This window comes from Neofelis nebulosa, chromosome 14 (assembly GCF_028018385.1).
Source record: "Neofelis nebulosa isolate mNeoNeb1 chromosome 14, mNeoNeb1.pri, whole genome shotgun sequence".
NCBI lineage: Eukaryota > Metazoa > Chordata > Mammalia > Carnivora > Felidae > Neofelis > Neofelis nebulosa.
This window is the reverse complement of record NC_080795.1, coordinates 54317498-54439393: the sequence shown is the minus strand read 5'-3', so window position 1 is coordinate 54439393 and position 121896 is coordinate 54317498. Positions and strand designations below refer to the sequence as shown.

Here is a 121896-nt window from a genome sequence, read left to right as displayed (position 1 = left end):
TCAAGCAGAAAAAAATGATGAGGCTTGACTTTTAGTAAGATCACTTAGGTAATCCTGTGGAAGAGTCATTGGAGGAGGCATGGACAACTAAAATTGGAGCCTACTGCAATTATCAGTCTGACCTAAGGCAGTCAAGAGGGCAGGAAGTGGACAATTCACAACCTTGCTACACAGTGTCCTCCCTCAGCAGCATAAACCTTGACTGAGAACCTGTCTGAAATAGAGAAATCTTGTGCCATACCTCTTACCTTCTGAATTAGTATTTTAATCTGTAGATCTGGGAGGTACCACTCACAGAGATAAGGAACACAGTAAGGGCAGTTATTGGAGGAAAAGAAGTCACTGTCTTAGATGTGGTCAGGTTAAGGTGTTTATGGAACATCCAAGAAAGCTGATCCACAGCAGTTGGGTATTCGGGTCTGGAGGCTGGGTTGAAGTCTGGTTTGGAGATACAATTTACCATTTATCACCAAGTTTATATTTGAAGCCACAGTCCAACCCAAGTGTCCTGGGATTTGCCCAGGAAAGTGTATCATTAGTCAAGCAGAGGGCCCAGGAGGGAGCACTAAAACACACCATTATTTAAAGTCCCATACAGCAAAAGGTATCCACAAGAAACAGAAGGAACTTCCAGTGTAGGAAAACACAATGTGAGGAGTGGGAAGAAAGTTCCAAGTGGCAGGATGGTCAACATTCTCATTCCAGCAGAGGTCACATTAAGAATAGGTAAGAGTCCATTGGATTTGGCAATCTTGATGTCAGAGTAAAGCTACAGGTGGAGATTATTTCCCAGCAAGTTCTTTCTTGACCTTAGTATGTGGGGATGCAATTTAGAGCTTCTGCTCTCAAAGTTCAGATGAGTAGAGTATGTGAGAGGAGCGTGGTATGAAGCCAGTTTGCAAATGTTCTCTCTTCCAATAGGATGGTAAATTCTTTGAGGAATAAGGAAGGCACATAAAGATGATTAAGACCCAGTCCCAACCCTCAGCATTTATAACAAATTAGAAATTAGACATCTGTAGTACAAGATGGGACATGTATTATAAAATATCATAGAGATTCAAAAGAGGAATACACCACATCCAGACAATAGAAGAGCCTGCTTACTTCTCTTCGGTTGTTAGCACAGATATATGCACATACTTAACATTTAAACTGTATTAATTGCTGACTTTTTCAACAAATCTGGCAAATTATTAATAAAGTCCCTTTTATTCGCAAATCCAAGGAAACTTCAAACTCATTCATGAGATATTTATTAAAATAACACATTTAGGGAAAAAAATCAATACAATGTATACATCATTACTGAAAACTGTATACCATCATACAAAAAAGGATTTTATTTTGGGAAACTGATTCCTAATTTATGGCAAGTTTTACTTTCAGAAATAAAACCACAAAACGACACAATCTAATTCAATCTTAAAGGCTGGCATGCTGAGCAAGGAATGTTCTTATTCTTTGTAGGAGCTCCTTCTTTACACTGTCAGGTACCAGGGCTGAAATATAAAAATAAAATATAAGAGTAAGAAGATTCCAATTAATATATGTCAATTTGATATTTGATATCTTATTCTGAACTAATAATTTCATGAATAACCCACATGCTTCAATAAAGAAATAGGTAAAGATACCTGAAAAAGCATATTTGCAATTCATTATTTGAGTGAACTGTCCAATACCTAACTACACTGCACACCGATGAGAAAACATAAAATTCTTTAAACTAGGAGTGGAAAAGGCTTTTTTTAAATACAGAGGTACAGCAGGTTAATAAATTTGGTTTAAATGCAACAGTGACAATTCAAGAAGTTGGTCAAAATCACCATAAACAAAGGCAAAAGACAAAAGTGGGAAAACACTTACAGAATTGGGCTGACCTCTCTACTATATAATTTCTCCAAATTGATAAGAAAAAGATCAGACTAAAAGAAAAACAAGCAAAAGAGATAAAGAAAAGGAGGAACACAGTTCTTGAACACAGAAGGGGTTTAGCCTCATAGTTGAAATGTAAATTAAAACCACATTCAGATACCATGTTTTACCAATCATATTGGCTAAAAACCAAAGGTCGGTAGTATCCTGTGCTGGCAAGATTGAGGGAAAACTGGTGCTCTTGTATTAGCTGGTGGGGAATATAAATTGGTACCGCATTTTTGGGCAGCTAATTTGGCAATACTGTAGAAGTAAGTGCACATGCTCTCTGACTCAGCAAAGATGCAAAAACTGTGACAGGGGTTACATTTATGGTATTTTTACTTTTTCAATGTTGAACCATGTGACTATTATCTATTCAGAGTATCAAACTAAAAATGAAAAACAAAAAAGCCCTGCTCTTTGAAATTTTCATTACTATTAAATATCAATACACGAATCTACACTATCAGCTTTCCTTTTGTGGCTACTAATAAATAAGGACAATCAGGAATGAACCAGAACTTCTAATGCTACTTGCTTGTATCTAAAGGAAACTAAAAACTTCAGGTACAGTTCAACATTTGTATAGTCAATTCCATAAATAAGTATGCAAGTTAAATAAGACACCTATTCCCCTTGACAAATTGTTTAATTTAAGCCTCTGAGAAATAAAGGCTACATAATTAAGATCACTAGAAATGGGATCAGTAGGTACATTAAACATACTTTAATAAAAATTATGGTGATGGAGACTAGATCAGTCTAGTTGCCTTGGAGTTAGGGATAAGGTGTGACCATAAAGGGATAGCTTGAGGGATAGGGGGTGGTAGTTACGTGAATCTACACATGTGTATAAAATTCATAGCACTGCACACTAAGAAAAAGTCAATTCTACTGTATCTTAAAAAAAGAAAATAAATATTTCTGTTATAAAAGAAGACTAAGAACATAAAAGAAAGGATTTATTTTGACTTCTCTGTTCTGTATTTGTTCATTTTCCAGCAGTGGAGTTATACGGGATTGAAATGTCCAGGATACAAGTGTTGAAAGAGAAGCAAAGGAAATTTCCATCCTGTATAACCAGCTCCTAAATGTTAATAGATTAAACATAAATTACAGACAGAAAATAGAAAAAGAAATTGGAGAAAATGATTTTAAAATGTAAATTCGTGGGGAGAACAATACATACTGTTTCTTGTTTTGTTTTTCTTTTCCCTGAGACATGCTTGATGAAAAAGTCATGTTTTTTTAGCTGTGAACAGGCCTACAGATGGCTGGAAAGGACGATGGGATTCTGTAGCTCTTTCCCAGCAGATAGTTCAGAGAATTAGTATTCTCTAGCAATAATTTTCAAACTCATTTACTTTTCACACTTAAATTCTTTTCACTATTTCTATGTGAGAAAACAGATAATGAATCATCTAATTTATCTGCTTACACTTAAAATGACCAGAAAAACCCCTTTCTCAAAATAAATGAAAATAACATAGCTGCATCTGAGGTAACAATGTAACTCCTAACTCAGTATTTATTACATATCACCAATGTTAATATATTTCCTCTCCTTCCTTTGCCTTCTGAAAGGAAATAAAGATGTTTGTAGTGTGAATTTTAAATACAGGTTACCCTGAATATGAAGTTTTGAAGCTGCCCAATTCTTAATTAGACAGTTAATAAGACAGAACTTTTCTTTTTTAAATGTTTATTTATTTTTTTTTTTTGAGAGAGACAGCGTTAAGTGAGGAGGGCAGAGAGAGGGAGAGAGAGAATCCAAAGCAGGCTCCATGCTCAGCACGGAGCCCACAACAGTGAGATCATGACCTGAACTGAAATTAAGAGTTGGATGCTCAACTCACTGAGTCACCCAGGTGCCCCAGAACTTTACTTATTTTTAAAAAGAAAAACAACAGCAGAGCATTGACTGTGGGGCTAGAGTAAAACTTTGGATTACTGAAATCGGGCCATATCTAATAAAACTTATGAATCCTAGCTTCAGGTAATACTTGACCCTACAAAATCCCATATTTTAAAAACTATCTGTCTTAACAACCATTATGAACTTATGTTTCTATACTGTTTTAGAGTGCAAAAACATTTTATACTTCTCATCATATTTATTACTCAAGACTATGCTAGAGAGGCAGGTACCAATTATCTTTCCCATTGAGGAAAGTTCAAGTACCCAAATAATTTTAGAAAGGGTATTTTTCCCTGTAAAAAGAAAGAAAAACTGAACCAGCAAGAGAGAAAAAAAATCATGTCTTCACACGTTTCCGTCCACAAAATTTGTATTCCTTACCTCTGCCTTTTGGTGTGATTTCAGCCACCAAGTCATCAACAGTAACGTGTTCTAGTCCTTTTTCTTTAATTACCTCTTATGCAAAAGCAAAAAACAAATCATATCATTTAAAATCATTATCTGTAAGAAAGATTTTCATAGAGGAAGGGTTAAGATCATGTTTTTAGAGTGCAGACTGGTCTTTAAAAAAAAAAGAGGACACTTCTTTTTTTCTTTTCTACTGAAGATTTAGTTCAACCTTAAACACATTAAGTATTCACCAGATCAAAATCTTAAAAACCTATTCATCTCTCAGCTAAATCACTTATAACTTAACAAATATAACAGAATGAATTCGAACTGTAAAGTCAAATCTAAAATGTGTAAAAAGCTGGAAACTTAGAACTGTACAGATCTTATTTCACTATAATAGCAGTTCCTGAACGTATGGAGGGAGGTAAAAGCTATTATTTGAGTCTAACTTGTAATTTCATATCCCTAAATTAAACTATAGAACAACTCTTTTGTTCATTTCTCTTCTCTAGGCTAGGCCAAAAGAAGAAGAGGGAAAGGAGTTAACATTATTGGAACGCTATGTGCTGGGTGTTTTGCAGCATTTAATATTCACAACAATCTAATGGGCCAGGCATTTTTCCACTTCACAAGTGAGCCTACTGAGGCTTAAAGATTAAATACTCATCCAAACATGAGCTGAAGTCCAGCTGTATTCTCTTCCAGTGAAGGTCTGTATGACCTCAAAGTCTATGCCTTTACTAACTCACCACATTGCCTTCTTAGGATTAATGATATAAATAGTTTCTATTATCATTAATTGTAGAAACAATTGCAATATAATGGGAGTTCATTGAAAATATCCAGAATTGCATTATACCAAAGCTGAGCTAGAAAAGGAGGCTCATCTTCTTGACATGTATAATTTATCTAGTGGTATCCTCATCAACACCCAGTAACTTAACAAGCTTCCACCCCACATTTTAAAAAATTAGTGTAATTATCTAGGATTTTTGTAGGTAAATTCTTCAAAAAATAATATTGTTAAAGCCAGAGATGTAATTCCTATAAAGTCTGCCAATGATAGTGTTCAATGTTATAAAGTTAAAACATAGGAATAATTAATGTTTCACTTTGAGTAGGGACACTGAAAAAGGCTGGATTCCATACTCTGATGAGAGAGAAAATCTTGCCTCACTTGGTTACAAAAAATACAAAGAAAATTTCTAAAGATTCAGGAAATACATCTACCAAAAGGAGACAAAAGGAGGAAATCATTACTACAAGATTCAATTTTCTGTATGTTTCAAATTATGCTCGGCACTCAACAGATCTTAAAATACTGCCTATAATTTTTCTAGTGAACTCCAAACCAACAAGAACAATGGAATTAGTTTATCTTGTAAATGAAACTGATTACCTTTACAGTGTGCCTTCAACTGGTCCTTCCAGCCACATTCAATTAATTTAGCTCTCAGCAACTCTTTGAGGCTGTTGAAAAAGAAATATTTTCATATTAAACTACAACAATGCACAATATTTTAGATACGATGTTTGAAGCAACAGTTCAAACGTTCAATTAAAAATTCCCTGCCTTCTAAACACAAAAACTTTAATTGTGGCCTAATCTTGGTTCTATTACTAATTTTTTGATCTTATGCAAATAATTTAGACTCTGGACCTCATTTTCATCATTATAAAGTTAAATGAAGTGGATGAGGGAGAAGTACTTCTCAAGAAACTCTACTCTCTGGCCTTCTCATACACTTTCTATTCCTCTCCACCAACAGGAATACTGTGAGTCTTGTACAATTTCTAGATGGTTTTAGTTGAACTCGAAGCAGGTGCACCTCAAAATCTTCAAAATCTATTCTTTGACTACAAACTCTTCTCCTTTAGCTCTCTTGCTTCCCCATATTTCTAACCTCAAAAACTTTCCCCTCATTTTTTTCCAACAAGCTTCCAAATTATATACTAAGTATGGTATTTCATTGATTCTAAGCCTGTTTTTCCCCCACATTCTAATAATTCAGTAATTGGTATGCCTGTCATAATTAAAAATTTTTTAATGTTTATTTATTTTTGAGACAGAGAGAGACAGAGCATGAACGGGGGAGGGTCAGAGAGAAAGGGAGACACAGAATCCGAAACAGGCTCCAGGCTCTGAGCTGTCAGCACAGAGCCCAACGCAGGGCTTGAACTCAGGGACCGCGAGATCATGACCTGAGCCGAAGTCAGACGCTTAACCGACTGAGCCACCCAGGCGCCCCATGCCTGTCATAATTTAATTGGCAGAATTTTCTTTTTCCCTACAGGTTAAAAAAAATAATGGTGTGTATTACAACTAACTGCATCATGGGTATAATAAAATATTTCCTATCCTTTTGCCATACCCACTCTTACAAGTCTTCAGTCTTTAACCTAAATCATGTCTCAGCTTCAACACATCATGTCCCAAACTAAACCATTTCTCTTTCAATATTCCTAGACATCCCCTATGTGACAGTTCCATCTTGGTATTTAATTAGGTCTTCCTTTTTTTTTTTTTTGTTTTTTGTTTATTTATACTTGAGAGAGAGAGCGAGAGCATGCACACTTGAGCAGTGGAGGGGCAGAGACACACACTCAGAAGCAGGCTCCAGGCTTGAGCTGTCAGCACAGAGCCCAAAGCAGGGCTCACACCGCCGAGCCAAGCCGTGAGATCATGACCTGAGCTGAAGTTGGACGCTTAACGGAAGTTCCTCAGGCTTAACCTGAGTTGAAGTTGGACGCTTACCCTGAAGTTCCTCAGGCTAGAAAACCTAGGAGCATCTTTCACTCAACTCTGTTAACACTATACGTATAATCCACAGGAGCAATTCCTACTGGTTCCAGTTTTAAATATACACCTACAATCCAGATGTTTTCTTTACCATCTTTGCCATTACTCCCCTAGTCCAAGCCATCTTCTTCTCTTGGACTGGACCACTACCAATGCCCCTAAACTTGTCCCCCTACTCCTTTGCTCATATACTTCGCTCTCCTTCTTCTGCTCAAAATGGCCCAGTGCTTCCCAATTTACTTAGACTAAAATTCCAAGTTTTTGTTAGGCTTACTAACCTAACTAGCCTAAATAACCGTCCATGATCTTCCCCCTCCCCAGGTCTCTCTTCTTCCTCTCACTCAATTTACTCAGGCTGACGAAATTCTATGTGCTCCTCAAAAAACCAGGCAAGCTCCTGTCTTAGATCCTTGGCTCTTGAAAGTCCTCCCCATTCACTCATATCCTACTGCTTTCTTACCAGTGAAGCCTTCTTTATTTTTTTGTCTCAAATACACAACCCATTATTCTCTGCTTTATTTTTCCTCTAGAACTTACCACCATCTACATAAAACAGATGTAGTGTCTGTCTCCTCCCATTAGAATGTAAGCTCCATGAAAGGACAGACTTTATTTTGTTCACTACTGTATCACCAGCACCTTAACAGGACATAGCATATGCTAGAAACTCAGTAACTTTAAGCTGCACGAATGAAGAGACAGATAATAATAAATAATCCCCTTTACACATTACTGCCAATACTATCGTCTCAGTTCCCCAAGGCACCATTCTGGATGTCTTCTTCCTCATTTCTCATATTGAGGACTGCTGATTTTAATTTAAAAATTTTTAAGTTCTTGTTTCCATTTTTGCTGTTTTTCATTTTTAACCTGATATAACCTGCTAACACATTCTTCTATAATGTATCTCTAGCCCTTTAAGGCTATCCTCACATTGCCAGAATAGTATTCCTAAAGAGCAAATGTGATGTAGTCATCCCCTTTCTTAGAATCTTTTAACTTCTCCCCCCACCCAAGGATAAAGTCAGATGTTTTTGCAAACCCATCACCCATTTTCCTGCCTTTTCTTTGACACCACTCTCAGTGTAATAAATCTGTGCAGGGTTCCAGCAATGGAAATGAGACCCAGGCAAGGCTGATCATAACTGGCCTATGTACCTAAGTAAGATGGTAATCAAGCCAGGTACTTTGCTGGAACTACTAGGAGAAAGGTAGTCTGAGCCAGAGGGATGTGAATCCTGAACTGCTGATCTCTGCCACCTTGTGGGTAGTCTGCTTAAGAATAAAGCCAACACAGAGGAAAAGAGAGCTGAGAAAGAAAAAGAAAAACATATTCTTGGTAACAATTTTTGAGTGCTTGGACCCAGTGGAGCCTGAAGTAATTTCAAGCTCTTGACTTTTTAGTTAGATGGGCTTATATATTTCCACTGATTAAGCAAGTTTTTGAGTTCAGTTTCTACCATTTACAAATGAAAGAATTCTGACTTATACCAAATCTACTCCTCCTGTCTACTGTTCCAGCAACATCACTTTCATACTTTACCTGCCAGCTTTAATTTTACAGTTCCTCAGAACATTATTATGTTGTAACAAATCTCTGACTTTGCACATTCTGTTCCATGTTCCTTGAATGTCTTCTCTGCTTTACTGGCTGGAAGAACTGCTAATCTTTCTCCCAGAACTGAAATACCTCTTTTACTACTCTGATTACTTTAACCCCCAAGTACAGTTGAAAGATCTCTCCTCTTCCTTAAATATATTTCTCTTATGCAATTTTTCACCCTACTTCTGGAAGCCTTTCTTGATTCCTGAGCCTCTGCTTAGTACTTCTACACCTGTTCATTCTTCAAATATTTACCTGGTCAGTTATGTGCTAGGCATAATGCTGGGGATACAATGGTAGTTCTACTGTCAAGGAACTGAGAGTATACTGGAGGACACAAATAAGCAAAGCAGGTGGTTATAATACAATGTGATTAAATGCTAGGATAGAACAAGGCATCTTGGACTTAAGGGATTCCTGTAAGAGATGATATTTAAATTAAGACCTGAAAGATGAGCTAGAATTAAAGATCAGGGAAGAAGAATGTCTCAGAGAGTAAGAACAGCACAGCTGCTCTGAGATTAATAGTTTGGTAACTGAAACTGGTTCTATCATATTATCTCCCTATTAAAAACTGCAGTAATCTGGGTATATTTTCTTCTCTGTTAGATGATACATTCTTTGACAGTCATTTCTTGTTCATCTTTTTAGAGAACATTTTCGTTTAAGTCATGCAATACTGAACAGACCTATTTTTTATGGATGTTAGGAATTGAAACTTTTGATAATCTCAATTTTCTGTAATTCCTTCCATTGACATCAGTTTGCTCCTTGATATTAGATTCTTACATTAAAATAACTGTAACTTAAAGATGTTAAATGTAATTTATTAACACAATCCATTGCTTACCGTTCTCTTTCTCCAGTTTCTATCAACTTTTGGTTAATCGCTGCTCTCATCTGCGCATCTTTGTTCATCTTGCTAACCTGAACATCAACATGTATTTTCAGATACAGAACACCCACAAAGTATTTTCTTCTAAATCCTCTAGGTAAGCATCCCATTTAACATTTAACATTCTATTAACTGAAGGAGTGATAGATTTCAACATTGTGTTAACAATGTCATTACTCTTAATATCGTTTACTGCATCCCAATAAGCCATACTGATTAACTCACAATTTTCTTCCCCCAGATACCCTTTATTAATGAGTCCTTAGATAATAATAATTATTGTCACATTTATGAAACACTTATGTGCCCAGTACTGGGTTAACACATTGGGGCTTTTTTTTAACCTCATTTAATTCCCAAAACTTATTTTTTTATGTATGAATTATTAACGTAATCTGTATTTTACAACTGAGGAAACTGAGGCACAAAGATAGAAAGTGGTGAAGGCAGGATTTGAACTCAGGTACTCTGACCCGAGAAGCCCCCAAACACTTTAACAGCACATCATAACTGACTGCTAATAATTTCTGCACTTTAACTGCATTCAAAATTTCTGGGAAGCCATATAACCTAAATACCAATAAAAGATCAAGTACTGTTGGTGAAAAATAAAATTTCCAGATTAGGTTCTAAGTGCTTTACTTTTCACTAGGATGCACCCAGAAACACAACTCTCAAAGTAGCTCCAAGTATGTGTTTGTGTATGTTCTTCATCAAAACTGAAAACAAATCTCGAACTAATTCCCAACACAGAAAATTCTCAATTTTCAGTTAAAAAAAAAAAAAAGGTAGAAGGTTAGAATGTAAAAACTTGGAATACAGAAACAGATTACTGCACTTAATCTGTCACTAACTCGGGACTACTTTTGTTGTCTCCCATCTTCGCCTATGTGAAAACTCAGGCTGGCAATGAGTTTTGAGTTGGGAAAAAAAATTTTTTTTGAGTGGAACAGGAAAAAGGAGGGGTTGAGAAAGGACTTAGTAATGTTTGCTTATGTCGTTGGAGGCTAACATTTTCAAAATAACTCTAAGGTCTAGTCGGTACCATTCCTAGAATATTGAACTTGATCTCGCCTTGGCCCCTAAAATACGGATAGTGACCTTGGACAAGTCAATTCTTAAAGGCCTCAGTTTTCTCACTGGTAAAACAAGGGCGCTAGGGGAATCCCTCCCAGTTCAGACATTCTTTGGGAAAATATAATAGGGCGGAGACAGCGGGAGAGGCGGGAGGGGAGGAGCCAGAAAACAAAGCGTGGACTGGCTTCAGGCCAACTCCGGTTGCACGCCCTGTCGGAGAGCCCTACAGGCCCGCGAGCGCGGGTCGGGGAAGCTAACGAAAGACAGCACATCGAAAGGAGCCTGGGCTGGGCCCGGGTCCCGGCCCTGAGGACCACGGGCATAGCTCACCACCATCACCGCGGGCGAGGGCCGTCCCTTCCCAGCGACGAAATGACCCTTGCGCTGACGACCGTTACCTACCACACTCTTCGGCTGCCCGGACTTAGACCCTCAGTAGCTCGGGCACCTAAGCACACAGAAAGCTAAAACACGCATTTCCGGGGCGGGGTCTCGCCACCCTGCCTATAAATGTGAGAATTTAACCAGCGCGGGCCGCCTCCTGGTAGCTCAGCCCTCTGGGTAAGAAAGTCCATACCCTGCAGTCGCGCGGGCATTAAGTCTCCGAAGGACTACATAGCCCGGCATGCAACAGAGTCAACTTTCGCATGGACACTACATTTCCCAGACGGCGCCCCACACCGCAGTGTTTTCTGGGATGGGAACCACGCCGCCTGCGAGCCTCGGTGCTACGAGCGAAGCGCGGACCTTTCAACAAGAGCTTTATTAATTCTCACGCTGCGACCTAGGAAGGCTATGGAGGTGGCTGCTAATTGCTCTCTGCGCGTGAAGAGACCTCTGTTGGATCCCCGCTTCGAGGGTTACAAGCTCTCCCTCGAGCCGCTGCCCTGTTACCAGCTGGAGCTTGACGCAGGTGGGAAGCGGCGGCGACCCCCGGCACTCTCCCCACTTTCGGCTGCTGGCAGCCGGACCCTTTCCTCATTTTCTTCCTTTCTGTCTTGGGCAAGCAAGGCGACCGGGACCTTCCGTATATCCCGTCGGGCTAGCGTGGACCGGGGATGGCCGCCTCTGGAGAGGGAAGCCCATCCCGGAACCCAGTGGGAGTCTCCTTCGCCTGGCTCGGCCCGAGTTCCAGGGTCCGTCACGCAACTGCTGCCTGGCCTCTGGGCGCTTGTCCTTCCCGGCCTGGGCCCCGCTTTCGCTCTCTAGCATCCTCGGTAACCGTGTGCGTTGAGAAGCCACACTTTGTAGGACCTCCCAGATGGCGGAGATTCATTTCTTAGAAAGAAACGCCATTGCAATTCAGAGCATTTTCAGTTGCATAGGTGCTGTCAGTCTAAGGACACTATCTTAGAGAATATCTCTAGGAAATTTTGAGGAAACGTTGATTTAGTACCTACACTTCTATTTGTGTGTATTTGAGGCTGACCAAAATATTCATCCTTGTTCTTAGAAGGTAATGAATGGTATTTTCGTTAAAGATAAAGGGCCCAGAGATTTGCATTTTTAACACACCTCTACTGATTCTGATGCGTGTTGAGTGCATCACACTTTGAGAAATACTGATCTAGACTTAATAAATTTTATCAGATAAGTGTTTATTAATTGATTTATAAAATTCAGAAACCTCTATCAAGACCTTGTTTTATGTTACCTGCTGATATTATCAAGATAAATGAGGTACAGTCTGTAACATAAAAGTGCAGTTGGGTACTTGGGAAGAAAAATATAAACATAAGTTTAGAGCAGTCTGATAAGGCAGTGATCTGGCTATGTACAGAACACAATGTTAGTACTTAAGTATCTTTCCAAACCAGCCTCGAGATCTGGGAAAGCTTCCTGGAGAAGTTGATATCTAAGTTGAGTTTTTAAGAATAGGTAAGAGTTGACTCAGGTAAGATAAAATGAGCTTGGTTTTTCTTTTCATTCCCTTCCTTTCCTTCTCCCACCCTGTGTCAGTAAATGGTACCATCATGTTTAATTTATGTATGAAAAGGCCACCCAAAACTCAGTGCTCAAAAGAGTAAGCAGTTATTGTTGCTCACAGGTCTGTAAGTTAGGTAGGTGGTTCTTCTAGTCGTGGCTTGGGCTTATTCCTGCATTTTTGTTCAGTTATGCATCTGCTTTGTCGCTCTGCTCTTGGCTGGGCTTCCTCATATGTTTGGGGGTTCTCTGGCTATAGATTGGTATAGGATTATTTCAGATGGCTTCTACTTAGTTAGGTTTTCTCCATGTGGTCTCATTCTTTAGCAGGCTTTTTACTCCAAGAGAAAACCAGCAGTGCACAGGCACTTTTATAAGCTGCTGCCAGGAAAAAGTTTGCTCTTGTCCCATTGGTCAAAGCAAGTCATATCATCAACCTTAAAGTCAGTATAGCAAACTCATAGTAAAGACAGAGAGGCATAAAAAATTGGAACTATTAGTGCAAGTCTACATAATTGCTTATATTGGAGTCATGAAGTATTTCTTTTATCCCCTTGTTCAGTCTGTCAGCAAGTACAGTCAGCTCAAGATTTGACTTCTTGCCTCCACCCTTGTCCAAATCAGTTATTTTTTTACCTTAACTATAGTAGCTTATTGACTAGCTTTCCTGCCATTTCATTCTCCTTCATTCCATTCTCTGTAAAGCAGTATTATCATAGTTTTTAATGCTATATTTATTTGATATCTTTTTCCTCCACTAGACTGTGACTCCATGAAGGTAATGTTTCTCTTTTCTTCACTACTGTATCCCTAACGCTTAAGATTATAGGTACTCAATAAATTGAATGAGTGAGGAAAAGAAGTTGTTATTGAGGTCACTCCATTCCTGAGAAAGCATGAGTAAAAAAGGGAAAGAGTAATTGGGTTTTGTGTAGGACACTGCTGCAGTCCTGTATTTCTGGAGGAAAAAAATCTGGGGAATGAGAGATGAGTTAGAAAGATAGATGAGGGCACTGTTTGTTTCGTGGACTTTACACCTCTGGTGTGTCTAAGTCAGTATTTCTTTTCATGGGCTTTTACAATTAAAAATAAAGTTCAGGGGGCATCTGGGTGGCTCAGTCGGTTGAGCGTCCAACTTCAGCTCAGGTCATGATCTCACGGTACCTGAGTTTGGGCCCCACGTCGGGCTCTGTGCTGACAGCTCAGGGCCTGGAGCCTGCTTCGGATTCTGTGTCTCCCTCTCTTTCTGCTCCTCCCCTGCTCACACTCTGTCTCTCTCTCTCTCTCAAAAATGAAGATTAAAAAAAAAATAGATAAAAATAAAGTTCAGCTGTCAAAGATTTGCCAACTTTTTAATTTGCTAAGTGGAGATGTTTCTTTTGTTTGTTTAAAGTGTTTATTTAAATTCTAGTGTAATATTGGTTTCAGGAGTAGAATTTAGTGATTCATCACTTACATGTCACCCAGTGTTCATCACAAGTGCCCTCCTCAATACCCATCATCCATCTAGCCCATCCTTCCCATCCACTCCCCCCACCCCAATCAACCCTTCGTTTGTTCTCTATAGTTAAAAATCTCTTATGGTTTGCCCCCCTCTTTTCCCCCCTCTTCTCATGTTATCTGTTTTGTTTCTTAAATTCCACATATGAGTGAAATGGTGTGGTATTTGTCTTCCTCTGACTGACTTGTTTAGCTTAGCATAATACATCCTAAGTGGAGATGTTTCTTAAACACGGTGATGTCCTCACCCATTCTTTCATAAGTAAAAGGATATTTGAACATCAAAAAAACAGGAAGCAAACTCTCACAATAGTCCTCTAAATTGAATACATTAACTTTATTAACGAGTTCCTAAGTTGTCATTGTTTTTTCCTTTTTTCACCATTTTTGGTATTGGAATCTGTGTTTAGGATGCACAATTGGAGGTGGTGATGAGCTGCCATTTAGGGTTTTAAGAGTAGAAAGCAGATAGATTTAGAGATTGAATGGTTTACTCTTAGCATCTGTGGAGGCTGGGGGCTCCTGGGTTGCTCAGTCAGTTAAGCATCTGACTTTGGCTCAGGTCATGATTGCGTGGTTCGTGGGTTCGAGCCTCGTGTCGGGCTCTGCTGACAGCTCAGAGCCTGGAGCCTGCTTCTGATTCTGTGTCTCCCTCTCTGTCTGCTCCTTTCCTGCTTGTGCTGTGTCTCTCTCTGTTTCTCAAAAAATATAATAAAATGTTAAAAAAAAAAAAAGAGGATCTGTGGCAGCCGAATTTGGGAGATTGGAGGAATAGAGACAGGGAGACCAGTTTGAAGGCTTTTGCCATAGTTTATGTGAGGGGCTTGCATTAAGAATTACTACCTGGTGGGGTACCTGCATGGCTCAGTGTGTTAAACATCCAACTTCTGCTCAGGTCATGATCTCATGGTTTGTGGATTCGAGCCCCACATCGGGCTCTGTGCTGACAGCTCAGAGCCTGGAGCCTGCTTCAGAATCTGTGTCTCCCTGTTTCTCTGCTCCTGCCCCACTTATGCTCTGTATCTGTCTCTCTCTCAGAAAAAAATGAATAAATATTTAAAAATAAAAAATTACTACCTGAGAATGATGATGAAGAGGTTAATTCTTTTATTTTTATTTATTTATTTAAGTTTATTTATTTTGAGAGGGACAGAGATAGCGTGAGTTGGGGAGGGGCACAGAGAGAGAGAGAGAGAGAGAACGAGAGAGAGAGAGAACGAGAGAGAGAGAATGAGAGAGAGAGAGAGGCAGAGAATCCCAAGCAGGCTCTGCACTGTCGGCACAGAGCCTGCGTGGGGCTCAAACCCATGAAACCTTGAGAGTCGAACCTGAGCCAAAATGATGAGTCGGACGCTTAACCATCTGAGCCACCCAGGTGCCCCGAGATTAGTTTGTTTAAAAATTGTCATTTCTGGAGATGGTGAGGTATGATTGAGGAGCTCCTCTTGGCAACTTGATTTCTTTTATACTACCCAAGGAGTTTACATTATTTCAGCAAAAACATTAGTGGATGGTGTGTGAAGCTTTGCATTTAGAATGTGAGGTTGAAGATGTGCTCTCATCTTGAGGAGTTTTAGTACTGGCTTATTTTTATTCTCTTATTTTAAATAATACTAGCAAATTGTTCTAAAGTTCCCTTTGCTATATAAACAGTACAACTGTCAGTTTGTGTTTTTCTTTTTCTCCCCAAATTTTATTTATTTTGAAAGAGAGAGAGAGCATGAACAGGGGAGGGGCAGAGAGAGAGAGAGAGAGAGAAAGAGAGGGAGAGAGAGAATCGCAAGCAGGCTCCATGCTGTCAGCACAGAGCCAAACGCAGGCTTAATGAGATGAACCCATGAGATCATGGCCTGAGCTGAGATCAAGAGTCAGGCACTTAAGTGACTGAGCCACCCAGGCGTTCCAGTTTGTGTTTTTCTATGCTAAAGAACAAGCAAAAAGTTTTATAAAGTTTATTTATTTATTTGAGAGAGAGCATGAGTGGGGGGAGGGAGAGAGAGAATCCCAAGCAAGCTCTGCGATGCCAGCACAGAGCCCAACTTTGGACTTGAACTCATGAAACGGTGAGATCATGACCTGAGCTGAAACCAAGAGTCGGATGCTTAACCGACTGACCACCCAGACACCCCTCTAGGCATCTATTTTATACAGATCTTCCTCTACTTAAAATGGGCACTTCCTGTGCCCTTCTGTTACTAGCACTCTGTTCCTCCACATACCCCTTCAGTCCCTAAGCAACTGCTGCTAGTTCTCTGTTGCTATAAATTAGTGTGCATTTTCTAGAGTTTTATATACATGGAATTACACAATATGTATTCTTTTTTGTTTCTTTTACTCAGCATAATTACTTTTACCTCGTGCCTGCGTAAGAGAAGGATATTGAAATCTCTGACTACAATTGTAGATTTTTCTTTTTTCTTGCAGTTCTGTTCATTTTTACTTCATATATTTTGAAGCTCTGTTATGTTACATAAACACTATTGATTATTATGTCCTCACTCCAGCTCTTTTGCTAAATATTACCATAATGTGTGTATTTGTTTCCACCTTTTAACTTTTAACCTTTTGTGTTTTAGTATCTAACATGTATTTCTTACTGGCAGAAATAGTTGAGTCTTGTTTCTTTATTCAGCCTGACAATCTCTACCTTTTCATTATGCTGTTTATATTTGATGCGATTATTGATTTTTTTTTTAGTTTGATCTTTCATCTTGCTAGTGGTATTCTGTTTGTATTATCTACTCTGGGAAAATGGAATTTTCCTTTTTTTTTTTTTTTTTTTTTCATTTTGTCCATTTCCATTTTTCTTCCTTCTTTTGGGTTGAGTATTTTCTTTTTTTTTCTTTTCTAAAATTTTTTAAATGTTTATTTCTTTTTGAGAGAGAGAGACAGAACACAAGCAGGAGAGGTGCAGAGAGAGAGACACACACACAGAATTAGAAGCAGGCTCCAGGTTCTGAGCTGTCAGCACAGAGCTGGACGCAGGGCTTGAACTCACCAGCTGTGAGATCATGAGCTGAGCCCAAGTCAGACACTTAACTGTCTGAGCCACCCAGGCGCCCCTGGGTTGAGTATTTTCTTAAGAATTCATTGTTATCACATTTCTTGGTTTACTAGCTATCGCTCTTTGTATTTTACTAGTTGCTTTAGAGTTAATGATATACATCTTTGAAGATTTTTTTTAATGTTTATTTATTTTTTTTTTTTTTTATTTTTGGGACAGAGAGAGACAGAGCATGAACGGGGGAGGGGCAGAGAGAGAGGGAGACACAGAATCGGAAACAGGCTCCAGGCTCCGAGCCATCAGCCCAGAGCCTGACGCGGGGCTCGAACTCACAGACCGCGAGATCGTGACCTGGCTGAAGTCGGACGCTTAACCGACTGTGCCACCCAGGCGCCCCAATGTTTATTTATTTTTGAGAGATAGAATGCAAGTCAGGGAGGAGCAAAGAGAAGGAGAGACAGAGAGTCTCAAGCAGGCTCTGTGCTGCCAGTGCAGAGCCCAATGTGGGGCTCAAACTCATGAGTCATGAGATCAGCACCTGAGTGGAAACCAAGAGTCAGATGCTTAACTGACTAAGCCATCCAGGTGCCCCAATATAATACATCTTTAATTTACTGCATGGTATGTTCAAATGATGTTACACTTTGCTCATAATATAAGACCCTAAAATAGTATACTTCTGTTTCTTTCCTCCTGGCCTTTATGCTATTGAATTTGTATTTTCAAAAGACATTTTTGCCATATGTAGGATTCTAGGTTTATACCTTTTCTTCTTTCAGTACATTTGACCCTTGAATAATGTAGGTTTGAAATATGCAGGCCCATTTATATGTGGACTTTTTTCAGTAAATATAGTGGAGGACTGTAACTGTGTTTTCCTTATGATTTTCTTAATAGTATTTTGTTTTTTCTAGTTTATTTTAAGACCACAGTATATACTGCATATACAGAATATGTGTTAACTGTGCTATTGGTAAGATTTCTGGTCAACAGAAGGCTATTAGTAGTTAAGTTTACAGGGAGTCAAAAAGTTATATGTGGATTTTCGAGGTGCTAGGGTCAGTGTCCCTTACCCGTGTCATTCAAAAGTCAAATGTACTTTAAAGATGTTGCCCCACTCTCTTCTAGCTTTTATTGGTTCTGATGAGAAAGCCGGTGTTTTCCCATCTTTATTCTTTTATACATGACATGTGTTTTTTCTCTTTTGCATTGCTTTTGAGCAGTTTGATTACATTACCTTGCTGTGGTTTTTTTCTTCATGAATGTTGTGCTTTTGAGTTTGTTGGTCTGTCTAGATCTGTGGGTTTATAGTTTTCAAGTTTGTAAAATGTCCAGCCATTATTTTTTTTTCGGTTTTTTTTTTCTTCCTCTTCTTTATTTCAAGGAATCCAGTTGCCCATTTGTATCTTTTATTTTTATTTTTTTGAAATTTATTTTTGAGAGAGAGAGAGAGAGAACACAGAGAAGGAGCATAGAGGGGGGAGAGAGAATCTCAAGCAAGCTCTGGGCTAACAGCACAGAGCCTGACACAGGGCTTGATCCCATGGACTGTGACATCCTGACTGAGCTGAGATTGAGAGTCAGACATTTAACCGACTAAGCCACCCACACACCCCCAGTTGCCCATTTTTAGATTGCTGGAAATTGACCCCAGGTTATCAGTGCTCTTGATTTTTGTGTGTTTTTTGCATTCTTTTTTTCCCTCTACTTTATTTTGGATAATTTATATTTTCATGCCTTAGCTTCACTGTTGTTTTGCAGTGTCTGATTTGTTGTTATTCCCATCATGTGTATTTTTCATCATAGATGTTGTAGTTTTCATCTTTTACATTTTTCACGTCTGTTTTTAATGTATGGAATGTACATTTTACATCTTTTTTGTCTTTGTTGTTTTGGACAATGGAATGTACTTTAATATAATAACTCAGTGTTCTATTCTGCTAATTATAACTTATGTATGTTATGTTGAGCTTCTGTTGATTGAGTATTCTCTTCATTGTGGTTTGTTGTTTTTTTTTTTTTTCCTCTTTGCCGAGTAACATTTGGACACTAGAAATTGTGAATTTTACCTTGTTGGCTGGAGAATAGATTTATATTCTTCTAAATCTTCTTGAACTTGATTCTGGGTTACAGTTGAGTTACTGGAAACATTAATTTCATTTAGTCTTTTTTTTTTTAATTTTTTTTTTTAAGGTTTTATTTATTTTTGAGACAGAGAGAGACAGAGCATGAACGGGGGAGGGGCAGAGAGAGAGGGAGAAGAATCGGAAGCAGGCTCCAGGCTCTGAGCCATCAGCCCAGAGCCCAACGCGGGGCTCGAACTCACGGACCGCGAGATCGTGACCTGAGCTGAAGTCGGAGGCTTAACCGACTGAGCCACCCAGGCGCCCCTCATTCAGTCTTTTTAATGATTTGTTACACTGGTCTGGAGCAATGCTCAGTCAAGGGCTAATTATTCCCCACTACTGAGACAGTACTTTTCTGTGTATTCTACCCATTATCCCATGAATTAGGTGTTTTCTCCATTCTACCTGTTGGTAACAGTCACAGTTCTGAGCCTTGTGTGAGTGCCCAAAACTTCTCTCTAATTCTAGAAGAGGTAGAAGAGAATGGAATAATAAGCAACCATGTGAGAATTAACCTTGGACAGCAGAAGAGAAATAGGAAAATCACCCTTTTCTTTCTTCATATGTACCATATAAAAAGTATGGTATTTGTTTAGAATACCATTTACATGTTTAAAGTTAAGCTTGTTACTAATTTCATAGGACAAGTATTATTGATTTTCATTACAGATGAGGAGATGGGGTGGAAAGGCTAGTAACTTAATAAAGCCACTTGACACTGGCAAATCAGACTTCAAAGCTCATGCCTTTTCTAATGATCTATGGGCTATTTCTTCAGGGGAGGGAGAATAGAAGCCGGTGAAGATTTAGGCTATAGTTGGACTAAAGGAAGAAAAGAGCTATGTCACCGTTGGATTTATGTAGAGTTTACTGTAAAATTGATATCTGCTCTTAGGGTGGAAAATATGGGGAAGAGTGGTAGATGACTGTGTTAATTTTTGCAGAAACATTGTATAAAATAGGTTAGTGGGAACAATGCTCTGAATTCTATTTCTGCTGTGTTCCATAAATCTTGCTTCAGAATTCATGATACAGACTTGCACAGTAGTTACAGTTTTAGTTTTGCTCTCTACAGTTTCAGTTACCCATGTCAACTGCAGTGTAGAAGCAGAGACGATCCTCCTTCTGACATACTGTCAGAAGATCAGCAGTAGCCTAACACTATATCACAGTGCTTGTGTCATTCACATCACTTCATCTGATCATACAGGCATGTTATCATCTCAAGTCATCACAAGAAGAAGGGTGAGTACAGTACAATAAGATATTTTGAGAGAGAGACCACATTCATGTAGCTTTTATGATAGTATATTGTTATAATTGCTTTATTTTATTATTAGTTATTAATTTCAGACTAGGCCTAATTTACAAATTAAACTTTATTATTCGTATGTGTGTATAGGAAAAAACAATATATATAGGGATCAGTATCTGATTTTAAGCATCCACTGGGGATCTTAGGACATATGCCTTGCAGATAAGGGGAGTGGGCTGGGGGGCTACTGTACTCTTTTTTTTTTTTTTTTTTTTTTGCATTTTTATCTTTTTTTATACACAAATAGCAAACTCAGTAAGTAACTTGGCCAGAAGACTTAATTCATTGGGTATGATTAAAAGATAAATAATCTAAGAAGTGACCTCCGTAAGTTAACATTTAATGTTCTTTGCCTTTACCCCTGCTTTTTTAAAAGTACTATACTTTGCTTCTATCGGTATTAGAATGAATCATATTTAATTGGGTCAAAAGAGTTGAATATTGGCAATTTCATGTGGTTCAATGTAGTAGTGTATTTTGAAAGGACAAGAAGCAGTAATTGTAACCATTGTTAACGCCATTACAAGGATCATGCCTGTTTTATACTTACTAGTGTTATATCCACTGCCAAGCACAGTACACATACTAGATATTCAATACATAATTTATGAATGAGAAATACAGGTTTTTGAGGTTTCATACAGGTTTTGTAAGAAATTTAGGTAAAGATGGGGCCCCTGGTGGCTCAGTCGATTGGGTGCCTGACTTCAGCTCGGGTCATGATCTCGCAGTCTGTGAGTTCAAGCCCCACGTTGGGCTCTATGCTGACAGCTCAGAGCCTGGAGCCTGCTTCAGACTCTGTCCCTCTCTCTCTGCCCCTCCCCCGCTCTCACTGTGTGTCTCAAAAATAAAATAAAAACATAAAAAAAAAGAAATTTAGGTAAAGATTAAGGGAAATTTTCTTCTTGTCAGGCCCTAAGTTCTTTTTAAAAGACTGAAAGAGAAGGAATTTTTAGCAAAGCTCTTTTATTTCTAATGCAAGATAATAATAAATAATAAAATTTTTACTACTCTGGCCTCTTAGCCTTCTGTTAAAGAGGTTCCCCTTCTTCCACGATTTCCACGAACCCACCAGAGATTTAATACTCCTTGCTTTCCCCCTCCTTTCTTGGGAGGCTTTCCACTGCTTTTGCCTTTCAATTACTCTGCCTCTCCTTTTATAAACTCAAGGTGGTTGACATGAAAAATGCAATGATAACTTCACCTTTCTCATTTGAGGCCAGAGATGCAGCTTTTTTCTATATACTAACAGCTTTTACAAACTATTAAGTATGTAATATGCCCAGTCCTCATTTCTGTGTCCAAATAACTTACATAAATTATCTTGTCAGAATGCAACAACAAAAGACTTAGACTATATCATCGTCATCTAATAATAGTTTTCCAGATCCTTATGTTCACAGATGAGAGGTTGTAATAAGGCAGAGGGCTAAGAAGCCTTTTGTTTGGGATTGCCCGGGGGCTTTGGCACAAATATGAAGTAAATGTATTTGTCGTGTCATTGTCTAGTATTATTGCTTTGGGCCATTATTTTACCATGTACATTTCTTGCAGTATTGAGTTTCATCCACACAGTGGTGCTAGAAAACCAAGAATTGGTGATTGTTTCCCTCCTAATCAGTGGAATATGTACTTCTTACTGTTCCTTATAAAATAAATACTTCCTTGAATCATATAATAGCAATTTCCTCAATCTTCATCAAATCCATAACTAAATTTATAATGATTTTATGGCATAAACCTTGAAAATAAAACACCCGGGGCACCTGGTGGTTTGGTCAGTTAAGCATCCGACTTCCTCTCAGGTCATGAACTCTCAGTTTTTAAGTTCGAGCCCCGTGTTGAGCTCTAAGCTGACAGCTCAGAGCCTGGAACCTGTTTCAGATTCTGTGTCTCCCTCTCTCTCTCTTCCCTTCCCCCACTCATGCTCTGTCTCTGTCTCAAAAATAAATAAACTTTAAAAAAAATTGAAGAAAAAAACCCAAGTTATTTTATCAGCAGAATGGGTTTATTTGGGATTATTAGAGAATTGTAATTCGGGACATGCAAACATGGCAAAACCATCGGCAAGTCCAGCAAACAAAGGAGAAGAATGTTATTTTATGGAGAAGGAGGAGGAAGTTGGGAAGAATTGTTTTGAATAAAAGAAAGTCATTGGAGAACAGCAAAACTACAGGGTAATGTTGATTTCTCATTAGCTATGTTACAGGAGTAGTCCCGCTTCTTGTAGGAGATGCAGTGTATATCTTTTCCCTGTTGGGGCCTGTAATTGAAGATTCTTCTATTGAATATTCTTCTGTTGTGGTCTGCAATTGCCAGTTCTTCCCGTAACTGATGTTGAGTGGTGGGGGTTCCCCCTTCTGGCCTCCCTTCTTTCTGTACTTCTAGTGAGATTTCCCTTTATTAATATTCACAGTGGATTTTACCTTGCTTTGCTTTCGTCTGTGTTACATATTGTACTTATAAGTAATCTTTTATAAATTTGAATCTGAACTTTACTCTTCTGCTTAAAAACTCTTAAATGAATTACATTAAGTTTACCAATAAAGACAAGGTCTTTCATGATCCAATTCCTTCCTAGTTCCCTAGCTGTTTATCTGTAGCCTTTTCTTGTACAGTTCTCCATGGTGCTTTGTAGTTAGCCATCTTTTGTTTCTTTGAACACAAATTTTTCCTCCTGCTTTTGCCTGCTTTTCCTTCTGCCTATGATAAGTAGGTGTGTGTGTGTGTGTGTGTGTGTGTGTGTGTGTGTAGATATATTTCTTCATAAGTTAACTTTACCTTATATCCTTTCTAGCGTGGGTCATATTTCTGAAAGCTTTCATTAATTCGCCTCCTCCACAGATCAGTGCCCAGTGTTAATGGTACCCAGTAACTTTTTCTTCCAAACATTTATTGCAGTTTCATTATATATTTACTTATGAATTATTTGACTAATGTCCATTTCCTTACTGAATCATGAGTGCTGAAGAGGTAGATTCTGTGCTCTTTGCTCATCATTGTGTCATTGGTGCCTATTGAATTATTGCTGAATGAATCAGAGAATAAATATAAGTCGGCCAGGCCTCAAAGCAGGTAATAGAAGTAGGAACAGATGAACATTATGGAAAAAAAAAGAAAACACTTGAAATTAGAATACAGTAAGTTGAGTTTTATATTAAGGTAAGGTATTGGCCCAGCATAGTTTACTTTTATATTTTCTGTCAGAGCAGAAACTAATTCTACGTCATGGGCAGCCCTGAGGGGTAAGGGTTCCTATCTGCATGTGAAGGAAGGTAGAGTGAGCTTACATTTAGCCGAATAAAATTATGGAAATAGTAAAGAGAGTGGATTTTAAAAGTTCTCATCACAAGAAAAAATAACTAGGTGACGGATGATGTGTTAAGTAAACTTACTATGCTAATCATTTCACAATATGTTCGTATATAAAGTATATTATGTTATACACTTTAAACTTACACAGTGTAATATGCCAATTATATCACAATAAAGGTGGAGAAAAGTAAAATAAAGTTATGGAAATCGCTTAATGCCCAGTGCAAAACACTGTTCTTCAGGAAGCCTTGTTTCTAGTCCAGGTAGAATATTTTGTTCTGTACTCTTGGGAAAAATTTGATAAAACATTGGAGAAATCACCATTTGTTCTTACATTTATTTCCATAATTATGAAACAAAATAATGAAAACATTCTCTATTTCTTAATGTGTGGTAAAAAAAAAATTAATGAGATATAGAGACGAAAGAAATGAGATATAAAGATATAGAGGTGAAAGCATTTTAAAAACTATAAAAACTCTACATAAAATGGACTTAATATTTGCCCCAGAGACAGGAAATCCTCCAATTTTAGAATTTCCCCATTCTTTTTATTCATAATTATAAGGAAGAGGTGCCTAAAAGAAAAGATGTTATGGCATGAAAAACCCTATCTCTTATGGCCACTGTCAGGGATCATGCCAGTTTGATTCACTGTTTATCCTCTACACACAGTGCCTAGTGGGTGTCTAAAAATTGTTTTAGAATAAATAATATAGTGAATTTGTTCTTAAAGCCTTTGTGATTAGCATTCTGTGATTTCTTCACCTTGTGAGCATTCTGCAGAAAGAAATAATCAAAAGTGAAACCTGTATTTATGTTTATTTTTCTTGTATTTCAGCTGTGGCAGAAGTAAAACTTCGAGATGATCAATATACACTGGAACACATGCATGCTTTTGGAATGTATAATTACCTACACAGTGATTCATGGTATCAAGACAGTGTCTACTACATTGATAACCTTGGAAGAGTTATGAATTTAACAGTGATGCTGGTAAGAAAAATACTTGTAATAAGAGGATTTTCCAATAAATCTGATTCTTAATTTTCATTTTTAATCTGATGTCCAGGGGCACCTGGGTGGCTCAGTTGGTTAAGCGTCCAACTTTGGCTCAGATCAGCTCAGAGCCTGGAGCCTGCTTCTGATTCTGTCTCTCTCTCTCTCTCTCTCTCTTTTGCCCCTCCCTTGCCCCTCCCTTGCTAGCACTGTCTCTGTCTCTCAAAAATAAACAAATGTAAAAAAAAAAAAATCTGATATCCAGAGAATTGAGGTACACACATCTTTAATCTATGGAATCCTATTGTTAATCTATATAAAGCTCTGTTCTGTTTAATTCAATTTTAATTTTTCCCTTTGTTCTTATCACTTATTATTCCCCTCCACACCCACCAATGAGCAACAATTCTAATGGATTTTATAAATCAATATTAATGTAACTAACTGTTCATGTCTGCTTTTTCTAATGTGAAGTATTAACTCTGACTATGACAGTGAATTTGTTTATTTTTTCTTTTAATTCTTGCTTTATGTATTTTTAATCATGCTAATTGAGGCACAAACATTTTGTCTGCTATGGATTTGTCCTTTTAGCATTATGAAATGCCCTTTTTATCTCTAGACTCTGGGAATGATTTTTGTTTGTCTTGAAATCTTCCAATATTAATATAGTGTGATAGCTTTTTTTATTAGTAGTATTCATCTTTTTCTGTCTTTTTTCTTTCACTTTATCAGTGTTGTTGTTTTTAGTCTGATGCCTTAGACCACTCAACCATCCTAACATGACAGTGTTGTTATTTTTAAAATGTGTCTCTTATAAACAACATATAGTTGGGTCTTGTTTTGTATCTAGCATGACAATCTGTCCTTTAAATGAAGGGCTTAGGACATTTATATTTAATGTAATTACTGATATGGTTGGGTTTATGTTACCATTTTCCTGTCTTTTCAGTTTGTCCCATCTGTTCTTTGTTCTTTATCCCTTTGTTCCTACCTGTTTTAGAATTAGTCAAATTTTCTTAAAATTCCATTTAATTTTCTCTTGGCTTTTTATCTAAACCTATTTGTACTATTATTTTTTTTTTAATGGTTAATGTAGAGATTGTAGTATTCATCCTTAAATGGTAATAGTCTGCCTCTAACACTAAAACTTGATGGTAGTAATTCCTTCTATTTCCCTTTTACTCTTCAAGCTATTTTTGTCCTATATTTTACTTCATATGTTGTAAATTCCACAATAGATTGTTAATGTATTTGCTTTAAACGGTCAGTAGAATGATAATAGCTTCCTAACTGCTCTCTGCTCTTTCTAGCACACCTCTACATTGCATCTACAGAATCATGGATTGAATTTTTTTTGATTCCACATGTAAGATTAATAGGTTATTTGTCTTTTCTGACTTATGTCACTTAGCAAGATGCCCTTAAGGACCGTCCATATTGTCGCCAAGGGCAAGTTTCATTCCTTTTTATGGCTAAATAAAATATTCCACTTTTTATATAATGACACATTTCCTTTATCCATTCATCTATTGATGGCCACTTAGGTTTTTTGTTTGTTTGTTTTTTGACTATTGTAAATAATGCTGCAGTGAACATAAGGATACATATATCTTTTCAAGTTAGTGTTTTTATTTTCTTGGGATAAATATCCAGAAGTGGAATCACTGGGTCATAGGGTAGTTCTATTTTTACTTTTTGAGACACCTTCATACTGTTTTCCATAGTGGCTGCACCAGTTTACATTCCCACCAACAGTACATGAGAATTTCCTTTTCTCCACATCTTTTCCAACACTTGTTACTTCTTGTCTTTTTGATAATAACCATTCTGGTAGGTATGCAGTGGTAATCTCATTGTGGTTTTGATCTGCATTTCTCTGATGATGAGTGATATCGAGCAAGTTTTCATATAGTTGTTGGCTGTCTCTAGGTCCTCTTTGGAAAAATGCTCAGATGCTCTGCCCATTTTTTAAGCATGTTTATTTATTTATTTTGAGAGAGAGCAGAGCAGGGGAGGGGCAGAGAGAGAATCCAAAGCAGACTCTGTGCTGTCAACGCAGAGCCTGATGCGGGGTTCAAACTCACGAACTGGGAGATCATGACCTGAGCTGAAATCCAGAGTTGGACGCTTAACCAACTGAGCCACCCAGGCACCACTCCCATTTTTTAATCAGATTTTTTGTGGGTTTTTTTGGGGGGGGAGGGTGGGTTGCTATTGTATAAGTTCTTTATATATTTTGATACCCTATGATTTGCAAATATTTTCTCTCATTCCCTAGGTTGACTTTTCATTTTGTTGATCATTTCCTTTGCTTTGCAGAAGCTGTTTAGTTTGATGTAGTTCCACTCATTTATTTTTGTTTTTGTTGCCTTTGCTTTTGGTGTCAGATTCAAAAAATCATTGCTAAGACCAATGTCAAGGAGTTTACCACTTATGTTTTCTTTTGGGAGTTTTATGGCTTCAGGTTACATTCAAGTCTTTAATCCAGTTTATTTTTGTGTATGATATAGGGGTCCAGTTTCATTCTTTTGCATGTGGCTGTCCGGTTTTTTGAAGACCATTTATTGAAAAGGCTGTCTTTTCCCTAATGTATACTCTTGGCTCTTTCATTGTAAATTAATTGATCATATATGTGTGATTTTATTGCTGGACTCTGTTCTGTCTCATTGACCTCCACTTCCATACTGTTTTGATGATTGTAGCTTTGTAAAGTATTTTGAAATCAGGAAGCATGATGCCTCCAGCTTTGTTCCTTCTTTCTCAAGATTGCTTTAGCTTTTTGAGGTCTTTTGTAGTTCCATACAAATTTGAGGATTGTTGTATTTCTGTGAAAAATGCCATTGGAGTTTTAATTGGGATTGCATTGAATCTGTAGATTGCTTTGGGTAGTATAGACATTTTAACAATATTGATTCTTCCAATCCATGAGAATGGAATATCTTTCCATTTATTTGTGTTTTCTTGTAAAGTCTTTTTATTAGAGTCCGGTGTGTCCTTTCAGAGGTAGTTTGTTTTTTCTGTATGTCTGTTTTTTATTTTTTTTAGCAAGTGTAAACACAAAGCGATCTATTTTTAAAATACAAACTCCTCATTGGTATATACAGTTTATTGTGCTCTTCTCTCCAACCTCGTGTTTTGCCATTTTGTACACTAGTCTCTAGCAATACCAACTCTTGCAGTTACTGAGACATGCCCTGTATCCTGTTGTCCTCTGCTCATTTTTCATGTGATTAACTCTACCTGGAACATTTTTTCTTAGTTCTTGCCAGGTTGCTTCCCGGTCTTTACTTAAGACCTAGCAAACCATCTCTTCTATTAAGCTTTCCCTGACATCCTCACTTTGCTCCTCTGGGAATATTCAAACCATTGGCTCTCAGATCTATGTGGACTTTTAATTCCTTCTAGGCCAGAGGTTTGCAAGACTTTTTCTGCATAGGGCCAAATAATAAATATTGTACAGTTTGTAGGTTAGACAGTCTTATGTCACAACTGCTCGGTTTTGGTGTGGTAGTGTGAGAACAGCGTTAGACGATATGTAAATGAATGAATGTGACTGCATTCCAAGCTCATTGACTATAGTTTGCCAACCCTTGGTCTAGGCCCTGGGTTTTTCTTATTTTTCTATAATCCTGCCATCGAGCAGAAGATTTGGTCAGTATGTTTGTTGAAATAACAACAACTGTTTAAAGCTTGTTCTTATCCTTTGTAGTTGTCTTTTCATTCTTGATAGGATCTTCCTCTTCTTATTTCTTCTCTGGGTTCAGGTATGAGTCTTTGGTTTATTGAGATAAATAACTTTACTGAATAATAAATATTTACTTCTATATTATATATACTTAGTTATATATTTTTATTATACGTATAAATATCTATTATATGTTACAAATATATACTTTATATATATTCCTCAGCAAACATTTATTGAATGCTATTATGCTTAGTAGCCACATACACAAATAAATTGATAACATGTAACAGTGGAAGTAGGGATAAGATGCAGATCTAGTACAGAGGAGGAAATGATAAATGTTGAGAGATGAAGTGTTCCAAGAAGTTTCAGAGGAGTTGTCACTTTAACAGAATTTTGAAGGATCAGTTAATTTGCCATGCAGATTGAGGCAGCTGTGTCTGCACATGACTTAAAAGGCACATTCAGCAAACTTCCACAGGCACATGTGTGCACTACAGGCACTCTAGATTGGTTTGCTAAAACACAGTGTATGTATGGAAGGACCAAAATAGTATGTATGCAGGCTTTGGTTGGAGATGAGGATGGCAAGGTGAGCAGAAGCCAGGGTGTGAAGGGAGGGAGGAATAGCATGTGTTAAGCCAAGAGAAATATTAAAAGATAATTGATTCTTTGATTCATTTTTGTACTATGCTTGGCTGGGAGGGGATATGGTAGGGTCACAGTTTTGGGCCAGAAGCTTGGTTTTATCAGTTTACTTGTTGATAATTGTGATTTGGGATACTAATTTCCAATTTAAATCACAAGATTGATTGGAAATGTGGAAAGAAAGTTTAATGGTAGCATTTGAAATACTATAAGCAGTGTGGACTGGTCAATATAGTTTTCTTCTCCTGTTGGAAAGTTTTCAAAGGAAATCAAATACTGTAAATTAAAAAAATTTTATTAAAAAAATTTTTTTGGTGTTTATTTACTTTTGAGAGAAAGTGCACATGCGCACAAGTTGGGGAGGGGCAGAGAGAGAGTGAGAGTGAGTAAGTGAGTGAGTGAGAGAGAGAGAGAGAGAGAGAGAATCCAAAGTAGGCTTCAGGCTCTGAGCTGTCAGCACAGAGCCCAATGTGGGACTCAAACCCAGGAACTGTGAGATCATGACCTGAGCAGAAGTTGGATACTCAACCAACTGAGCCACCAGGAACCCCTCAAATACTGTAATTTTAATAAGAGTGCTTATTTGACATGGAATCTGGACAAAGACTAATATGTCTTTGATCCCTTTTCTTGACCTATTTGCTAGCTTCTGTGGACATATTAGAATAACTAGTTACAATTCCTTATTTAGTTTAGTTTCTCTACTTATAGGCTCATTAAAAATAAAAACACTGTATACATACACACTCTATATACACTATGTACTAGGATAGTCTGTACATATGAGCCAAATGCCTGACATACATGTGCAGTGTGTTACCTATACATGATTATACATGCCCATACTCTACATATGCATAACTTGTATTTTATTGTGTCTTTTAACTTTAAGGGCTTTTATATTTTTTAGATTCTGTTGTGTTTTGTTTTTTTAGGAAGACAAATCTAATATCTGTAAATTCCCTAAGAATATTGACTTCCAGAGCCTAACTCAGTCACATAGTCTGATTTGTACTATTCACTGAATCTTCAACATATTTATTGAATACCAGCTATATGTTATACATTGTCATAGGCACTGGGAATTCTGCATCATACAAAATAGTCTCTTCCAGTTTATTAATTCACAGCAGAATATGAACTACAGTTGACCCTGAACAACACTGGGAATCTGAGCATTAAACCCCTCCTCCACTGTGCAATAGAAAAGTACTAGTTTTGACTCCCCCAAAACTTAACTAATAGCATACTGTTGACCAGAAATCTTGATTAACACATATTTTATATGTTGTATGTATTGTATACTGTATTCCTACAATAAAGTAAGCTAGAGAAAAGAAAATGTTACTGAGAAAATCATAAGAGAAAAAATAGGTTTACAGTACTGAATTGTAAAACATTCACTTATTAAGTGAACTGTTGCAGCTCAAACCTTCATTGTCCAAGGGTCAACTGAATTTCTTTCTCTTGCTTCCCCAGTTTGAACTTGACATTGAAATAACAATCTCTTTTGTTCAAAAAACTATACACCTTTCCATATGTATAATGTATATTTAAGTTTGTTTAGCTTCCTGATAAAATTAGGAAGTTTTTGTTTTTAATTTTTATTGACAAGCAATAAGGTATCATAATTTAGAACACAGGGCTTGAAAGTTTCCTCAAGTTGCTTTCTTTCATAGTTCTCATTTATCATCTCATCCTTGAACTCTTTGAGCACTTCATATGCATTCTCTGTTTAGCTAAGGTCCTTGAATTATTCAGTATAATAGGGGCGCCTGGGTGGCTCAGTCGGTCAAGTGTCTGACTTCGGCTCGGGTCATGATCTCACAGTTTGTGAGTTTGAGCCCCGCATTAGTCTCTGTGCTGACAGCTCAGAGCCTGGAGCCTGCTCCAGATTCGGTCTCCCTCTCTCTCTGCCCCTCCTCTGCTCACACTCTGTCTCTCTCTCTCTCAAAAATAAATAAACATTTAAAAAAAAAAAAGAAAGAAAAGGTGTATAATACGCACTCTAATATTAATTTATTAGATCTTGTAATGTATTAGATCTTGTATGGAAAAGACCTACCATATACCTTTTTTTTTTCAGCTGGTGAGGTGACACTATGTTTGAGGATCCCTGGCTCCAAATTTTAGTTTTTGCAGGTTTATCTCCTGGGCTGGAGAGTTGTCCCCAGAGAGGAGTCCTCTAGGTTCTTGTCTGAGGGGTATAAGGCATGATCCTGTTTTCTGAGATGCAAGCAAAAGGAAAAAGTTTGTGGTACCATCTTTTAATATGTGGGGATCTAACTCATTCCCCTCTTTTCTTTCAGTAGAGTTCTTTACCCCTATGTTTAGCTGGGCCTGGTGGCCAGAGTCAGTCTAGTTAAAATTAGAGAAATCTCCAGTTTTTTCCTGCAGTGGGGAATTTATATTGTTTTGGAGAGAAATGGTATTTTTATGATTTTTTTTTTCCACCCCAGAACATGGTATGTCTTTCAATTTATTTAGGTATGCTTTTATGTCCTTAAGTAAGAGTTTTATAGTTTTCCTTTGACTTTATGCTCATTTTATTAAATTTATTCTTAAGAATTTTGAGGTTTCAGCCCATTGTTAATAAAGTTTTGCTATTTTTTAGATGCTTATTGTATAAACATTGAAATAACAGCCACCTTATTTGATAATTTAGTAATTTTTACTTACTCCCATTTAGGTTTTCAAAAGGTACAATTATATCGTCAGCAACAAGAAACAGTTTTATCTCTCCTTTTCTAATGTTTTTGAACATGGAAATAACATTCCCCTGCTATTCCATTTTTGTCTTATTGCTGTTACAAGATAGAACCTCTGAACAATGTTGAATAATAATGGGGGTTGCAGGTATCCTTGTTTAGCTCTTGACTTTAATTATAATGGCTTTTAAATTCACTTAAGAAAATACTGTTGGTTTTGATAAATAGCCTTTATTATTTTATTTAAATGTTTGTTTATTTAACACTTATTTATTTTTGAGAGGCAGAGAGAAACAGAGCATGAGTGGGGGTGGGACAGAGAGAGAGGGAGACATAGAATCTGAAGCAGCTCCAGGCTCTGAGCTGTCAGCACAGAGCCCTATGTGGGGCTTGAATCCACAAACCATGAGATCATGACCTGAGCCAAAGTCGGACACTTAACCGATTGAACCACCCACGTGCCCCTTCATTTTTTTAAAGTTGCTTCCTTCGGTTTCTGTTCCGCTGTATTTTATCAAATTTTTTTCAGCCCACTTACTGTTAATGATTATATGCTTTTCATTAATTATCAATGTAGTGAATTAAATTGATACATTTATTAAATTGCTTAATTTCCTGGGATAAACCTTTTTTGGTAAGAATATATTCTTTTCATACAATATTGGCTTCTATTTTCTGATATTTTATTTTTCAAATATTTGTACTTTCACAAATTATAGTGGTTTCTTTAATTTTTTTTTTTGGTGAATATGTCAGAATTTCATTAAAGTTTTGCTGGCCTAAAGGAGAGCTTTCTGGAGCTAGAACAATTTAAGATTGGAATGATCTATTCCTTATATGTTAAATAAAGATCCTTTTTGGACCTGTCTTCTATCCCTTTGTCCTTTTCAGTGTTAGTCTTCCAATTACCTATCCAATTTATTCTATGGTAATTGGTTTAGTCAAACTCTGTTTTCCGGGTAATTTTGTAATATATTTTTTTGTTAGAGAAGATCATTCATTTCTTTTTAAGTTTTCAGATTTGTTGCTATAAATTTGCATGTTCATGTTCTTAAGATTATCTTCTGTTTTTCCTTTCTCTGTTCTTTCTTTTTCCTTAATCAAACTTTAGAAGGATATTTTTATTATTTTATTTTTAAAGGCCCATGTCTGGGATTGTTTTAGTTTTTTTGCTTAGTTCAGCTTTTGTCTTTGGTTTTCAAAGTGTATGTAATGCACATCAGAATCACTTGGAGTAATTGATAAAAAGAAAGGCTAATTTAAGTTTATGGTTCTTCAAGATTCTGATTCAGTATGTTAGGTTGGTCATGGTCTGAGAATCTGCATTTTATCAGGTATGTTAAATGACTGTGGTCCAGTGACCACATTTTTTTTTAAATGTTTATTTACTTTTGAGAGAGAGACAGAGACAGAGCGTGAGTAGTGGAGGGGCAGAGAAAGAGGGATACACAGAATCCGAAACAGGCTCCAGGCTCTGAGCTGTCAGCACAGACCCCGACACGGGACTCGAACTCGGGAATGGAGAGATCATGGCCTAGGCTGAAGTCAGATGGTTAACCAACTGAGCCACCCAGGAGCCCCATCAGTGACCAAGTTTTGAAAAACTCTGCAACTGTGGTGTAGAAGAATACCGTGCTTATTTTTCAGATCAGTAGCAAGAAATTGACTTGCTGTTTGAAGTTATGTGTTGGAGAAAGGTGGAGAGTGTTAGCCACTGGCTACACATTTGCTTTTATTTTTATTTTTAAGCAGAAAAGTTGTTCTGATACCCATTTTTCTGTCTGATTTTTGTGTTTTTGTTTCTGTCGTTGTTTTTTGTTTTGTTTTGTTTTGTTTTTTTGAGTCAAAGGCACACATGCACAAAACCCTGAGAGGTTCTTTTGCTGTGGCTGGTTTATAAATAACTCCCACCTCCCCTTTGTTAAATCTGCGCTAAAAGGAAATCTACTTGTCTGACCTTGAGATGTTGTCAGGAGTCAGCAGATGGCAGCAGTTCCCAACACACAGGTTTATAGAGGCGTTCTACTTCCAAGTCAGTGTGATTTGTGTGTTTACAGTCCTCAATTTTATAGAAATGCCAGTTGGGTGGAAGAGTGCTTTTAAGAAGTCAAAAATGCCTTTAAGAAAGCAAAAAAAAAAAAAAAAAAAAAGTTCTTAAAATTTAATTCTTATGTTGTCATTTTGTTAGGTATTAGGACCTCTTTTTAAATAATGTGTTTTGTTTCTTAATATTTAGAGAATTCATTCAGTCGTTATGTTTCCATTTATCTGAAAAACTACTTTGTTTATCTTAAAGAGGTGTGTAATCTCATAGTGCGTCTTTAAATTGCACTTAGATGGGAGGAGAGTTAGTGGATTCCATATGAAACCAGCATTTGTGAGGCTTTCTTTGTCATGGACTTAATGACATGCCTGCCTTAACTGCTTGTTAGTCTAGCTGAGGTGCCTGCCAGTGTCTCCAGATTAGCATCTCTAAACCTGCATTTTACCTTATTTTCTACAATTGCATTTATTAATAGGGAGCCACTTATTTACCCGGTTAAAGACAAAAATAAAAAGGGAAGAGTAAGGTTGAACTATATGTTCTTCATGAATTATTAAAAGTTTTGTGTTATATAGAGACATTATTCATTCAAATTCCACATAATGAAACATCATTTTTTTAAGCTTTAGCATAAAAAAGAGAAAGGGAAAAGGAAAAAGGATGTTTTGTTTTTCTTTCAAATAAGCTTAACAATTAGTGATGAAAGCCTTTCTCCAGAAAAGATCACTTCCTTATAAAAGGGCAAAATTTTAAATGTCCGTGTGTAATAATACTAGTAAATGGCTTCCTTGCTTAATTTTGCTTGATCATTTTGCCTTGAACTTGGGTAGTGCTTTCTGTAAACGTATGTGTATTAGAAAAATGCCTCGTCAATTCACACCTCATCTTCTTAGCTGTTAACTAAGAGGCCCTCAAAGTCCTGTTTAGAGATGTTTTTCTTAAATACATCCATTTCTTAAATACAGTTCATATATGATTTACTGTGTCATTTATATACACTATATTGACCTTATAATTTTTGTATTACGTTTTATTTACCCAGGAATTTAATTAAAAATTTTATATAATGTGTTAGCCTGAAGAAAAACTGAATATGGTAGTTGCATTCATAATGTTTTGTTTGTTTTTTGTTTTGTTTTGCTTTGTTCTTGTGTGTGTGTGTGTGGCGGGGGGGAGTATTCCAGAAATTGCAGTGAGATCTGAGGTATCATTTGTTTAGAAAAACTTGGATAGTGGTTTCTTCTCAAGAAAGTGTGGAATACAGGAGAGACAATTTTTGGACTGGGGTCAACCAGGATTTGAATCTTAGCCCTGCCATTTTCTTACCAGTGGAATTCTAGACAAATTATTTAATATTTTTGAACAGAGCTCTTTTTCTCTTAAAGTATGCATAATGATTTCAATTTCATAAGATTTTGTAATAGTTGAATGAGATGGCAAAAAGTCAAAGCACTTATTTAATAGAACACTTGTACATGTAGTCATTTAGTAAATGTTCCATTCATCAATGAAATTTTAATTCTTCTGCAATTCAGCTGTGAAATGTTACTGCAGAATTATTTTCAATAGGTTTGAATATAGTTAAATAAACTTTTTTTTTTTTTTTTTTTTGGTCTGGAAGAAGAAAATGATTGGGTGGGACTAAAACATTATAGATGCCAGTATCATAAAGCATTATTATGAGGACACTTTGTAAAACTGTCACTGGAAGTTATTCAGAAATAATTTAATACTCTAAGATTTACAGAAGAAAATATTTTTATTGCATACAGTCCATTTAAAATTAGATGTACCCTTTGAGACTTAGATTTCAAAAATTAGGAACATTCAGATTGCTTTCACTTAAACTATCATTTAACTAATGTAAGAGAGATACTGTGTTTTCTTTTGTATTTTAATTCATTTTAGCTTTATATTTATATATTTGAATGTCTTAGTCATTATATTGGATATGAAATCGTTTAACTGATAATTAGACTTCCAGCAATCTCAGTTATGTGTAACCTTACATTTAAAAGAAATTGGTTTAGGGGGGTTCCGTTGGTTAAGCGTCTGACTTCTGCCCTGGTCACGATCTTGCTTTTCATGAGTTCAAGCCCTGCGTTGGGCTCTGTCCTGTCAGCCGGGAGCCTGCTTTGGATCCTCTTTTCTCCTCTCTCTCTGCCCCTTCCCCCCTCATTTTCTCTTTCTTTTTCAAAAATAAATAAGCATTAAAAAAAAATAAAAGTGGTTTAAAACAACCTTCATGATTCTGTATGAAGTGAAGAATAGTGATTTAACAGGCTTAAGCTCTGTGTAAAGATCTTTTTTTCCTAACAGACTAGCGTGTATCTGTATACACCTTATTCTGTGCTGTCATACCACAACATTTAGTTCCTTAAACATATATGGATTCTTACTGTATATATTCTGCATCCTTTTTTTCCAGTTACTATTTTGGAGATCTTTTTAAATCCACTTCAGTGTATTTAACAGTTGTTTGGTATTCCAAAGGATGGAATTTTACAATTAACCATTCCTTCACCAGTGCTCTCCAGACAGAGATGCCAGGTACTCATCTGTAGTTGAACACGTTGTATTTATGACGTTTTACAATAGAAGAGAGTCCACACCATGGAGAACCACATAGTGTTTCAGTAAGAGGATGTTAGAAAGGATTATAGGATTGGGCTTGTATTAGGTGATTTTTTTTCTGCTTAATTATTTTTAACCTTAGTTTTCCTACTCATATTCTTTTTCCAGTTAAACATTTTGAGTGATAATGTATTTCTGGTTGAGTTGTTAAGGCTGTTTATATGCTATCGATACTAGTCCTGTGTTATTTTTGTGGCAAATATTTTTCTCCCTGTCTCCTACATGTCTGTTATTTTTCACAGGAAGACTTTCTCCACCCTGAGATTAAAATATGATTAATCTTCTAACAAAGTTACTTTACTTTTTCTTTAAAACATTTATATTTTTAATCTATCTGGGATGTGGAATTTGTGCATGCTGTCGGGGAGAGTAACTTTTTTCCAGAAAATCTCTAGTATTTGTTGACCACTCCATTGTTTTCTCACTAAATGGAAATACCGCATGATGTTCTAAATGCCTACGTAGGCATCAACCTGCAGTAAAATATCTCTTTATTGACTCCATTTAACTGAGTGACTGGAGTAACTGGTATTCTCTATTTCTTCTATTTAATATACTGATTGAAGCCCAAAGTAAGCTTAATGTTTACTGCTAGTAGGCCACTCAGTACTTCTATGGTGATAACAATTCTGTTTCTGCTAGTGAAGTTTTACATCACTAATACTCAGATTTGGTCATTCTAAAATCCTTCTGCTGGCTGTGCTTGTCATTGTATTTTCATTATTTAATCAGTATTGTGTAAATCAGTAAAATATGAATACAAAAAGAAGGGAAGGTGCCATTTCAAAGAAAACTAAACTGGATGCTTTAGAAAAAGACAGTGAGTCACTACAAAACTTGTGGCTAGTAACAACATTTTGTATGGTTTACTTAAATTTTGTTAATATATACACAGATCTAAGTAATTATAGGAACAGAAAATGAAATACATGAATCAAGAATTATTTTGGGCCTGTAGGAAAATCTGTTAACTGAAAACTAAAGCTATACCACCACCAACAACAACAAATTATTGAGCTGAGTACATTTTGTTGTATAAGGTGAAGTCTGTTTCCTGAAGTGTAGACCTTTTGGTTTTTTTTTTTAAGTTTATTTACTTATTTTTAGAGAGAGGGAGAGAGCGCCAGCAAGGGAGGGGCAGAGAGAGAGGGAGAGAGAGAATCCCAGGGAGGCTCTGCGCTGTCAGTGCAGAGCCCCATGCAAGGCCTGAACTCAAACTGAGATATCACGACCAGAACCAAAGTCAAGAGTTGGATGCTTAGCCAGCTGAGCCACTTAGGTGCCCCAGAAATGTAGACCTTTTTATATATTTTCTTGTAAAACATTTTAATGATGGAGCCATCTTACAGCTTTAAATGGTAAGGATATAGATAACAGTAAAAATATGTTAACAATAACCTAAGTTGTTAATAGTCTAAATGTCTAGGCTGATGTCTAGGGAGGCATTTAGAACATGATGTAGTATTTCCAGTTAGTTAAAAATACTGATTGTTGGGGCGCCTGGGTGGCGCAGTCGGTTAAGCGTCCGACTTCAGCCAGGTCACGATCTCACGGTCCGTGAGTTCGAGCCCCGCGTCAGGCTCTGGGCTGACGGCTAGGAGCCTGGAGCCTGTTTCCGATTCTGTGTCTCCCTCTCTTTCTGCCCCTCCCCCGTTCATGCTCTGTCTCTCTCTGTCCCAAAAATAAAAATAAAAAACGTTGAAAAAAAAAATTAAAAAAAAAAAAAAAAATAAATAAATAAAAAAATACTGATCGTTAACTCTAAACTTAAGAAGAGGGACACCTGGGTGCTCAGTCTGATTCTTGATTTCAGCTCAGGTCATAATCATGGTTCCTGAGTTTGAACCCCACGTGGAGCTCTGCACTGATAGTGTGGAGCCTGCTTGGGATTCTCTGTCTCCCTCTCTTTCCACCCTGCACTTAACTCTCTCTCTCAAAAATAAATAAATAAACTTAATTAAAAAAAAGAGAAGAATGAAGACCGGATTACTACAATGTATAAGTTGTCTGTTGCTGTGTAGTATCTTACTTCAACATGTAGTGACTTGAAATAAAAAACATTTGTCATCTCACTCAGTTCAGAGTGGCATAGCTGGGTGGTTCCTGTGAAGGTTTCTTATGACATTGTAAGCCAAGATGTCAGCCTGGAGAGCCGTGATCTCAAGGCTCAACTAGGGCTGAAGGATATACTCCCAAAACAGCTCACTGTGTGCTGGTTAGTCAGGAGCCTTTATGCCCTCTCCATGTGGGTCCAAGAGAGCAAGATAGAAGATGTGATAGAAACTATGACCAAGTTTGAGAAGTCACATACCGTCACTTCAGTCATATTTTATTAGTTAGAAGAGAGTCGCTAGTACAGCTCATCCTCTAGGCACCTTCTCTTAAGAGACTAACCACTACACTGCAGATATTTATTCTGTGTATATGGATGAAGGGGAGGAAGGATTCATTAATAATGTTGGGCTTCTTTTTAGGATACTGCTTTAGGAAAACCACGAGAGGTGTTTCGACTTCCCACAGATTTGACAACATACGACAGTCGCCTTTGTGCATCTATCCATTTCACATCTTCTACCTGGGTTACCTTGTCAGATGGAACTGGACGATTGTATCTCATTGGTACAGGTGAACGTGGAAATAGTGCTTCTGAGAAATGGGAGGTGCGGTTTTTGTTATATATTTTTAAGACTTATGCAAAGTCTGGAAAGTATATATAATATAGACCTTAGTGATTTTGAAATAACACTTTCTGGGCATAGCTTATATGTGATCTCTTTGTTTTTATAATATATCATGTTTTGGAAATTTTTAATTATATAGTATGTACCTTTTACACAACTGATACGTTAACCATTTCTGGTTTGATCAGGGGTCGCTGCAAGTTGTCAAGAATTGCATTCATATTTTCATCACATGTTGAGTGCTTTATATGTGTGTAAAGTAGTACCCTAAGCATTGGTATTGCCTCCTTCTTGAAGAAGAGATAGCCAAAAATTACATTGGAATATCTTTTCTCCTTTACTCATGTTATATTTGCTGATATCTTTATAAGCCCAGCACACTTCTGCATAACCACTCTGCTTGCTGTCTGGTAAGTTGCCATTGGTCAGTGAGTTGACCAGAGTATTCCCCATTTAGAAAAATACACTGTGATACGCATATAGTAATGTGCCAGTCTCTAAGATACTATTTTTATTTCAGTTTTCCTTTTTTTTTTTCTTTTGTTTGTTTATTTTTGAGAGAGTCTGCACTTGCGTGCCTGCACCAGTGGGGTAGGGGCAGAGAGGGGGGGGGGACGACAGAGGATCTGAAGCAGGTAGGGCTCAGACTCACGAACTATGAGATCATGACCTGAGCTGAAGTCAAGACGCTCAGCCTACTGAGCCACCTAGGTGCCCCTATTTCAGTTTTCTTAAAGCAATGTAATATTTTAAAAAATTATTTTTTTGAGAGGTAGTGAGACAGAGCATGAGTCTGAAGCAGGCTTCAGGCTCTGAGCTGTCAGCACAGAGCCCAGCATAGGGCTTGAACTCACGAACCGTGAAATAATGACCTGAGTTGAAGCTGGACACTTAACTGACCGAGCCACCCAGGTGCCCCAACAATGTAACATTTTTAAATCTAAGGGGCAAATTAGGATTTTAGTAAGTAAGAAATTAATTTCTCCAGAGCCACAGTTTTTGAAGGTGGGAAAGAATGACACAGAGTTATACTAATAAGTATATTGTGATACTTCTTTCTAAATCTCAGCAGGTGGCCTTTAGTTCCAGGTAAACAAACATGAACTTAATAAATATATTTATATCTTATAAAAGATTTTTATCAGATCAGATACCTACAAAGATCAGGCTTTAATTATATGAGAAAAACCAAGAAGGCCTTAGAGCCAAATGGCTTACCTTCCTAAGTTATATTAAATGGTATACTACCAAATTGTAGTAATTCAAAAAACTAAACAAAAAACATGATAAATAACCAGAACAACGATACCCTGTTTAGAGGAGACCTTTGCAGGCCTTTGTAGTGGCAGATTCAGATATTAATTGGACATTGTGACATTTTCTGCTTTGGCCTCCAGTGATAATTTTTTTTTTCTTTTTTTCCCCTTCCTTCCTTCCTTCCTTCCTTCCTTCCTTCCTTCCTTCCTTCCTTCCTTCCTTCCTCCTTTTCTTTCTTTCTTTCTTTCTTTCTTTCTTTCTTTCTTTCTTTCTTTCTTTTTCTTTCTTTTTCTTTCTTTTTCTTTCTTTCTTTTTTGCTTTCTTTCTACCGAGGCAGTGTGGTATATAGCATAGCTACCTGAAACACTTGGAAGGAAAGTGATGGGCAGGAGATATATGAATGAGAACTTATTATTATCAAGCTGTGGATTCAGTTGGTTTTGATCAGGAAGAGACACACTGACCGAACTCACCTTCAGCTTAAAAATAGCACCACATACTCTGCCAGAAGGAAATTCATATGGGTTTATAGTTTATTTGGTTTCTGCTGTGTACATCCCCATGGTGCATATTAGTTTTTAGTAATATTTTTTTTTTTTTTTAATTTTTTTTTTCAACGTTTTTTATTTTTATTTTTGGGACAGAGAGAGACAGAGCATGAACGGGGAAGGGGCAGAGAGAGGGAGACACACAGAATTGGAAACAGGCTCCAGGCTCCGAGCCATCAGCCCAGAGCCCGACGCGGGGCTCGAACTCACAGACCGCGAGATCGTGACCTGGCTGAAGTCGGACGCTTAACCGACTGCGCCACCCAGGCGCCCCTTTAGTAATATTTTTTAAATCATAAATTTAAATCTACTTCATGCCCTCTTTAGTATACACTGGTGTAATGAAATAAGCACACTCTGAGATGTTTGCAGTGAGTAATAGTTTTAACTGGGGTCTGGGAAGAGGGGGAATGGGATAGGGTTTGGACTTGGGCTTTCACTGAGGTGGGAGGGATACTGTGGAGTACTGGTCACTTTAAGAGAAGCAACTTAGGAGAGTTTTGAGACTTTGGGGAAATTAGTGTAACAGAGGAGGCTAAAGGTGCGAGTGGTTAGGGGGCACAGTAGAGCATACGGGGGCCAAGGAAGGGCAGTGATGACTGAAGTGTAGGAAGAGAAACAAAGGGAGATAGGAAGACTGCCTGCTTTACAGATGTGTTACCTCTAGTATGATTGCTGTGTATCAGCAGTACCACGTTTGAGTTGCTAGGCTCGTTAAGGAGACAGGAGCCTTCAGCCTAACCATTTATAAAAGTTTAGACATCGACTCCGTGGTCTCATTCCACCCCTTTCACTCAAATGAGAGATAGAGAAGAGGAGGAAGCAATAAACTAACTATTTGTACCTGACAAAACTCAACCATTTTTCCTTCTTCCTTTTTGTCTCCCAATGTCAACCAACTGAAACCTATCTTTATCATCTCAGTTTTGAGTATGTGAGGTATTTTTGGTTGTTACTGCTGTTTTCTGTTTATGGAAGACTGTAGAATGGATTCCAAAGGTCTACTATTTGAATAATTTGAGAAGAGGTGCTCAAACATTTAGGGAAATTGACATTAAAGCACACTTTTCTTTATAAGGCTTTCAACTAGGAGCAGATAGTAAGAGATTCTAGATAAAAGGATTCCCCCCCCCCCCCGAAAAAGTTTTTTTTTTTTAAACTAATTTTTGTCATTTGGATGTTTTCCTTCAACTCATTTATTTGAAAATCTTGCTTAGCCGACAGTCTTAAAATATCTTTGATTTGTTATTTACTCTTAAATAAAATACAGTAGTCTTTTAGATTATGTGTTTGTGATATAAAAAAGAATTTGTTAAGATTTTATGTCTCTATGATGCCTAAACTTGCTCTTTAAAAAGAAACTTTAATATATTTAAATAGAGTTTGTTGAATTATAAGTTTTTTATTATAACTTTTAAATGTAAATGGGCTCTTTTGTTTTAGAGAAATAAGAGTTTTAGTGATATGTTCTCCAATTCCTTTGCCTCTGACCTTTGCAGACTTCCAGGAACAAACCAAAACAAAAACAATAGGAAAAAAACATACGCACATGCGCACACCTGTGCACCAGTATGCACAATATTCAGAAAGTAAGAGGAACAAAGGAAAAATAAATCATATATGAGATAGGAGAAGAGACGAGGGAGACCTGCTTCTCTTCTGTAGAGCAGTGTAACTTGGTAATTCTTTTCTAGGAGGTCACTTCTAGTTCTCTTTCTCCTTTTGATGCTGTTTGGATGCCTTATTGTTTACCTTGTTTTTAAGCCAAGAGTACTGGCCAGTTTTCTCTGTGAAATAAATAGGTATCTTTCAGAAGTTCTTTTTCAAAGAATATTAGTTGAACTTGCAACCTTTATTTAAAGGCTTTTCGCATTTTTCTACTCCTTGTAATAAATAGCATCCAATTAGTTGTTATATTGTCAGAATTTTGTGCATTCCTGCTGTGCTGTGTTTGTAGTATGTACATTTATGTGTGTATGTGTGTGTGTAATCTTTTTTTATTTTAGATTATGTTTAATGAAGAGCTTGGGAATCCTTTTATCATAATTCACAGTATCTCATTGATGAACGCTGAAGAACATTCAATAACTACCTTACTTCTTCGAATAGAGAAAGAAGAATTGGATATGAAAGGAAGTGGATTCTACGTTTCTTTGGAGTGGGTCACTATCAGTAAGAAAAATAAAGGTAAAATGTCACTACAATGTGAATCCACAGGGGTTGGTGCCATTTAGTAGATTTTGAAATGCAAAGCTGTTCCTGTAAATGCTGTTGTTGCTGTGATTCTAATACCCCACATCTAGTGGGATGAATTCCTATAGATAATTTCTCCTCAGGTATATATTGTTATAGAAACAATAACTTGCGGGGCGCCTGGGTGGCTCAGTCGGTTAAGCGTCCGACTTCAGCTCAGGTCACGATCTCACAGTCCGTGAGTTCGAACCCCGCGTCGGGCTCTGTGCTGACAGCTCGGAGCCTGGAGCCTGCTTCCGATTCTGTGTCTCCCTCTCTCTCTGCCCCTTCCCCCATTCGCGCTCTGTCTCTCTGCCTTTCAGAAATGAATAAATGTTAAAAAAAAAAAAAAGAAAAGAATAACTTCCACAGTCAGTTATGCCTTTTTGTATAAAAGGAGACATTCTTACATAATTTTGAAAGAATTTAAAGTGTATAATTTCAGTATATGCAAGACTGTACACATATATTCTAATGTGTATATGTATCACATACAAGGATTATGTATATAATTAAATGTAAATTATAAATTGTAGAAAAGTCTTGACTCGAGCTGTTTGAAACTATCAGACTTCTAACTTGGACATTAGAAATTATTTTTCACTGTATTAATTAGGATTCCTTTAATGGTGTGGCCTTGTTCTTCACCAGTGCTTAGTTCTTACTATTGTTGAAAACTAAGGGAGCTTGTTTCCATGACTCTCTGCCCTTTTTCTAAGTTTTTATTAACTTACATAACTTACGGGCCTTAAATTACAGTTGACCCTTGAACAATAGGTTTAAATTGTGTAGTTTAAACTGTAGAGTTCAGGTCCATGTATACATGGATATTTTTTGATACAGGACATTACTGTAAATGTATTTTCTCTTCCGTATGAGTTCTTGAATAACCCTTTCTTTATTCTAGCTTACTTTATTTTTAAAAATACAGTATATAATATATATACAAAGTATATGTTAACTGACTGTTTTTGTTATCAGTAGATCTTCCAATCAACAGTAGGCTGTTAGTAGTTAAGTTTTTGGGGAGTCAAAAGTTATATTCAGATTTTTGGCTGCATGGGGGATCTGTGTGGTTTTTTTTTTTTGTTTTTTTTTTTTGTTTTTTTTTTAATGTTTGTTTTTGAGAGAGTGAGAGAAACTTTGAGGGGAAGAGAGAGAGGGAGACAAAGGATCGAAGCAGGTTGGGTGCTGACAGCAGAGAGCCTGATGTGGGCTCAAACTGAACCATGAGATCATGACCTGAACCAAAGGCAGACGCTTAACCAGTTGAGCCACCCAGCATCTCTCATGTCATTTCTTAAGGTTTCATTCTTTTCACCCCCTTAAGTATTATTTATATAATTGTTATTCTTTTCCTTTTTCTTTTTCAATGAATATAACAGCAGTGCTTTTCTAAACTGTGTTGAGTGGAACATTTGATAAACAATGTTTTGTAGTTAAATTGAAAATATGGGCATATAATAGCCCTATTTCACATTAAACATGTTGAAGATTCTAAAAATGTTGAGTAAAAAAAAAAAAAAAAGACAATTAGAGCAAGCATTTCCCAGCTCATTTAACCATGGAGTTCACTTGAAATCCACATGTTATTTTCTGTTGCACACATGTTGGGAAAAGCCACCCTATAAACCATGTAGTATCTAAGTCTGGGTGTTTGGAGTCCGGTAGGACTCTTTCCCTTACACGTACCTGTGCAGGAAGCATAGGAGTTTTTAGTTCATTCATAAATTTACAAGTCTTTTCTTAAATATGTGTGAAATGAAGGTGAATGTAGGTGAAGATTTAGATTTAGAAGATTTAGAATGTAGGTGAAGGACATATATTTAAAACAGATTGTATCATTATGTATAACATGTGACATTGGGTTACAATTTTTGACTACTTATTGTGAAGCTTGTTAAAGTAGTACAGCTCACTCTAATAGAGTAACAGTGTAAGTAAAGGTAAGGGCACACACAAAACCAAACCTGTTTTCAAGAATAAATTCAGTTATTTTACCAGTAATTTTCATGATACAGTTAATTTTATATCTTTTCTTTATATCTCATATCTTAAATTTTATATCTTAAAATCAAGTATTGGGGCACCTGGGTGGCTCAGTTGGTTAACTGTCCTACTCTTGATTTCAGCTCAGGTCACGATATCACAGTTCATGAGTTTGAGCCCTGCATTGGTCTCTGTGCTGTCAGCGGGGAGCCTGCTTGAGATTCTTTCTCCTTCTCTCACTCTGCCCCTCCCCCATGAGTATACATGCGTGCTTTCTCTCTAAGTAAATAAACATTTTTTTAAAAATTAAGTATTGGGGCACCTGGGTGGCTCAGTTGGCTAAGCGTCCGACTTTGGCTCAGGTCATGATCTCGTGGTTTGTGAGTTTGAGCCCCGTGTCGTGCTCTGTGCTGACAGCTCAGAGCCTGGAGCCTGCTTCAGATTCTGTGTCTCCCCCTCTCTCTGCCCCTCCCATGCTCATGCTCTGTCTCTCAATAATAAATAAATATTTAAAAAAATTAAGTATCATTTATGCTTGATTCATTAGGCATATAGGTCTGAATCATTTCTACCATAAACATTTCATTTTAAAGAAACCCCCTTAAGTAGCTAGAATGAGCAGAAAAATAGTCCACACCATACCTTTACTTTATCTTTCGTTTGTGGCTCTTTTGAGCAGATGCCTATCATGTACCTGCTGGGGAAGTAGAAAGGCTGTAGTAAAGGAAAAGGTAGATCATTCAGAAGCTGATATTTAGGTAAGTCAGTCACTTTAAAGTCTACAGCACTGGTATCCAATGGAAATTTCTGCAAAATGGACATGTTTTATGTGTGTGCCATTTAATACAGTAGCAGCTACCCATGTGTGGCTGTAGAACATTTGAAATGTGACTAATGTGACTGAGGAATTGAATTTTAAATTTTACTTAATTTTTGTTAAATAGCCACTGTGGCCAGTAGCTACCACATTGGAAAGCACAATCTAGAGCAAATTTCATCAGAGCTGGTATTTTAAAGTAGGGGTGAATTTATAGAAAATTAGGTTATAAACTTTTTTAGCCCTATGAAAAGACTCTTGATAGCATGCCTTTTAATAGTACACTTAAAATACTTAATTTTAGGGGCGCCTGGGTCGCTCGGTTAAACGTCCAGCTTCGGCTCAGGTCATGATCTTCCTGTCCCTGAATTCAAGCCCCACCTGCACTGGGCTCTGTGCTGACATCTTAGAGCCTGGAGCCTGCTTGGGATTCTGTCTCCTTTGCCCTCTGCCCCTCCCGTGCTCGTGCTCTCTTTCTCTCTCAAAAATAAATAAATGTTAAAAAAAATACTTAATTTTAATTAAAATTAATATACAAATATTTTCAGGATATTTTATAATATAGTGTTTTATTTATAATTTTTTGTTCTAAAATACTTTCTTTTTTTACAGACAATAAAAAATATGAAATCATTAAGCGTGATACTCTCCGTGGAAAGTCAGTGCCGCATTATGCCGCTATTGAGCCTGATGGGAAAGGTCTGATGATTGTCTCCTACAAGTCCTTCACATTTGTACATGTTGGTCAAGATCTTGAAGAAAATAAGAATGAGAACTTGTCTGAGAAAATCAAAGGTAATTTTAGTGTTCATCTTCATAGAGCTCATGTGTGTTTATGTACATTTATGTCTGGTTTGTCTTACTGGTTAGGTTATGGGTTCTACCAGGACTAGATAGGGGCTTAATTTTCCTTTGTATTTCCCAGAATTGTCTTTTGTAAAATATGCTACCTAAATAGTGTGAATTGTTTTAATCAGTAATTTCATAATTACCAAAAATGTTTTTAAAAAATTATGCCTTTATGAGATGTTTAGTAAATACTTATTAAATGAATAAATAATGTCTGTTTGTTATTGGTGTTTGTGAAGCTAGCATATTAGTATTGAATATATTAATCTTTTAAAATAAGCTAAACTGTGTTGATTATAGGTATATACTAGTGTACGTGTTCTGAATTTTTAGTACTAAGCTTTAAAAAAAAGTTCTTGAGGGCCTAATTGTTAAGTTTTTCCAATGTTAAATGAATAAACGGATGAAGTTAATGTTTTAGAATGAAGACAGTAACAAAGTCTTTAAAATTTATATTTACATAGGAAGAATGCTCTTACATTCAAGAGAATATCCCGCTGTAATCATTTCTATTCATAATTCTGATGTTTACAACCAGAGAATAGTATATTTTACTTGAGATTTTCGCAATATTTTCAATTATACATATTAATCTTTGAATGTCCCTTTTTTGTTAATTATATAAAATAAAAATTAGTTTCACTATATTTAGAACTTTCTAAAGAAAAAAATTCTTTGAAAAGTATTTGAAAACAGGGATGCCTGGGTGGCTCAGTTGGTTGGGCATCTGACTTTGGCTCAGGTCATGATCTCAGGGTGCGTGAGTTCGAGCCCCATGTCAGGCTCTGTGCTGACAGCTCAGAGCCTGGAGCCTGCTTCAGATACTGTGTCTCCCTCTCTTTCTGCCCTCCCCCACTCATGCCTGTCTCTCTCTCAAAAATAAGTAAACAAACAGATAAAAAAAGAAGAAAAGTATTTGAAAACATTAATGTAATAAATATTTTAAAAATATTTTCCACAGGTTCATAAATGATATGCACCTTTGAATAAGAGAGTTGTGCTTTGATGGCCTTTTATTTAGCCTTTTAACAACTTGGTTTCCCATGTGATGTATTTTAATGTTAGATTATCTCTAAGATCCCTCTCTGAATAACTTCTACTCTGTCTTAATTATACTGTTAAACTTTTCTAGAGCTTAGCCAAAACAGCTATTCATATCTCTAGACCACATGCCCCTTAGAACTCTTGGTGAGCAATTGCAAAGGAAATGAAAGAATGCCCTAATCTCTGGAAACATTCTGCCTAGTACCTGAAACCATGTGGTTCCAAGACAGATTGTAGCGTAGGAGGGATACAACATCTGTTTAAATCATAACTATCAGTTCAGGTGTTGTTTTTCTTGTTGACATCTCACATTGTATTTTGATTTCCTTCTGAGTCCATTAACGTCTTTCCTTCCCTTTTAGTGTGAACCTCAAATCCCCTGTATTTTTCTGTGTACCTTGTAATAAACACACTTTACCTATAAAGGAGAAATGTAATTTTTAAAAAATTATGGATAGTTTGTCAATTATAGCATGCTTTCTTTTAAGTAATCATCTGAGAATATATATGGGTTTCATTTTCTATAAACCTCAAGAAGACTGATATTGTCTGTTGCCAATTTGGTGTTGTCATAATGATATAATTTAGAGCATTTTCTTAGACTTAAAACAATTTCCAAAACATAGGCACTTAGCAACCAACAATTGAAAAAATTATTTAGTTGTTCGTATAACTTTTAGTGGAGAGAAGCTTAAAAAATTCTGGCTTTCCATTTAGTCTACTTCCATGGACTTTAAGTTTTACTAGAAGCTCATGCGATTTTGCAGACTCCTCCCCTTTCCATATCTGGCAGAAGTTGCCCATTGAATCATTGTTACATATAAACTGCCTTGTTAACTTTTGTGGTGGACAGAAAATTGAGTAAAACAGGTAACTTGCCTTAAGGAGCTTATAGTTATCAATCTTTTAAGCTGTAGTTCAAACTTTCTCAGTGAATTTATACTAAAAGTACTTTTAAAGAGATAACAGAGAAGATCTAAGAGCCTGCTTAAAGGAATATGATGCAAGTTAGAAATTAATCCAAAGTAACAATTTTATCCTGAAAATTTTTGCATTTTTTATGCTTATTCCTGTAGTATCATGCTTGTTAAATTTTATTTAATATCAAATAGAAGTGACCCTTTAAGAAGATACATCATACTTACTATTATATCTTTGAGCATAGCTAGTACTTACAAAGTTTTTACACAAAACAGCACAAAAATAAAAAGAATGATACCCCCCTCAGAAAAGAATAATAACCCGCATTTACTGAGAGTTTATAATATATGTAATAACAGGATTGATATTGAATATTTTATATGCATTAACTCATTTATTAAATATTTTATATGCATTAACTCATCTAAATTTTAACAGTTCTGTGAGATAATGTCATATTTTGTTATTTTATTTTACAGATTAGGAAAAAGAAGGTAGTAGATAAAGTTGCATACCAAGATTAATAAGTGGTTGAGCCAAGATTCAAGACCTAGGACTAGTCAACTCTGGAGTAGTAGTTACTAACCACTATGTTATATTCCTTTCTGATGAGTGTGTGGACAGATTAATGTTTATGGATATCATTAAGCAAATAATTATTTATTTCTTAGCAAATATTTATTCTTTTTGCATTTAAGCCCTATTTTCTTATTTCATCCTATGGGTATTTCAACCTGTAGCATGATGAGTTTAAAGCTTTTTCTAAGAGAAGCCAAGGAGATCAAGAAGGAGGTGAAGGGAGGATACTTTTATTGGGAACTTGGACAAAATACACTGGCAGCCGTTGAATTCCCTGTGAAATTGCTTTCATGCACAAAGTTGCAGAGTAGAATTTATAAATATATCTTTTATTTTTATGTGGGTATGTATCTCACCAAATAATAGTTGTCTTCTGTATCACAGAGTTACATTGTTAGGGCAAATCAAAGCAATGGTGAAAGTTTCAGACAGTGGTTTATGACATATTTGTTACTCCTTTGAAGTAGGAATCTGCTGTGTGTGTAAAGGGAAGAGAAAGGAGGAAGAAAAGGGGAAACTGGGAGGCAGGGAGAGAATGAATGGTGATAAAGGATTGCTGTCATTAGTATTTTATGAGTGCTTATGTCTTGCAGCATTAGGTAAGCCTGGAAGAGGAAATGTCAAGTGCAGTTGTTATAACTCTGAAAATTCCCCCAAAAGATCTGTGTGTGTTTGTTTATAGTTACTTTGTTTTGTAAGAAGATCAGTAGAAATTATGCTAAGATTCCTTTAGATAGGTGTACTTTTGTGTGCTCCAGTGTCTCATTTTGTGTGTTCTGGTCTCCACTTTTTTATTACATAATGTATTTTTCTTTTCCCAATAGAACCTCTGTATTACTGGCAACAGGCTGAAGATGATTTGACAGTAACAATACAACTTCCAGAAGGCAGTTCTAAGGAGGACATTCAAGTACAGTTTTTGCCTGATCACATCAACATTGTGCTGAAGGGTCAGAGGTTTTTGGAAGGAAATCTCTATTCATCTATTGATCAAGACAGCAGTACATGGATGATTAAAGATAATAGGTATACAGATAGAGTTGTATTTATATTAAAAATTTTTTTTTCTTTTTTTTCTTATCCCTTCTATAGTGGTTACACCAAAGTTGACTACTACTACCATAGGTCTGTCTGTATTGTTGATTCTTTTTTAAGACAGATTAAAAATGGAATTACTGTATCAAAATACATGATTATCATTAAGATTAAAAATGCTAGTAAAGTTATAGTTTGTATTCTATGGTAGAGTTTTTATTATTAGCTCTGGAAAAATAATGATAGTAGTAACAGTAATAATGGATAAAAATGGTTATTTGTTTTCATTAATACTCTAAAATTTTTTTAAGAGAAAAATCTCTTTTTATTGACTTCAATTTGCCAACTAGATAATACATTCCCATTCTTTAAATTTTAATATACATAAAAGGGTACACAGTGTGAAGGCTCCCTCCAGCCCAGACCCTCCAGCCATCCTTCCCCTCATGCCCATAACCACTGTTCATAGTTTTCCTTCTACAGGTATTTTATGCATATTCAAGCAGATATATGTCTGTTTTTTGAACAAAAAAGGTTTTAAAACATAACTATACATAGTTTTACAGCTTGCTTTTGTTGACTTTCAATAGCAAATCTTGAAGAACTTTCTATAATGTATATATAATGATTTATTTTATTCTCCTTTATGGCTATTTATGATATTTTACTTTGTCACCCACAATCGTCCTTTATTCGATATTTTGACTGCAGTGTTTTACTACAGTGAATAACTTTCATATGTATATAAAAGAATTTCATGTGTGCAGGAATATATATGGAGGACTCCTACAAGTGGAGTCAATATTTCTTTGAAAATTATAGAGAATATTTTTTTAATATAAGTTAGCCGTGTACATTTTTTGTAATTGTGTGTTCAGGACACAAGAGAAATAGATGATATGGTCAACTTATCCAAACAGAACTTTTCAGTACAGCAAAGCTGAGAATTTCTTCTCTTCTAAAAAAACCATTAAGAAAACAGAACCAGGCCATGGACTGGGAAAAAAATATTTTCATTATGCATATAAAACAAAGGAATTGCATTCTCCATATATAAGAAACCTTGTTAGAAATTTATAATTAAAAGATAACTCAATTTTAAATATGGTCAAATGATTTGAATTGGCATATCATGATAGATGATATTTGAATAGCTAGTTAAGCATATGAAAAAATAGAGGGAAAGGCACATTAAAGCTAGATGAGACACCAGTGCATGGCTAAAACTAGACAGCTTATGGTATCAAATGTTGACAAGAATGTGGATCACCAGCCTCTTGTACATTGCTGGTGGGAGGGAAAAATGATAGTCACTTTGGCAAACTGTTTAGCAGTTTCTTAGGCTAAGCATATATATACCCACTTAGTAACCCAGAAATTCTACTAGATATTAGTACTCAGTAGTACACAATAGAATGCTACTCTGTGATACAAGAGAATGGTGTGATAAACACAGCAGTATGAATGAATCTCAGAAACATGCAGAGTGAAAGAAGCCAGAGACAAAAAATGTGCATACAGTGTGAGTCCAAACATATGGAGTTGGCAAACTGGCAAAACCATCTCTGGTGATACAAATCAAGACAGTGGTTACCTCTAGGGTGTAGGGGGACTGACTAGAAAAGGGACACAAGGGAACTTTCTGGATGATTGAATAGCTTCCTTGGGTTATAAGGGTATATGCATTTGTGAAATTCCATGAATTCTATACTTCAAATCTGAATTTAGTCTGTAAAAACCTCAGTGAAAGGAATATGCAGAAAAATAGGTAAAGATTAAGTTTCTTATAAAACTATAATCCTTTGCTCCTACTTTTTTGCCCCTTTGTAAATCTTTCATTATAGATTGTTAGTAATTATTACATTCTGTGATGGGTTAATAGATGGTTTTGGGCACTTAATTTAAGAAATGGTCAGATTTGGGGGCGCCTGGTGGCTCAGTCGGTTAAGTGTCCGACTTTGGCTCAGGTCATGATCTCATGGTTCCTGAGTTCAAGCCCCGCGTCAGGCTCTGTGCTGATGGCTCAGAGCCTGGAGCCTGTTTCAGATTCTGTGTCTCCCTCTCTCTCTGAACCTCCCCCATTCATGCTCCGTCTCTCTCTGTCTCAAAAATAAATAAACGTTTAAAAAAAAATTAAAAAAAAAGAAATGGTCAGATTTGGTCAGAAGTGGGTTAAAATTAGTTATTTTTACTTTAATATAATTTTCAATTTGTAATATAGGACCCATATGAGTCTTTGATTTGAGTCTAAATATTGGAAGTCTGAGAAATAGGTATCTAGTTCAAAAAATTTGAAGCTATATGCTTTTATATCCTGAATTCATTTTATTGATGGGGAAATTTGGCGACTTTTCTTTTTTAATGTGGTAAGATAAATAGATTCATGAGTAAATGATATTGTTTATAATTTTTTGAGAATTATTGAACTAAGAATCCAATATTCAGTGAATTCAACAAAAAAAGAATAATGATTTCCATGAATCTGATGCTTTGTCTTTCTCTCTTTTTGGATGGATTTTTTTTTAACTGTTCTAACAATTCTTGCTAACCAGTTTTAATCATGGTATATTTAAATAATCACTGCAGTCCTTCCACATTTTTCATAATCACTCCTGCAAATGTTTACAAAAATATTTTTATTGTAATTCTCAGGAAAGTATTACTGTTTCAGAGGGAGAGTGAAAGATCTGAGCTAGATTAAAGTCTAATCTCATGGACATGATAGTTTTCGACAATCTCACCTTTCAAGGTGATAAAAGTGGTTTCTAGAGTCCTGACCAATACTCAGTTATACCAATTGAATAAATACCTGATTTTGTTAACAGTTTATCCATTTACCTGGATAATGAAGATGTGGAAAAGGACACCCAGATGAGAAGTACCCTGGAATCTAATGTGTCCACTAATTACCATCTGACTATAGCTAGGTTACCACAGTAAAACACATGGTTTTTAGTTCATTCTTCATGAACTTTGGCATACTAACACACTGAGTTCGTAACAGAATCTGATAAAATTACTCTTTATTTAAAAACATTTTTTTTTTTTTATTTTGAGAGAAGGGGAGAATCCCGCACAGGCTCCATGCTCAGTGCAGAGCCTGATATGGGGCTTAATCCCATGACCTGAGCTGAATTTGAGTCAGACGCTCAACTGAACTACCCAGACATACCTATTTTTATTTTTTATTCAAGTATAATTAACATATGCTGTTATATCGGTTCCAGGTGTTCAGTATAATAATTCAACAACTTTATACTTTACTCAGTGCTCATCATCGTGATAAGTGTACCCTTAATTCCCTTTGCACTTTTTAATATACTTTAAAAGCTTAGTTATGTGAACGGTTCTTTAAGAAACATTTTATATTCTACTTAAACATATTTTATGTGCATGAGAGAGATTGAGGGTAGCATTTCTAAATTGGCAAAGCAGCTATAACATACTGTTAAAGTAGGTCATCAAACAGTAACTTAGCAAAGGTTTAGAATAGCTGGACCTCACACAAATAGTTTCAGCATTTAATACATGAGCATAAACCTGTGTTGTTTTCCCATTAAATTTGAGGTACTTGATTACTATTTTACATTACAAAGGATAATTACAGTGATGTGTAGGTGGGGTCATTGGTTTAAAAACATGATTTTCTGTGCTTGATTAAATTATTCATATTTCTCATTTTCAAATGGTTAATGTTCCTTCTCACTTTGGAAGGATTTGTTAACTAGTCTGTAGGTTATTGTATGGGGTTATATGTTCTTTTTGGCTGGATGGTAGGACATGATCCTAATTTTAAAATGTAGAAATGCAGTTGTGCTTAAAGGATTGCATTGATTAGGCGTGCAAACTTAACGATGGTTCAGAAATTCTCTATAACTGACATTGTGTGAACTGTTTTTAACTTCTTTAGGTAGCAGCTGACTAAAACAGTATTTATACATTCTGGTCATGGTAAAATTTCCTTAATATTTACATGTATTTATTCAGAGAGGCAGAATAGTGCAGTAGTGAAGAGCATTGACTTGGAGCCACACTGCTTTACTAACTCATGACCTTGGCAAGTTACTTAACCTCTAAGTGCTTTTCTTTTCTTACTTTGTAAAATGAAGATGAAAATAGTACTTACTTTATTTGGTTGTGGTGAGCAATCAGTGAGTTAAAACATGTAAAGTGCTTAAGACAGCACCTGGCATATCGGAAGCATTAGATAAGTATGAGTTGCTGTCGCGATTATTATCTTCATCATCATCATCCTTTTCAAGATTAGCTCTCTTTTAGAGAATAGATTATGATGGTAATTTTTAATGCTAATGATAGGAACTCATTACATAGAAAAGATGTTTTGCGTCGTCTCAAAATAAGTTTCAGAAAAAGTTAAAAGTGCTGTAATTAATTCATGAGGTGAAGATAATAACAGCCTTGAAAAATAATTGATAAGTTTGCATGTTCTATTTGATAATTATGATTATAGTTATTATTGTGTCCTTGCAATTATTTCCTTGCAGTTGTGTTCCAGGGCATGGGTTAGTATGGCACACGTGTACCAAAGGTGGCACATGGGAAGGGTTGCTTTCCTATGGGACAGCTACCACCACCCCACTTTTCTCTGTGTTCTAGCAACGGCTGCGCCTAAAGCAGCTTATTACTTGAATTTCTCTTCCTATTCAAGAGGCACGTGGGGCAACTCCCTGTGCTCCTATGTCCATGGTCTGCCCCGGCTCAGCTCTCATTCTCTTCCCTGCTACATGAAACCTTAATCTCAGTATTCCGTGATAGGCCCCTTTTAGTGTATTTGGAATTTGTTCAGTGGCTTAAATGTACAGAATTAGATTTTCATTTGATACAGACCATATTAACAACTTTTTTCTTATGTTACCAAATTTAATTATTTTATAATTTCTACTTTCTTTTCAATTCATTAAAATCTGTATTTTAAGAATTGATATTTGTGCTGATCTAACCTGCCTGATGTTTACATTAATATATATTATGGCTACTAGTTTAGGAAAATGAAGCTAATTATTGGCTTCATGCATAAAGAAGTACCTTTAGTTATAGTCAATTAATTTCACGTGCCCTCCCCAACCACCATCCTCGTTACCACCATTCCCTAGTAAAATATCTCAGAATCTTGGTGCCTGCATTTCTGTCTCTTAAGTTCAGTAATACACTGCATACCTGGACTACAACAGTATTTTCTAGGTGGTCTTACTCTTGCCAATCACTCTTCTCATCAAGTCATGTGGCATACCATTTCCAGTGGTACTTTCTTGATTGTTTAGTAAGTATAAATGATTACCCTTGGATTATAGATTTTCTATCAAATACAATACCAAAATGAACACAAGTTTTGGTATCTTCTGGACACCAGGGTGGGTAGATTCAATGGAAGATTCTTCTGGTTGGTGTTGGTTATATAATTTGTATAGTTGGTTAATGTAACATTAAGCATGTTACAAGTAACTTCTTTTAATTTCTAGCTTGGAGATTTTCTTGATTAAAAAGAATGAAGGACTAACATGGCCAGAGCTAGTGGTTGGTGATAAACAAGGAGAGTTTATAAGAGACTCAGCCCAGTGTGCTGCAATAGCTGAACGTTTGATGCATTTGACCTCTGAAGAACTGGTAAGCAATTGTAATAGTAGGGTGACTTTCCAAAGGCCCGGAAGTATGTTATGTGAGGGTTGTGCCATGTTTTTCAAACATTATTTTACATTTACTAATGTTAGAGACACAGATGAGGCACAGACTGGTGTTTGAATGTAGGTTAAAATTCTAATATTCATTCCTTACACTATGTGAATACATATCTGTGTGTGTGGGATTGCTGTATAAGGTGGATGTGCATGTGTATATTTATATATATGTATACACACACATAGATACATATATATTCTCCTTTAGAAGAATCAGACCGATATTGGCAGGGACAAAATTAGGATTTTACTGTATACCTATGCCAATAATCTTCTTGTCATCGTAAAATTTTCTAGGTTATCTTAGGATATCACAGGGGTATATATATACTACAATTAATTATGATTGACAAAATAATTCATTGTAATGATTACAGTGATAATACACTACTCATTCAACTGTGACATTTTGTTGAAAATGTTCCAATCTGATAACTTTTAAGATAATGTTAAAATTTTGAATAAAGCAGGGGTGCCTGGGTGGCTCAGTTGGTTAAGTGTCCAACTTCAGCTCAGGTCATGATTTCATGGTTCGTGGGTTCAAGGCCCGTGTGGGCTTTGTGCTGACAGCTCAGAGCCTGGAGCCTGCTTCAGATTCTGTGTCTTCCTCTCTCCTCCTCTCCCCTGCTCGTGCTCTTTCTCTGTCTCAAAAATAAACATTAAAAAAATTTTTTTAATTGAATAAAACATTATACCAGAATTTCAGTTATATGTTTATTCACCAAAAATTATATCAGCACATGTACAATGTCTGACTTATTGCCATTTGGAGTTAGAGTGATGAGGAAAAAACTGTTAGGAGGTAGTTAATACTATAGGGTTAATTATATCCTAAAGTAGAAAGGAAATTAGAATATTGAAAGTAAATGTCTCTGTCAAAAGAAAACATGGCCAAAATGGAGAAACCAAGTTTCATGTCTGCCAGCAATAGTTAAAAATTTCAGGGGGCACCTGGGTGGCTCAGTCAGTTGAGTGCTCTACTTCGGCTCAGGTCATGATCTTACGGTTCTTGAGTTCAAGCCCCACATCAGGCTCACTGCTGTCACCACAGAGCCTGCTTCAGATCCTTAGCCCCCCCGCCCCCCCCCCCCCAGCCATTTGCACTCTCTCAAAAGTAAAAAATGTTGAAAAAAAAATTTCAGGATCACTGGAAAGCATTTGTAAGACTGTGAAACTTTGATCTAGCCCTGGTGTTAAAACAAGCCCATGCAGACTGCATTGCCCTATGTTCATTCATTCAGCAAGTATTTTTTGTGATAGGGCTCTGGATATAATCATATAGTTACAGTAGTGGGGTTTGTTATGATATTGTAGATTATTGCTGCTAACTGCCTTTTAAACTTGATTATTTCAAGTGAATATTGGTATATATGAGTAAGTTATTTATGTCTGAACACCAGTGTATTTGGGAAAAACATAGAATCTTGTTATCTGCAGCTGAAGGCTGTCTTGCGTGTTTCAAATCTTTATACTTTTTGTTATCTTTCTGCATTGGTTAGAACCTTTAATCCATTGTAAAAAAGAAATGGTGAATAGTGAAAGCAGACATTCTTGCCTTATTTGTAAGCTTGGAAAAATGAATATTTCACTGTTAAGTATGGATTATTTTTGTCGTGTTGAGGACATTTTCTTCTATTATACTGAGTTTTTAATCATGAAAGGCCATATAGAATTTTGTCAAATACACTTCATTTGTGGTGTAAACCTTACTTGGTCATGATGTATAATCCCTTTTAGGTATTACCAGTTTGGGTTTGCTAATATGTTATTGAGTTTTGCATCTATATTTGTGAGGAATATTGGTCTGTAGTCTTTGTTTTTTCTTTTTACTGTCGTTATTCAGTTTTGGTATCTGGGTAATGCTGATGTCAAATGAAAAGGGAAGTGTTTCCTGCTTGTTCTATTTCTGGAAGAGATTGTGTAGAGTTGGCATTATTTCTTTAAATATAGAATTTTCCAGTGAAACTGTCTGGACTGGAGTTTTCTTTTTTGGAAGTTTTTAACCATGAATTTAATTTCTTTATTAAATACAGGATTATACTGGGCATCTATTTCCTTTGGCTTTTTTTCAGTTTCCAGTTTCATTTGTTATTACATTGATCATTTTCTCCTTTTTGCTTACTTTGGATTTATTTTGCTCTATTTTTAAAAGTGAAAGTTTAGTTGATTGATTTTTTTTAACCTACTTTTCTGTTGAAAGCATTTAATGCTATATACTTTATTCCAAACACTACTTGACCTACCTCCTCCAAAATTTCAGCCTGTCTTCTTAATCCCATTAAGGATGATTTGATTTGGTGCTGTATTTCAGTATTTTATGTGGCTGATATTTATTCCTTGTTTGTTCTTTCTTCCAGGGCAGAACTTTTCATGAATCTCAACTGAAAGTCTAGGATGTTTACCAGGGCTTCTCCGGTGTGGGCTCTGATCTCTAATATTTGTCTCCCAAGTACTTTATTAATATCAGCACTCAGCTTTTGAGCCCCTTGCCTGCTTCTTTCCACTTGTCTTTTCCAGCACAGCTTGAAAATCAGTAAATGCCTAAAGACAAGTAGCAGAATGTTGGGTTCTCTTCTCTGCTGTTCCCCTCTCTCTGTAAACTTGTCCTGTTAAATTCTGGCTGCCTTGATAGTACTGAACTTTTTTTTTTTTTGAACATTTTATTTATTTTTGAGAGACAGCAGGGGAGGGGGAGAGAGAGACAGAGACAGAATCTGAAGCAGGCTCCAGGCTCTGAGCTGTCAGCACAGAGCCTAATACAGGGCTTGAACCCAGAAACCGTGAGATCATGATCTGAGCTGAAGTTGGATACTTAACTGAACCATCCAGGCGCCCTGATAGTCCTGAACTTTTCATTTTTGTCCTCTTATCTTTAACATATAGTTAATGGAAAAGGGAAAGGAGGGAGAAGTGCAGAGGGTGCTTTCTCTATGCTACTGGACATATATATATTTTTGAATCGCTGAAAAAATGGCCCCAGCTAATTGCTGATATTGCCTTCCCAGCCAATCATAGCAACCAGACTTGTTTCCATTGATATTTAGGCTGACTAAACTAGGTGGCTCCAAATCCCAGGTGGCCATGACAAGGTTCATCTTCTATCACTTCTATAACTCCAGAGATTTAGTTTCAGAGATTTTCTCAGGTCATTTCATCAAGTTTTCAATAACATGACTGCATTTTGGCAAACGAGGGGTGTGGACATTTGGTCAGTTGTAGAATTATGGTTCTGTTACATACATGTGTATACATAATTCATAATGCATGTATATGTGCAATTTATCACTTCAGCATTGTGATCCTTGGACTCTGTGAGGGATATAAGGCCAGAGAGTGCTTCTTGCATTTAAGCAATGGAACATATTAAAAGTACCTTACATTTATCTCTACTTTTGGCTTATTATTAGCTACACCTTTGTTTTTGTATTAGTGTGTATGTGTGTATTTAGTGGTTGTTCTAGAGTTTACACTGTACGTCTTTAACTCATCACCATCTTTCTTCAAAAATTATTACATCATTTCACTGTAACTAAAGAGCTTCACAATAGATTTCCATTTCTTTATCCTTTCTATTACTCTCATCAGACATTTTATTTTTACATGTTATAAACTCAATAACGTTATTATTTCAACTTTAATCAGTCAGTTCTTTTTTAAAGAGATTAAAATATGGGGGGGGGTCTTACATTGGCCCACATATTACACATTTCCTCTGTTCTACATTTCTTTGTGTTGATTCATATTTCCATCTGTTGTCATTTTTTTCCTGGCTGAACAGTGTCCTTTAGCATTTCTTGTAGTGTAGGTTTACTGAGTAAATTTTCTCAGCTTTTGTTTGCTGTAAAAATACTTAGGTTGTCTTCCTTTTTTAATATTTTTGGTAAGTATATAAGTCAATGTCGATAGGATTTTTCCCCCTTTCAGAACTTCTGTTATACTCCATTGTTTTCTGGCTTGCATAGTTTCTGATGAGAAGTTGGCTGTCATTTGTATCTTTGTTCCTCTGTTCATAATGTGTTTTTTCCTCTTCTCACTACTTTTAAGATATTCTCTTTATTAGTAGTTTGCAGCAAATGTGATTTGCAGTGGGTTTTTTTAGATGTTTCTTTGACCTTCTTCAATTTATAGAGTTATAGTTTTCATCATTTAATGACCATTTCTTCAATTTTCATTTTCCATTCTTCATGCCCTCTTCTAGTTACCCATGTGTTAGACCATTTGATATTTGTTCCACAGGTCACTGCAGTTGTGTTTTTATTTTTTGTCCTGTGTTTCATTTTAGATAGATAGACTCTCTTGCTGTGTTTCAAGCTCACAGGTCTTCTGCCGTGTCTAATTAGCTGTCAATCCCATCTTTTTTTGCTTTCCACTTCAGATATTATATTCTCATATTTACAGTTCAGTTTGGTTCTTTTTTTATATCTTCCATACCTCTCTCAACATATATGTATTTTTCTGTACATCCTTGATTTTGTAATAACTGTTTTAATGTCTTTGTGGTGATTTCATCATTCTGTCATTTCTGGGTTTTGTTGATTAGGATTTATCAGTCATGGGTCTGAAATTTAGTTTTTAATTACTGTTGTAATCTTGATATTTTAAGTATGAAGAAACCCATTCTCTTACTGTTGATGGTTTGTTTATTTTGTTTTCTGGTCTAAGAATCCAAATCCAGATAAAGAAAAACCTCCTTGTAATGCTCAAGAGTTAGAAGAATGTGATATTTTCTTTGAAGAGAGCTCCAGTTTATGCAGATTCGATGGCATTACATTAAAAACTACTCATGTGGTAAGTTTTTGATCATCACATTTCTAAAAATTTATGAATAAGTACAAGTTATAGGAGATAATAATTAACTGGCCACACATATAATTTGCAAACCTGGCTTGATTGCAAAGCTGAACAGCAAAGTAAATGACAAGAAAACCCTTGAACTTTTTGTTTGATCTTTACAAATTGGTGTGCAAGATACAGGATTTTTAGTCTGTTTTTGTTTTTGGTTTGTTTTTTACTGTTGACTGTTTTATAATATTTGGTGTTTGGGGTTGGGTGGCTATCATCTAAAACTCATTACTTCATGAAGTGGCAGTTTATATCACCATCCCTAATGAAACACTGTTGCCTTATTTTGGTACTGTTGCATATTTGATATCTTGTGGTAAGCTTTTTTCTGTTTAGGTTTTTATATGTGGTTACAACTAATTTATAATAACCTCATTTTTTCATTTGAAATTATGACATATTTCTTTATGTTCTCACCTGGTTTAACATCTAGGTAATACTGTACAATGTTATTGTTGGTGTTCATGTGTGTATGTATATGTAGTGGTTGTCCTAGAGATTATAGTATGTATCTTCAGTAAATTTTTTCCAATTGCATTATTTATATGCTATTTTTTAAGAATCCCTTCTTTATGTAAAGCCATTTCTGTATTCAGGGGTTTTATCTAATAGAGTTACAGAAGTCAAATTAATGAGTCCTGGACTAAGACTCTGACAAGTCAATTTCCACTGTATATTCTCATTAATAATGTTTGCAGTTATTACCTATTTCACTGCATCTTTACCTGTCCTTTCGTTTTTATGTTTGATCTTTACTAATTGGTGTGCAAGATACAGGATTTTTAGTCTGGTTTTTTTGCTGTTGACTGTTGACTATTTCATGATATTACCTTTGACTTTTCTTTTGTGAAGAATTTTTTCATTTATTTATTTTGGTGTTTCTGACTGACTTGTGTGACCTTACTTCTTCATAAAATATGTTCCTAAAGAGCATGCATGATAGATTTCTCTTATAAGTAGGTTCTATCATCAGAAAGTTAAGAAATGTACATATAATCCCTCATTGTACCACAGTTTTTAGAGACAATGTGTGATAAAACATTTCCAGCATTTTGCACATACTCAAACTGTTTAGTCACAGTTCAGTGTTAATTGCTGGTTTAACTCCAATGATTTGCTGTTTGCATATATTGCAAGATGACACCAATGATTTGCTGTTTGTATATATTGCAAGATGACCACCATAATAAGTCTAGTTAAATTTTCTCACCATACATACCTATAAATTTTTTCTCATATAATGAGAACTTTTAAGGTCTACTCTGTTAACAATTTCATATATTAAGTACAGTATTAACTAATAGTCATCATGCTATAAATTATAATCCCCTATACTTATTTATAATAAATGGAAGATTATACCTTTGACACCCTTAATCCATCCCCCAGCCACCATCAGATATGAGATATAGAGGAAGGGAGAGAGAATCTTAAGCAGGTTTCGTGCCCATCATGGAGCCCAACATGGGGCTCGGTCTCATGACCATGAAATCATGACCTGACCCAAAATCAAGAGTTGTATGCTTAACCAGCTGAGCCACCCAGGAACCCCTGATTTACGTTTCTTGATGCTTACTGTTGTTGAGCACCTTTTCATATATGTACAAGTTGACCATATTTAGGTCTTCTTTGGAAAAAGGTCTGTTTAGTTTCTCTAATCATTTTTTTTTTAATTGCATTATTTTTTGCTATTTAGTTACAGGAGTTCTTTATAAATTTTGGATGTTAAGCCCTTATCCAGATATATAATTTACAAATATTTTTTTCCCATTCAGTAGGTTGCGTTTTCATTTTGTTGACCATTTCCTTTGCTGTTAAGATTTTTAGTTTGAAATAGTCCCACTTGTTACTTTTGCTTCTGTTGCTTTTGCTCCAGAATATCATTGCCAAGACTGAGGTCAAGAAGCTCACGGGCTCTGTTTTGTTCTAGGAATTTCAGGCCTTATGTTCAACTTTTTAATCCATTTGAGTTTGTTTTTGTGTATGATGTAAATATAGTGGTCCAGTTTTCTTTTTTTGCATGTGGCTATCCAGTTTTCCCAGAACCATTTGTTGAAAAGACTGTCCTTTCCCCATTGTATATTCTTGGCTCCTTTATCATAAATTGACCATGTATGGATAGGTTTACTTCTGGGCTCTCTGTTCCTTTGGACTCTGTGTCTATTTCTTATTTTTTACTTTTTTAAATATTTACTTATTTTGGGGGGGAGGAGAGAATGAGCAGGGGAGGGGCAGAGAGAGAGGGAGAGAGAGAATCTGAAGCAGGCTCTGTACTATGCAGGGCTCAATCCCACAAACCATGAGATCATGACCTGAGCCAAAATCAAAAGTCATATGCTTAACTGTCTGAGCTACCCAGGTGCCCCAGGACTCTGTGTCTATTTTTATACCAGTACTATACTATTTTGATTACTATAGCTTTGTAGTATAGTTTGAACTTAGGGAACATTTTTTAAGATTGCTTTGGCTATTTGGGATATTTTCTGGTTCCACAAAAATTTTTGGATTTTGTTCTGTTTCTTGGAAAAGTGCCATTTAGAATTTTGATAGTTTTATTGAATCTGTAGATTACTTTGGTAATATGGACATTTTAACAATTTTTTCCAATAAGTAAATGTGGAATATCTTCCCATTTATTTTTGTCTTCAGTTTCTTTCATTGGAGTTTTAACAGTTTTCAGTTTAGAAGTTATTCACCTTCTTGGTTAAATTTATCCCTATTTTATTCTTTTTGATGAAATTGTTAATGAGATTGTTTTGTTGATTTCTCTTTCCAGCAGTATGTATGTATACTGTATGTATGTAACTAATATATAGAAACACAACAGCATTTTGTGTATTACCTTTATATCCTGCAACTTTACTGAATTTATTAATTTTAATCATTTTTTTGGTAGAGTCTTTAGGGTTTTCTATATAATGTCACATCATCTGCAAATAGTGACAGTTTTACTTCTTCCTTTCTGATTTGGATGCCTTCTTATTTCTTTTTCCTACCTAATTGCCCTGCTTAGGACTTCCAATACTATATTGAATAAAAGTGGTAAGAGTGGGCATCTTTTTCTTGTTGATGATCTTAGAGGAAAAGCTTGTAGCTTTTCACTGTTGAGTTTGATATTAGCTGTGGGCTTGTCATATATGGCCTTTATTATGTTATATTCCCTCTGTACCCACTTTTTGAGAGTTTTTGTAAATGTTGAATTTTGTCAAATGCTTTTTCTGCATGTATTGACATGATCATACAATTTTTATTCTTAATTTTGTTAATGTGGAATATCTCATTAATTTTCAGATATTAAGCCCTCCTTGCATCCCTGTAGTAAACCTCATCCCTGCAGTTTACCTGCAGTAAAGCAAATATGTATATTTGCTTTATATATTTAGGTGCTCCTGTGTTGGTGTCGTAAATATTTACAAATGTTATATTCTCTTGTTAGAGTGACCTTTTTATGATTATTTAATGATTTGCCTCTTATTACAGTCTTTGTCTTCAAGTCTGTTGTCTGATGTAAGTATAGCTTACCCCAGCTTTCTTTTGGTTTCCACTGAATGGAATATCTTTTGCTGTCTCTTCACTTTCAACTTTGTGTGTCTACTTCTGAAGGGAGTCTCTTCTAGGCAACATATAGATGGGTCTTATTTTTTTCTTTCAGTCACTCTATGTATTGAGAATTTAATCTATTTACATTCAGATTAATTATCGATAGGTGTGTACTTATTGCCATTTTGCTACTTAATTTTCTGGCTGTTTTGTAGTTTTTCTATTCCTTCTCTGTCTTCCTTTGTGATTTGATGATTTTCTATAGTGGTATGCTTAAACTCCTTTATCTTTTATGTATCTACTGTAGGTTTTTGCTTAATGGTTATCATGAGGTTTACATTTTTTTTTTTTTTCAGTTTATTTATTTTGAGAGGGAGAGAGCATGTGCACGAGCAGGGGAGGGGCAGAGAGAGAATCCCAAGAGAGGCTGTATGCTCAGCACAGAGCCTGACATGGGGCTCAGTCCCATGACTGTGAGATCATGACCTGAGCCAAAATCAAGAGTCAGACACCTAACCAACTGAGCCACCCAGGTGCTCCAATGAGGTTTATATTTAAAAGCTTAGATTTATAACTGTTTGTTTTATGTTGATAACAGCTTAAGTCTGAATGCATTTTAAAGCTATACATTTTTACTCCCTGAAACATTTTATGTTTTTGATGTCACAATTTATATTTTTTTATCTTGTGTATCCCATAATAAATTACTGTAGTTGCGTTTTTGCAACGATTGTCATTTAACTTTTATGCTACCTTTCTAGGTGATTAACTTGCTATCTTCACATTAGATTTTGAAAGTTATTGTGCATTTACCTTTACCAGTGAGGTTTATATTTCCATATGGTTTTCTGTTACTATTTGGCATCCTTTTTGTTCAGCTTAAAGAAGTCCCTTGACATTTCTTATAGGGCCAGTCTAGGACTGATGAATTCCTTCACCTTTTGCTTCTCTGGAAAACTGTTTCTCCTGCCATTCTGAATGATATCTTTGCCAGGTAGAGTATTCTTGGTTGGAGGTGTTTTTTCCTTCAGCACTTTGATTGTATCATGCTACAGCCTTCTGGCCTGCAAAGTTTCTGCTGAAAAAAACTGCTGATAGTTGTGGTGGGGTGGTGGCGGTCCCTTATACATAACAAGTTGTTTTTCTTTTCCTGCTTTCAAGATTCTATCCTTGTCTTTAACTTCTGACATTTTAAACATGACATGTCTTGGTGTAGGTCTTTTTGAGCTCATATTACTTCAAACTTTCTGGAGCCCAACCTTCTGGGCTTCCTGAACCTTCCCTTCCTTCCCCAGGTTTTCCCTTTGTTTATCCATACTTCTGTGCTTAGTGAATATCTTTATGACTGCTGTTTTGATCTCTTCATTGGGTAAACAAACCACTTACCTCCATTTCATTAAGATCTCTTTCTGAGGTCCTATCTTGTTCTTTCCTCTTTGCAACATATTCCTGTTTCTTCATTTTCCTCACTCTGTATTGGTTACTCTGCCTTAGGTAAAACAGCCAACTTTCCAGGTCTTGAAGGAATGGTCTCTTGTAGGAAGTGAACCTTATTGTTCAGCTCTTCCCTACCTCTTGGTTTTCTCTCAAACTTTTTTGATATTCCAAGCAGCCTATTTTACTTTTAGTGGCTCCTAGCATTTAGGGGTGTACCAAGACCTGTCAGTGTCCCTAAGGGGAGGATCTCAGTCAGCACCTACATTCAGACTGATTGGAAGCCTCAGGCAACAGCTTTTAAGGTATGCAAAATATATAGTCATAACCAGAAGTCCCACTGTCTGCCAGAACCAGGTAAACTAGAGGTGTTCCCTGGGTGGCAGCCATAAAAATCAGGGTGCCAAGAAAGTGTACAAGTATCTTTCCGGGGGATCCTGGTACTCTGGAAGAATGCAGAGGGATAGTGCAATAATGCCCGCTGGTCTCTGTCTCCAAGAGTATCTCAGTAAGCCCCTGTACATTAAAGTAAAAGTCCGTCCCTGGGGCTGAGGTTCCAGGCCAAGCAAATAAGCCTTTTTCACAGAAAGACTTGGGTTAGGTTTCATTCTGTTAGTGCAATGCCCTTATGGTGGTAGCTGGCCAAGAACTGTATCTCCAGTTTTTAGTGTCAGGTGGGACCTGGAAATAAAAGCTCCACTGGATAGGCAATTAGGGGGGACATCCACTGGGTAGCAGCCATAAAAACTGAGACCACCAGATTAAGAACTGGGGTGTGAGATGTGTGGGCAAGCTTTCTTCTGGAAATGCTGTGCCCTGGAGCACAGCAGAAGGAGAGTGCAAAGATAGCACCCACCTTCTGAGGTCTCTAGAGAGTTATAACCAGCTCTTAGATGTGTTTAATGAGAAACCTGCCCCCTTGGTCTACAGCAGTGAAGATAAGCTAATGGGCCTTTTTTACAGAAAGACTGGATACTGCAGTTTTTTGCCTCTGTGCTTTGGCCTTGGGGATGGTAGCCAGTTAACTCTTTGACCTGTACGGGCTTATGGGACCTACAGGTATAAACCCCCACTAGCTGCCAGAGCCAGGTGCCCTAGAGGTCTCCCCTGGATGGGAGCCACAAAAATTGGGGCACCAGAAGAGGGTACAACTCCTTTCTGAGAGGTACCAGTGCTCTGGAGTGAGGCATATGGAGAATGACACCCGCTGGTGTCTGTCCCTTGAGAATATTACAATGTGTCTCTAGATGAGTGTTAAAATGAGCCTCTTTTACAGAAAATCTGGGTACTTTGCAGTCAGCTGCCTCTGTGACTGGTGAGTCTGTGCCCCATGGCCCTTTACTAACAGTTTCTCAATTCAAGCTCCCTTGGCTTTCAAACATCGAAGTTATGGAGGCTCATCTCTCAAGTGCAGGTCTCAAAAGGTGGGGTGCCTGATGTGGGGTTAAACCCGTCATTCCTCAGGGAGTAACTCAGTGTTTCAGGTTCCCTCCTGATTATAGGTGACCATAACAGGGGTACAGTTTATGGTGAGATTATGTCTGCCTGCTTTGGTATGGGTTTTTTCCCAGAGGAGATTGTTCCATACATAGCTATAGATTCAGTGTGTCCATGTGAGGAGGTGAGTTCAGGATCTTTCTACATTGCCATCTTGAACTGAATCTCCTAAATATCTTGTCTTCGTCTCAGTTGGGTTAAATTTGAGACCAAAGTTTGGTCTTTGAGACCAGAGACCAAAGTTTCTTTTTACGGTTTTCTGTTATTAGACATTTTGCATAAATATGCAAAGATTGTCTGAAGTAAAAATGTATAAACATTGCTGTTTGTTTATAAGTGGAATGGGTATAAATGGAATAGCTCCAACGAATTAATAAGTACATCTTTGTAAAGGCAGAATTGGCTTGTGAGTGTATTGTATCAAAATCAAGGTCTACCTGGTCAAATGTGTAGTTTCTTGGTATACCCAGGGGGGTACCAGTTGGCTTGTCATTGGAAGAAGGAAACAAAGGAGGCTATAATATTTCAGATGTTCACTGCTACGTCCATTCTAGGAATCAAATAGTACTTTATCAACAATTTGTACTTCTTTCTGCAGTGTTTACTCCAAGTTCTCTCTTGATTTCATTTTTCATGACTTTGGCTGTACATGGAAAGGTCAGTATATGTCCTTATAGTTTTAGGAAACAATACTGTAAGAAAAAGGTCAGAACTCTATATTGTAAATGACAGATTTTTCAAAATAGAAGTTCCCTGAAAGAAATGGGAATCAGTGTTAGAATTTAGCATTTTGAAAATAAAATAGTGAATGACTATATGCAGCAGCACAATAAAAGAGAAATACTAAATTTTAAATTTGAGAAAGGAAAGTAAGAAGATGTGGTCACTTGAGTAAATCTCAAGTCAGAATTCAAATACAGTTGATGAGTTATTTTTGCTTCTCTCTAGATCTGTACTATACAAAATATTAGCCCCTGGCCACCTAGTAGTTATTGAGCATTTGAAATTGTAGCTTCTCTGAATTGAGATGTGCTATGAGTGTGAAATACACAACCAGATTTTGAAGTCTTAGAATAAAAAATATAAAATACGTTAACACTTTTATATGAATTTTTATGAGATAATAGTTTTTATATGTTTGGTTAAATAAATATATTACTAAGACTCCTTTTTCCTGTTTTTATTTTTAATGTGACGACTAGAAAATTCAAAATTACATATGTGGTTTTGTAGTAATCTGTAGTGATCAAATTAAACAGGCTTGAGCAATCAAAAGGTGATAGGATATTTTTAAAAATTAAATTACAGTGAGTTTCTAAGATCAGTTGAGATGGTATTCATCATATACTGCTTAAAACAGAAAATTTAAATAGCTGAAAAAAGTATTTGCAACTTATAGATAAATAAAGCCATCAAGACTGGAAGCAGAGGAGTTGCAAAGAGGAAATAATTCTTTTAAGTTAATGTCATTATGAAAGCTCGTACAAAAGGCATGTATCTGATACACTAATTCTTTCCAAAAGATATTAAGGATGAGATCAGAAGTTCAGAAGAAGGAAATACATTTAGAAAGAATGTATTTAGAAATACATTTAGAAAGGAAATACTATTTAGATAAAAAGTATCTAAGCCTATGGTTCTCAAGCTTTTTGGTCTCAGGGTCCCTTTACGTTCTTACATTCCCTGGGGTATCAATTTCTAATACTTGGTCAAATTTGATATAGTGCAAAAAAATTTAAGCTATACAATTTTGCTACTATGGCCACCATAACAAAGTACCACAGACTGGGTGACTTAAACAATGGAAATTTATAGTCTCTCAATTCTGAGGCTAGAAGTCAGAGATCTTGGTGTTAGCGTGTTTTGATTGTTCTGAAGCCTCTCTCCTGGGCTTGTAGATAGCTGTCTTCCTTAGTCTTCACATGGTCCTCCCCCTGCATGTGTTTGTTTCCTAATATCTTATAACACCAGTCATATTGGATTAAGACGCACCCTAATGACTCAGTTTAACTACCCTTTTAAAGGTTCTGTCTCCAAATACGTCACATTCTGAGGTACTGTGGGGTTAGGACTTAAACATATGACTTTGGGAGGGATACAGCTTAACCCATAAAAATATCCTCCACTTAGATTTTAGCACTTATTAACATTTTGTCACATTTATTTTTTCTTTGTTTTTCTACCTCCGTTTTGCTAAAATATTTAGGAACAGTTGCACATGCCATGTCCCTTCATCCCTAATATCTCACATGTGCACTGAAGATGAAGGCATTTTCTTATATAAGCACAATACAAGTCAGGAAATTTAACTTTGATATAATACTTTTGTCTAACATAGTTCATAGCAATTTTTTTCCCCTGATTTGGAAACCTATTGCACTTAGTTGTGATGTCTCTTTAGTTTCCTTTAATTTGGAACATCCAGTTACCCAGTCTTTATGTTGTTGACTTTATTTTGTACCTTTTATGGACTGTCTCCAATATTTCCTCAAGATCAGATTGACTGGCTACATTTTTGCCAGGAATACCACATAACTGGCATTTCCTTTTTAGTGTCTAACATGAAGGAGAACTTCATGGCAATTTTCCATACTATTATGGCATAAAATTTAATTGGGTGTTATTCACCTGGTTTCCCTGCTCCCAAGTTATCATCTTCCCCTTTGAATTAATAAGTACTTTGTGTGAAATGAAAATAGAAACCCAATGGTTCAAAATCTTTGGGATGCAGGAAAAGCAGTTCTAAGGGAGATGTTTATAGTGACACAGGCCTATCTCAAGAAACAAGAAAAATATCAAACAATCTCACCTTACAACTGAAAGAACAAGAAAAAGAAAAAGCCCAAAGTTAGTAGACGGAAAGTAATAAAGAATACAGCAGAAGCAATTAAAATAGAGAATAAAAAAAAGACCAATGAAACAAAAAGCTCGTTCTTTGAAAAGATAAAATTGATAAACCTTAGCCAAAATCATCAAGAAAAAAAAGAGGACTCAAATAATCAGAAATTAAAGAGAAGTTAAAACTGACACCACAGAAATAGAAAGGACTGAGACGATGGCAAAAAATTATTTGCCAACAAATTGAATAACCTAGCAAATGGGCAAATTCTTAGAAATATACAATCTTCCAAGATTGAATCAGAAAGAAAAAAATCTGAACAGACTAATAACTACTAGTGAAATTGAATCATTAATCAAAAAACTCCCAAAAAACCAAAGTCCAGGAATGGATGGCTTCAAAAGGTAAAATCTACCAAAAATTTAAAGAAAAAGTAATACCTACTCTTCACAAACTTCCAAATTATAGAAGAGGAAGGAATGTTTCCAAATTTCATTCCATAAGGCTAACATTACCCTGATACCAAAACCAGGCAGAGACACTTAAAGAAAATTAGACCAATATCTCTGATGAATATAGATGCAAAAATCCTCAACAAAATATTAGCAAATCAAATTGAACAATGCCTTAAAAGGATCATTCACCATGATCAAGTGGGATTTATTCCAGAAATGCAAGAATGGCTTATTATCTACAAATCTGTCAACATGAGATAAACCATATCAACAAAATGAAGAATAAAAATGATAAGATCATCTTAATAGATGCAGAAAAAGCCGTTGACAAAATTTAGCATCCATTCATGATAAAAAATTTCAATGAAGTTAGGTATAGAGGGAACATAACAGAGTAAATGTCATATATGACAGGGCCACAGCTAACATACTCAAACTGAAAATTTTCCTTTAAGATCAGGAATAAGACAAGGATGCCCACTCTTGCCACTTTTATTGAGCATAGTACTGAGAATTCTAGCTGCAGCAGTCAGACAAGAAAAATAAAAAGTCATCCAAATTGATAAGGAAGAAGTAAAAGTTAGTAATTCCACTACTGATATTTACCCAGAGAAAGCAAAAACACTAATTCAAAAAGATAAATGCACCGCTGTGTTCATTGCATTATTTTTTACAATAGCCAAGATACGAAAGCAACCCAAGTGTCCATCGATAGAAGAATGGGCAAAGAAGATGTGGTATGTGAATACACACACACACACACACACTGGAATATTTCTCAGCTATAAAAAAGGGTGAAATCTTGAAATCTTGGGGGTACCTGAGTGGCTCAGTTGGTTGAGCGTCCACCTCTTAATTTCGGCTCAGGTCATATTCCAAGATTGTGAAATTGAACTTCGTGCTGAACATGTAGTCTGCTTAAGATTCTCTTCCTCTCCCTTTTCCCCTCTTTCCCCACTCGTGGTCTCTCTCTAAAATAAAAAAAAAAAATTTTTTTTAAAGGTGCCTAGGTAGCTCAGTTGAGCATCCAACCTTGTCTCAGGTCATGATTTCATGGTTCATGAATTCAAGTCCTGCATCAGGCTCTGCACTGACAGTGTGGAGCCTGCTTGGGATTCTCGCTCTCCTCTCTGCCACCACTCTTTGCTTGCTCTTTCTCTAAATAAACTTAAAAAAATCTTAGAAAAAGGATGAAATTTTGCCATTTTTTGACAATGTGGATGGACATTCGTAGAGGGTATGTGAAGTAAGTCGGACAGAGAAAAACATACCATATGATTTCGTTTATATGTAGAATATATAATATATAATAAGTAAAAAGCAAAACCAGATCTGTAAATACAGAGAACAAACTGGTGAAAAGGGGAGGGGTGGCCAAAATAGGTGAAAGGGAGTGGAAGAAACAGGTCTAGTTATGAAAAGAATAAATCATGGGGATGGAAGGTACAGGTATAAGGAATATAGTCCATGGTATTGTAATAACACTGTATGGTGACAGGTGGTAGCCACACTTGTGGTAGACATAGCATAATTTAAAGACTTGTCAAGTCACTATGTTGTTCACCTCAAGCTAATAGAACATTAGATGTTAAACTGTACTTCAATTAAAAAAAAAAAGGTAAAACTGTCACCAAAATAATAAAATACCTAGGAATAAATGTAACTAAAGAGGTGAAAGACCTGTACTCTAAAAACTATAGAACACTGATGAAAGAAATTGAAGAAAACACAAAGAAATGGAAATATACACCATGCTTATAGATTGGAAGAATTTAGATTGTTAAAATGTCCATAATACTCAAAGTAATCTAGATATTCAGTGAAATGCCTATCAAAGTACCAAAAGCATTTTTCTTACAGAACTAGAACAAAAAAATCCTGAAACTTGTATGATTCACAAAATACTAATAGCCAAGGTATTCTTGAGAAAGAACAAAGCTAGAGGTGTCACAATCCCAGATTCAAACTATACTACACAAAGCCATAGTAATCAAAACAGTATGGTACTGGCACAAAAATAGATACATAAATTAGTACAACAGAATAGAGAGTCCAGAGATACACCCAAGCTGATCTTGTCAATTAATACATGACAAATTATATGACAAATAGGGAATATGTATATTCTCTAAACAATGGGGAAAATTAATAAACGGTGCTGGGAAAACTACATTGTAAAAGAATGAAACTAGACCATTTTTTTTACACCATACACAAAAAACTCAAAATGAATTAAACATGTAAATATAAGATCTGAAGCCATTTAATTCCCAGAAGAAAACCTAGGCAGTAAAGGCTTATGTATCAGCCTTAGCAATATTTTTCTCAATCTGTCTCCTCAGGCAAGAGAAACAATAGCAAAAGTAAACAATTGGGAGTACATCAAACTAAAAATGTTTTGCATGGCAAAGGAAATCATCAGTGAAATGAAAGGTCACTTACTGAGTTGGAGAAGATATTTGTAAATGATATATCCAATAAGGGATTGATATCCAAAATATATAAAGAGCTCCTAGAACCCAACACCAAAAAACTAATGTTTTAAAAAATGGGCAGAGGACCTGAACAGACATTTTTCTAAAGAAAACACACAGACGACTAAGGTACCTATGAAACAACCTCATGAACCAAGCTCTGCTACCTTCAGACTTTTCTTCTACAGCTTCTTTACCTCTCTCAGCCTTCAAAGAATTGCAGAGAGTTAAGAGTCTCCCTAGGCTTTGGCTTCAGGGAATGCTGAGGCCGGTTTCATCCTCTATCCATACCACTAAAATTTTCTATCAATTAAGGTTGCTTTGCTTTCTTATCACTGGTATGTTCACTTGAGTACCACTTTTAATTTCCTTCAAGAACTTTTCCTTTGCATTCACAACTTGGCTAACCATTTGGGGCAAGAGGCCTAGCTTTTGGCCTTTCTCAGCCTTTAAGATGCCTTCCTATTAATTAAGTTCATCTTGTATGGGTGAGGTTTGTGGCACCCCAAAACAATTACAATAGTTAACATCAAAGATCACCAATCACAGATGACGATAACAAATACAGCAATAATAAAAAAGTTTGAAATATTGTTAAGAATTACCAAAATGTGACTAAGAGACACTGAGCAAATGCTGTTGGAAAAATGGTGCCAATAGACTTGCTCAGCACAGGTTGCCACAAACTTTGCATTGTAAAAACAAAAAAAGCTGCATCTGTGAAGCACAATAAAACGAGCTATGCTGTACTGTATGCCATATTCGAAGAGAACTTTCTCCAGTGTTAATAAAAAGAAATGATGCATCAATAGTTTATACCTTTCCTGTAGCACTTACCTCATTTCCTTTTATGTTCTTTGAGATGACTCTGGGTAAGATATTTAGCCCCTATCTTATTCTATAAATATGATGATGATAATAGTACTTATTTCACAATTATTCTAATGAGTAAAGTATATTTCAAGCCACCTACACAGGGGTTGGCACTTAGAAAGACCTTAGTAAATGCAAATATCCTTTATTACCATTCTAGGCATCTTCTATACATTCTGCCTTAAATATTATAGTCATCCCAAATTAAACAAATGAAATGAGCAACATTAATGGGGAAAAACATGGCAACTTTAGAGTGATCTTCATGGAAATCATAAAGCATTTAAAAAATTTTATGCCTGAGAAATTTGTGAATAGCTATTAAAAAAACTTGACTCTGTTAATCTAACATATTTAATTTAGAGACAAATTTCTAAAATCTTGCACCATTTCAAAAATAAATGCAAAATTCATTATTCTGTTTGTCATTGTATTGTCAAATAAATTATATTTTATCTATAATTCTAACTGTATGTCCATCACTTTCAATTTTATACTTTCCTATAATGCATATATTTCAGTAGTTTGTAGATCTGCCCATAAAAAGTGAACAAGTTATTCTTGAAATAAGCTTTGGATGCTTTAAATATACTCAAAACCAAGTTTCTGGAAGTTTTAAAATCAAGATTAACTAGTCTGATGATACTAACTGCAAATAATAGTGTACTGTAAGACAAAACATACCCTTTAGATGAAGTAAATAATTTAGAATTCTTCTCTGTGTAGTAAAAGATTGTATAATATTCACTTAATAAATTCCAGCCTGCCTAGTATTCCCAATAGGTAAGTAGATCATGCCACTAAAAAAAAAAAAAAAAAAATGCCACTAAAAGATGTTTGATCCCTCAGTTGGTCAGTGGCCATGATAGGAAAATAGGCTTATAACTCTATTCAAAGGTTGCAAACTAAGAGTAGCTGAAGGAATTGTGTGTAAACAGTGATTTAGGATAACACCTAAAAAAGTCTGGTTTCACTTTCTCATGATAGTATTAGAATCTCTTGATAATTATTTATGCTTTTCAATATTTTATTTAAATCTAATTTAGTTAACATATAGTGTAATAATTGTATCAGGAGAAAAATTTAGTGATCCATCACTTACATACAACACCCAGTGCTCATCCCAAGTGCCTTCCCTAATGCCCATCACCCATTTAGCCCATCCTCCCTACTCAGTATTCCTCTAGCAACCTCAATTTGTTTTCTGTATTTAGGAGTCTCTTATGGTTTGCCTTCCTCTCTTTTATTTTTTCTTCCCTTCCCCTGTGTTCATTTGTTTTGTTTCTTAAATTCCACCTATGAGTGAAATCATATATTTGTCTTTCTCTGATTTCACTTAGCATAATACACTCAGTTCCATCCACATTGTTGCAGATGGCAACATTTCAATTCTTTTTGATCGCTGAGTAATATTCCATTGTATGCTTTTTCCTACTTTTTCTTGCCTTACTTCAATAGCTTGGATTTCCAGCATGATACTGACTAGGAGTAATGAGGGCAAATACCCTTTCCTGTTAGCAGTCTTAGTGGGGAGGAGCATTTGGTCTTTTACCATAAAGTAGAGTGTTAATTCTAGGTTCCTCAGGGAGGCAGTTGCCTTTAATTTCTAGTTTGCCAAGCATTTTTATCATAAATGGAGGCTAAAATATTTTTCTTCTGTCTGTTGATAATGCTGAATTTCACTGATTGATAATTTGAGTGCTGAATCAGCCCTGAATTCCCAAGATACACTATATTTGGTCATGATGTATTATCCTTTTTACTTATTACTGGATTTGATTTACTAACATTTTACTGAGATTTTTTGCATTACATTCATCAGGAATAATGGTTTCTCTTTTCTTGTCATATCTTTGGCTCTCAGAGTAATGCTGGCCTCATAAAATAAGTTGAGAGTTGTTCCTTTCTTTTGTTTCCTGGAACAGTTTGATATTGTTTCTTTGTTTGGTAAAACACACCAGTGAAGCATTCTAGGTCTGGAGATTTCTTTGTTGGAAGGTTTTTAACAATAAATTCAATCCTGTTAACAGATACAGGACTACTGAGGTTATCTATTTCTCCTTGAGTGAAATGTAATGCTTGTCTTTCAAGGAATTTAACTTAAATTATCAAATATATGAAAGAGTTGCTCATACTACTTCATTATTACAACTTACAATAACTTCATTATTACAATATATAAAGTGTCTTGGACCTTTATATACATTTTTATTCCTGATATTGGTAATTTCTGTCTTCTTTTTCCTTGGGTTATTCTGGCAAGAGACTTACCTTGATCTTCTCAAAGGACCAGCTTTTGGTTTCATTGCTTTTCTTAATTATTTTCAATTTCACTGATTTCTGCTCTTAGCCTTTATAAATTTTGTACTGCCTATCTCCTTTAGATTTTGTTTGCTCTTCTTTTCCTAGTTTAAGGTGGAAGCTTAAACTATTGAGACATTTTTTCTTTTCTAATATAACCTGTAATGCTATAAAATTCCCTCTAAACATTGTTTTAGTTGCATCTCACATGTACTATGCTTCATTTTCATTCAGTACAAAATTTCCTCATCTCCTTTGTTAGGTCCACTATGACTCATGGGTTATTCAGAAACATGTTGTTTAATTTCCAGATTATTTGTGGGTTTTCCAAATTTTTCTTTTTTACTAGTGTCTGATTTTTTTAAATGTTTGTTTTGAGAGAGCATGTGTGAGTGGGGAAGGGCTGAAAGAGAAGGAAAGAGAATCTCAAGCATGCCCTGCACTGTCAGTACAGAGTCTGATGTGGGGCTTGAACTCATGAACTGAGAGATTGTGACCTGAGTGAAAATCAAGAGTCAGATGCTTAAGCAACTGAGCCACCCAAGTGCCCCTACTAATATCTAATTTAATTCTGTTATGCTCAGAGAACATTGTGTTTCTGATTCTTATTTTTTTTAATGTGTTTTTTATAGGACAGAATATGGTCTATTTTGGTGAATGTTCCATATCTCTTCTAGGATTCCAATCAGATGTGTGTTAGACTGTTTAATATTGCCTGACAGCATTTAGATGCTCAGTTTTTTGTTTTTAATCCCTGCCCCATCCCCCACTTTGGTTTAGGTTCTACTAATTTTTAATAACCTATTTTCAAGGTCACTAATTCTTTTTCCATAGAGTATAGTGATGAGTTTGTTGAAGCCTTTTTCTCTTGCTGTGTTTTTTTCCTCTAGGATTTTTTTTTCACCCTTTGCGGTTTCTCTCTGCTCTAATTCTGCATTTATTTATGTACATAACCCATCTCTTCCATTAAACTTTTTAAAATCCCATAGTTATTTTAAGTTCCTTGTCTTGTAATTCCAAAATATAGATCATCTGAATCTGGTTACCTGGTCTGCTTTGTTTCTTGTCAGTGGGATGTTTTTACTTTCTTCATTTTTTTGTGCCTTACAATTTTTGATTGAATACTGGATGTGAGAACAGTAGAGACTGAGGTAAATAGTATTTATGACCAGGAGTGGACATACTTCTGCTAGGTCATTAGTGTGGGTGGTTATGACAGGAGGGTTGTAAAAAGGCTGATCTAACCTTGAGTTTTGTTGTTATGGTTACCCTCAGTGCATCCCTTGCTTCAGATTCCCCTAGTGTTAAGTTACACTCTGGTGGAGGCTGAGTTGATGGAAGATTTTCCCCAACTCTGCTCTTCTGCCCTAAGCTTTGGGCTTTCACTGTACATCTGCCTCTCAGAGAGTCTCTCTATGCTCTTACTCCTTCTCTGGTGTAGACTGCTGTTGTCACTTACTTGGTGCTTCCCAGCCTGATTGGGGGGTGGAGGGTGTTGCATGGATGAGGGGTTCAGACTCTTGGCTCAGCCTCAGTCCTGGGCCATGTGTTCTTGGGTTTGGGACTTTTTAGTGCTAATGCCCTTCCTTTAGAAAATTTGTAATAGTCTAGGCCCAGGATGATTTAATTTCTCCTCCAGGCACAGAGATGGTGTTTTTAAAAATTTTAATTTTTTTTCGCCTCATCTGCAACAGGTCGTCTTCTGAACCGTTGGGATGCTAAGATTTAATGCTCTCTCCCAGCGGTTTAAGACTTTTGACACTTACAGAAAAAAATCCAAGAAGGACATTCTGATTTTTCCACAGAGGAATACACTTCCTTCCTAAAACTCGGCACCATCAGAGCAGCTCCCTTTCTCCTGGTCTTTTTTGCTAGGAACTGGTCAAGGACCATAAGAAAATTTATAAATCCAAAGAATTCTATACTTGCTGTCACACACTAGGCTTTTGGCAATTTGTTAGTTGAATTCTCAATTATGCAGTTCTTTCTTCTTTCTATGCTCAGATGGAACAGTTCTCCTAGCCCATCTCCTTGGTGACACCTGGTTTTCCTCAGATTTCAAGCTAGTTGGTTTCCTTGTAACCTCAGCTCTCTGATGAATTTTTTAAAAGTAATGATTCTACAAATTACCCAGCCTTTTCTTGTTACATTTGGAGTGACATTATTTCCAGCTTTCTTCATCCTAGGCAGAATCTGGAATTCCTTTGCTTACTATCAATAAACATGCCTAAAAAGCCTAGGACTTAAACTTATAATCAGTAAATTAGTGATGGTTCAGTATTCACAAGAGGTTCCATATACACAAGTAGGCAAATTGTGTACTGTAAAACTCCATTCCTCTGACCTATGCTAAAAAAAAAAAAAAAAAATCAAGGGTGGGCATCTCAGAGGCAACTATCTTTTATCCAAGATTAAAGTGTTTTCTTGAACAGGTGCTTCCCATACTGGATGCTGGCTGGCCAAAACAATAAAATAATCTTGTTTGGGAAGTCTAAATGCCAAAATGAACAATAAACACAATTATTCAGCCAACAGAAGGGCAAAAGACATACCCAGAGAGAATAAAGTAAGTAGAAACCATGGTAGGAGGTAGAAAGTAAGTGACTGAGGTGGATACAGGTATGAGTAGCAGAAGGAAAGAAGATGGTGATATGATCACAATGACACCACAGTGAAGTACAGAACAAGGGACATTTGGTTCTCAAGAGATAAGTAGATTACATGTTCATCAAAACTAGGTACTATTTTCTAAACAACATTCCACTTCTCCTTTAGACCTGACTTGCCAGTGCATTTGTTTGTAGAATGACCCAGTTCTTCATGAGATCTGATTGTTTCCACTGTTCCCTATGATCTTGACATATGTTCATGTTAAACATCCACCTCAAGATAATTCCAGAGGTTTTCTCTGTTCCCTGCAAACTCTAAAAATCCACACTACATAATTTTACCCAAAAGCAAAACAAATCAGTATTAAGATTACAAACTAAAGTAACTAGTTTTGCTAAGTGAATTAAGTAAATGAAAATGAAGTGTGATAACTAAAAAAGTACACTTAAAATCAAGTGCACTTTTGTATGATCCTATAGAAAAAAAAGCATCAGCATAAGAAAATGCAGAAAAACAAAAATATTTGAAGCAGACAAAACGGGGAAAGTGAAACATTATCCATTTACCTGGCATTGGCAAATTACCTGTAAGAGTCAAGAGTAAGATGCTCAAAGTTTCCCTGGATAGTCAGGAACAGGTACCACAAAGCCCAAGGTCACAGTTTGGTATCCAAGAGCAAAATGGGACAGCAAATAAGAAAGAAGGAAAGGATGGCTGCTTTGGGCAAATGCTGACAAAAGAAGTAGCCCCCAATAGCTTATTAGCAGTGGAAGGAAGGAACAAAAACAAACCACGCATAACCAGAAAATACGTTTTTAAAATGGAGAAGGCTGAGATTACTTAGTGTAGTGTTAAAGAGCTCTACTCACTTCAGATGTCTCTAAGGGTATTATCATAGACATATACATTAATGTTTACCCTGATGACATTCAACCATCAGTAAAATGTTACTTTCTGTTCAGAATGTTCTATATAAGATGTGCAAATAATAAATTTTAGCAAGATTTCATTTAAAAAAGGCTTGAAACATAGTCTTAGCACTTAAATGAGAAGAACTCATTTACACTAGACAATTTACTAATTTGGAAAACTCATTCTTTGCTAATGCCAAATTTATTGCCTTAAAAAAAATCCTAAACCCATAAACTGGCCAATAAAATACAATTCCACATTCCTTCTATTTTCATGTTTATTAAAGAAAAGATCGTATTTATCTTTAAAGTACTAGTGAAAACTACAATTAGTAAAATATTCTCTAGAGAAAATTTTGAAATGCATTTCAAGTAATCAATTGATACTTTTTTTTCTTTGTAGAACACTTAGCAAATAAAGACTTTTGAAGATTAAATGTCAAAGACATTTAAAGAACCTCTAATAACTGCTATTACCAAATTAAATTAAAAATGAGTATCAAGAAAAAGATTGTCTGTTCAGAAACAAAGTATTTTTACGAGGCCAGACTGAAAAGTTAATGACCTGAAACTTTAATTCCAAAGCCTATTATTGAATTCCAAATTCAAGCATTCTGTACATAGAATGAATTGCTAAAATTTACACTTTTCTTACTATGCATTAAGTATTGGGTTGATATGCATCTACAACTGTATAAGGAAAAACAATTCCCTGTGTTTCTCCTTTACTCTCACAATGCTACCACACAGAACATTACTGATACCGGATGTGTGGGTTTTCCACACATCAAGTAGTTTTCTGAGACTAGTAGGATATCCTACACAATCTACTTGCAGGTAGTGTCACATCCCACAGGCTAAGGCCTTACTCCCGCAAGTCTCTCCCAAACTCCCACTTCAGCTGCCAGTCCAAATCCCAGGTTCATCTATACCTGTGACTGGCCATACATCAGGGTTTCAACAACCCTCTCCTTGGGTTCTATAGTTTGCCAAGACAGTTAACAAAATGCACATTGACCAGTTTATTATAAAAAATACAATAAAGGATAATAATGAACATCCAGATGAAAGAGATGCATGATGCAAACTATAGAGGAAGGTGCACAAAACCTCCATTTCCTCACCAGACATGCCATCTTCCTAGTACTTCCATGTGTTCAGCAACTCAGAAGCTCTATGAAGCCTGTACTTTGGGGACTTTTGTGAAGGTTTCATCACACAGGCATGATCAGTCATGATCCTATTCTAAAGGTTAGGAGGTGGAGCTGAAAGTTCCAAGCTCCTAATCATGGTGTGGTCTTTCTGGCAAACACCCCCTATCCTGAAGCCATCCTGGAGCCCACCAAGAGTCATCTCGTTAGAACAAAAGGCACTCCTATAACTTAGAGTCAAATAACAAGGGGTTAGGAGCTATGTGTCAGGAACCTGGATCAAAGATCAAATATTACAACAAAAGATGTTCCTAGTGTTCTTATCACTTAGGAAATTATAAGAGTTTCAGGAACTGTGTGCCAGGACCCAGAGGCAGAACACAATATTTACATATTTTCTATTATTTTACCAACTACCTTATTTAATCTTCACTACTTAAGAATTAGGAATACGATCCCATTTTATAGAAGAGGAAGCTCAAACTTAAGAGGTGAAGAGATTTAAGTTAGGAAGCTAGTAAATGGCAACTGGGATTTCAGTTCAGATGTGCTTCCAAACCCATGTTCTTAATCACCACCACAGCATGTTCTCCCAAAGCCCATTTTATTTTATTTTTTAAGTGTATTGATTTATTTTGAGATACAGCATAAGTGGGGGAGGGACAGAGAGAGGAGGAGAACCCCAAGCAGGCTCTGTGCTGCCAGCGCAGAGCCCTGTGCAAATCAAAACCACAGGGAATCATCACCTCACACCAGTGAGAATGGCCAGTATGAAAAAGAAGTAAGTGTTGGTGAGGATGTGGAGAAAAGGGAACGCTTGTGCACTCCTTGTTGGAATGTACATTGGTGAAACCATTATGCAAAATGCAAGAATGGAGGCTCCTCAAAAAATTAGAAATAGAAATAACCACATAATCCAGTTATTCCACTTCTGGGTATTTATTCAAAGGAAATAAAAACACAAAATCAAAAAAAAGCACTAACCCCCATGCTTATGGTAGCATTATTTATGATAGTCAAGAGCCAACATAGGAGAACAATATGTGTACATTGATGGATCAATGGATTTTAAAAATATGTATATACATACAATGGGATACTTTTTATCCATGAAAAAGAAGGAAATCTTACCATTTGTGACAACATAGATGCATTTTGATGGCATTATGCCAAGTGAAATAAGTCAGACAAATACATGATCTCACTTATATATGGAATCTCTAAAAACAAAACAAATGAACAAACAACAATAGATTCCTAAATACAGAGAATTGATGATTGACAGAGGGAATGGGGGTTAGAAGATAGACAAAATAGGTGAAGGGGATTAAGAAGTACACACAGGGATCAAAAGTACAGCATAGGGAATAATATAGTCAATCAAATTATAACAACTTTGGTGGCTTTTGTAACTAATCATGGTGAGCATTTTGTAATGTATATGATTGTTGGGTCACTATGTCATATACCTAAAATTAATATTGTATTATATGTCAACTATGCTTCAATTAAAAATAAATAATAATAATTACTATAAAATGGGCTTTTGCAGGGGTGGGGGTGCCTAGCTGGCTCATTTGGTTAAGCATCCGATTCTTGATTGGTTTTGCCTCAGGTCATGATCTCACGGCTCATGGGTCCAAGCCCCATGTTGGGCTCCATGCTGACAGTGTTGAGCCTTCTTGGGGTTCTCTCTCTCTCTCCCCCCACTGACCCTCACCCCTCTCCCCCATTCACTCACTCTCAAAATAAACAAAAGAAAAATATTGTAATGGGATTTTGGGATGCCTGGGTGGCTTCTTTGGTTGAAGGTCCAGCTCTTGATTGCAGCTCAGGTCACAATCTCATAGTTTGGTGGGTTCAAGCCCCACATCAGACTCTGCACTGACAGTGCAGAGCCTGCTCGGGATTCTCTGTCTCCCTCTCTCTCTGCCCCTCCCTCCCACTCGTGCTCACTCTTTCTCCCAAAAATAAACAAAATGTAGTACTTTGACTCTAATGGAGATAGGTAGAAAGTAAGTGAGAGTGGAAGAGAAGAAATATTTAAGTCAGAATAGGGGGCCCATTTTTTTTTTCCTAGGAAAAATGTACCAGTTTTAAGTGTTTCAATGTTATATAAACAAAGCTACAGTAAACATCGTTGTAGGTGTATTTACATAAAAAACATGTATAGTCTGTGAACACTGTCTGCCATCCTCTTCCCCTTCTGAGGAAGACAAAAGTTCTATCCCCAGGCACTGCTGGGGCAACAGAAATCGGGTTGCTCTGTCACAGAATTCTCCTGTGACCAGGAGCCTATGCCTGCTCAGCTGTACCAATAAATCCTCTTCCTGGAGAGCCACTTCACAGTTTTCCCTACTGAATACAGGTCAGGTCTCTCTCATTGGAACCCAACATTTTATTCTCCAGTCTTCCCTGAAACTCATGAAAGCAATTCAATATTTATCAAGTACTATGCATGTTTTCTACATTTGATGTTATTTTGTTGGTGTGGTATTTAGGCATTTTTAACTGATGATAACATTTCTATACAGAATATCATTTCAACCTGTTTTCATTAAAAGAAGTATTCCTATAGGTAGAATTCAAATATAAATCTCAGTCCGATGGTTTTGTATTAAAAATGAATTCCTTTAGTCATGAGTATTGCAATAAAAATTATTAGCATAATAAACATTCTTGACATTGATACTGAAATTAAACAGTACATCAACTTAAATAATTTGTAAACAGATTTGAGTTTGAATCTCAGCTTTGTGGTTTTTCTTTGTATCCTAGAACAAGTTCTCAAACTCTCCATGTTCTTTTATCTCTTAAGTGCAGATAATAACAAGCGTGTTGATTGTTGAAATTAATATTTATAACATGCCTTGTATATATAGCACATGCTCATAAATCTTAGCTATCATTGTACTTAGTAATTGTTACAAGTTCCCATTTGTAAACTTCATATTTGTAATTCTGTGGTTTAAAAAGTATTCTGCCTATAAATGAGTGTTTTATATTGTGTTTTAAACTAGGATACTAAGAATTAAGAGGCAGTATAGTGTAGTGGTTAGGAACATAGATGCTGGGTTCAGTCTCAGCTCCACAACTTATTACCAGGCTGACCTTGGGCAAGTGACTTTGCTGAACTTTAAAATGGATATAACAGTAGCACATTTCTCCCAGGGGCATTTCTGAAGAGGTAATCAAACTGCCTGTATAAACAGTTTAGAAAACGTGCTGACATATAGAGCTGTGTGTCAGTTATTGGCATCATCATTATCATTATTAATTTGTTGAGTAAATTATTCTTTGTCACTATTTTAGGTGAATCTTGGAAGCAACCAGTACCTTTTCTCTGTCATAGTGGATCCTAAAGAAATGCCCTGCTTCTGTTTACGCCATGATGTTGATGCCCTACTCTGGCAACCACACTCCAGCAAACAAGATGATATGTGGGAGCACATTGCAACTTTCAATGCTTTAGGTATAAAGCAAGCTCTTTGACAGCATTTTCCATTATGTCAGAAATTAGGGTCGTTTTTTTTTTTAAGTTCATTTCTTTTTTCTTTTTCTTTTTCTTTTTTTTTTTTAATTTGAGCTGTCTTAATTACCTTTGGATTGATTTGTGCTATATTTGGTTGCTTTTACTATAGTTGATGAATGTTAGTACTTTTGGAACAGAACCAATCTATTTTTATGCTTGTACAGAAGATCAGCACAGAATAGAAATCAAAGTGGTTATCTCACCACTTGATTCTTCTAATCAGTCATTTGTTTATTCCAAATAAGCTATGCGGTATTAGAATATGAACAGTGCGTTTGACAATACCCTACATGGAACTTGTATTCATGTTTCTTCAGAGTAATCATCAAAAACATCATAGAATTGCTCAAAGGAAATGCATTTTAAAACTAGGGCTTGAAAAATGTTAAGATACATAATTGTAGACTTACGCAATAATTCATTTTATGTCAAACTATATTAGTATTGTATGGGAGAAGTTTTTTTAATATAAATTAGGCACAGTTACTGCTTTATTGAGTGATTATTTTAAACTGGGAACAGGAAGTAAAATTATATATCCTGAATACAACCTTAATTATAGAGGAGATTGGTCAATTATCCTTTATAGTTAATAATGTAGGCTGCTAAGCTGGTTAATTCAGACTCCAAATGGATTTTTATGACCTGAAATAAAGAGTTTTATTGAAAATTTTGAATATAAAATTTCTGGCCTCTATATAATTCCTCTTTTTTAATTCTGAATCTTCTTTTTTCAGTAAGGAAATCTCTGTCACATAATTTTTATATGCTTAGATTCTCCATTTGTATCCCTAAGTCTGTTTAGAATTCTGCTTAAGTTAAATCAACATTACATTTGATATGTAGTCTCGAGACATTATATACATTGTTAATTTTCTCAAGGTTAGCCCAGAGAGCTAATTCTAAAATACTCAGGTATCTACATCCTCTTCACTGTTTCCTCTTCAAGCCCTGTTTAATGATAAAACCAATATTGATCTTCCTGTGCTCTACCTAGAGTTCCTTTGCTCGTTATTTGATGAGATCACTTTACGTTAGTGTTCTGTTTTTATCCCACATGTTATAACATTCAGTAACCATGTCCCAGTCTGAAAATCCTAATTTATACTTCAGAACATAAATACCCTTTTAACCTGTAAAGATAATTTTTTTAAAAGACAAGAATAAGATTTTACAGAGTTTAATTAGTTTTCAAGGGATGTTCTAATTAAGTTTTTAAAATTAGATGCTTAAATTTTCATTCCAACTTGTAGTGATCTCAAGGTTCTACTTCTGGGAGCTGAAGTACAACAAAATCCTGTTATACTGTGGGCACTGGTGTATAAAAATACCACTAACATTATAGAAATAATAAGAGAATGCATTGTCACATTAGCATTTTTAGGCTTGGGGGCTATATTATGAACACACTCCTGAAATAACTTTATAGTGGTATCCTATAAATATTTTCCCATTTATTTGATAAAAAAGATTCTGTAATCCACATCTGTGATTGATGAGCTTAATTATTTGGCATTTAAAGATAGTTTGACATATTTTTAGTCCTTTTGATTTTTAGATTTTTAGTGTCCTAATTATTCACAGAAATAAGGAACTATATTGTGTTTTTCTTAAAGAGATAAAACCCTACCTATTTTGTTCCTTAAGAATTAAAGCTCTATTTTGGCACCAATTGGGAGAAATTGTAAGTAGTCATTAACGGTTCAGAATTCAAACACTGTTGAATATTTATGGTGTATATTTTATCGAGGCATTTTAATTTATAATAAAAACTGGGAAATACTAAATGTGTAATCACATTTTCCTTCTTTTTAATATATGGGTTTTTATTTGTTTCATAACAGGCTACGTCCAAGCATCAAAGAGAGACAAAAAATTTTTTGCTTGTGCTCCAAACTACTCATATGCAGCCCTGTGTGAGTGCCTTCGTCGAGTGTTCATCTACCGCCAGCCCACTCCCATGTCCACTGTACTTTACAACAGAAAGGAAGGCCGGCAAGTAGGGCAGGTTGCTAAGCAGCAAGTAGCAAGCCTAGAAACCAATGATCCTATTTTAGGCTTTCAGGCAACAAATGAGAGATTATTTGTTCTCACTACCAAAAACCTGTTTTTAATAAAAGTAAATACAGAGAATTGATCACCCCAACATGTCAGCTTTTCTGTACTGAGAAAAGTATTCAGTGGTAGCCAGAAAGCTTAGTAGTTATACTATAACCTGTTAAGTTTTACTGTGTTAAATAAATTATCTTATATGAATTTTTTTATTTTTTAAAGGAAATTGGAAGTATATTCAAGAGATTATGATTCTATAAAAGCTATGGAATGAAGCTGCAAATTTAGAGAAAATTTACTTCTGTAAAAAATGTAAAGTATTAGAATGATTTTTTTTTAAAGTCTGGAATTTCATCTTTTATATGAAAGATGTACAATTCAGTGTTTAAAAATAAAAATATTTATCACATACTCTTTGTTCATTGATAGTTTCTTCCTTCTGTACCTATAGAACTTTTGGATTACAGTTAAACTGTTGGTTCTTGTAAATACTCATTTAAGTGGACTGAATAGCTGAGGTAGAGGGGGGAAATAGAACAGAAGTACAGCAGGTCCAGTATTGTTAAAGTTTGCTGAAATACTAAGATTTGGGGGTTTTTTCCAAAAATTTTTTCCATTTATTTTTTATTCATTTGTTCTTCCAACAGGGATAGACAAAGAGAGATGATAAAGTTCCATAAAGTGTGGCTCTTATCCATTGTTATACAACAAACCACCTCAAAACTCATTAAAACAAGACTATTTGAAAATCTATGATTCACTGATGTGGCTCTCTCTGTTCTGCATGGCTCCAGTAGGCTAGACTTGTCTTATTCCTGTGATAGAGCAGACATTGCAAGAGGGCAAGACTGACACACAAGAGCTTATCAAGCCTGTGTTTCCATCACATTTGCTCTTCTTCCATTGAACAAAGCAAGTCACATGGTCTAGAGTCCCTGTGAGAGGGACTGCACAGGAACATAGCAGGAGGTATAATTCATTGGCGCCATTAATGTGATAGTCTGTCATACAAATTATGATTTATCTTGGTAGTTCTCCTTAAACTTCTACAGTTAAAAAAAATAACCCTGGGGCACCCGGATGGCTCAGTCAAGTGTCCAACTTGAGCTCAGGTCATGATCTCACAGTTCTTGAGTCAAGTCCCATGTCGGGCTCTGTGCTGACAGCTTGAAACCTGGAGTCTGCGTCAGATTCTGTGTCTCCCTCTCTCTCTGGCTCTCCCCTGCTCATGCTCTCTCTCTCAAAATAAACATTAAAAAAAAAATAACCTTGTTTATACATTAAATATATTGTGTCATGAATTGTAGTTTTTCATTTCCTTAGATTTTTGGGGGTTTGCATTTACCTGGAAAAGTGTTTACTTTGGAGGAAAAAGATGGAGATTACATGCATGTTCTAAACACTTAAAATGCAGTTTCCTAGAGAGAAGTATTGGGATGCTACATAAAAAAATTGGGGAAGTCCAGAGAACTGGTAATGAAAGCCAGAGTCCTAACAGTGCTCTTAGTATTTAGGATTGAGGTGGACTGGGTTTCGAGCATCATAAGGTCAGAACACAGAAAAACAAGACACAAAACTGTATTTCCAGAACTTTTCTGTGCTGTAAAACTTAATGACACAAAAGAGTATTGAGACAGTGAATTATTAAAAACTTTATTATGTGACAGGAGATTTAAATCTTTAAAATTTTCCCCAAGGATCATAAGTACCCTCTTAGGAAATATAAGAAAAATGCAGATTAATGTGCTCCTTAACCATATGGCTATGTGTGTATGTATGCATATACACACAAAGTTCCAGGTAGTAATAAATTTTCTTTTCTTCTTGTGATTTTTAACATAATGTTGAATTGGAAACAATCAGGATAAGTAGTCCTGATTTTTGCATCTTGACCTATCTTAAGAGAGTAATACATCCAGAGCAGTGATTCTAAGCTCTGATTTCTCAAAATGTTTTAAGAATCCCAGAAGCCTATAAATCAACTGAAACAATTTTCTACACTTTAAAAAATAAACACACAAATAAGGCTCACCACAAGAGTCTCTTAATGATAGAGAACTATGGGCTGAAAGGGGGAGGTAGGTGAGAGATGGGCTAGATGAGTGATGGGTACTAAGGAGGGCACTTGTGATGAGCACTATTGTATGCAAGTGATGAATCACTGAATTCTCCTGAAACCAATATTGTATGTTAACTAAAATTTTAAAAAATAAGGCATATGCTATAAGTCTATGGCATAATACAACTACCTCGTATTTTGTCGATTTTTATCATAAATTATGAACAGGAATTTATGATAGTAATAAAGTAGTACTTTATGTGCTTTTCATATTAAGAGTCCCTTAACAATATTCATTATTTCATACAAATCAAAACCACACTCAGATATCACCTCACGCCAGAGTGGCCAAAATGAACAAATCAGGAGACTATAGATGCTGGAGAGGATGTGGAGAAACGGGAACCCTCTTGCACTGTTGGTGGGAATGCAAACTGGTGCAGCCGCTCTGGAAAACAGTGTGGAGGTTCCTCAAAAAATTAAAAATAGATCTACCCTATGACCCAGCAGTAGCACTGCTAGGAATTTACCCAAGGGATACAGGAGTACTGATGCATAGGGGCACTTGTACCCCAATGTTTATAGCAGCACTCTCAACAATAGCCAAATTATGGAAAAAGCCTAAATGTCTATCAACTGATGAAGGGATAAAGAAATTGTGGTTTATATACACAATGGAGTACTACGTGGCAATGAGAAAGAATGAAATATGGCCCTTTGTAGCAACGTGGATGGAACTGGAGGTGTTATGCTAAGTGAAATAAGCCATACAGAGAAAAAACAGATACCATATGTTTTCACTCTTACGTGGATCCTGATAAACTTAACAGGAACCCATGGGGGAGGGGAAGGAAAAAAAAAAAAAAAGAGGTTAGAGTGGGAGAGAGCCAAAGCATAAGAGACTCTTAAAAACTGAGAACAAACAGGGTTGATGGGGGGTGGGAGGGAGGGGAGGGTGGGTGATGGGTATTGAGGAGGGCACCTTTTGGGATGAGCACTGGGTGTTGTACGGAAACCAATTTGACAATAAATTTCATATATTGAAAAAAATAAAAATAAAACAAAAATTAAAAAAAATTTAAAAACCCTATATTCTTTAAAAAAAATTCATTTCAACATTTAGTAAGCATCAACTATGTACCATAACCTCATGTTTCCAATGTTGAGGATAATGCATTGCTAAGTATAAAGAGACAAAGAGTCTACCTTACAGAGTTTTCCAGGTAAAGTTTCTCTTTGGAGGAAAAAAAAGTGGGAGGGGGTAGGTGGAGTAGTGCTTCTGTAAGAAAGAAGTCTGACCAAGTCTGGAACCCATACAAGAATTAGGCAGAAGTGTTGCCAATAGGAAGGGGAGAAAGAGAATAAGGGAATTCAAAAATTAAGAATGGTAAAAACTGATGCTTTCAAGTAATATACAATTGTCAGGTTTCTGCATACAAAGGAAATTACTACACAGATTAAATCACCATTGCACAGGCATTTCTAACATTTTATATGTGATTAAAGAGATAAATGGTAAGTTTATGTATGGCAAATAATATAATACAACTAGTATTGTACTAGTCATTGCTGATTACTGGAAGAATATTTTAATTACATCTTAGTACTAAGGGTGTCTTACCAAACAAGTAAATGTAATTTAGCTGGTAAAAATTATGCCTAATATTAGAATGTTGGAATAATAAATGAAAAATAGCCCCTCTCAAATTAGTATGAAGGAATTATGAGCAAAAACAATGAAGATAAAAGGTAACCAATCAGGTACCAAGATATATTATGAAGTGGTAAACAAGTTGGTATATCATTGGATCCGTAAATAGACACATTTTTTTATTGACTTAAATGTGTATAATCTCAGACCCAGAAAACAAAAATATGAGAGAAACTAATGGATTATAAAATGTAAAATTTCTTTATGACCTGATTCTATAACAGTGGTAAAAGAAAACAGACTGAGAGAAGATACTTGTCGACACATAATAGAGGAGGGTTAAAATCTAGAATAATCTAGAATGTCAAAACACTATTTTTTCATAATAAAAAAACTGCAAAATAGGGAAGCAGATAAAAGATATTAATAGCCAATTTACTTTTAAAAAGATGCTCAATCTCCCAAGTAATCAGGGAAATTGGTAAAAAATGTAAATTTTTAGAATATGACATATTGACCAAGGTGGGGGAAAATGAGAACTCTCCTACACTGTTGGTGGGAGTGTCAGTGGGTACCAAAGGACAGTTATAAATACGTATTCAAATAAATAGTGCATTTTCCATAATCCCAGAAATACTGGAAGACACTCAACATGTGCCCAGCGCAGTATATATAAGAATATGCATTGTGGTGATGTTTCTAATAAAAATTTGGAGAAATCTAAATTTCCATCTTAGGGAAGTAACTAAATTGTGATATTTTTACATTAGAATAGTATATATCAATGTTTATTAAAAGCTTGAAGTTACATCCCTCTTTATGGGTCTGAAAACTCCCTGACACCCAGTATGTAAGTAATACTTTTCCGCTTTCTCATAGGAGAAAGATGCAGTTAAATTTTAACACCTGGGCAATTTACAACAGGATCTGTGTGTTTTCCAAAAAGATAGATAATGCCTGGGAGAACTCTTTCTTTGTTCATAAAAACGTATTTTTTGAATCGTTAATGTATATATTAAAGAGGGAAATATCCCTTAGTGCCTCAAAGGAAATAGGAAAGTTAAGATTGTATGTTGCCTTGTTTCCTAAGTTTCTACCATGGGAAGGAAATAAAAACAGCCAACCCCATGACTTTTCTTTGAACAAGTGTTTTGGGTTTAAAAGGAGGCAAGCCATGTTCCAAGAGAAGTCACTTGTGTTGGATCCATTACCAGCCACATCCATCTTGAGATTCTGTTCCACCTGTCCTTTCCTTCAGCAGACTAACCCAGGCACACAATATGACTGTGTCAGAATGTGACTGGCAAGATCAGTTACACAAGTATTTATCAAGCCTCTGCTTGTGTCACATTTTCTCATATCATACTGGCCAAAGCAGATCACATAGCTTATCCCAGAGTTAGAGTGGAGTACCCTGCAAAGTTCCATGGCAGAGGACCTAGATATGAGGAAGGCGAAGAAATGGAACCATTTTTGAAATCTATTACATGTACCCCATACTATGTCCAAACAATGTAGATTTCTAGCCTTTTCCCCTCACTTCATGGCACACAGAAAATTATACTTATAGCACAGTAGGGGTGCTCTTGGCCAGAAGTGACTTGGCTATCTAAGGACCAAGGGATTAAATATCTAGGTGACCTGTAACCTATTTGCAACACACTGATGTAAAGTCTAAGAGGTATGTGCATACTCTGAATGTCATTTATAATTAAGGGCTATACTCAATTTTCTTTAAAAAAATTATTGAAAATTTTTATTTTAGAAAACTATACTGTGTCATTGATATCCAAAATGTATAATTATTACCATTTCAGATGTTCATACATGTCATTGCAGGAGCTTTTGTTTTATTTATTGTTTAATGTTTATTCATTTTTTGAGAGAGAGCGCAAGTGGGGATGGGCAGAGAGAGAGGGAGACACAGAATATGAAGAAGGCTCGAGGCTCTGAGATGTCAGCAAAGAGCCTGACGTGGTGCTCAGACTCACGAACTGTGAGATCATGACCTGAGCTGAAGTTGGACGCTTAACTGACTGAGTCACCCAGGTGCCCCTGCATCAGCTTTTAAAGTGAACTTTTTTGACTTCTGGGGAAGATGGTAGCATAGGAGGATCCTAGGCTTACCTTGTTCCATGGACATACCTAGATAAAACCCACATCAGTGTAAATAACCCAGAAAATGACCCAAAGACTGGCAGAACAGACCGTCCGCAGCTAAATGTAAAGAAAAGGCCATATTGAAGAGGGTAGGAAGGGCAGAGACATGGTTCAGAGCCAAAGTGTTCAGGCAACTGTCCATAGGAGGGACACCATGGGCACAAAAGGCAAAAGGAGCAGGCCCTGCACCAGGCACCTCAGGCACAGGGGACCTGCACAGGAAAGATGAACACCCTAACATTTGACTTTGAAAACCAGAGGGGCTTAACTTTTGAAGTTCTTACAGTGAGGCTTAAAACCTGGAAGTTTACAAATCATGGGGTCAGCTCTGAGAGCCAGAGAGTGACAGGAAACTGTCCCTGCCCTTGAAGAGGCAGTACCACAAACAGCCCCACTTAGATACAGCACAGAAACAGCAAATTGAAAGACTCCTGGGGGTACAGGAGGGAGATTTGTTTGCTAATCTTGAGGCCCATGCTGATGGGTAGTTCTCCAAGAACAAAGGAGCTGGTGGGGGGGGGGGGGCTCTCCTCTCACTCCCCACCCCCTCCCACAGCCTAGATACATGGACACCTGTGGGAATGAGCATAGCTTGAACACTTTATACTTAGCTTGCTAACAGTATGCCCTGGACCTGCATACTTGTGCAGATCTGCCCCCATCTCAGATTCCTCCCACAGCAAACCAGCACCAACCTAACACTGCATGCCCCAAGCCCTGCATTCTCCTATGGACTTGCCCCCTCCAAAACACCTTTAGTATGAGTCCATCCAAAGATGTGTCACAAGCTTGGCAGTGTGCAAGCAGCCCCGATGGGTTAGCACCACCACAAAGTGACTCCTGCTCAGGGAGAGGAGAAGATAACCACCACCACACACCCTTCCTGTGGTCCCAGCAGTGGACTGCAGGCCTCTCCCAACAATGACAACTTCTCAGGGACAACACCAGGGAAGCACCCTGCAGTTCTGTGCTGCTGCAGCTCTGGCAAATGCCTGGTCTGACCCTACTCAAGCCCAAAGCAGTCCCATACTGGCCCACTAACACAGGAACCAAACCCTGCCACAATAGACAAAGAGAGCCATTGCAGCTGACTGGACTAAAGGCAAATGCAACTCAGCCACAAGAGTAGGGTGCATGCAAAACACAGGATGACAACCCTGAACTGCCAGGTTCTGGTAAACAGGGAACATTGTAGTGCAGGACACTCCAAGACCTCTGCTTTGTAAGTCCAATACTTTCAAGAGCAGGAGACATAGCTGATTTTCCTAACACACAGAAATAGACCCAGAGTTAGGCAAAATAAGAAGACAGAGGAGTATGTCCCCAGTGAGGGAACAGGAAAAAAAAAAAAAAAAGCACAGCAAGAGACTTAAATGAAATGGATATAAGTAATATACCTGATAAAGAATTTAAAGTAATAGTCACAATGATATTCTCTGGACTGGAGTAAAGAATGGAGGGCTTCAGTGAGACTCTCAACAAAGAGATAGAAAGCTTTAAAAAGAACCAATTAGAGATGAAGTACTCAATAAATAGTACTAGAGAAAAAAGAATGGATCAGCAACCTGGAGTGAAGAGTAATAGAAAGCTATCTAGCTGAACAAGAGAGAGAAAAAAGAATAAAAAATGAAAAGAGATTAAGGGATCTCAACAACACCATTAAGCGTAGCAACTTTCCATTATAGGGATTCCAGAAGAAGAAAGAGAAAAGAGGGCAGAAAATTTATTTTAAGAAATAATAGCTGTAAATTTCCCAATCTGGGGAAGGAAACAGGAATCTCGATCTTAGAGGCACAGAAAGCCCCCAATAAAATCAACCCAGGGAGGTCCATGCCAAGACACATAGTAATTAAAATGGCAAAAAATGGTGATAAAGAGAATTTTAAAAGCAGTAAAAAAAAAGTTACATACAAGGGAAATCCCATAAGGCTATATCAGCTGATATTTCAACAGAAAATTTGCAGACCAGAAGGGATTGTCCTGATATATTCCAAGTTATGAAAGAAAAAAACCTGCAACCAAGAATACTCTATCCAGCAAGGCTATCATTCAGAATAGGAGAGGTTTCTCAGACAAACGAAAGTGGAAGTAATTCATCACCACTAAACCAGTCTTACAAGAAATGTTAAAGGGGACTCTGGAAATGAAAGACCATAAACAGGAGTAAGAAAATTAGAAAGCACAAAAGCAGAAAAATTAAGTATATCTATAAAAATCCATCAAGGGATTCACAAAATAAAATGATGTAGAGTATGACACTACATACTGGGGGAAGAGGAGTAAAAGTTTAGTGCTTTTAGAATGGTTCAAACTTAAGTGACCATCAAATTCATATAGACTGCTATGTGTATGAGATGTTATATATAAATATAATGGTAACCACAAATCAAAAACCAGTAATAGATACACAAAAAATAAAGATAAAGGAATCCAAGTAGATCACTGAAGGAAACCAGCAAACCATGAGAGAGAAGAGCAAGAACTAGAACATGGAAGAACTACAAAAACAACCATAAAACAAGTAACAAAATGGTGGTAAGTACATACTTATTAATAATTACTTTGCATGTTAATGAACTAAATGTTCCAATCAAAAGACAGAGGGTGATAGAATGGATAAAAAAGCAAGACCCATCTATCTATATGCTTCCTATGAAAAGACTCATTTCAGGCCTAAAGACTCAAGCAGATCTAAAATGAAGAGGGTGGGAAAAGCATTTATCATGCAAATGGAAGTGAAAAGAAAGCTGGGGTAGCAATACTTATGTCAGACAAAATAGATTTTAAAACAAAGATTATAACAAGAGACAGGGAAGGACATTACATAATCATAAAGGAAACAATCCAACAAAAAATATAACTATATATAAAATATATATATTATATATAATATACAAATATATGTGTAAATATTTATGCCACCAATATGAGAGAACCCAAGTACATAAAGTAGCTAATAACAAAAATAAAGGAAGTAATCGATAGTAATAAAATAATAGTAGGGGAATTTAACACCTCACCTACATGAATAGATCATCCAAACAAAATCAACAAGAAAATAGGGTCTTTGAATGACACATTGGGCCAGATGAATTTAATGGATACATTCAAAACACTCCATCCTAAAACAGCAGAATACACAGTCTTTTCAAGTGCGCATGGAACAAACTGGATTATACATTGGTCCAAAAAACAAGTCTCAACAGATTAAGAAAGATTAAAGTCATACTATGCATCTTTTCTGACCCAATCCTATAAACCTAGAAATCAACCACAAGAAAAAATCTGGGAAGAACACAACTACATTGAAGTTAAATAACATGAAGCAATGACTGAGGAAACCAAAAACTCAAAGAAGAAATAAAAAATAAATGGAAACAAATGAAAATGAAAACACATGGTCCAAAATCTTTGGAACGCAGAAAAAGCTGTTCTAAGAGGAAAATTTATAGCAATACAGGTCTACCTCAAGAAGCAAGAAAAATTTCACATAAACAACCTAACCTGACACCTACAGGAGCTAGGAAAAGAACAAACAAAACCCAAAACCAATAGAAGGAAGGAAATATTAAAGATTAGAGCCAAAATAAATGGCAGAAACAATAACAAAATAGAACAGATTAATAAAACAAAGAGCTGGTTCTTAGGAAAGATCACCAAAATTGACAAAACTTTAGTCAGACTCAAAGAGAGAGTGAGAGACACTGAGAGAGACCAATCTCATATAAACAAAATCAGAATGCAAGAGGAGAAATAACAACTGACATCATAGAAATAAAGAATTATAAGAAAATACTATGAAATATTATATGCCAACAAATTGGACAACCAAAAGAAATGGATAAATTTTTAGAAACCTATAACCTACCAAATCAGGAAGAAACAGAAAATTTGAATAGATTATTAGGGATAAAACTGATGTAGTAATAAAAAAAAAATTGCCAACAAACAGTAGTCTAGGACCAGAGTGATTCACAGGTGAATTCTACCAACCATTTAAATAAGAGTTAATACTTATTCTTCTCAAACCATCCCAAAAAATAGAAGAGGAAGAAAAGCTTCCAAATTCATTCTGTGAGGTCAGCATTATCCTGATACCCAAACCAGATAAAAATATTACAAAAAAAAAAAAAAAAAGCAGAGAACTCTGATAAACACAGATGCAAAAGTACTCAATAAAATGCTAGCAAACCAAATCCAACAAACATTAAAAAAAATAATAATCCACCATACTCAAGTGGGATTTATTCCTAGGATGCAAGGGTGGTTCAATATTTGCAAATCAATCAATGTTATACATCACATCAAAAGAGAAGGGATGAAAACCATAATCATTTCAATGATAAAGAAAACACATTCAACAAAGTACAACATCTATTCATGATAAAAACCCACAATAAACTAGGTTTAAAGGGAACCTACTTCAACATAATAAAGGCCATATAAGAAAAACCCACAGCTAGCACTTTGCTCTATGGTGAAAAAATGAGAGATTTCCTCTTAAGATCAGGAATAAGACAAGGATGTCCATTCTCACCACTTCTATTTACCATGGTACTAGAAGTCCTAGCCACAGCAATCAAACAAAAATAAATAAATAAATAAAAGGCATAAAAATGGGTAAGGTGGAAATAAAACTTTCACAATTTGCAGATGACATGACACTACATATATAGAAAACCCTAAAGACTCCATCAAAAACCTACTAGAACTGATAAACGAATTTAGTAATGTTGCAGGATACAAAATCCATATATAGAATTCATGGCATTTATATACACTAATAATGAAATAACCAAAAGAGAAATTAAGAATCCCTTTTACAATTGCACCACATATTAAAATACTTGGGAATAAACTTAATTAAAGATGTGAAAAACTTGTACTCTGAAAACTGTAAAATACCAATGAAAGAAATTAAAGATGACACAAACAAATGGAAAGATATTCCATGCCTGTGGATTGGAAGAACAAATATTGTTAGAATGTCCACACTAACCAAAGGAATCCACACATTTAATGCAATTCCTGTCAAAATATCAACAGCATTTTTCACAGAACTAGAATAAATAATACTAAAACTTGTATAGAACCACAAAAGACCCTGAATAACCAAAGCAATTTTGAAAAAGAACAAAATGTGGTATCATAATCCCTGATTTCAAGATATACTACGAAGCTGCAGTAATCAAAGCAATACAGTGCTGGCATAAAAGTAGACGCATAGATCAGTAGAACAGAATAAAGACCCCAGAATGAAACCCGCAATTATATGGTCAATTAATCTTTGACAAAGGAGGCAAGAATATACAAAAGAAAGAAATCTCTTTAATAAATGGTGTTGGGAAAACTGGACAGCTATATGCAAAAGAATGAAACTGGACCACTTTCTTACACTGTACACAAAAATAAACTCAAAATGCATTAAAGACCTAAATGTGATACCTGAAACCATAAAAATCCTCGAAGAGAGACAGGTAGTAATTTCAATGACGTCAGCCATAGCAACATTTTTCTAGTTATGCCTCCAGAGGCAAGAGAAACAAAAACAAAAATAAACTGTTGGGACTACATCAAAAGAAAAAGTTTCTATGCATCAAAAGAAACAATCAACAAAACAATAATAGAAGATATTTGCAAACGACATGTTCAAAAAGAGGTTAGTATCCAAAATGTATAACTCCACTAACACTCAACTCAACTAAAAAAAAAAACCCAAAAACTTCTCAATAACCCAATTAAAAAATGGGAAGATGGGGCAACTGGGTGGCTCAGTTGGTTAAGCATCTGAATTTGGCTCAGGTCATGATCTCATGGTTTGTGAGTTCAAGCCCCACATTGGGCTTTGCACTAACAGTGTGGAGCCTGCTTGGGATTCTCTTTCTCTCCCTCTCTCTCTGCCCCTCCCCCACTCACACTTTCTCTCTCAAAATAAATAAACTTAAAAAATAAAAAATAAAAAATGATAAGAAGACATGAACAGATATTTCTCCAAAGATGACACAGATGGCCAACATGAAAAGATGCTCAACATCACTAATCATCAGGAAAATGCAAATCAAAACCACAACAAAGTATCACCTCACACCTATCAGAATGACTAGAATCAAAAACACAAGAAGCAAATGTTGGCAGGGTGTAGAATAAAAGGAATCTTTGTGCCCTGGTGGTGAGAATGCAAACTGGTGCAGCCACTGTAGAAAATAGTATGGAGGTTCCTCAAAAAATTAAAAGCAGGTTACCATATGATCTAGTAATCCCATTATCGGGTATTTACCCAAAGAATACCAAAACACTAATTCAAAGATATATGCACCCCTATGTTTACTGTAGCATTATTTACAATACCAAACTATGGAAGCAACCCAAGTGTCCATCAATAGATAAATAGAGAAAGAAGTGGTGTGTGTGCCACACACACACACACACACACACACACCATTATATATAATGGAATATTACTCAGCCATAAAAAAGAATGAAATCTGGATGGAAAATGGATGGATCTGGACAGTATAATGCTAAGTGAAATCAGTCAGTCATAAAAAGACAAATATATGATTTTACTTATGTGGAATTTAAGAAACAAATGAACAAAGAAAAAAAAGTTACAGACCAAAAAAACAGACTGTTAAAAACAGAAAACTGGTGGTTGGCAGGGGAGGTGGGTAAGGGGATAGGTGAAATAGGTGAGGGGAACTAACAGTACACTTACCATGATGAGCATGGAGTAATATACAGAACTGTTGAATCACTCTATTGTACATCTAAAACTAACACAACACCATGTTAATTATACTGGAAATTTTAAACCTTATTGAAGTATGGTTTGTACACAATATTATGCTTATTTAACATGTACAATTGGATCCATTTTAATATATTTTGGTATAAATTATACATATGTGATAATATGTAATGTATATTACATGTGTATTCGTATATACTTAGTGAAATAATCACTATAAAATAAATCTGGAGTGGCTATATTAATATCACACAAAATCAATTTCAGACCAAAGAATTATACCAAGGATAAAGAAGACCATTTCATAACAAGGGTCAGTTATGCAAGAGGACATAAAAAAATGTTTAAAGTTTATGTATCTAATAACAAAGCTTAAAGATACACAAAGCAAAGACTAATAAACTATAGGAATAAACAAAAAATCAATAATTACAGTGAAGATTGGAATACACTTCTTTTGGTCATTGATAAAAATAAGCAGGCAGAAAATCAACAAGGATATAGAAAATTCAAGTTATGCTATCAACCAAGTTGACTTGATTGAAATTTATAAAAACATACTATCCAACAACAGAATATTCTTTTTTTATTTAAAAAAATTTTTTTAGCATTTATTTATTATTCAGAGACAGAGAGAGGCAGAGCATGAGCAGGGGAGGGGCCGAGAGATGGGGAGAATCCGAAACAGGCTCCAGGCTCTGAGCTGTCAGCACAGAGCCTGACGTGAGGCTTGAACCCACAAACCACGAGATCATGACCTGAGCCGAAGTCAGATGCTTAACCAATGGAGCCACCCAGGCGCCCCGAGTAATATTCTTAATCTTAATAAACATTCTTAAGTGCAAACATCATATTTATCAAGATAGACTGTGTTCTGGACCATAAAACAAATTCCAATAAATCAACAAGTATCAAGACGTGTCCTCTGAGCAAAATAGAATTAAATTAGAAATGAGTAACAGAAAGCCCTTTAGAAAATCGCCAAATACTGTGAAATTACATACAGACTTGTAAATAATTCAAATAAAAAATATCAAACAGTAATCAGAAAGTGTTCAAAATGAATATAAATGAGAACTATTAAAATTTGTGATGTTTTTATAGCAGTATTTAAAGGCAATTTGTAGCACTGAATGCTTTTGTTAGAAAAGAAGAAAGATCTCAAGTCAATGACCTTAGCTTCCAATTTCAAAAACTAGAAAAAGTGGAAGCTCAACCCAAAGTAAGTGGCAAAAAAGAAATAGTAATTATTAGATTATAAATCAATGAAATAGGAATCAAGAAAATCAATGAAACCAAAACTTGGTTCTTAGTAAGAATTGATAAAATTAACCTGCAGCTAAGCTCATCAGGAAAAGAAAAAAGGAGGAGAAAAATTACCAATATATTCTATTCCATTGGTCTATGTGTCTGTTTTTGTGCCAGTACCATGCTGTCTTGATGATTACAGCTTTGTAGTAGAGGCTAAAGTCTGGGATTGTGATGCTTCCCGCTTTGGTCTTCTTCTTCAAAATTACTTTGGCTATTCGGGGCCTTTTGTGGTTCCATACAAATTTTAGGATTGCTTGTTCTAGCTTCGAGAAGAATGCTGGTGCAATTTTGATTGATATTGCACTGAATGTGTAGATTGCTTTGGGTAGTATTGACATTTTAACAATATTTATTCTTCCAATCCATGAGCATGGAATGTTTTTCCATTTATTTGTATCTTCTTCAGTTTCCTTCATAAACCTTCTATAGTTTTCAGCATACAGATCTTTTACATCTTTGGTTAGGTTTATTCCTAGGTATTTTATGCTTCTTGGTGCAATTGTGAATGGGATCAGTTTCTTTATTTGTCTTTCTGTTGCTTCATTATTAGTGTATAAGAATGGAACTGATTTCTGTACATTAATTTTGTATCCTGCGACTTTGCTGAATTCATGTATCTGTTCTAGCAGATTTTGGTGGAGTCTATTGGGTTTTCCATGTATAATATGTCATCTGCAACAAGTGAAAGCTTGACTCCATTTTTGCCAACTCCAGAATTGGACCAACAAAAGTATAGCCAACTAATCTTTGACAAAGTAAGAAAGAATATCCAATGGAAAAAAGACAGTCTCTTTAGCAAATGGTGCTGGGAGAACTGGACAGCAACATGCAGAAGAATGATACTAGACCACTTTTTTATACCATTCACAAAAATAAACTCAAAACGAATGAAGGACCTGAATGTGAGACAGGAAACCATCAAAACCTTAGAGAAGAAAGCAGGAGAAAACCTCTCTGACCTCAACCACAGCAATTTCTTACTTGACACATCTTAAAAGGCAAGGGAATTAAAAGCAAAAATGAACTATTGGGACCTCATCAAGATAAAAAGCTTCTGCACTACAAAGGAAAAAATCAACAAAATTAAAAGGCAGTCAACAGAATGGGAAAAGATATTTGCAAATGACATATCAGACAAGGGCTAGTATCCAAAATCTATAAAGAACTCACAAACTCCACACCTGAAAAACAAATAATCCAGTGAAGAAATGGGCAGAAGACGTGAATAGACACTTCTCTACAGAAGACATCCAGATGGCCAACAGGCACATGAAAAGATGCTCAGCGTCACTCCTCAAAAGGGAAATACAAATCAAAACCACACTCAGATATCACCTCATGCCAGTCAGAGTGGCTAAAATGAACAAATCGGGAGACTATACATGCTGGAGAAGATGTGGAGAAACGGGAACCCTCTTGCACTCTTGGTGGGAATGCAAACTGGTGCAGCCACGCTGAAAAACAGTGTGGACGTTCCTCAAAAAATTAAAAATAGACCTATCCTATGACCCAGCAATAGCACTGCTAGGAATTTACCCCAGGGATACAGGAGTGCTGATGCATAGGGGCACCTGTACCCCAATGTTTATAGCAGCACTCTCAACAATAGCCACATTATGGAAGAGCCTAACTGTCCATCAACTGATGAATGGATAAGGAAGTTGTGGTTTATATATACAATGGAACACTACTTGGCAATGAGAAAGAATGAAATCTGGCCTTTTGAGCAACTTGGGTGGAACTTGAGAGTGTTGTGCTAAGTGAAATAAGTCATACAGAGAAAGATAGATACCCTATGTTTTCACTCTCATGTGGATCCTGAGAAACTTAACAGAAGACCATGGGGGAGGATAAGGGGAAAAAAAGTTACAGAGAGGGAAGGAGGCAAACAATAAGAGACTCTTAAAAACTGAGAATAACCTGAGGGTTGATGGGGGGTGGCAGGGAGGGGAAAGTGGGTGATGGGCACTGAGGAGGGCATTTGTTGGGATGAGCACTGGGTGTTGTATGGAAACCAATTTAACAATAAATTTCATTAAAAAATTACCAATATAAAGGAATGAGAGAAGTGAAATTACTACAAATTCTACAGATATTTTAAAATATGAGAATATTATAAACAACTTTATTCCAATAATTGGAACAATTCAGAAAACATGGACAAATTCTTTAAAAGACCCAAGTGACCAAAGCTGAGTCAAGAAGCTTTATATCTATGTCTAAAATGAAACTTATAGTTAAGAATCTTCCCACAAAGACTCACAGACCAGATGGCACCACAAGTGAATTCTACCAAGTATTTGAAGAAATAATATCAATTCTACACAAACTTTTAGAAAATTGAAAAAGAGGGAATATTCCCCATCTATTTAAAAAATCCAGCATTATCCTGATACCAAAACCCAGCAGAGACAATACAATAAAAGAAAACTATATGCTAATATCCTTCATGAACTTGAATGCAACAATTCTTATCACAATTTTAGCAACTTAAAGGATTATATAAAGGATATAAAAAGGATAATACATTATGGCCAGGTAGAGATTATGTGAGCAATGAAAGTTTGGTTTTAGATTTTAAATACACCTCAATGAAATTTACCATATCAATGGACTAAAAAAACTAACAAACATAAGATCTTATCTGTAGGTATTTAAAAAGTTTTGGATAAAATCTAACATTCTCATGAAAAACTTACAGCAAACTGGAAATGAAAGGGAAATTCTTCAACCTGATACAGGTAACATAATACTTAATGGTGAAAGACTTAGCACTTTCCCCACTGCTACACTCCCCTATCCTTCCCACCAAGATCAGAAACAGGGTAAGAATGTCTGCTCTCACCACTTCTATTCAAAATTGTACTACCAGGTTCTAATTTGTACACTCAGGCAAGAAAAATAAAAGACATCCAGATTTGAAAAGAAGTAAAGCTGTCTTTCTCCACATGTAACATGATCATTTGTGTTGAAAATCCTTTGGAATTTATAAATAAATACAAAATAAAAACAAACTACTACAACTGTTAGTTTATTAAAGTTGCAGGAAACAATATCAATATACAAAACTCAACTATTTCCATATCCTACCAACCAACAATCAGAAACTGATGTAAAAACGGTAGCACAGTTAGTTGTGGTGAGATGTTTCCACAGGTTTATCTATAGACTTGATTCAATCAATCAAACAGTCCTAACATGATTTTTTCTTTTTAGGTAAAATATGGTACAAAGGACCTAGAATACCAAAAAGAATAAAAAAGTCTTAAACCACCAGATTTTAAGGTGTATTATAAAGCTATAGTAATCAAGACAATGGACAACATGGTATTGGCATCAAAACAGATGAAGTGATTGATAAAATGGAGAGTCCAAGTACAGATGTAGATATATGGACATACATGATCAATTGAATTTAGACAAAAATATGAAGGCAATTCACTGGAGAAAGGATAATTTCATCTCCCAAATTGGTGTTGGAACAATTGGATATCTATTTTCACCTTTTTATTAGAGTGAATAATGGTTACCCAAAGATATCAGGTAATAATCCCTGAAACCTATAAATATTACCATATAAAGAAAAAATGATGATGTTAAAGATTTTACATGGAGAGATTATCCTGGATATCTAGATGGACCCTAAATCCAATGACAGTGCCTTTATAAGAAAGAGATAGAGGGAGATTATAAACACAGAGAAGAGGTTATGTGAAGATGCACACCAAAATTGGAGTGATGTCCACAAGGTAAGTATTCTGACAGCCACCAGAAGCTAGAAGAGGCAAATAATGGATTCTCCTCCAGATCATGCAAAGAGAGTATGGCCTTCCTGACATGTTGATTTTTAATTTCTGACCTCAGATCTATGAGAGTATATGTTTCTATAATTTTAAGTCACCAATTTTGTGGTAATTTATTATCGTGGTCATAAGAAACAGCCTTGTACCAAAATTAAAATGGATCATAGATTTAAAATTTACATTTTAACTTTGTAACTTCTAGAAAATAAAAGAAAATCTTTGTAACATGAGGCTAAACAAAGATTTCTTGCTTAGGACACCAAAAAGGAAGATCCATTGAAGAGAAAATTGATTAATTGAACTTTAAGAAATTATGTTCTTTGTAAGATTTAGAATGAAAGACAAGCCACAGACTGGGAGAAACTTTTGTAAATCACTTATCTAATAAAGGACTAGTATCCAAAGTTATAAATAACTCACTCAAACTCATCAAAAATCGGTAAGAAAATAATCAAACGAGGAGCACCTGGGTGGCTCAGTCTGTTAAGTGTCCAACTCTTGGTTTTATCTCAGGCCATGGTCTCACGATTTCGTGGGTTGGAGCCCCAAGTCAGCTGACACAGAGCCTGCTTGGGATTCTCTCCCTCTCTATCTGCCTCTCCCCCACTTGCTCTGTCTCTCTCAAAAATAAATAAATAAACTTAAAAAAAATAATCAAATGAATAAATGTTTTTAAATGGGCCAAAGTATTAAACAGACATCACGTCAAAGGAGATATAGGAGTAGTAAATATGCAAATGAAAAGATGCTCAACATTATTACTTGTTAGAAAATTGCAAAATGAAAACGTAATAAGATATGACTACATAGCTATTGAAATGCCTCAAATTTAAGACTGACCATATCTAGCATTGGCAAGGAGTAACTGGAATTCTCATACACTGCTGACTGGAATTGTGAAATGGAAAATCACTTTGGAAAATAGGCAATTTTCTAGAATGTTAAACATATCTACCTCATGGTTGAACCATTTCACTTACCCATTCTCTTACCCAAGAGAAATGAAAGTATATTCCCATGCAAAGACTTATACATGGCCAAATCATTTGTAATAGTCAAACCTGAGAATAAACCAAATGTCCATCACAGATGAATAAATTCACTGTGAGATATCTATGCAATAGACTGTGACATGGTAATAAAAAATAAACTATTGATATAATTAACATGGATGAATCAGAAAATAATTATGCTGAGTGAAACAAGCCAAAGTCTATACTAAATTACTTAATTTGTATAAAATTCTATAAAGTGCCAACAAATTTATATTGATAAGAAACAGATCAGAGGTTGCTAAGTGGGAGGGGTCAAAGGAAGATTATAAAGGGTCATAAGGAAACATTTTGAGGTAGTAGATGTGTTGTCTTAATTGTGATAATTTTATGAGGGAATATGTAAGTCAAACTTTATTCAAGAGTATGCTTTAAATGTGCAGTTTAGGGGCGCCTGGGTGGCTCAGTTGGTTAAGCGTCCAACTTCAGCTCAGGTCATGATCTCACAGTCCGTGAGTTCGAGCCCCATGTTGGGCTCTGGGCTGATAGCTCAGAGCCTGGAGCCTGCTTCCGATTCTGTGTCTCCCTCTCTCTCTGCGCCTCCCCCGTTCATGCTCTGTCTCTTCTGTCTCAAAAATAAATAAACGTTAAAAAAATTAAAAAAAAATAAATGTGCAGTTTATATCAATGAATTATGTCCATAATGCTATTAAAATTTTAAGGATTAGGTTTTGAATTTTATTAAAATGTCATTCTATTGGTATAATCATGTTTTTTACTCTATTCTTTTATTAATAACTTGTATTGCAATAGCATTTTAGTACACATTTCCTATATTTTGGGCATCAGTATCCATGCCCCTTTATTTTGGTAGCTATCCCATAATTTCTTTCTGAAACCATGTGCTTGTATGTCACTGGCTCCATTCTTGGCACCATTACTTAAAGCTAAACTAATCAGTACTTTGCCATGCACTGGTTATGATGATTGGCTCATAAAAGGACACCTGATTCATTCAGAACCAATGATTCACGATGAGCATTTACTGTAACTTCTGGCACAAAGACATGCTGCTGGATAGGAGAATGAAGCGATATAAACAGAACCGAATTTGTCACTATAGTAAGTTGAGAATGTCTCAAAATATGGGACCAACAGAGGGATGGAGCTAAGAGGCTGTGTGAGAGAAAATAGACCCTGATTATATCATCTAGTGTACCTAGTAGTGTATAAAGCTAGATCTATTCTTGGATGTTTGGGTAATGTGAGTCATAAGTTATCTTTTTGCCTAAGACTTTTGGTCAAAAGAGGCCTGATTCCAAGATGAGAAATTCTTTTAATATGTAACTATGCTCTTCACATTGAGATTTTATTCTAGATTTTTACATCTGAGTTTATGGATGATAGTTAAATTATGTTTTTATCAACAGCAGCAGTAAATATGGGTATGTAAATAAATTACAAGTGCTTTTGAGAAGGGGAAATTTTTTTCCATGTCAAAATAGTTCTGCTACTCTCCTCAAAAATGTATATTTATGAAAATAAATTTAGAAAACAACTTATTTGGTACCAGGGAGGGAAGATAAAAGATTTATGAGATCCTTCAATTCTGAAACTATATTTTCTGACTTTGCCATTTTTTCCATGTGCCCACACTACAAATTTACTCTAAATGGGAGAAAAATCTGTAGAATATTGTATTTTTAAGCCATTTAAATGTTTTCTATAATTATTTTTTTTAATTTGAAATTCATTTCAATGCTTGCTAAAATATCCATTAAAGGTATTTATTTCTGGAAAAATGGTACCAGGGGAATATTGAAGAAGACTGAATATATTCTTGACATTAAAACAAATATTGCTCTTTTACCTGCCATGTGTATTTCCCCCAGGAAAAATATGGTTTGGCACGCCATGTTAATTCAGTCACTGAAATTATGAAATGAACAACTCTGAAATAAATGTTATTCTTCTCTGGTCCTTTACTCAATAGCACATATGTTTTCAGTGTTTTTCTCTGTCTGCAAATACATACCTTGCTAAAGGAAAAAAGAATGAGGATATCTTAATGGAAGTACAAGGTAATAAAAGTATGAAGTGTATCCTCTAATGTTGGTATAATAGATTTTACTGGTACTTCGGGAACCCAGTTGGAACCAGATAGGAGGAAAAACAACTGAGAAATCAAGAATGGCAAACAAAATGGAAAGCTAAAAGGAAAACAGCCTGGCAGTTCCTTAAAAGGTTAAGCATAGAATTACCATAGGACCCACCAATCCCAAGCCTGGGTATAAACCCAAAAGAAATAAAAACTAGTACATAAATATTCATAGTAGCATTACTCATAATAGCCAAAAGTATAACAAATGGATGGATGGATAAATATGTGATAGATCCATACAGTGGGATATCATTGGGCAACAAAAAGGCATACATACTACAGCATGTATGAACTTTGAAAATATGCTATGTTTTTGAGTAACTTTGCTAAGTGTCAAAGATATCAAAATGTGAACACAGATCTTCAAGTTTTGTTTAGTAAAATAAACATGATTTAGGGAGTTGGCTTTTCCCCAATACTTACTCTGTAAAATGGGGACAATAATACATTCCCCACAGAGTTGTAAGGATTATAGATTATATAGAGTGCCTAATTATCCATATATGCTGGTTTCCTCAAAAGGCTTTATAGTGTCTTAAAGAATACACAACTGATTAATAAGAAGAAATAATTGCAACAGCATGATACTGGATGTTAGATAAGTTTTTTCCCCTATAATTGGCTTCTAAGCTCACAGAAAGAGAATAAAGATTGTTAAGCAGGTTACTTGTAGCCTTGAGGAACCAGCTGTTGAGGGCACCAAGGCTTGCTGAGAGGCCAGTGTTCCCAGAACCTATACTACCAGCATTCATACTCCTACTACCTCTAGGTAATTTTAGAGAACTTAGATGGAGAGACCAGTTGGAGAAGGGAGAGAGAGAGAATTCCTGACAAGTTTTCCTCCCTAAGGAGATGCTGAAAATTCCTTGTAAAGCTTGGAGGTATCAAAGAAGAATAATTGCATTTGTTTTCTAGTCAGATTTCTGCTTAGCTATCAGGGTTTTCCACCTGTCCTTTGCTACTGGAACAGGGTAAAGAGCAGTGTAGACAGATGATTTAGTGGTGGGATACCAGTGAGGAAAAGGGACAAGAACCCTGAACTGAGCTCCTGATGCCTAAGAAGCATGGAGAAAGGTTCTCTTCATGGCTGTAGGCACTAGTGTTAGGAGTAAAGAGAATCAATGAGATTGGAAGCCAGAGATTCTCCAAGGACAGACACAGTACGTGACACTGAAGCACTATATCTGAGAGCAGCTGCAAAGTGGGTGCAGTTATATGGGAGTAAGGTAGACTATCTCACAGGGGCAACTGGTAAAACCAGAAAGCTTGATTCTGAAAGTCTCAGGGATGAGGGGAGATGGAATGAAGTTGGCTAGATATTTGCACGTTAGTAATAGCAGCAATAGATCATGATATAGTGATTCAGCACATGGCTACTGCAACCAGACTGCTTAGATTCATACACTCAGGATTAGGGGCAAGTTGTAGAAGGAATACATCGTCTTTAAGTTGGGACATCCTGTGCTAGAGGTCCAACCTTTTAAACTTCTTTGAAAACTTTCTGTAAGTTAAGGACAGAAAATTCTTTCAAAAACAACAAATAACCCCCTTGGGATATTGAAATAGAAGATAGACTAACAACACTATGTTAAATTTAAACATTCATCTAGGGGCTCCTGGGTGGCTCAGTCGGTTAAGCGGCCAACTTCGGCTCAGGTCACGATCTCGCGGTCCGTGAGTTCGAGCCCCGCGTCGGGCTCTGGGCTGATGGCTCAGAGCCTGGAGCCTGCTTCCGATTCTGTGTTTCCCTCTCTCTCTGCCCCTCCCCCTGTGTCTCTCTCTGTCTCAAAAATAAATAAACGTTAAAAAAAAATCTTAAAAAAAAATAAACATTCATCTAAATTACAGGTTGGAATCTTTGCCTTAAAGTGCATAGGAGCCACAAGCATTTCAAAAATCTATTTCTTAAAGGTAATAACAATATTACAGCTAATATGTAAATAGCAACTACTATGTACCAGCCATTGTTCTAGTACTTTACATATTAACTCTTTTCTCATAACAATCCTATTGTTCTACTAAAGAGGAAACTAGGACATGGAATTTAAGTAACCTGCCTTAGTTATATAGCAGTAAGTGGCAGAGCCTGGATTTGAACCAAGGCAGTACGGACTCTAGGGAGCTCTTAACCACTTTTTAAATCTGCTTTACATGCACAGGTAGTGAATTGTCCACATACTTCTTGATGATGGTGGTGGTGGTGGTGATTTCTTGTCATATATGTCCCAAGTCTCTAGGATTTTAAACAGATGGAATTTTGGACATAATTATATTTCTCAATTATTGCTTTTATTTTATTGCTTGGTTAACTTTTCTTGGGGTTATCTGTATTCAATATCTTCAGATACAGAGGCTTTGGGAAAGTGAGTAATTAAACATATTTAAGTCAAAAAATAAATTAAAATGTTTAATCAATGAGAAAATTTGGTTTACGATTTTAGAAATTCATGATTTCACCCCATGCTTGTTGCAGTGGGTCTAGTTAATTTCAATTGTGGTTTCCATACCATTGCTTTTGAATTTCTTCCAGGTGCATGCTTTTTAATGGTTTCCCCAGTGATCTGACAAATGGCCAGCCCCAGCCGTATGATAATTCTAATGAGGCCTAACAGGGTCATTAAAGTTTGGGATGATGAGAAGAAAAACTACTATCCAACTGCTTCTGAACAACCTTCATTAAGCAATCCTTCTTGCATAGTTTTTTTATTCTCTTTTCTCCAGGTTTTGGCTCCCCATCTCCCCCCTATTTTAACCTTGAGTATTTTAGTTCTCAAGGAATAATTTCAATCTATGTTGAATACTGGGCTAAAGGTACTTATTTAATTACCCAAAGACCATGTTTTACAAAGATAGCAGCCACCTAAGCCCCCAGATTTACCCAGCATCCATGAGTCATTAAGAAAGCAGGAGAGCCTGTTGACCTATTTGTCAAATCTGCCCACTGCAGAGTCGGATGCAGTGACAGATTTTTGAAAGGAGTGAACTTCTTTGTAGCAATTTAACTAGTGGTTTCTACAGCATTCCTGGTAGGACTCTGGAATGATGACTCCTAAGAATTGACTCATTGTAGGTAGCTAAAGAAAGCAATACAACTCATCTGTCCCTTAGCAAGTGTTCTCACTTTGATGTTAACCAGTATTGATCCTAGGTCTGAAGGCAAGCATACTAACTTTTTAAACTGATGTGAAATTAGAAACTGCAGTCAGTTCATTGTCATCAAAAACCAAATATAATGGGTTGAGTTGGAAATGTAACTTTTAATAAATAAGAAAATTCAACATTACCATAAGCATTATAAGTGGTTTAAAGAGAGGCTTTGGCAACTGTACTCCTTAATTTTCTCTAAGAATTATATTTAAAATCCTATTTTAAAAACAATTATATATTGATATCATTATTATGCTTTTACCTTCACTCAGATGGAAATAATAATTTTGTAAGTACACTAGCATATATTCATACAATAAAATACTATGAAGATATTAAATATTATAATGAAGAACTTTTATTCACATGGGAAAATGCTTATGGTCTAAAGTGAGGTGAATAAGGTTGAATATGAAATTGGGTATGATTTATTACCTCAAATATCCAAAACTTTACTTTTTAAAAAGAAATTAGCAGAAAATGTTATACAATATGTTAAAATCCTAGCTAGCATCAGACTTTGAAAGAGAATTTTATTAGGAAGTTATCCTAATAAGACATTTGGAAACACCAGCAGTTTTCATGGAGCTAGAACAAATAATTCTAAAATTTGTATGAAACCAGAAAAGACCCCAAACTGCCAAAGTAATGTTGAAAAGGAAAAGCAAAGTAGGAGTCCTTATAATTCTGGACTTCAAGCTGTATTACAAACTATGGTACTGGCATAAAAACAGGCATATAGATCAATGGAATAGAATAGAGAACCCAGCATTGGACCCACAAATGTATGGCCAACTAATCTTCAACAAAGCAGAAAAGAATATCCAATGGAAAAAAGACAGTCTCCTCAGCAAATATTGGGAAAACTGTACACCAACATGCAGAAGAATGAAACTGGACAACTTTCTTACACCATGCACAAAAATAAATTGAAAATGGATGAAAGACCTAAAGGTGAGACAGGAAACCATGAAAATCCTAGAGGAGAAAGCAGGCAAAAATTCTCTGACCTCAGTTGGAGAAACTTCTTATTAGACACATCTCCTGAAGCAAGGGAAACAAAAGCAAAAATGAATGACTGGGACTTCATCAAGATAAAAAACTTCTCCACAGTGAAGGAGACAATCAACAGCTCTAAAAGGCAACTGACAGAATGACAGAAGATATTTGCAAATGGCATATTGCATAAGGGTTAGTGTCCAAAATCTATAAATAACTTATTAAACTCAACACCACAAAAATAAATAATCTGGTTAAGAAATGGGCAGAAAAAGTAAACAGACATTTCTCCAAAGAAGACATACAAATGGCTAACAGACACCATGAAAAAATGCTCAACATCACTCACCATCATGGAAATACAAATCAAAACCACAATGAGATACCACCTCACCCCCGTCAGAATGGCTAAAATTAACAACTCAGGAAACAACAAATTTTGGTGAGAATGAAGAAACAGGAATCTTCTTGCACTGTTGGTGGGAGTGCAAACTGGTGCAGCCCCTCTGGAAAACAGTATGGAGTTTTTCTCAAAAAGTTAAAAATAGGACTACCCCACCACCCAGCAATTGCACTACTAGGTATTTATCCAAAGGTTACAAAAATACTGTTTTGATGGGACACATGTACCCTGATCTTCTTTATCTGCACTATCAACAATAACCAAACTGTGGAAAGAACCCAAATGTTCACTGACTGATGAATGGATAAATAAGATGTGATATGTATGTAAGATGGAATATCGCTCAGTCATCAAAAAGAATGAAATCTTGTCATTTGCAATGACATGGACAGAAATAGAGTATATTATGCTAAGCAAAATAAGTCAGAGAAAGACAACTACATATGATGTTACTCATATGTTCACTAAGATGAACATAGGGGAAGGGAAGAAAAATAAGATAAAAACAGAAAGGGAGGCAAACCATAAGAGGCTCAACTATAGAGAACAAACTGAGGATTGCTGGGAGGAGGTGGGTGGGGATGGGCTGAATGGCTGATGGGTATTAAGGAGGGCACTTGTGAGGAGCACTGGGTGTTACGTGTAAGTGAAGAATCACTAAATTCTATCCATAAAAACCAATACTACATCATGTTAACTAACTTTAATTTAAATAAAATCTTGGAAGACAAATACAGGTTTCTAGGTGAATCAATTACAGTTGAAAACCACAGATCTAACAGACAACAGGAACCAGTGAAATTTTTTACCATTGTCTGGTATACATTAAATTAGTAATAAAAATGTACAAATGAATGAATGTTGACACTATACCACCAGATCCCCTTGTTATGGGTTATAAAGTTTTGTTCATGTTTTATTTAAAAAAAAAAGACATTCGAAGTGAAGTTGAATAAGTGAGATGTAAAGGCAACAGATTGTGATTAATAAATCTCCATGTACAGGGAAATGGATTTAATTTTCTTAGTATTACTAATGAGAAAGGGAAAAAGGAGAAAGAAAAGGGTAGGAGATGGGAGAGAATGAAATGATGTTAAAAGGCAATGAGATATGCAACATGGCTGTGCCTCAGGACACAGCCTTCATCAAACCTGTAGTGCAGTCTTCTAAACTCACAAATGTGATTTTTAGAGAGGTTGTTGACAGAAGAGGCTGTCATGTGCTGGGGTTTGTTCATGGAGTGATACATGAAATATGCAGGATGTTGGGCCCCCATCAATGCTGGGCCCCCATCAATGCTGGGTCCCCATTGCAGGAGTGGTGGAGGTAATGTAAACTTTGCAGGAATTGACTAATGTCTTTGGAGGGGTTGTGTATGGTTTTGGTTTTCATAAGTGATGGGTTCAGAACAGAGTTGGAGGGTGGTTAGGAAATTTCACTCACATTAGAATCACCAGCTTTATACCCACATTAAAAACTATTTTAAGCAAGGAATTTGATTGTAAGTGACAGAAGCACTTGTTGAAAGGGTTTGAGATGCATGAATCTGGGACCTGGGAGCTTGAAGGAGAACTTAAACACCACTGACGCACATGCTTTATTGATTCTCTATTGCTAGTGTATCAGCTTCATTCTCTCCTGATGTTCACTGGATTTCTCCATCTGCTATAATGTGACTGTCAACACTTTACAGTATTATATCCTAACAGCTTTGTGATTAGCTTAAGTTGGAAAAAATCAGCTGATGGCACAGATGGGCTTGACTTGATTTGTGTGCTCATCTTTGTGTGTGTGTGTGTGTGTGTGTGTGTGTGTGTGTGTGTGTGTGTGTGCAGTCATCTCTTTTTAATCACTGTGGCCAAATGAGCAAGTTTCTCTAATAGTTCAGTTGTGGAGTAGGGATTCGGCCTGATACTAGATTAGAGGAGGCCAAACAGAGCCCATAGGAGGATTCAGAGCCTAGCCGGTCTCCATAATACAAACAAGCAAGCAATAAAACACCCAAGTACAAAGAGTACAAAGAGCCGTAAATCAGGAATTTTAAACACTGTCATATGGCTCCAGGGGAAATAGCTATAACCATGGATTGTCTGAGGCCTACTAACCCTTCGGGCTATAAAGATCAGAATGTGTGGATGCCGGTTGTACAATCATCCACGAACAGTTTTCCACATTACTCAATCTTTAGATCCATACGAGATCACATTCTAATATGGACTGACAACCAGAAGATCATGTAATACGCATTTAATAAGTACATAGGAAATCTCCTAAATAAATAAACAAGAAAACAAATAACAAAACCAATAAGCTTCCCTAGCAATTCCATAATTCTTGAGGGAGTCCTTATCTCTCTGCAAGACAGCTAATCTTCCTTCCTTCCCCCTTACCTCTTCCCAGACTCCATAAAAACCACTTCTCCTGTGCCCTTCTACATGTCTTTGGGTTTTGCTCTTTGCTGGCAGCAGCTTATCAGATAAACTCATCTGTGCTAATGTATGACTTCACCCAGGTAACAGGGCTTATTGTTGACTACAAAGGATAAATCTACCTTGTATCCAAACCGTCCCCCTGGGCCAAATTACTTTCCTCTAAAATGCCAGTGTATTTTTCATTAAATTGCTTTCAAATCCTTCAGGTTATTAGGTTTATGGCAGCCCCATTAAGCAGAACAATAATGATTTATGTAAGCAGTTAAGCCAGAATCTTTGTTCTGTTCAATAAAAAGGTTCACGGGTCTGCTGCTGGGTTCTTAGGTCCTGTAGCCTTGCATTGTAAGATTATTACTCTATGACTTAGATGATCTCCCTATTTTGTTTCCCAAAAGCCTATCAGACCTCCGTGGAACTGTTAATCAGAATTCACAGCATAGAAAACATGGCTGTGATGTTCAAGTCTCTGCCTAGCAAGCTTCAGGGCCTTTGAATCAGGAGAGAGATACCTTATAGAACTTCCAGATCTACCCCTTTATGGGCCTTGTGACTTAGCGTCTGTCTCTCTCTTTTTTTTCTTTTCTTTTTAAATTATTATTATTTTTTTTATTTCAAAACAATTTTTTTAAATGTCTATGCACCCCTGAGAGACAGAGAGAGATAGAAAGCGAGTGGGGGAACAGCAGAGAGAGAAGGAGACACAGGATCCGAAGCAGGTTCCAGGCTCCTAACTGTTACCACAGAGCTCAATGCGGGTCTCAAACCCGCCAGATCATGGCCCAAGCCGAAGTTGGCCACTTAATCAACTGAGCCACCCAGATGCCCCTATTATTTTTTTTTAAGTATAATTTATTGTCAAGTTAGCTAACATACAATGTATACAGTGCGTGCTTGGCTTCAGGAGTAGATTCCCATGATTCATTGCTTACATAGAGCACCCAATGCTCATTTCAACAAGAGCTCTCCTCAGTGCCCATCACCCATTTCCCACTCTCTACCGCCCCTCCCCCAACACCCTCAGTTTGTTCCCTGTATTTGTCTCTTATGGTTTGCTTCCATCTCTGTTTGACACTATTTTTTTCCCCTTCCCTTACCCATGGTCTTCTGTTAAGTTCTCAAATTCCACATAGAAGTGAACATGTATGATATCTGTCTTTGACTGACTTATTTCACACAGAATACCCTCCAGTTCCATCCATGTTGTTGCAAATGACAAGATTTCACTCTTTTTCATTGCTAAGTAGTATTCCATTGTATATATAAACTACATCTTCTTTATCCATTCATCAGTTGATGGACATTGGGTTCTTTCCATACTTTGGCTATTGTTGAAAGCGCTGCTATAAACATTGGGGTACATGTGCCCCCTATGAATCAGCATTCCTGTATCCCTTGGGTAAATTCCTAGTAGTGCTATTGCTGGGTCATAGGGTAATTCTATTTTTAATTTTTTTGAGAAAACTCCACACTGTTTTCCAGGGTGGCTGCCCAGTTTGCATTCCCACCAACAGTGCAAAAGCGTTCCCATTTCTCCACATTCTTGCCAACATCTGTTGTTTCCTGAGTTGTCATTTTGGCCACTCTGACTGGTGTGAGGTGGTATCACAGTGTGGTTTTCACTTTTATTTCCCTGCTGATGAGTGATGTTGAACATCTTTTCACGTGTCTGTTGGCCATCTGGGTGTCTTCTTTGGAAAAGTGTCTATTCATGTCTTTTGCCTATTTCTTCACTTGATTGTTTTTTGGGTGTTGAGTTTGATAAGTTCTTTATAGATTTTGGATACTAACCCTTTATCCCATATGTCATTTACAAATATCTTCTCCCATTTTGTCAGTTGCCTTTTATATTTGTTGATTGTTTCCTTTGCAGTGCAGAAGTTTATTTCCCTTGTCTTTGGAGAGGTGTTGAATAAGAAGTTGCTGTGGCTGAGGTCAAGGAGGTTGTTGCTGGTTTTCTCCACTAGGGTTTTGATGGTTTCCTGCCTCACATTTAGATCTTTCATCCATTTTTTAATTTTTGTGTATGGTGTAAGGTATGGTCCAGTTTCATTCTTCTGCATGTTGCTGTCCAGTTCTCCCAGCACCGTTTGCTAAAGAGACTGTCTTTTTTCATTGGATGATGTTTGATTTCATTCCATTGGTCTATGTGTCTGTTTTTGTGCCAATACCATACTGTCTTGATGATTACAGCTTTGTAGTAGAGGCTAAAGTCCAGGATTGTGATACCTCCCATTTGTTTTTCTTTTTTAACATTACTTTGCCTTTCGGGGTCTTCTGTGGTTCCATATAAATTTTAGGATTGTTTTTTCTAGCTCTGAAAAGAATGCTGGTGCAATTTTGATTTGGATTGCATTGAATGTGTAGTTTGCTTTGGGTAGTATTGACATTTTAACAATATTTGTTTTTCCTATCTATGAGCATGGAATGTTTTTCCATTTGTTTGAGGCTTCTTCAGTTCTTGCATAAGTTTTCTATAGTTTTCAGCATACATATCTTTTACATATTTGGTTAGGTTTATTCCTGGGTAAATTATGGTTCTTGGTGCAATTGTAAATGGGATTGCTTTCTTGATTTCTCTTTCTGTTGCTTCATTATTGGTGTATGGAAATGAAACCTATTTCTGCACACTGGTTTTATATCTTGCAACTTTGCTGAACTCATATATGAGTTCTAGCAGCTTTTTGGTGGAGTCTTTCAGGTTTTCCATGTAGAGTTTCATATCATCTGCAAAAAGTGAAAGTTTGACTTCTTTCCCAGTTTTGATGATTTGTATTTCATTTTGTTGTCTGATTGCTGAGGCTAGAACTTCCAACACTATGTTAAACAACAGTGGTGAGAGTGGACATCCCTGTCATCTTCCTGATCTCAAAGGGAAAGCGCTCAGTTTTTCTCCATTGAGGATAATGGTAGCTGTGGGCTTTTCATATATGGCTTTTGTGATGTTAAGGTATGTTCCTTCTATCCCAATTTTCTTGAGGGTTTTTATTAATAAAAACTGTATTTTATTTATTTGTATTTAATATGATGTATCACATTGGTTGATTTGCGAATATTGAACAACCCCTACATCCCAGGAATGAATCCCACTTGATCATGGTGAATAATTCTTTTAATATACTGTTGGATTTGATTTGCTAATATCTGGTTGAGAATTTTTGCATCCATGTTCATCAGGGATATTGGCCTATAATTCTCCTTTTTAGTGGGGTCTCTGGTTTGGGAATCAAAGTAATGCTGGCTTCATAGAATGAGTCTGGAAGCTTTCCTTCCCTTTTTATTTTTTGGAACAGCTTGAGAAAAGTATGCATTAACTCTGCTTTAAATGTCTGATAGAATTCCCCTGGGAAGCCATCTGGCCCAGGACTACTATTTATTGGGAGATTTTGGTAACTGATTCAATTTCTTCAATAGTTATGGGTCTGTTAAAATTTTCTATTTCTTCTCATTTGAGTTTCGGTAGTGTGTGTGTCTAGGAATTTGTCCATTTCTTCCAGGTTGTCCAGTTTGTTGGCATATAATTTTTCAAAGCATTCTCTAATTGTTTGTATTTCTGTGGTATCGGTTGTGACCTCTTGCCTTTCATTCGTGATTTTATCTATTTGTATTCTCTCTCTTTTCTTTTTGAGAAGTCTGGCTAGGAGTTCATCAATTTTGTTTATTCTTTCAAAAAACCAGCTCTTAGATTCATTGATCTGTTCTACTGTTTGTTTGTTTTTTTAATTCTGTATTGTTTATTTCTGCTGGCTTTGGGGTTTCCTTTGCTGCTCTGTTTCCAGTTCCTTTAGGTGTGAAGTTATGTTTTGTATTTGGGATTTTTCTTATTTCTTGAGATAGGTCTGGATTGCAATGTATTTTCCTCTTAGGACTGCTTTTGCTGCATCCCAAAGGATTTGAACTATTGTGTTTTTATTTTCATTTGCTTCCATATATTTTTAAATTTCTTCTTCAATTGCCTGGTTGACCCATTCATTATTTAGTAGGATGTTATTTAACTTCCATGCATTTGGAGGCTTTCCAAATTTTTTCTTGTTGTTGATTTCAAGTTTCATAGTGTGTTATTTGCAAATATGCATGGTATGATCTCAAATTTTTTATATTTATTGAGGGGTGTTTTGTGACTCAGTATGTGATCTACCTAAGGGAATATTCCATGTGCACTCAAGAAAAATGTATATTCTGCTGCTTTGGGATGAAAAATTCTGAATATATTTGTCAAGTCCATCTGGTCTAGTGTATCATTCAAGGCCATTATTTCTTTATTGATTTTCTGCCTAGATGCTGTTGTAAGTGGAGTATTAAAATCCCCTGAAATTACTATATTCTTATCAATAAGATTGCTTAGGTTTGTGATTAATTGATTTATATACTTGTGCTTTCAAGTTGGGGGCAGAAACATTTACATTTGTTAGCTCTGCTTGATAAATAGACTCCATAATTATGATATAATGTAATTCTTCATCTCTTGTTACAGCCTTTAGTTTAAAATCTAGTTTGTCTGATATAAGTATGGCTACTCCAGCTTTCTTTTGACTTACAGTAGCATGACAGATAGATCTTCCAGAGATGATAGATCCCCTCACTTTCAATCTGAAGGTGTCCTTAGGTCTAAAAGGAGTCTCTTGCAGATAGCATATAGATGGATCTTGGTTTTTTACCTATTCTGATACCCTATGTCTTTTGATTGTGGCATTTAGCACATTACATTCAGATTTATTATTAAAAGATATGGATTTAGTATCATTGTGTTTATCTGTACTTCTCATCCTTGTGGTGATGTCTCTGGTCCTTTGTAGTCTTTTCAGCATTCCACTCAGAGTCCCCCTTAGAGATTCTTGCAGGGCTGGTTTAGTGGTCACGAACGCCTTCAGTTTTTGTCTGGGAAAGCCTTTATCTCTCCTCTATTCTGAATGACCGCCTTGCTGGATAAAAGATTCTTGGCTGCATATTTTTTTCTAATCAGCACATTGAATATTTCCTGCCACTCCTTTCTGGCCTGCCAAGTTTCAGTGGACAGGTCTGCTACTACCCTTATGTGTCTACCCTTGTAGGTTAAGGCCTGTTTGTCCCTAACTGCTTTCAGAATTCTGTCTTTATCTTTGTATTTTGCTAGTTTCACTATGATCTGCCATGGAGATCTACTCCTGTTAAATCTGAAGGGAGTTCTCTGTGCCTCCTGGATTTGGAGGTCCTTTTCCTTCCCCAGATTAGGGAAGATCTCAACTATAATTTGTTTAAGTAAACCTCTTACCCCTTTCTCTCTCTTCTTCTTCTTCTGGAACTCTTCTGGAACCTATGTTATGGATATTATTATGTTTCATTGAATCACTTAGTTCTCTAATTCTCCCTTCATGGTCTAGTATTTTCTTATCTTTTTCTCGACTTCATCATTTTCCATAATTTTATCTTCTATTTTCCTTATTCTCCCCTCTGCTTCCTCCATCCTTGCTATCACTGCATCTAGTTTACTTTGTACTTCATTTACAACATTTCTTAGTTTGTCGTGATCACTACAACAATAGATTCTCTGCTGTCTTCTATGTTTTTCAAGCCTTTTTATGACTATTAATCTAAATTCTTGATCAGATATATTGTTTACATCTGTTTTGAGCAATTCTCTAGCTGTCATTTCTTCCTGGAATTTCTTCTGAGGCGAATTCTTCTGTTTCATCATTTTCGCTGGCTGTCTTTTACATCTTTTAATAGCTTGCTATGTGTCCTACACCTGTGAGCACTACTATTTTAAAAAGGGGTCAAATACTCTCCAGGGCCTGGTCCTTCAGAAGGTGCTTTTGGAATATGTTGTGTGCTCTCTGTTGTGACTTTGGTTGCTCTTTCTCCCTACTTGTAGTGGTGATTGGGGCCTTCCACCAGGTGTGCTTTAATTTGTTTGTTGAAGTAACCCTGAAAAAACTTTAAAAAGGTATGGTGGGGTGGAAGAAGACTTATCCCATACAGAGAGAAAAGACAGGGGCAGGGAAAAACAAAAGGTAAAAACAATGACCAGGCAGAGAGTCAGAGAAACTATACCACTTAAACCAGACAGAGAGAGAGAGAGAGAGAGAGAGAGAGAGGAAAATAACGAAGGAGATACAGAAGAAGTGTAAAAGAATAGATTTAAAATGTCTGCTGAAACAAACCAAAAACCAGAATAATAAGAATAGAGAAGGATCAAATCAGAAAATGCAAAACTGCTGGACCAAAAATCTGATGGTGCTTTGGAACCAGTGGCTGTGCTGGTCTGGAGGAGGGGCTGTCTGGTTCAGTCAGTGTCAATCTTGCTCTGTTAGATATGCAGTTACCAGGCATGGAGGGGTGTGGTTTGGTGTACGTGGGTCCTGCCTCCACTGTGGTTCCCTTGTGCATTCCCAGAAGCCCCACCCTGTTAGTGACGGGGAGAAAAATGGTGCTACCCCAGTCTCTCCTCCCTGGTCTAGTGTCCCAAACCACTCTGTTCAGGCAGTCCTCACAGTGCTGTGTGGGCACAAGCTGGCTGGTTTGTTCCACTCCCCAGTCTCCCGCACCCCCTAGGCACTTGTCTGGGTTTCAAGCCCTTGTGCCTTAAAGGATCCCATTCCACGTGCCCTGGTTCAGGGGTGTTGCTACTCTGCCCAGCCAACAAAGGGCCTCTGGCTGACAGGCACCTACAGGGTCTTTTGTCGTTGGAGCCACTATATACCTTCTTCCCAGAGCACTCAAGGAAGAGGACTGCTCTCTGAGCTTGCTCCCGAGACTGGGGCTGGCTCCCTCCCTCCCCAGGTGCATGTACAGGGTGGCAGGCCCTAGTCCAGAGAAAGTCCTGCAACTCTGGACCGTGTTAGAAATTGGTTCTTTCTTTTTTCCCATACCCTGGCCCAAGGTCTGGGGAGGTCTTTTTCTTGTCCAAATACAGTCCTACACTTCCACAGCCTCTCTTCCTCTTCCTTTTGTCTCTCCACAGAAGGGTATCCTTTCCCTCTGTGCCTACACAACCTGTTTTATCTCTCCCAATTCTCAATAATGCACCTATGGCTCACCAAGTTGTCACCATGGGCCCCTGGATATGTTTTGGTCACTCTGTAACCTGGATTCCTGGAATTCCAAGACTTCTGGCCTCAATACTGCTGTGTTTGAGGGAGGAGGGAACTTCAGGTCCCCCTACTTCTCTGCCATGTTGACTTCTCCCCCTGGGTCTCTCTCTTAATGAACTTAAGTTTCACAACTGTAAGGTGGGTAACAATACCTCACTGAGTGTTGCAAAAATTAAATACGGAATGAACCACTCTACCAGGCTGGAGTGTTTCCAGCCTCAGTTCCATTTCTTGCCTTCCCCACACTTTGCTCTTCTGTTGCAAGTGTGTGGAGTTCTGCAGTCTGCATTT

At 36.3% G+C, this 121896-nt stretch overlaps 2 protein-coding genes across 3 annotated transcripts; one reads left to right on the top strand and one right to left on the bottom strand.

The window, feature by feature from the left end:
• Positions 1 to 357: 357 nt before the first annotated feature.
• ENY2 (ENY2 transcription and export complex 2 subunit) lies at positions 358 to 11120 on the bottom strand. 2 transcript variants are annotated; one of them, XM_058698851.1, is made up of 5 exons: positions 11009 to 11120; positions 9485 to 9561; positions 5631 to 5701; positions 4220 to 4294; positions 358 to 1502 (listed from the first exon to the last, which is right to left on the bottom strand). In XM_058698851.1, exons 2-5 carry the CDS (start codon positions 9550 to 9552, stop codon positions 1426 to 1428), a joined length of 291 nt encoding a protein of 96 aa, XP_058554834.1. In that variant the 5' UTR covers positions 9553 to 9561; positions 11009 to 11120; the 3' UTR covers positions 358 to 1425. The 2 variants fall into 2 exon arrangements, with proteins under 2 accessions (XP_058554834.1, XP_058554833.1); XM_058698850.1 differs by having other exon boundaries at positions 10937 to 11087.
• Positions 11121 to 11257: 137 nt separating this feature from the next.
• On the top strand, positions 11258 to 87083 carry NUDCD1 (NudC domain containing 1). The gene is made up of 10 exons (XM_058698848.1): positions 11258 to 11519; positions 24631 to 24785; positions 38988 to 39173; positions 43006 to 43186; positions 46650 to 46832; positions 50255 to 50456; positions 55946 to 56090; positions 60824 to 60949; positions 84401 to 84560; positions 86465 to 87083. Exons 1-10 carry the CDS (start codon positions 11402 to 11404, stop codon positions 86755 to 86757), a joined length of 1749 nt encoding a protein of 582 aa, XP_058554831.1. The 5' UTR covers positions 11258 to 11401; the 3' UTR covers positions 86758 to 87083.
• The last annotated feature ends 34813 nt before the right edge of the window (positions 87084 to 121896 follow it).

Excerpts from the sequence above, each read along its gene's own strand:
- NUDCD1 (XM_058698848.1), top strand. The coding sequence starts at position 11,402 with ATGGAGGTGGCTGCTAATTGCTCTCTGCGCGTGAAGAGACCTCTGTTG. Across the intron at positions 39,174-43,005 it reads GTGCTTCTGAGAAATGGGAG|ATTATGTTTAATGAAGAGCT; the intron begins GTGCGGTTTTTG and ends TTTTTATTTTAG. Across the intron at positions 84,561-86,464 it reads TGCAACTTTCAATGCTTTAG|GCTACGTCCAAGCATCAAAG; the intron begins GTATAAAGCAAG and ends GTTTCATAACAG.
- ENY2 (XM_058698850.1), bottom strand. Across the intron at positions 5,702-9,484 it reads GAAACTGGAGAAAGAGAACG|CCTCAAAGAGTTGCTGAGAG; the intron begins GTAAGCAATGGA and ends CTTTTTCAACAG. Across the intron at positions 1,503-4,219 it reads AATCACACCAAAAGGCAGAG|CCCTGGTACCTGACAGTGTA; the intron begins GTAAGGAATACA and ends TTTATATTTCAG.